This window comes from Lampetra planeri, chromosome 6 (genome assembly GCF_965212315.1).
Source record: "Lampetra planeri chromosome 6, kcLamPlan1.2.h2, whole genome shotgun sequence".
Taxonomy (NCBI): Eukaryota; Metazoa; Chordata; class Hyperoartia; order Petromyzontiformes; family Petromyzontidae; genus Lampetra; species Lampetra planeri.
In genome coordinates, this window is record NC_136112.1 from 12,335,103 (window position 1) to 12,455,077 (window position 119,975).

The 119,975-nt window shown below is 46.6% G+C and overlaps 5 protein-coding genes across 9 annotated transcripts; all 5 read left to right on the forward strand.

Moving 5' to 3' along the window:
• The first annotated feature begins 3,916 nt into the window (after window positions 1–3,916).
• Window positions 3,917–29,625, forward strand: LOC144719528 (CD166 antigen-like). Of its 3 annotated transcripts, none has more exons than XM_078595532.1 (18): window positions 3,917–4,376; window positions 7,439–7,554; window positions 8,810–9,017; window positions 10,027–10,091; window positions 10,641–10,722; window positions 11,659–11,835; window positions 13,069–13,181; window positions 15,231–15,375; window positions 15,474–15,589; window positions 16,447–16,585; window positions 16,918–17,033; window positions 18,290–18,428; window positions 19,679–19,794; window positions 20,852–20,990; window positions 21,988–22,103; window positions 23,138–23,276; window positions 23,672–23,768; window positions 29,391–29,625. In XM_078595532.1, the coding sequence occupies exons 1-18, from the start codon at window positions 4,265–4,267 to the stop codon at window positions 29,608–29,610; spliced, it is 2,355 nt and encodes a 784-aa protein (XP_078451658.1). In that variant the 5' UTR covers window positions 3,917–4,264; the 3' UTR covers window positions 29,611–29,625. The 3 variants fall into 3 exon arrangements, with proteins under 3 accessions (XP_078451658.1, XP_078451660.1, XP_078451659.1); XM_078595533.1 differs by lacking the exon at window positions 29,391–29,625 and adding an exon at window positions 24,562–25,574 and having other exon boundaries at window positions 3,921–4,376; XM_078595534.1 differs by lacking the exons at window positions 21,988–22,103; window positions 29,391–29,625 and having other exon boundaries at window positions 3,919–4,376; window positions 23,672–23,761.
• An 8,745-nt stretch (window positions 29,626–38,370) lies between these two features.
• LOC144719530 (B-cadherin-like) lies at window positions 38,371–67,924 on the forward strand. 2 transcript variants are annotated; one of them, XM_078595536.1, is made up of 12 exons: window positions 38,371–38,638; window positions 41,609–41,681; window positions 43,293–43,375; window positions 43,890–44,036; window positions 46,908–47,049; window positions 48,286–48,455; window positions 49,447–49,602; window positions 50,655–50,848; window positions 52,524–52,660; window positions 62,051–62,281; window positions 64,127–64,315; window positions 65,459–67,924. In XM_078595536.1, the coding sequence occupies exons 1-12, from the start codon at window positions 38,570–38,572 to the stop codon at window positions 65,521–65,523; spliced, it is 1,656 nt and encodes a 551-aa protein (XP_078451662.1). In that variant the 5' UTR covers window positions 38,371–38,569; the 3' UTR covers window positions 65,524–67,924. The 2 variants fall into 2 exon arrangements, with proteins under 2 accessions (XP_078451662.1, XP_078451664.1); XM_078595538.1 differs by having other exon boundaries at window positions 50,697–50,848.
• Window positions 67,925–69,946: 2,022 nt separating this feature from the next.
• SCYL3 (SCY1 like pseudokinase 3) lies at window positions 69,947–92,258 on the forward strand. The gene is made up of 13 exons (XM_078595535.1): window positions 69,947–70,659; window positions 73,430–73,505; window positions 76,307–76,452; window positions 76,866–76,979; window positions 79,788–79,841; window positions 80,631–80,733; window positions 82,591–82,696; window positions 83,282–83,359; window positions 83,806–83,957; window positions 84,963–85,153; window positions 86,881–87,040; window positions 88,353–89,362; window positions 90,064–92,258. Exons 1-13 carry the CDS (start codon window positions 70,477–70,479, stop codon window positions 90,169–90,171), a joined length of 2,481 nt encoding a protein of 826 aa, XP_078451661.1. The 5' UTR covers window positions 69,947–70,476; the 3' UTR covers window positions 90,172–92,258.
• Window positions 92,259–93,624: 1,366 nt separating this feature from the next.
• Window positions 93,625–101,114, forward strand: LOC144719532 (lysozyme g-like). 2 transcript variants are annotated; one of them, XM_078595541.1, is made up of 5 exons: window positions 93,625–94,374; window positions 98,683–98,778; window positions 99,405–99,511; window positions 100,433–100,493; window positions 100,852–101,111. In XM_078595541.1, the coding sequence occupies exons 1-5, from the start codon at window positions 94,371–94,373 to the stop codon at window positions 101,013–101,015; spliced, it is 432 nt and encodes a 143-aa protein (XP_078451667.1). In that variant the 5' UTR covers window positions 93,625–94,370; the 3' UTR covers window positions 101,016–101,111. The 2 variants fall into 2 exon arrangements, with proteins under 2 accessions (XP_078451667.1, XP_078451666.1); XM_078595540.1 differs by lacking the exon at window positions 93,625–94,374 and adding an exon at window positions 96,793–98,286 and having other exon boundaries at window positions 100,852–101,114.
• Window positions 101,115–104,727: 3,613 nt separating this feature from the next.
• LOC144719531 (lysozyme g-like) lies at window positions 104,728–114,000 on the forward strand. The gene is made up of 5 exons (XM_078595539.1): window positions 104,728–104,962; window positions 106,072–106,170; window positions 109,134–109,330; window positions 111,135–111,276; window positions 111,993–114,000. The coding sequence occupies exons 1-5, from the start codon at window positions 104,959–104,961 to the stop codon at window positions 112,127–112,129; spliced, it is 579 nt and encodes a 192-aa protein (XP_078451665.1). The 5' UTR covers window positions 104,728–104,958; the 3' UTR covers window positions 112,130–114,000.
• The last annotated feature ends 5,975 nt before the right edge of the window (window positions 114,001–119,975 follow it).

Below are 119,975 nucleotides of genomic sequence, written 5' to 3' on the forward strand. Positions count from 1 at the left end.
ATTCAAATTAATTTGTTTCGCGCTGCACGCACCCGATAGTTGGTATACAAACACTTGAACAACAGTTTTAACGCTAATTGCAGAAGTGTCAGTTCCCTAGAATTCACGGGGTGAGTTACCATCTGTGTCCACTTGTTTTGATTAGAGTTATTATCAGCAGTCTTTAAAAAAAAAAATCCATGGCATCATTTGCAAGTGTAGGTCATTGTGTGATGATGCCATGACCCAAAATTTGAAAGAGACGCATGATACAGGAATCCAAAAACAATAATTTTAAATAAAACATTCGAAGCTAATGTGGGTAAGAGTGGTGTAGGGGTTGTGGTAAAGCGCTATCTAAACTGATTGTGACTCCTGAACATAACCAACATCAATGGAGTGTGATGTCTGCCCTGATTTTGTGCCTCCCCCCGTTTCACCAACCCACACTAACCAGAGTGGTGAATTACGGAAAATCCCCCATTCAGTCGTGGACTCGTTGTTAGTAAATATAATTTTAGTATTTAAGTCACCCTTGCTTTCTGTGCTCACCAAGTTTAATAACCAACAACACATTTCCATCTACAGATCGAGCGTGCCGCGGTAATAAGGCTGGGAACATGCAGGAAAAGGAATGAAAACCCTGGTTGCCACAATGTGCCGATACTTCAATCTTCTCCATCTCCATATATATAAAAGGCAAAGTTGTTATTATGTGTGTCTGTTCAAAATGTTTAGCGTACTTCCCGACATGCAACAAACTTGAAATTTGCCATGTCGGTACTTTCCAGACTGTACACGATGCAAACATTATTAAAATACACTTTAGTTTTGGGGGGGGGGAGCTCAATAATGAATTTTTTTTGCACGGCAAGTGAGCTGTGACGTCACATCGGTCACGTGACCCGCGCACGTGGAAGCGTAACGCATTATAGTGTAGTGGTTAACACGCCTCGCTACGAACCCGGCGACCCGAGTTCGATTCCCGATCACGGCCACCACCGGTGACGATTATTTTAACCGGTCCTGGGCCTCCCCTAGGTCGACTCAGCTTCAAACGAGTAACTGCTGTGGTGTGTGAACATCGCCACTGGGGAGACAAAGGCGGCTGGGCGTGGTGGATCCAAGTCCTGGGCGAAGCCGGGGCAGTACAGCTAGTGATTTATATATAACGAAATACCCGCAATACTCTTATCGTGTCTTTTTAAAATATTGTTATATCATGGTTATTGTTGCTTTTTTTTTCTTTCATGTATTATTTCCTGGCATTATTTCTGAAATAATAAAGTCAATGATCGAATTTGTAAATAAATCTACATTCCCCATAAACGAGGTTCTTTGCTAAATGTGTTTCACAGTAATTAATGGCATGAAAATTACGTTTTCCTCATTTTAGTAGATTATTTAATAAGTCAATTATTTTGTGTAACAGACAGCATTTGTGCTATAAGCATTATATAGTATACAGTTGCTACTATAAAAGTATTGTGGCAGACTTTGAGTGAAGTGCGTTGAATAAATGTTACGTAATTTTTCTTCATACTCAAAGTACAGAAAATCAAAGAAAACAAACAATTAAACGAAACTATTTGGATTTTATCAGGTAAGGCCCACTGAGCTATGTAGCTCCACATTTGTCTGCTATAAATTCCCATATGATAAGCCACTTTAATAAAAAAAATATATAAAAAAATCACGACGTTTCGGAGGCAACACAAGTCTCCGTCATCAGGTGGGACCGTCACAGCCAGATTTGCTGTGACGGTCCCACCTGATGACAGAGACTTGTGTTGCCTCCGAAACGTCGTGATTTTATTATTTTATTTTTATTAATTTCATTTTTTACCTACGTGACTTTACCGAAAAAACTAAGAGTATGAATCCTTGCAGTCACGAAAGCTTCAAATCTAGAATAAGCCACTTTGTTGAGCTATCATTTGTGGCCAGATCGTTTCTAAAAAAATAGTTATATAACTCAGTGGGCCTTACGTGATGAAATAATATAGCTGTTAGTTATAGTATAGTAAGTACTTCACGCTGACCAGTGCGAGTTGAAGAGAGGGGGGCAAAATATTGCGTCGCAGATCGGTGTTGAATGTCTTACGGGCTTTAATCCCCATGTGATCCTTCATTTCCACTTCCCAGATGTAAAATGTTAGGTGAGATTCATCTTCAAAAGCCATCTGCTATCTGAATTCGTGGAAAAAAAACATTGCACAATGGAAGTCCTTTCTTTCCCCTTCCAGTTTCTCTATGACCGGTCACTTAACCTGTAGTGGCATGCCCATGATGGTTACTCGCACGTGTCTCTCACTAAATGGATTATCGTCCCTGCGACATGTTTGTTTTTGAAAGAAATAAACAATCCCACGTGTACCTCATCGCAAGAAGGGCCCGGCTTTTATTCCTAGCTCAGGCATCTCTCTGTGTAGAATGTGTAGGCTCTTCACCTGTTCTGCATACGATTCTTCTGGATTTCCCCATAACATTTACAACATAATAAAAATAAAACATAATAAAATAAAATTCTCACGACGTATCGGCCACAACGCAAGCAGTCGTCATCAGGTGAAGAACAGGGCTGTCGGAAAGACAGCGTCCGAATGAACACCACCAAGCTTGGCAGCGTATATTTAAGCTTAGAGTCGCGGCATTAAATATACGCTGCCAAGCTTGGTGGTGTTCATTCGGACGCTGTCTTTCCGACAGCCCTGTTCTTCACCTGAGGACGGCTGCTTGCGTTGTGGCCGAAACATCGTGAGAATTGTATTTTATTATGTTTTATTTTTATTATTTCCCTTCCACGTGACTTTACCGAAAGATCCAAGAAGATGAATCCCTGCAGTCACGAAAGCTTTAAATCGAAATTTACAACATAAGTGGTGTGAGCCATTCATCCCAATGCTGACAAATGATTGGGATTACACACAGCAACATCACCCCCGACTGCGAAATCTTTGCAGGACCCTGCTGAAAAAAGAGTTGAGACACCAGTAAGGCTTTTCTGGATAAAGAATAATAATTATAATAATAAAAGAGCTATTGTTGGTAGTGTTCTACATCCGCTCCCCTCTAGAGCCAGTAGTGTAAATACCACAATTTTTTTTCACCTACGTGACTTTACCGAAAGAACCAAAGGGTATAGATCCTTGCAGTCACGACAACTTCAAATTTAGAATGGAGAAAGGCTGACAAAGAGCGACACAGGCCATCACAAAAAGAGACGGACATGGGGAGAGAGGCGATACGGACACAGATCAACAGTGACGCAAATGATGTATCTAATATTTGGATCTTGGAAGCCAAAATAAGCAGATTTGAGCCTGCCTAGAGTAGAGACCGGTGAAAAAGATGACCATGCGTAAAGCAAGTGTTTGTAGGCTGCGTAACGGTAGATTACGGAGTGCATTAAGTTCCCTAGCTTTCTGGACCTGCAAACCATGAGCAACCATACAAAACATGTGACCGTCACGCGTTACAAAAGGTAGGGGGGTAAACGTCATACAGCATCTCCAACCACGGGTTGGGAACCACTAAGTCGTGGCCATGTGTGAATCTCACAATCCCCACTTGATCTGTGAAGTGGCCAGGAGATGGGAATACAGCTGGTGGATTGGATCCATCGGTGCGGAGCTATGAGCGTTAACTTCACGCGTGCGTACAGAGAAGCATGGCATGTTGTGACTTGCAGTAGTGCGGGGGGGGGTGAACTTAATATGGATGAGAGAAAAGTGCGTGTCATATTAAAGTGACCGCGTTATCTATTTGTTTATGTACCAGCCGTTTCACCACATCGTGTAATTTTCAAAGCCAGAATGGCTGCGTTACTGGCTGTGTGACCTCGTCGTTGAAGGGGATTTCCAGAAAACAAAACATTAAAGGACAGAGGGAGGGCTCTGAGATGGAGGAAGCGCATTTTTTGTTCACGCGGTACGATTCACACACCCGTACGCACACACGCGCACACCTTTAAAATATTTCACATCTTTCCGGCTTGCCGGGCGGTCACTTGAGTTAGTCCCAACACGACGTTTCTGACACCGGGAAGTTGTTCACAAAGACTGAATTCTCATCATCAGCAAAGCAGCACTTATTGCCCCTATTTGTTTAGGGGCACCTTTAACTGGAGTCAATGTTCACTCTGCGCACGTGAAAGGGCCATGTTGAATGTAGATACGCTGTACGCGTAAAAAAGTTAAGTGATTGTCGCTGCCTTCACGAAGCCGTTGTTGTTGAGGGTGTGAAAAAAAGGTAACAACTCAAGTGACACTTTGGACAACTGAAGATGTTTTACCGATTAAAGACCTGGGAGCCCTGGGTTCGTAAGATAGTTGTTCGAACATGCGGCCCTCTGCTCCTGCTGCTGCTGATAACACCGCCACAGTGCTTCGTTGAAGGTGAGATAATAAGCACACACATGAGCTGTGACACAGTACCGCATTCTGTCTAAATGACCTCGAATGCTCAGCGGGGTTTGAGCCTGGATAGTGTTGGGATGGGCGGCCAACATGAGCCAACAAGGTTGGTATAGACCAGGGGTCGGCACCCTGCGGTTTCAGAGCAGCATGCGGCTCTTTAAGGACTTCTTCGTGACGGTGTTTATTATTAAGAACCACCGTATAGGATTTACATGCACTGAAATATTGAGGAGTTTGTTTTTTGTTTGTTACCGAATTAAAAAAAAGTCTCCTTGTTATTTTGGTTGCCGACCCCTGACCATGAAAGTCTAGTTGACCATGGAAGTCCAGTTTACCATGGAAGTCCAGTTGACCATGGAAGTCCAGTTTACCATGGGAGTCCAGTTTACCATGGAAGTCCAGTTTACCATGGAAGTCAAATTTACCTTGGGAGTCCAGTTTACCATGGAAGTCCAGTTTACCATGGAAGTAAAGTTTACCTTGGGAGTCCAGTTTACCATGGAAGTCCAGTTTACCATGGGAGTCCAATTTACCATGGGAGTCCAGTTTACTATGGAAGTCCAGTTTACCATGGAAGTCAAATTTACCTTGGGAGTCCAGTTTACCATGGAAGTCCAGTTTACCTTGGGAGTCCAGTTTACCATGGAAGTCCAGTTTACCTTGGGAGTCCAGTTTACCATGGAAGTCCAGTTTACCATGGAAGTCCAGTTTACCACGGGCAGGGGGTCGGTCGCAACCTGTGGTTCTGGAGCGCTTGCGGCTCTTAAGGGCTGCTTCGTGACGTATTGTATTCAGGACGAACAGTCTTGTGTTCACATGAAATGCTGAGTTTTTTTTTACCGAATTGTGGACATCAGAGGGCAGAGCAGCAACATCCACTGTTGTACTGCACTTCTATGCTCCCCGCCTTCACCAACCCGCACTGCCCAGCGTTATGAAGTATGGCCAATTAATCATCAAAGCCCACATGTCGGGGGGGGGGTCATATTTTGACAGATTTTTGCGTACGTACTAAATGGATAGCCCCTTAGCAAAGGAACAATTGATCCTATCCGTAGCCATCACTAACCAGCGGCATTAAATTTCTTCTCCAGTGCTGGATGTGCATTCCAACCCGCCGACGGTCATTTCATCTTGCGGTATTATTCTGTTCGGTGGGTTTTTATGAAGCTAATTTTATCCTGGCATTTCCAACTGCATTCTTCACAGCCGACTTTCTGCATTCAGCAATGTGTTCCATTCAAATACAAATGGGGTCATTAAACGTGACCGTAACTAAAATATGTAAATCATAAGGCAACTGGATAAACTTGACCATCTGTGAAACAAATAAAATAAATTGAAACTCAAACCAACAAATTATCGCAGCCCAAAAATCGAAAAAGTTTTCACAACGCACAAAAAGTTCACTTTGGGTACAAAAAGCTCTCGGCCTTATGTCTTATTTAAAAAAACCCACCAGTACCTGAAAAACTGCATTCTGGTTATTTTGTCTTCAGTCACCATCGATACATTGAGCAATGTGATTCACCAACTGGCAGCAGTGAGACAAGAGACAGCTGTAGACCAGTTTTGTACTCATCAGGACTCGTCAGTACAGTCACCGATGCTCACTGCTGCTGAGGCTGCCGCTGGAAGCCTCATATATGTTAACAAGATGACCACAATGCAGTTCTCAGGAACTGGTGGATTTGTGTATTGCATAAAGTACACGCAGTGCAAGTTTGTGTGTGTGTTGTTAGAACATTACCATTCATGCATGTATTTGTTGGTAAAAATTTATAACAGCATTATTATGGGGAGTGAGGATTGGAATTTGGGAAATCCTCGACCAGGGTTCAATCGGTGGCTCGCGGCCCATACATGGCCCAGAAACACTTGTGGAGTGCCAGGCCAAAAAGTGATACAAGTTAGTGAAGAAAGAAATAAACAAGCGATAGAGAAAAGTGAGTTGTCGACAAGAGATAACGATTAGTGTGATGAAAGTGTCCAACAGGAGGGAGATGATAGCCATGGACGCAAAAGGTTCACAGAAGTGATCATACAGTTACTGAAGGCGACCGGAATAAAAAAATATTCTAGACAAATAAAGACCTTAATCTGTATCTATGTCTCAAAAAGGTGTAGAGTACTTCCAGACAAGGTAAAAAGCTGAAATTTTGTACATAAGTAGCTTTTAGGACAAAAATAACAGGACAAAATCTGAACTTCCGAGATTTTTCATTTCAAGGCCGTCAAATCACGATTTTAAGTGCCCCATGAACATGTTTGTGCGTGTCATTCAGGAACCGTTCAAAATATATGATCGTGTTTTTTTTCGTTTGACAGAGCGTTAAACAGCAAATAAGATGTGAGCGAGAACCATTCTATCTTTTATTGTTTTTGAGATATTCAGGATTCAAGCGGTTTTTAACAAAAAAATATAGATTTCATGATGTTCAAATCTGAATTATTCGAAAACGGTAAAAGATAGGGCTTCCCCTCAGAGTATTAGTTTCATTCGTTTGTGTTCTTTCTAATAAAAAAAAAGAATAGAATCTTTGAATTGAGTTGTTTTTGCGGAAAAATACACATTTTTTGAGTATTTGTTAGTGTCTGATCGTAGATAAAAATTGTAAAAATTGAGACTAATTATTATATTTATTGAAAACTCTTGCTTGGTGAAGACAGGCTTTATGAACTAGTGATTAAATAACTGGTGGACGACCGCGGGTTGGAGTGCTTCTGGAAAGTGGAAATTGATCAAGAAAGAATCGGTCATTCATAAATTATAATAAAATGCTGTGTGGCTTTTATAAGCAAATTGTGCAATGGTGACATTATTAACATGTTGCCATCTGACCGTTGGTATATGATTTGGTCACATGTACCCTGTCCATGTTGGAGTGGCTGGGGTTATTCTTTTTTTGCCCGGGGATACATCACGTTTTAAAACCTTGTGAACAGTATCGCTTCGAAGAAAGGTAGTGATGGATGGATAGTGCTGGAGGAGAGTGTGTATTCATAATTAATTCGATGACCCCTTTGTGTTTTTTTTCCAGGTGGCTCATTTCAAGTTTTTGTGGAAGATACCGTTGTTGCACCATCGGGTACAGATTTGAAAATAATATGTAGGGCGAATGTTGATGTAGAAAAAGCAGCTCTTCAGTGGTACATTGTAAGTACGCTCCAACTTTTCCCACATTCTTCTTGGTTCTTTCGGTACAGTCACGTAGAAGGGGGAGACAGCGTCTTTCAGACAGCGTCTTTCAGACGCTGTCTCCCCGACAGACCTGGTCTTCACCTGAGGACGGCTGCTTGCGTTGTGGCCGAAACGTCGTGAGAATTATTTTATTATGTTTTATTTTTATTATTTTATTACTTCCCTTCTACGTGACTTTACCAAAAGAACCAAGAAGATGAATCCCTGCAGTCACGAAAGCTTTAAATCGAAATTTTCCCAAATTATAATAATTCTTCTGAGTTGTAAATGTGACTGTGGCGTATACATTTGCAGACGAGTGAATGGATATGAGGATAACTCGTCAACATATATCAGGACACTCAGGTTTTCCCCAGTAAATACAAACATTTTTTATTACAGTGCAATTACTGTATTAAAGATGACCTTACTGATATGAGTGCACCAGATTCCAACTATACTTCAGGCACAGGTGGACATCCAGCTGCTTCATACTCCAGAATTTATATCTGGATGAATAGTAAAACCTAAAAATGAATAGAAGTTGGATATTGTAAACCCACCCATGTACTTATTTGTAAATTAATGTAGTTATTATACGTGACCACGTGAAGTGATTAAATTATCCCAGCATGTGGGTTTTGTATACCTGTGAGATGCCATGAGGTTGGAGGTCAAATGTGAGAGGGTTGTGCACTGTAAATATTAAACACAGCACCGACGCTGTAGGGCAAGGCTCCATGCGCTGTTCTCTCCCAAAGTGTGATTTATTTTTTATACACTTTTGTCCGAATAAATCTCTGCCCTTTTAGCTCTGCTGATTACTTCTTATAATCCCACATTGTTTCCTCTTATCTCATAACATCTCTAGCTTTTTTATCTCCCTGTTCTATATCACACCTCACTGTCACAAGCTCTTATCCACATCGCTCATCTCACAACATCTCTGTTGTTCAGATTTTTTATTCTTTCACACTTACATATAGTTCGTTTACATCTATATTATCACATTTATATCTCTCGTCCATCTCACTAGATGCGTCTTGTTTAATTTATTCTTCTCTGATTCTTACCACACCGATTCACAAACTCTACTGCATTAAATATTTTAAAAAATACTATTTACCATCGACTCCAGCTCTTGCCAGATGCCTGAATTAAGGTATTTAATATTTTCCTGCATGGAAAAAAGTGCTCTTTGATGAATCCCTATTTTGTGGCACTCTGCTAGATGACAGCTGAAGGAAGAAAGAGGGTGTACTACAAGAAAGGACACGTGACCTACCCATCTGATAACCAAGACTACCGCAATCGGCTCTCAATTGTCGATGACTTCTCACTTTTAGTGAGGAATGTAATTCCGCTGGATGAGCGGGAGTTCATCTGCAGCATCACCTTGGGCACAACGGAAGCCAATTCAACCCATGTTAAAATCTTCGGTGCGTGTCGCTGTGCAGTTAATGCGCTGGTTATAACTGAGCCGTGCCGGGCCATGCCAAGCCAGACCAGTGTGGTTCGGGAGGCGCCAGTGTTGTTTTTCTATTGCAGAAGCTGAGCTGTGCCGCCAACGTCACACGCAATGAACAAGTCGAGATGTAGTGTGAATGACGTGCAGAGTGTACTGGCTCACGCGACGTGCAATGTACGTGGAATTAGCCTTTCCCCTGGCGATGTTTGGCCCTGAGTCAGATTCGCATGTTTTTGTGAGGCCAGCGTTATCACGGTTTGGCATGGCAAATAGCCAGTGGAAATCCACCGGTGCCGTGCGGGCCCCGTGCTGCCTCAGTTCGGATGTGACAGTGGAAAGGGGGAATAGACTGTTCTAACATCCAGCCGAATTTGAACAAAATAAAATACATTTTAAATTAATACTGCCTTAAAATAAAAATTAAATAGCTGATATTTTGGGCAGTGGCACTTCTTTATGGCACATAAAGTGGCATTTATCACTGGCAGAGGCCAGTCTCTACAAATGATTCAAACTCACAACCATCTTCACGCATGTTCACACAACACATTTTCGCTATAAACATGATTCTTCCATTAAGAAATACTTTTCTCACAACATGAAATACGTCCGTTATAACGCGGTTTCTGAGCAGTTAATGATGAACTACTTTCTTGAGCTACGCGGCTGAGCGCTATGACACAGTATGCAGAATGATGCGCAGTAACGTGGCGATGTACCCTCAGTTATTTGTCCCGCCATCTCACTGCCTGTGCGTACATCATACCTCGCCAAACTTTATTGTCATCTTATTTATGGGGCAATTGATTTCACTAAATGTGTTTTTCGCTTAATGCGGCACTTTTCAGGAAAGCATCTACCGCATTAAACGAGGACTTACGCTATGAGTTATATGCTTAAACTACAGCACTACCTGGTCAGATAATTACAATGCCTGTTGTATGTTTTATGCATGTTATTTATTTGTTTAAATTTTCTAGCATTTCCCGATCTGAAATTGTCTGAAAGTACACATCCACTATTCATTGACAACACATTTCAAAAAGTAAGTGATCCAGTGTCATGGCCTATGCCTTCCACCCGCTTTTTGTTTGTTTCTTGGTAAGTTAAGGCAGCATATTCCTAATATAACAGTGACAAAGAAGTTGCCTGTTGTTGTTGGCCCACTAAACATTCTTTGAAAATGTAAAGTCATAGTTTTAAAGTCTCAAAAAGGTGCGAGTTTGAGCCATCGGTCACACTTGCACTTGGAAACTGAATGGTTGGTTATTCATTATGTGGATGAATTTAATTAGCAAGAGCCTCTGCAAACAATACATATCATCAGCACGGAAAACACACATTGTTGTCAATTTAAATAATTAACGTTAACGTAATTTTGTGGAAAATGTGTTCTTGGAACACGTCATTATCTTTAACTGACTTTGTAATTTCACCCTCATATAGTGAAAAAGATATGACAGTAACGCTTATGAACACTGTACACGGGTGTGTTGTGGTGCTGCACTATGAACCCAGCGACCTGGGTTTTAGTCCCAGTTATAAACCAACACCAGTGACAAGTGACCTCTGAAGTGGTCCTAACCCCCAACAGGTTGCAGACTGCGTTGCTGAAGGATATCCTCAGCCCGAACTTGCTTGGTTTAAAACGTGGAAACGAATCTACGAAAGCAGAGGTAATAAACGGGCACTGTACATATGTAATAAATATTATATAAAATGTCTGTGTGTCTTGAAGACAACAATTCAATTGTGTAATATACAAGATGTGTTTGCACTTTTGTCGCGACAAATGTCGATGCTTTCCCACTAAGCTTGAGAGTTTGTATTAGCCTGTAATGGGAGTCACAATAACTGGTAAAGATGATCCAATATTAAGTAAATTTTACATTCAATTTGTGTTGCTATTAAAGGCTAACCCGTTAGGAATCCATCCAGAATTATAAAAGCATTGCCCAAAACTTGCCGATGAAACCAGTGCTAAGGGATTCACTTTGCTGGTCGAGGCAATAACATTTGGCACGTGACATCATCCTGTAGTGCAGCTTGGAATGGTATGGATAATGAAACACTTCCTAGAACAGATGCATGTTGGAAATCCTTACACAATCATTAGATGTGTTGTCTTCCTTATTATCAATGTTACAAAGCGTGTAGGATTCGCAATCGCTATGGAAACATGAATAAAATGGATTCTAGGAATGCGGAACACCTACCATCTTCCACAAGAAATAGTTTATTTCATTTATTTGTCACTGGTAGAATTTTGCAATGTTGGTATTATAACTCATCTTAGTTAAGGACTGTACGATATATATATATTTTTTTAACTGAAGCACATATCACGTACTTGACATCCCTATCAATTTAGGCAGTATGCTGACAAATTTGGTACCTTTTTACAGCACTGTTTTTCAAAACTTATCACCGCTTTACACATTTTTTTTTGCTTGGAGTAAATTTTTATTTGAAAATGTATATGCGGTAAAATGTTTAGGCGAGCTCTTTAATCCTCATGGTTGAATAACGTGCAAATGTTGAAATCGTGTCAGACACATCGCAGTCAACGTGATTAAGAGTTTTGGTGGATGACTGTACTTGTCTCTGCTCAGATGTGGAGATCAAGACGAATGTGACAAGGAACGATATTGGCATGTTCACAGTGAGCTCCATGCTGAAGATCCGACCCCAGGAGACAGGCACAACGAGCCCGTTCCACTGCTCGATCATGACCCCTGACGGAGCCGTAGAATGCATGTCCTCGATAGACATACGATTAACTGTGAACAGTACGTTTACTGCTATAATATGAACTATAAGTGATATCTTGGCCCGAGGTCGTGGATAAGGATGTCAAAAAAATTGTTGTTTGGCCAGGGTCAGTCCTGGGTTCAGAAAGGGTGTCCTGGTATCCCAAAGCTTGTGTGAAATTAAGATGTTTTTTTGCTGGTTTAAAATGATTTGTATTTAGACCTCACCAGACATGAAGGTGGCGGTGAACTGGACGTTCGCTGCTTTTTTAGGAACCAGGGTGCAGGAAATGGAATGAAGTATGGGTGAAATATGCATCAATTAGTACTTGTCAAGCCCTTTTGCCAATCCGCCAGGCGGTGGTGGTGCATGTTTGTAGGTCAGCACCGTGGAGGTAGCGAGGGTTGGCGGATCACACAAATGTTGTGAAACTCCGTCCCCCGTGGGCTTCGAGATACCATACCCTGGCTTACTATGTAGAAGGTGGTACAGCAAATGTGGACCTCACCTGTTCCGTCTGTATGGGATAGTGTGTGCTCCATAGCACACGTGGGTTTTCTCCGGGTGCTCCGGTTTCCTCCCACGAGAAAACACTCATTAATTGGCTGAAAACACCTAAATATATAGGGAACTGCAGAACTTGGGAACTTGTTGGTACAAACTCACCACCTGACTCCCTTCCTGCTTGTCTCTGGTTCCTGGTGCATCTGAGTTGTTCCCTCTCTTTGAGAGTGAGCCAACACCGTGCACATTACAAGTTGAAATGATTAAGCAACTGCTGGATGAGGGCCTCCCCATACCGTATAAGTTGTGGGGGCTATTTGATCATATTTCATTACGCAGATCAGTGTGGACTGGTTTAGGTGGGAAACATTAACAGTGGATTTTGCTGCACTACCCTCTCCTGTCCATCACGTAGCATTACGAACTGTCATATTTGTATGGCTGTCACCCATCTGACAAGATCAGGTGCATTGCCGGTGATTTGCTGAAAGGCCAGTATTAATATATGGGGCATTTTGTCTTCAAGCCAACTGCTATAAACATCCCAGAAAATGAACACATCGGCTTTTCAGACTGATATTATGCATGCTAAAGTTTTGTGGGTTACGGTCGTGCAAATGTAAAAGTGTTGTTCGTTGGGGCTTTCATTTGTGACCAGGCCGCTTCTTAAAAAAGAGCTATATAGTTCAGTGGACCTCATCTGGTAAAATAAAAATGGTTAACTTTCGGTATATTTTGTAACCCGTTTCTCTCTGGCCTACTTGCAGAGCCTACCATCCTCGAGGTGTCTCCTTCGAACTTCATCCAGGAGGGAGACACCGTCACACTGACCTGCGTCACTTATGGTCTCTTACCTCATATTATATACACCTTCTTCCAGGTGCGTGTGCTTGGCAAGTTTGGTTGCCCATTCTCTTGCTGATGAAACCGCTTATCGATTTCCACCACATATCATGGTTAAAAAAGCATCCTCATGTATATAAAATATAACGTATCCATCGTTTTTTCAATCAAGCTCAGCACACTTGTGTTATGTTTTTTTTATTGTAAGAGTTAAGCACTTAATTTTGACTGAAAGCAGCAGGGCACTGTGTTGTTGCTGTTGAGCTACGTATGACATGACTTTACCCAAGTGAAAAAAAAAACGGAATTGAAAGTAGTTTATGCGTTCATACTACCATGAGAGAGAAGTTTTTACTGCTTGTATATCTCGTGCAAGCCCATACCAGCCCATCCCATGGACAGCGTGAATAATTTAAAACTGCAGTCCTGAACATATAAGAACCTTTATTTGTTCATCAATCTTTCAATCAGTAACGGCATTTTCGTCGTACAGAGGACCAAAGTGATCCGGGTGGTGAAGAACAAAGGCATGCTTCGGCTCACTCATGCAGTTTAGTTTTACTCAGGATTGTAGTGTAACAAATTAATCACCCCAGGCTGGTGCCAGTCTGTCCATCAAATAGGCTCTCTTGGATGACAAGCCAGTTCATTAATGGAGCCTCCATTTAGTTAGGTTCATGGGAAATTAAAATCTACAAACGCACATAATACATATGGACAGATATGGACGCAAGTAAAAACAACTTTAGCAGCCTGCTCGAAGTCAGCGACAGTTTCAAGTTTCATTTATTATGTAGAGCCCTGTGAGCCATGCGGCTCTTAAGTCGGGTGCAACGGCAACAAACAAAATATGAACACAGAACATCCCAAAGCGATGACGCGTAACAGAAACATCCTGGAATAAACCAGCAAGTACCCCCCCCCCCCCAAAAAAAAGTATTAAAACGCTGTGTAAAAAATCACAATGTGGTGCAAGCCAACAACAACAACCATAAGACACTTTAGATTAACCATATGTTTTCAAATCACTAAAATAAAGCTATAAAAACAATGTAACAACAGTAATCATAGGAACTGTGATTTAAATTGAACAATAAACGATATACATAACACGTATGACCAAACTTGTAGCGAGTTTAGGTGCTGCACTCCAAGCGGATGTTGCCTCATGGTGGGTCTGTCAAGCTTACACTCACAAGCGTGCAATATATCGAACGTGTGCTGATGTTAACATAGACAAAATAGGATTGTACCTTAGTAAACACTGTTTTTGATAGTCGGTGTTGCCATCCACTGGACTTATTTAGTATTAACATTTAGCAAATGTACCAAAAGTGGTAATCCGGAGGGACAGGTCTCGTTTTAAAAAAATGCTGAGAGAATAGCTCTCCCAAATGAGGTGACCTGTTAAGCCAGGTGTTCCAAATACTCTCTCTACTTATATTCCATGGTACAAAGAAAATTGCTTAACAGTTAAGAATAAAGATGTCCAATAGATGGTGCTACCAATGTTCAAAGTAACAAGCTTTTTTGAAAGTACAGTATTTTATTGTCAATCTTACAACCTCTGTATATGGGAGTTCGTATTTTTAAGATATTGGATAGATTTCGATTTGAAGCTTTCGTGACTGCAAGAATCCATACTCTTTGGTTCTTTCGGTAAAGTAACGTAGGTAGAAAAGATAATAGATCACGACGTTTCGATCGCAACGCAAGCCATCGTCATCAAGCGATTGCTTGCGTTGCGATCGAAACGTCGTGATCTATAATTTTTTCTACCTATGTGACCTTACCGAAAGAACCAAAGAGTATCTGATAGATTGTATAGTAATTGGTTGAGGTTTTATAATAAAAAATTAAGCGCCCTTAAATGGATTAACACAATATATATGTAAAGTGCAGCAATATGTAATGTATCCTGCAAGCTCTATTCTATTATTGTTTGGTGATAACAAAAAAAAATCACCCCCTAAAAATTGCAGATGCAAGGAAAATGATTCAAATCAAATGGCTTTGGCAAACTCATCTTGTTCAACAAAATTACATATTTTTTGTATAACCTGAAAATATTTCATTGCTTCTTTAGGAGTCAACTCAGCTTGGTGATGAACGCACTGAGAACGTGTGGACGATCCCAGATATTAAGCGGAATCAAAATGGTGTTTATAGTTGTCAAGCTCGTGATACTGTGGAGACCACAGTTCGGGCAGAACATGACATAAACGTGCATTGTAAGTACTCGTGTTTAACACAAACACCCTTTGCCCATTATAAATGCATCGGTGTTCATAGAAAGAGTCCTGTGTGGCCTGTCTGCATTTTACCCCAGATATTGAGAGGCTACAAATACTGGGAATTCCCGATGGGGAAGTCAACGAAGGGGATAACATCATGATGACGTGCAGCGCAAGCTCATCTGGGAATATCACCTACCATTGGAATAAGGTACAACCAGGGATTAAATCTTGACTTAAAGCTTTCGCGACTGCAGAAATTCATATTCTTGGGTCTTTCAATGAAGTCACCTAGATAGGTTCATAGAAAGTACCAAAAATAACAAAAAACTACGACGTTTAGATCCGCAACACAAGCAATCATCAGGATAAAAGTTGCTGAGGCAGGATGTTTAAAAGGTTACATTGACATGCTAATCTCTCACAATACAATGGCCACCATCGCGGCTACGTCGTCGTGGAGGTAGCTCTCCGATCTTACATTGACATGCAAATTTCTCACATTAACATCACTAGCCCCGCCCACTTCGCTTGTGACCCTTGGGCTACACCCATTTCAAACCTTTAAAACATCCAGCCTCAGCAGCTTTCCCACAATTTTTTCTTCCTGATCACGATTGCTTGTGTTGGATCGAAACGTCGTAGTTTTTTGTTATTTTTTGTTATTTTCTTTGAACCTATCTACGTGACTTTTCCGAAAGACCCAAGAATATGAACCAAGGATTAATTTCACCCGGATCTGTTCAGAATGGTAACCTTGAAGTGTTGGTGAGGAGAGTGTCTGCTATACTTGTATGCTGGTAGCCCATCCAAGCACTATCCAGGCTCAACTCTGTTTAGCTTCCATGGTGTTATGAGATTTGGGCACATTCTGGATGATTTGGTCAAAAGCCAACAAATATTACTGTCACTAATCACCTCTATTGTCTGTGATTTTCACAAATATTGCTATTTCTTTAGCTAATTATTTGGGGTGTGAATGTGTATCTAATTGGTTTCATTTTCAGAATACATTTTACTGATAAAGGATGTACTGAGACTCATTTGTGATGCTTTTCACTTGTGAAGGATGGCAAATGGAATGAAGATGGCCACATTCTCACTCGCCTCCACGTGTCCTTATCTGATTCTGGGTCATACACGTGTGTTGCTGGATTGGTTGAAGGCTCAATATTTGTAGACAAAACAGAGAACATCATCGTGAAGGGTATGTACAGATCACAACTCAACCTGCCTTGTACATGTGTGCCCTCTCACCCCAAGACAACCATTCTGGTGTGTAAAATGCCATAAATTTTGAAACTAGGTTTTAATGAAACACATACCAGTAAAACATACATAGCGAACATTCTTAGGAAGTGCTTTTATGTGGGAAAACAGCAGCTAGTACTGTTCGTGTGGGAAGGGATCATATTGATTATTGGTATTGTAGTAAAATTCAAAAAGGGGAATTGAGGGAGAAGGGGAGGGCATCATTCTATCATTGTCAATTTTCAGAAAAATATATCTCTGCATCTTGATGTATCTGTATTTACCCAGGTATTGATGGAGTACAAATATTGGGAGTTCCGGAAGGAGAGGTCAACGAAGGAGAAAACATTTCGATGACGTGCAATGCAAGAGCATTTACAAATATCACCTACCACTGGAATAAGGTACAACATTACCGTCATCACTGTCAACATCGTCAGGATATTGTACATATACATTTACAATCCATTGTCAATCCACTACTGAATGAGAGCCTCCCCATGCAGCGCAGGTCATAGCAGTTATTTTTACTATAATTCACCACTCTGGTCAGTGTTGATTGGTGAAGGTGGGCAGCATAGACATGGGAGCATTGAAGTACATTAGAATAATGCATTTTGCTGTGCTACCCTCTGCTGCACACAATATAGCTGCACAGCTGATACCTGCATTGTGGTCGCCCATATAAGCACTCTCCAGCTCAACCCTACTTATCTTCCAATATCTGATGAAATCGGAGCATTCTGAGTGATTTGGTCGAAGGCCATCAAAACATAATTGAAGTCAATATTTGTCAATATAGACCATGAACTGTATTTTTGTCTGTGATTTTCACAAATACTTATATTACAGTAAGAGTGATTATTCATCATAATAATGAACACCTTCCATGAATGGAAAATCAAAGAATGGACATGCTGCGACTGTGGTCCAAACCATCAAACACATCACCGACGAATGCACCATCCATTGGCATCATTGCAGTGTCATTGTGATCCATACAGCATCTACTGCCTCCTTGGATTGGTTGAAAAACAACGTGGCATTCAACTATAACACGATTCAACACTGTTGCTTTTTTTAATCCTGCTCTATAAAATAATATCGTTATGTTCATTCAACTTAAGTGATTGATTCATCATCATCATAATAACTTGTAACAAGTTCATCATTTTCCTTTGGCTCTTTCGGTAAAGTCACGTAAATATGGTCAAAGAAAATAACAAAAAATAACAAAACTACGACGTTTCGATCGCAACACAAGCGGTCGTCATCATCGTGATGTTATTTTTTGTTATTTTCTTTGAAAATACCAAAAGACCGAAAGAATATGAATTCCTGCAGTCACGAAAGCTTTAAGTCAGGATTTAAGTTCATCATTGTTCGTGAAAAAAGGTGATTGCATGAGGAAGGACTTAACTCTGTCATCAAGATGTACTGAACTAGCTACCATGACTAATGCCTTGATGTGTTTTCACTTGATCATGTCTGAATGCCATGTTTTAATTAGGGTTTTTCTGTTTAGAAATTTGTATAGTTTTCACACGAGCTAGTTATTTGTGATGTGAATGTGTATCCAATTATTTTCATTGTCAGCACAAATTTGACTCATAAAATATGTTCTAATGAGGCTCATTTATGATTATTTTCACTTGTGAAGGATGGCAAACGGAAAGAAGATGGCCACATTCTCACTCGCCTAAACGTGACCTCATACGATTCAGGGTTATACATGTGTGTTGTTCAATTGGAGGACGGCTCGATGTGCGTGAATGAAACAGTGAACATCACCGTGAAGGGTATGCACAGCTCACAACTCAACCTGCCTTGTACATGTGTAATGAGCGACTTCTGTTACACGTCGTGTAGAGGGTACTTCTTCTTTATTGCTCACACTGGGCACAACACACGCCAACACTTATTCTTCCTTACACTGGGTACCACTCTAGATATTAACGTCTCTACTGGCTACACACAGCCGATCACTCGGCGTGGTCTCATCGCCCTCACTCGGCTGCGCCCCTGGCTGGTGGCGTGAAGATGACGGCGATGGAAACTACGCAGGAGATCTTCCACGTGGCCAGACGATGGAGGGAGATGACAGCGAGCAGCAACGCAGCCAGGACCCAGACCCCACACACGAACCCCGAGCCCCAGGTCCGCCCCCCCCAGGCGTGGCTAGGCTCCGCCTCCGGCCATTCCCTCCCGTGGAAACTTCGAGCAGGTTCCTGGAGTTTCTCGGCTAGCCCCACTTTTTACATTTGCCCCAGATACACCTCTTTCTCTGATTAGTTGTTACTTAACCATGCCCATACCTGTGATTCCCCTTCCAGGCCAGCAGGTGTTACCATATCATTACACATGTGTAATGACTCTCAGACAACACAAACTGTAGAGGGTTGCTTTATTTCTTATTTAGGGCGCTTCACACAGATAACTTGGGCCAGGGATGGCACACAAGTGGCGACGACGCGAAGACAGCGACAGCGTGAAGATGGCGACAGTCCGCAGACAGTCGACCCCGATCCCACGGCAGCCCCGAACCTTGCCTCTCGCCTCCTTTTATCCTCGGCGTGGCCCTCACTCCGCCCCCAGGCACGCCTCCTTTCTCGGACTCTGGCCCGTTCCCGAACTTTCCAGATGGTTTCCCCCTTGTCACAACTCGCCCTCTATTAATATTAACCCCCTGTAATTACTCCTCATGACCGTTAGGCCAGGTACTGTCTCCACACACGCAATGTCTCTACACATGTGTGCCCTCTAACCACAAGATAACCATTCTGGTGTGGAAAATGTGAGAATTTTCAACGAGGTTTTAATGAAGTCCCCAGCAGTAAAGCATAAATGCTAACATGTTCTCATGAATGGTGCTTTTATGTGGGAAAACATCAGCCAGTACTGTTAGTGTAGGAAGCAATCACATGGATTATTGGTATTGTGGGAAGATTAAAAGTGGGAATTGGAAGGGAGCTGGGGAGGGAATCATTGTAAATGTGTCAGTGTTCAGTAAAATATACCTGTGCGTTTTGATGTATCTGTATTCACCCAGGTATTAACGAGGTACAGATACTGGGAGTTCCTGATGGAGAGGTCAACGAAGGAGAAAACATTACGATGACATGCAATGCAAGAGCGTTTAGAAAAATCACCTACCATTGGAATCAGGTACAGCATCACCATCACTGTCAACATCATTTACAATCCTTTGTCAATCCACTGCTGAATGAGAGCCTCCCCATGCTGTGCAGGTCGTGGGGGTTATTTTGAGCATACTTCACCACGCTGGTCAGTGTTGGTTGGTGAAGGCGGGCAGCATAGACATGGGAGCATTGAAATATATTCCAATAATTGATGTTGCTGCTCTAACATTTGCTGCACACAATATAGCCCCACAACGTATAATACCTGCATGGTGGTCGACCATCTAATCACTATCCAGCTCAACCTTGTTGAGTTTCCAAGATCTGATGAGATCGGAGCATTCTTGGAGCTTTGGTCAAAGGCCATTAGAACATCACTGATGTCAAGATTTGTCAATATTGATCATCAGCTTCTTGTCATTTATCACCTCTGTTTTTGCCTGCGATTTTCACAAATACTGATATTACAGTAAGAGTGATTGTTCATCATAATGATAAACACTTTCCACGAATGGAAACTCTAAGAATCGCCATGCTGCGACTGTGGTCCAAACCATCAAACACATCACCGATGAATGTGCCATCCTTACAAATCATGGTAGTGTCACTGATATCCATACAGCTTCGACTGCCTCCTTGGATGGTTGGAAAAAACGTAGCATTCAACTATAACACGTTTCAACACTGTTGATTTTTCTCATCCGGCTATATGAAATAAGAACGTTATGGTTATTCATCTTAAGTCATTAATTTATCATCATAATAATCATCGTAATAATTTGTTACAAATTCATTCATACTTGTGAAAAGGAGGTAATTGGATGAGTATGGGCTTAGCTTTGTCGTCAAGATGGACTGAACTAGATACCATGACTAATGCCTTGCTGTGTTTTCACTTGATCATGTCCCAATGCCATGTCTGAATCAGGGTATTCCTTGTTGTTCATGTAGTTTTGCAGTTTTCACATTAGCTAGTTATTTGTAATGTGAATATGTATCCAATTATTTTCATTATCAGCACAAATTTTACTCATAACGTATGTACTAATGAGGCTCATTTGTGATTATTTTCACTTGTGAAGAATGGCAAATGGAAAGAAGATGGCCACATTCTCACTTGCCTAAACGTGACCTCATACGATTCAGGGTCATACACGTGTGTTGCTCAATTGGAGGACGGCTCGATGTCTGTGGATGAAACAGTGAACATCACCGTGAAGGGTATGCACAGCTCACAACTCAACCTTTCTTGTACATGTGTACTGAGTTTTTCCGAGACACTCTTTTAGGAGGCAACGTTTATTCTACACTATATATCTTACACACTATTCACACACGGGACAACTATTTACGGGTCAGAGCAGCCAACATGCTGTCTGCCCACGACGCTGGAGACAGACGAAGACAAAGACGTAGCACCTCAGGTTCCATTCCACCTGTAGACATCCCCGATTCAGCCTAGGGGTGTCCCTTTTATGCCCCTTCGCGTGGCCTGGCTCCGCCCTCGGCCACGCCCCCTTCTGGAACCTTGCAGGAGGTTCTGGGCCGCCTTACACGTGACACCTGCCCTGCTCCGCCCCCACGTGACACCATCCCTGCTCCGCCCCCACGTGACACCTGCCCGGCTCCGCACTTAACCACGCCCCCTTCTGGAACCCTCCAGAAGGTCCTGGGCCATGCTCCCCGTGTCCCCTCGGTCACCTTTGTTCTACATCCCTCACTCCGGCCCATCAAGTGCTTCGCCAGCCGGCCGGGGTGCCGTGTCTCCACATGCCCCTCTCCGCCAGTAGCCAGCATCATGCCCCCTAGTGAGCCACTACCTGGCATTACATGCTGTGCTGGCTGCTACATCCACATTCCCTCATTCTACTGTACCTAGCGCTATACGCCGTAGTGATATATTCTATGTCACTACACATGTGTGCCCTCTAACCACAAAACAACCATCCTGGTGTGGAAAATGTGAGAATTTAAAACGAGGCTTGAATGAAGCCCCCAGCAGTAAAGCATACAATGCTAACATGTTCTCAAGAATGGTGTTTTTATGTGGGAAAACATCAGCCAGTACTGTTAGTGTAGGAAGCGATCACAGGGATTATTGGTATTGTGGGTACATTAAAAAAGGGAATTGGAAGGGTGGTGGGGAGGGAATCATTGTAAATGTGTCGGTGTTCAGAAATAAATACCTGTGCGTTTTGATTTATCTGGATTCACCCAGGTATTAACGAGGTACAGATATTGGGAGTTCCTGATGGAGAGGTCAACGAAGGAGAAAACATTACGATGACGTGCAATGCAAGAGCGTTTAGAAAAACCACCTACCATTGGAATAAGGTACAGCATCCCCATCATCACTGCCAACATCATCAGGATATTTATACATATACATTTACAATCCTTTGTCAATCCACTGCTGAATGAGAGCCTCCCCATGCTGTGCAGGTCGTGGGGGTCATTTTAACCATACTTCACCACGCTGGTCAGTGTTGGTTGGTGAAGGCGGGCAGCATAGACATGGGAGCATTGAAATATATTCCAATAATTGATTTTGCTGCTCTAACATTTGCTGCACACAATATAGCCCCACAACGTATAATACCTGCATGGTGGTCGACCATCTAATCACTATCCAGCTCAACCTTGTTGAGCTTCCAAGATCTGATGAGATCGGAGCATTCTTGGTGCTTTGGTAAAAGTCCATCAGAACATCACTGATGTCAATATTTGTCAATAGTCATCATCAGCTTCTTGTCATTTATCACCTGTTTTGGTCTGTGATTTTCACAAATACTGATATTACAGTAAGAATGATTGTTCATCATAATGATAAACTCAAAGAATCGCCATGCTATGAATGTGGTCAAAACCATCAAACACATCACCGATGAATATGCCATCCATACGCATCATGGTAGTGTCATGGAGATCCATATATCATCTACTGCCTCCTTGGATTGGTTGAAAAAACGTAGCATTCAACTAAACCACATTTCAACATTGTTGCTTTTTCTCATCCGGCTATATGAAATAAGAGCGTTATGGTTATGCATCTTAAGTGATTGATTTATCAATCACTTAAGTTCATCAATGTTCGTGAAAGGAGATCATTGGATGAGGAGGGCTTAGCTCTGTCATCAAGATGGACTGAATTAGCTACCATGACTAAAGCCTTGCTGTGTTTTCACTTGATCATGTCTCAATGCCATGTCTGAATTAGGGCATTCCTTGTTGTTCATGTAGTTTTGTAGTTTTCACATTGGCTAGTTATATTGATGGGGACGTGTATCCAATTATTTTCATTGTCAGCACACATTCTCGTGATATAATATGTATCTGAGGCTCATTTGTTATTATTTTCACTTGTGAAGGATGGCAAACGGAAAGAAGATGGCCACATTCTCACTCGCCTACACGTGTCCTCGTTAGATTCAGGGGCATATACGTGTGTTGCTCAATTGGAGGACGGTTCGATGTCTGTGGCTAAAACAGTGACCATCACCGTGAAGGGTATGCACAGCTCACAACCCAACCTTGCATGTAAAAATAACTTGTTTCACACAAAACGTAGCCAACCTTGCCTTGCACATGTGTGCCTTCTCTTCAATGCCTTCAGTTTCTTGCTAATTAATGCAAAAGGTATATTTGGTGTTTGAACATCTTAACACATTTTATTGCTAGAAAGGGTAACACCTATTCTTATTTTTCATAACTTAAGTACAGTTTAAATATTGTATATATATTTCTTTAAGGTGTAACATTTTTTATTCCATTACAATTAGAATGTATCAAGATTCAAAGATGGTTAATGCTCATCAGGTATGCTGAGGTCATATTTAATTTTTCCCCCTCCTATTGTATGCCAAAAAATATCTGTGAATATGTTGTGTCTGTGGCACGTTCAGGTCCATGGCTGTTTTGGATCTTTATAGCTTCAGGAGTTGTTGGTGCTGTAGCAATAATCTTAATATTTGTGGCAATCTACTGCATCCACAAAAGAGGGTGAGTATCACAATCCTGTATCCATGCACACTTTTTATTCACGGAGTTTCATCATTGGTTTGGTGACTGAGTGGTTCACACATTAGAAAGCTGAACTGACTCCGCTGAGACTTGGGTTCAAATCCAGGCAGCGGCCTGTGATTAATCCTGGTTCTCAAGTGTAGTGAGTTGATGACCTCATGGACTGGATGTCCACAGAGAGATCTGAAAATGGTCTTCGATGCAAAACATTGATAAAAGTTCCACTCCGCTTGCTGGAAATGCAACTACAACCCAGACCTGACCATCATTTACCAAGATCGAAGTGGAAGCACACTTCAACGCATGCCGGAATATGTGTTCGCGATCTTCCTCAACATAGACCCATCATCACCCACGTCAACATTGAAATCCCTGTGATGTTGAAACGAATCCCACTGTGGAACCTGCCCAAAGCTGGCAGGGACTGCTAAAGGAAACCCATCAACGAAGTTATTTGAATCCAGAATGTTATCACCGGTTTGTTGGCCTCCTTACCATGGCTGTCAAAAAAGTATACCTCGGGGCTTTCAGAAATAATGCATTGCTTGCTGGACAAAAGAGATGCAGGATCTACTCGGGAAGTACAACCAGTCAGGTAGTCCACAAATTTTTAAAGCCTTGATGAAGTCACTAGACCAGACATGGGCAAAGTATGTCCCACGGGCCATATACGGCCCGTTGGGCTTTTTAATCCGGCCCGCCGAACTTGTCCAAATATTATTAATAAATTAAAATTTACCTTCCTCCTGTAATGCCCCCATTTCCCCATTAGATGGCGCACTTTGACCGGGAGCGTGGTGTACAGTAGAACCTCTGATCACGACCATGTGATGCTGCCGCCGCGAAGCCGCTCGGCGGGCGCCCCATCTACGACCTCGCCACCACCAAGCGACGGGGCCGACCCCGCTTCCCCCTCACCGCTCCCCACATAAACACACCCTCACACAATTCAACCCCATAGAGCTCCGAGGGGAGGTCACCTGGCCAACAGGTTTTCACCCGAAAGCCCTCATAGGGATAATCTTCACGGTTTCCTGCGACCAGGGAATTGGGCGACCTCCCCCGATGCTAATTCGCACCACGGCGCTGTGACCTGGGTTGAGATTGCATGGTCCCGGCGGGGGCTGCCCAGCCACCACGGTTGAAACGCACCCCCCCCCCCCCCCACACATGGATGGGCAAGGCAGGCAGGGGGGGCCGCAGCCACGAACGAGGGGAGAAGCCAGGGTGGATGGCTGATTGGCATAGCGGGTGTGCTCGGAGGCCGCCGCCGCGCAGCAGCCCGTGGCGAGCCCTTTGTTACGGAAACCGCGGCTGATTAGCATAGCAAAAGCGCACGTGGACTGGCGCCGCAGCCAGCGGGGGCCCATTGTTCGGGAAACTGGGAATGCGGCTGAACCGGTACGGCGACCTGATTGGCCGAGAAGGCCCTCGGGGTGGCTTTCTTTGATGTAGGTTAACGATAAAAGGGGGGCGCAGACAGGTAGAGCCCTCTCTTGCTCCAAAAGTTAGCCCTCGGGACGGTCTCCAGCTCGGCCACTCGAACATCCGTGTGACGCGTCGAGGTGAGCCGCGAGGACGAGACCACCGGAACGCCATGCGCATCTAACCGTAAGAGGAAAGAGAGTATTGGGATTGAGGCTAGAGAAACCAGAACCGCTTAGAGCCTATCAAATTAGATACATCGGGTACATACCCTTGGGCGATAGTGTAGACCTGCCTTGCCGATCCATACTGACCCAACTGTGAACCACAGTCGGCCGATAATAAATCATTAATAACCCATCGCAGCCTCGTGTGGTTTGGACAAGTGGGTGAAAGCGCGTGGTGCTGTGTGTGCGCTCGTAACGTGGGTGGTCGGTGTTTCCACGGGTGCACGCTCCGTATGTCGCCGTGGAGACTTGTGCTGCGTGAGGGCTCACACCCACCGTAAACACCTGTTCCATGGCCCCTTTAAACGAGCGTTATCACCCGCTCGCGGCGGCCGCGCGTGTGCGAGCAACGTCATTCGCCCTCCGACCCCTGACCCCCCGTTCAGAGCGTGTGATTGCTGCACGGGGCTGTGTGAGGGGAGGCATCGCATTTGATTGGCGGAGAGGCAACGCAGTGTTTACAGGCGTCCAGGAGCCGGCGACGAGCCATGCCTCTCTCGCGAACTCGCGGGGGTGCGACCCAGGGAGGGGAGCCGTCGGGCGACAGCCCTTACTCCGCGAGTGATGAGCCCAGCGGCGGCAGCAGCTGTTCGCACACCAGCGAGGGGTCGGGAAACGGCGGGACCCCTGCAGTCGGCGCCCAGAAGGGAGAGACCTCGGGGGCCAGCGGCCCCAACAACTATAATTCGTTCCATAACTTTGGTCGCAACCCGATTTGATCGTGACTCGAACCTAATTTCCCCATTGGATTGTATGTAAATACAATTAATCCGTTCCAGACTCCCACGATCTGTATATAAATATTGTTTTTTTTTACATTATTAAGCACAAAAATAGTTAATTACGCCATAGAATTCAGTGTAATAGTAATCTAAATGTAAAAACACTGAATAACATTGAGAAAACCTTGAACAACAGAGAAAACTAACATTTCCGCATCAAGGTTTAGAATCGCTCAACAAGATGATTGTTTCGTCTGCTACATCAGTCGGTCGATTCTGAGAGAGAGAGAATATTCGTATGAGCAATTCATGTTTCTATTGAAAGTAAGTTAACAGTAATATTTGGGTACAGTATTGTTTTTGGAAGTATTCACCGTAATATCGTATGAACGTTTACTTCACCGCATCATCGTATGAATGATGCGAGAAGAGATTAACGGGTTCTTATGTTAGCGATTTACGTACTCGGCACTTTCGCTCTCTAAATTACGGCTTGAATGAGGGGGAGGGGTATGACTACACTCCCAAAATTAATATCTTACTAGGAATTTTATATAACAAAAGTTACATACATAACTGTTACGCTTTGTGTAATTCAACAAAACAAACAAAACTTAACTCCAATTTCTCTCCGAATTTCACGAGTCCGTTCTAGACCCCACAGTGTTTTAAAGAGTTTTAAGCACAGAAAACATAATTAAAGTTTGAAAAATCATTAATTATACAAACTATTTAATAATTTCCTTCTTCACTTCGATTTAAATTTTCTTTAAAACCTTCTTCTCACCAACATTACCACTCATTACCACTTTCTCCGAAGGCAAGTTTGTAAAAGAATGCATGGTACAGACAGCAGACATCTTGTGTCCGGAGATCAAAAGCAAATTTGAAAAAGTCAATTTATCACGCAGGACTGTGACTCGCCGTGTGGAACTGATTGATAAAAATATAGCCAGTCAATTAAACAAAAAGTCTGATTCCTTTGAATTATATTCACTAGCACTGGATGAAAGTATCTGTTGTCATCAAAAGAATGACGCTACCTTGGAATAAACTTGTCAATGTCACAACGGATGGATCGCCAAATTTAACTGGAAAAAATGTTGGGCTGCTGAAAAGAATCCAGGATAAAGTGAAAGAGGAAAACCCTGTCCAGGATCTTATTTTCCTTCACTGCATCATTCATCAGGAATCCCTGTGTAAGTCTGTATTGCAGCTTAATCATGTCGTGAATCCAGTCGTGAAACTTGTGAACTTTATACGAGCAAGGGGACTTCAGCACCGTCAGTTTATTACCTTCCTGGAGGAAACTGATGCGGATCATCAGGACTTGCTGTACCACTCTCGTGTCCGCTGGTTAAGTTTGGGGGAAGTGTTACAACGAGTGTGGGAGCTGAAAGAGGACATCTTTGCATTTTTGGAGTTGATGGGGAAATCTGACGAATTCCCTGAGCTAAGCGACAAGAACTGGCTTAGTGACTTTGCGTTTGCTGTGGACATATTTTCACACATGAATGAGCTGAATGTGAAACTGCAGGGGAAAGATCAGTTTGTTCACGACATGTAAAAAAATGTGAAAGCCTTCAATTCCAAGCTCACTTTGTTCTCCGGACAAATTGCGAACAAATCTTTTGCTCATTTCCCCACACTTGCCATGCAGGAAGAGGCACCACAAAACGCAAAAAATACAGCAAATCACTTGAGGACCCGCACGGAGAATTCTGCCGTAGGTTCTCTGATTTCGAAAATATTGAACAGTCACTTCAGCTGGTGTCCTGTCCCCTGTCACAAGACCCTGAAACAGCACCACAGGAGCTGCAGTTGGAACTGATAGATCTTCAGTCTGACTCCGTCCTAAAGGAGAAGTTCAACTCTGTTAAACGGAATGACTTTTATGCTTCACTTAACAGAGCCACGTTTCCAACCCTCCAGAAGACTGCACAGAAGATACTAACTTTGTTTGGCTCGACTTATGTGTGTGAGCAGACATTCAGCGTCATGAACGCCAACAAAGCCGGTCACAGATCAAAGTTAACGGATCAGCACCTCAAATCTATCCTGAGAATTGCCACAACCAAAATAACTCCAGACTTGGATGCACTGACAAAAATGGGAGATCAACAACACTGTTCCAACTGAAACTGAAAGTGATGATGTGTTGCTGCAGCGAGGTTGGAGCCAAATCTCCGACACACAGCCTGCGTGGCTGCTCTAACCTGTTAATGTAGATAATAAAGAAGTTAAAGTGAGGTAATTGGTTTGGCGCAGGCCTCAGATGTTTCATGATGTTTGATCAGTCACGTTACGACATGTTTTTGTATTGTTCATGTTCGTGCAATGCGTTAAATTGCCTTGCAAATAAATGCTTTGCTACCTGTTAAAGGCGAAATCCTTTCATGTAATGATTGTTACATGTCATTTATATTAGTTCACACAAACACTCCACCCACCTGTTCCTGGCCCGGCCCCTCTATCAAATTTTAGAACCCATTGTGGCCCGCGAGTTAAAAAGTTTGCCCACCCCTGCACTAGACTCAGCCAGACGCCAGAGGTAGATTATGTTGAAGGACTGGACTTCACACACTCTAGCTGCCATGTCTGGGCCCTTTCATGACATATTGGAGCCACTCATTTTATGGACTATCAGACCTGAAAAGTGCAACCCAACTCTATCACCTCTAAACTAGCAAAACGTTTTTTTTTTACTAGGAACACAGTGAAAACGGACGAAAAATATACTGGAGGTGCATAGCACGTACAATATATTTATTTCACTCCAGCCTGTACTTTCACACCCCTGTCCATTCAGCTAATTACATTTTACTTCATTTGAATGAGAAATATTTTTGTTATAAACTATAAACTGAACATATGTATTCAATGTGCATTAACTTTACACTTTCACATTTTATATGTTCTCGTGGCAAAGAGCTCAATTTAGCCCAATACTTTTAAACATATATTTTAGTTACATCATGAGACCTCCTTTGACAGTACCTATTCTCATATTTTAGTATGTGTTCAAAACCATGAGAAAATTTGCATTTTGCTAAGACGAGTCATGCCCCCAGTCTTGCTCACTTCATAGTTGCTAACAAGTTGATGAGTCCTCATTAATCGGTGCTCCTTTGTATTTAGTTATTTTCACCTATTTCTTCTTGGCCTGTCATCAGCGTTGTAGCCTCATGTTCCTCTGGCGAAGCCCTTGCTGTGGTGTCTGTGCGTAGCAAACGTGGTGTGCAGAAAGAAAACAAACACGAACAAGACTGTGAGACAAATGAGGGGGTTCCATTCAAAACGACTGGAAAAAATAACCGCAAAGATGCGAAGGAGAAGCGTTCGCTGCTTACTTGTTGTTCGGTGAACAACAATGGAAACAGAGCAGACATGCCTGGAACGTTACTCCCAATTGCACACATGTACACCATTATTACTCTAAGATGTTGAGCCCTATGGGCCTGCGGAGGGCTTCAATTGTAACGTATGAAGGCTACGCTAAGGTACTATATGCAATAGTAAAACCCAAACTACTGGAAGTAAGAACTTAACAATAACATTCTGAAATTGTTTTTTTCTCCTTTAAAAAAACCAAGCAATAACGTTACAAAACATTGGTTGTTAAAGACCACATCACCCGTGTATTTTGCATCTTTGGCCAGACACAAAGCCTTCCGAGCCGGAATCTCGGTGGCTTCCCTGGATTCCCCAAAGTGCCAATTTGCCACTGTAATTGATTTTCTGGCGTGATTAAGCACGCCAGAAGGGAGGAAAGATTTCATTCTTCTGGCAGTGTTTCATATTCTTGGTTCTTTCGGTAAAGTCACGTAGAACCGAGAATATGAATCCCTGCAGTCACGAAAGCTTTATTCATAATATAGGTTTTTGGGTCAGATCGCGTTATTTATAATTGTGTCGTAACCCTCCACCACCCGACACGGCCAAACAGTAAAAAATGTGTCACGTTTTTCAAAGGACAAAATAATTCACTTTTTTAGCCCACCGGTGTGTTGAAGAGAGAATCAACAGCATTTTAAAATGTTACTGTTTGGCCGTGACAGGTGGTGGAGGGTTACGACACATTTATAAATAACGCGATCTGACCCAAAAACCTATATTAGGAATAATATTGGTCGCGAAAGCCTACGTGTTAAACTGACGAAAGCTTTAAATCGAAATTCTGCCACTGGTTTGTCCTCAGCTCTGGCAGTGCTGCCCCCGTTAAGCCCCGCCCCCACGAATCCCCTCCCCCACGAAGCCCCGCCCCCCGTTAAGCCCCGCCTCCATTAAGGCCCACCCTCACTCCTGGTTCACTATTCATATTCTTAGGTTTTTTCGGTAAAGTCACTGAGGTAAAAATTTAAAATTAATAAAAGTAAAATAAAAATAAAATAAAAATCACGACGTTTCGGAGGCAACACAAGCTTCCGTCTTCAGGTGGAACCGTCACAGCACGATAGCTGTATTAAGTGAGAGAAATTCCAAGAACACAGTATTTGTATATATACTGGTTGAGGGTGGGAGGAGCCAAGGTAGATCCTGAATATTCCACTCCCAGCTCGACCACGCCTCCTTTTTTTCCGCCCGAACGAACAATGGAATCGATAAGGGGGAGGAGTCGTCAGCGCACCATTCTCCGCTCATCGATTCCGTTCCAAAACACGCCGCACCCCAAACGGACAAAGGAATCGACAGGTGAATCGTCAATGGAGCCACACGGCTCCTAAACCAATGAAGGAATCGACGGGGGTAAATCGACTACGCACCGTTTTGGCGCGAATCGATTCCACGCCGCCCCCCCCCACCCGAAACCAAGACTGAGTCATGTCGTAAGTGAAGTTGTGCGTCGTAAATCGTTCCATGGTTGCCTGTTATACACGTCGTAAATGTCGCAAATCGGAATGTCGTAAAACGGATGTAATGTTTCCGAAAATGTTCAATACATTTTTATTGACATTTTAAATACGTAAAAGCGATGTTTAATTGAATAGTAACGTTTTAGAAATGTTATGCGCTCAAAAAACAGCAACAAACTCACACCATGATAGCATGACAATACTGCATGTTATCTAGTACATACGCATTAAAATAATGAAACGTTGACATTTACTTCCACATTAGTGCACGTGAATCTATTGCCTACAAACGCACATCATGTACGCTGTAATAATGTATGGGGTGAAGCCGTCGCATTGCGCTTTGAACGAACATATCAAGCTTTCAAGAGCCGAATGGCTCACAGGGCTTTACCAAATAAATGAAATGAAAGCTGAATTGCATTCCTGGTCACGGCTCGCGCCAGTGATAAAGTTGATACCTGAACTGGTCCTGATGCACCCCCTTCACCAACCCACACTGACCAGCCTGGTGAAGTATGGTCAGACACACGAATATCCATACCTGTCAACCCATACGGTTGAGCCCGTATTGTTTTGCAGGGAAATTGAGTTTTCAGGTCCATACGGCGTGCAGCCGTTTCAATACGGGCATTAAAAAAAAAACATTGTGTTTCTCCCTTGTGATGGAATTTTGTAGGATGAACGTTGAGATGTATAAGGTGCACGGGGTGACCAATAAAGTCTGAATTGGTCTGTAATAAGGTAGGGGCACTGATAAGGGATTGACAGGTATGCAACCCACACCAGCCTGGTGAAGAATAGTCAAACACGAATTTGACCGAAAAGTGGGGAGGCTTTTTAATCCAGTTCTGAACACAACATTCACTGTAAAGTGCATAGTTAAATGTGTGCGTAATATGCATCAAATAGCCGCTTTAATAACTATACTGCAAGTCTGTGTAGAACATACATTTGTACGCTAATTAATTACAGAGGTCGTCGCCAATAAATTACCTCTGGTCTTCATTCCAAAGCCACAATGACGGTATCAAAAGGGTTTTCTCTAAAACAAATATACCTGGAGTTAGGATCTCATCTGACAGCTTAGCCAATGTGTGTGTGTGTCTGACTTTTGAATACACTGATCATCTGTTGCCTGGCCTCATGGCACTAACAATAATGAGGGAACGTTTCACCAAATGTATATTGAACTTTTTTCGCACAGTACGTGGCCGACCGAGCTAATCGGAGGTGTGACTTACCATAAAGTAAATTTAACACGTAGGAATTACCATAAAGTGTTGCTCATTTAACGACCCCCATAAATATGATAGGCCCAAGCGGCCCACAACCAGGATTTGAACTTATGACGTTCTTACTGATATCATATAGCCGAATAATCGATAAGTGCACCTACAAACCCAGTAACCTGCACTTGATTCAAGTGGTAATTGATCCTTTCCTGGGCCTCCTCTAGGTCAATTCAGACTTAAATGAATGACACACTTCTGCGGAATGGAGAACATTTGTATATAACACTACCTTTTGATTGTGTTTAAGCCTATGCTGCAGTTGACTTATATTGGAAATAATTGCGTTGAATTGTACAGGCAATATATAAAAATGTCCTTCTGGAGTCAAGGAGTGAGGGGAGGAAATGCCCTTCTGCAACTCCCAACGGTCGGCGGAGAATCGTGTGCCACGTCAGAGAATGGCACGGGGGATGACGCCACGCAACTACTTCAAGTTTGTCTAATCAGAAGACCTTTCATCACTATCATCAGCCAAGATCAATCCACTACTGGATGAAGGCTTCCAAAGCTGTCACCATTCCTCAGAGTATTGCGTAACCCAACGCTAAAAGGAATAACTGTATGTCAATAATTTGTTTCTACCATGACGTGACGCTTGGCGGCATGGCTTATCTATTTACATGGCAATGTTGAATACATCTGAGCTGGGATAATAACATGTTAAATCTTGGGGAACCATTTACTGCCACGATAAACACGTTAATGGCCCTCTTTTGGCAGTCGCAGTGCAATGGTTGAGGTTTGTCTTTGGAGCCTCTAGATCTCAGCTCAGCTACTCCCCAATTCTTCATCGCAGAGGAAGCATTCAAAGCTGCAGCTTTAATCTCATTACCACTACACAAATCATCGTAATGTATTTAAGTAGTAGGCAGGTGAACTACTGGTATCACTTACATAAAGCTTTGCTCCTTGACCTGAGCCTCACACTGACGGTGAAGTGAAACGCTCAAACAGAAAACAGTTACATATATTTTCAGATCATGTTTGCATGTTTTGCCACAAGTATGCGTGGTTAATGCAGACTTGATGATTTGCAATCGGTATCTATTTGGTGTTTGAACATCTTAACACTATCTGTTTTATTGCCAGGAAGGGTGAAGGGTAAAATACTTTTTTTCTATCAGCTCCAGGATCTCTGCATTTGCCCTCCAAGTGCTGCCCTCTAGCTGCCCAGACACGAGCGCGTTTTGCTCGTAAATTTAAGTGCTGCTATTTTTTTGATGTTGGGGTTTACGCGAATGTGCACAATGGGATGAGACGATTGATTTTTCGATTTTTTTTTTATTTCAGCAGGCAGGGCCCAATTAGGGGTCGTCCATAAATGACGTCACGCTATTTTTGACGATTTTTGACCCCCCCCCCCCCAAATTAAAACATGCTTCAAATCGCTTTAAACTAGTGTCATTGTAGTGCGTATTTAATGTGGCGCTGCACTCTGATGTTGTAGGAGAAACGTTTATTAAAAAGTGTATTGTGTTGTCTATATTTAAAGTTTCGCATTTTTATGTGACGTCACATTTCTCAAACCCCCCCCTCCTCGTCACACATCGTCACAAATGTCTGACCCCCTCCCCCCCCCCCTAGGTGCGTGACGTTTTTTATGGACGGCCCCTCATACGATTTTCAATTACAGTGTTTACAATGGAATGCCTCTGGAATTCTCCCTAAACACAGCCACAAAAAACGTTATTTACTCGTGTATAGTTACCCCTGTCATTAAGCGTCTGTGCTCTGGTTGAGAATACAATTCAGTGATTCTAACCAGATCCGTGGATTCGTGTGTCACACAATACGATGCTCCATCATGGCCCATCAAACGTGATGTTGGGGGAAATAAAAAAAGCTAAAAAATACATCCGGCAGTTCACGTTTTTCTTGAATGACTAAAATCACCCTGGGTAGCAACATCGCCTGCGGGTGTAATAGCCAGGTGTTAATTTCACCCACAAAGACGAAGATCCCCCCCCTCCTATACAGTCTTTAGGGGCCGTCCATAAATGACGTCACGCGATTTTGGACGATTTATTATCCCCCCCCCCTTCGTCACACGGCGTCACAAAAAGTCAGACCCCCCCTCAAATATGACGTCAGAAAGCTCTGCCCCCACCCCCCAACAAATAAAACATGTTTCAAATTGCTTTAAACTATTGTCATTGTAGTGCTATTTAATGTGGCGCTGCACTCTGATGTTGTAGGAGAAAACATTAAAAAGTCGATTTAGTTAAGTAGAACGTGTTGTTTATATTTATTTAAAGTTGCGCATTTTGATGTCACGTCACATTTCTCAACCCCCCCCCACATCGTCACACATGGTCACAAATGTCTGACACCCCCCCCCCCCAGGTGCGTGACGTCATTTATGGACGGCCCCTTAGAGATTATTGGGGCAAGTGTTGTTTACCGAGCGTCTGTTATTGTAAGGCACGACGCATGAATGGTTGGGGAGGTCAAACTTACGCCCGGCCGCCTTTGTATTCCCAGTACTGCTTCTGTGACACATCGCACCAAGTACTGTATGTACTCATTTAAGCCTCAACCAATGGGAGGTTCAATACGGGATCACATATCACTCGCTACTGATGTTAGCCGTGGCTGGAGATCGAACTCAGGTCGCCAGGTTTGTGGCGTGAACTGGAGAAACGAATGCGCCCAGACGTGGTTTAGGACGCATCTTGTGCACCGTACATGACAAATTAAAGTAAATTATTAAACCATTTGTTTTGTTTACCAGGTAAGGCCCATCTTACCTATATAGCTCTTTTTTAGAAGCGACCTGGCTGCCACAAATGACAGCTCGACCAAATGTCTTATCACGCGGAAATCTAGAGCAGCCGAATACTCGAAAAAGCGTGATGCTGATTCCAAATGTGGAGGGGAAAACCGGAAAGAAATCCACGCGACTACGGGGAGAGACACGCAAACTTCAAATACACAGCAGCAGGCGTCAGGGTTGGGATCGAACCCACGACCTCCTGTATACCAGGCGAGGTAGTTAACATTTCCTAGCCACCGCGGCTCTCTCGAACAGCGCTTTGACAAATTGTCAACTGAGGCTGTAAGATATTTGTCTGGTTCCACGCACAATTGCCCACACAAGCATGGACACGCTCACCTGCACCGCTCCACCCAAGTACATTACCGCATACAGATGCTGTGACCGCATGCGCAAACGAATCTATTAATAGGTCTAATACATAATGCAGCCATTAACCCATCCCGATGGCGATGCAATGCATTGTCATCAATAGATTCAATAATCGATTTCAGCACTATTTTAATGATGCAAAAAGAAGCTTTAGCCTTTCTGGCAATCATACAGGAGGTGTTCAGATTGATTTGAAGCTTTCGTGACTGCAGGAATCCATACTCTTTGGTTCTTTCGGTAAAGTCACGTAGTTAGAAATACAATAAAATGAAAACAAATCACGACGTTTCGATTGCAACAAAAGCAATCATCATCAGGTGGGAAAACCACAGCAAGAAAAAAAAACACTTCAGCAAAAACAAATATTGCTGTGGTTTTCCCACCTGATGATGATTGCTTGTGTTGCAATCGAAACGTCGTGATGTGTTTTTATTTTATTTCTAACTACGTGACTTTACCGAAAGAACCAAAGAGTGTTCAGATGTTCAAACACCATATCGACACATTGCAATGCATCAACTCTGATGCCTTGCCACATGCAAAACAAACAAGATCCAACAATATATTCATTGTCGATTACATTGATTGGCCTACACCAGAGACAGCCTCCTATGTGGCCTTGTCTCACCACCAGTGTTTGAGCAGAGAACGCCAACAGGCGAACAGCACAAAGGCAATTGCGTGTGGTGCATGCAGACCTGACGCCCTACAATCGGTGTTTGAACACCTTAACACCTTCTGCGCTCTTACCGCAAAGGCTAAAGCCTCTTCTTGTACTCGTCGTTTTTACACGAGCAACAATGGTCCCACAGACGCGACTACAGGTAGTCCCCGACTTACGATGGAGATGCGTTACGACGACCCCATCGTAAGTCGAAAATATCGTAAGTCGAAAATGGCCTCGTCTACCCAGGAGTCTTAAAGAATGGTGATAATTTAGCAAAACAGAGCAATTTACTGCATAAACTATATACTGTATGTATTTATTAATTACAATACTGTATTACACAGTAAAATGTAAAGTAAAAAAACAAGGTAAATTCTTAGCCTACCTATATAAACTGCGATTTAATAGAAAGTTTTTTCAGGAAACAATCCTATCTGCATCACACAAGGCGGGAGATGCGTACATCCCGGCAGCGTCCCAGCGTACAGCATCGTACCTCGTACGCTGCTGCGTTTGCCTGCCGCGCGAAATGTAAAATATTGTACAATTTTGTCGTATCGCTATCGCCATCGTAAGATCGAAATATCGTAAGTCGCACCATCGTAAGTCGGGGACTATCTGTATTATACACTGCGGTAGAGGCCCCCATAGCGACTACATGGGGTGTCACGTGAACCCCATGACATACAAATACGTATCGAAAACAAACGTCGATACTCACGCACGCAAATTAAGGAGCATACCCGTTTAGATGAATGCACATTGTTCGATGATCAATCGTTGCGGTATCACAGTATATATATATCCATGATCTATACCAACACCCCCGAATGGACGCAGTCAACCGTACTAACTAATCGGAGACACTTGGTGCAGTATGCATGTTGAACGTTCACATCGACAATGGGGAATGTGCTTTGGTCGTGCGTGATAGTCGCTAAGCCATCCTCGCGACATCAAGAGGCGCTCGCTCGCACGAAATACGATTTATGCGCACAGAATGTGGCATATTTCCAGGGTCGTTGTGTGCGAGTATAGCTTCGTGCGTGTTATAGCCAGGCTGAAGTAAGCAATGTTTTGTTACCCGTGTGTAGGTAGCTACGTGGGGGCATGAGATGGCGCATTGGGGGCCGTCCATAAATGACGTCACGCGATTTTGGACGATTTTTGACCCCCCCCCCCCATTCGTCACACGGCGTCACAAAAAGTCAAACCGCCCCTCAAATATGACGTCACAAAGCTCTGCCCCCCACCCCCCCCCCAAAATAAAACATTCTTCAAATCGCTTTAAACTATTGTCATTGTAGTGCGTATTTAATGTGGCGCTGCACACTGATTTTGTAGGAAAAAACATGTATTTAAAAGTATATTTAATTAAGTAGAACGTGTTGTCTATGTTTATTTAAAGTTGCGCATTTTTATGTGACGTCACATTTCTCAAACCCCCCCCCGCTCGTCACACATTGTCACAAATGTCTGACCCCCCCCCCTCTAGGTGCGTGACGTCATTTATGGACGGCCCCAAAGCTAAAATTGGGTTCACATATCAATTGCCACAGGCAAGAATTTAACTCGGAGAAACGAAATTCTAATGCAGTGCATAAACGCCTGGAGTAGTGTAATCTTAGGCTGAGTCGACCAATCTGGCTCCCATTTCTCTGTGGGTCTCTATGGTTCAATATGAGTATCTGGATCTCTGTGGGTCTCTATGGTTCAATATGAGTCTCTGGATCTCTGTGGGTCTCTATGGTTCAATATGAGTCTCTGGATCTCTGTGGTGCTCTATGGTTCAATATTAGTCTCTGGATCTCTGTGGGTCTTGATGGTTCAATATGAGTCTCTGGATCTCTGTGGGTCTCTATGGGTCTCTATGGTTCAATATGAGTCTCTGGATCTCTGTGGGTCTCTATGCACTTGAAAATCATCTATATTGAAAACAAATTTCTTTAGAATTGTGTTTTTTTGCGTTTAGTTTGCTATCCTCTCCCCGCACCTCCGATAAGCACGGTCGGCTACGTACGATGCGATAGAACTTAAACATATATACATTGCAATTGGCCACCAGTGTTGATTTGCGCGTACCACAGCCAGGAATCAAACTCTGGAAACTGGAAGTATTGTGCACGGCGCACCAGAACGTCTTGACTGCGGCGCCACTCCCTTGCACACAAAAACAAAGAGACACGACCTCACACTGACATACACACATACACACACGCCAAACCTGTACATCATTAGCGTCTGACTCTGCCAAGCCGGTTTGAGTGGTATGGGAATGTGTGACATGCACGCGCGAAAACAGCTTGGCTTGGACCGGTAGAGCGCGTTACTCTTCAGAAGACGACAGAGAAAGAGACACGGACCAGCTTCGTGTTGGAACACGCAGTCTTTCGTCAGCTGAGCAGTGTGTATACACACACACACGTGTGCTGCAGCTGATGCTAGCATGCATGTGCAGGGAGCTGACACATCAAGGAGGGCTCTTGTGATGCTGCTACTGCTGGCCTCTGTCGCGGTAAGCCTTTCGTCAGATTGTCTCTTATCCCACGTGTCTCCCCGATGTCCTAGTCGGGTTGACCTATAGTGCTGTGGTAAGATTATTTGCATATAGTGATACACTTTGCTTTATCATAGTCAGCCGTGGCGAATCCACTACTGGACGAATGCCTCCCCAAGCCGTCGCTGCTGCTGCCACCTCTCGCATGCCTGCTCTGTAAACCATCCACCTCGTTCCTGTATCACTCCATCCCCTCGGTGGAAGGCCTCTTTGACGCGTTCCACTCCTCGGCTACCGCTCCGTTGTCATTCTTGATCCTTAGCCGTCATCCATTCCCGTGACATCCCCTTGCCGAAGCCCACTTACGTTTCTTAACACTTTGAATTGCTGTCATGAAGCTGCATATATTTTCTAAGCCGTGCGTTCCTCTGCCCATGCCTCAATGTAATAACAATTATGCATCTCTCCTTTGCTTTTTTCGCGCACAATGTAGTTTTTTGTAAAAACAAAAACCCCTACAACAATGTTGTTTCCCATTTTTCTGAACCATATATTATATCAGGTGGTGTGCACTGATTAACAATGATCCTCTTTGGACACATTTGTGTGTTCAGTGCTTAATTACACGCAGAAGAAGAATCCCAAACGCAGTTCTGGAAATTTTTTAGTATGCGACATCGATCTCACCTTTATGTTGCCCTCGTGACGCTCTGGTGGTCTGTCAGAATATAGGGTACGATAAATACACCATTGCTATGGATAGCTTGTGCTCTCGTGGTAGTAGTGCCTTACGCTGGAAATCCCGACTCCAAGCCAGCCAAGCAGCGTGAGGGGACATCCTCGAATTAGAAATTAGACCACGGGTATGATGCTCTTAGCACGGTTGGCTACGCACCGTGCGAAAGAAGTTCAACATACATCCATCCATACATTTTGAACGTTAAGTTTAGCTTTCCAAAAACATTCCAACCTGCTGTCATCCACCTTTTTTACTTCATCATCTTGACCAAGGTACTCTAAACATTCCGTGTTTTCCTGGTGGGTCCCTCGTACAGAGATCCCCTCCCGTTGCTGAGCGAACGTTTAACACGTAGGCTTTCGCGACCAATGTTATTCATAATCAACGTTTTTGGGTTTAGATCGCGTTATTTATAAATGTGTCGTAACCCTCCACCACCCGACACGGCCAATCAGTAAAAATGTGTCACGTTGACAAAAGACAAATAGTTCACTGCTTTAGCCCACCGGTGTGTTGAAGCCACAACATTTACAATTTGAGTACGACGTTTCGCTGGTAATTGCATCCAGCATCATCGGACAATTGCCCAATGATGCTGGATGCAATTACCAGCTGGATGCAATTACCAGCGAAACGTCGTACTCAAATTGTAAATGTTGTGGCTTCAACACACCGGTGGGCTAAAGCAGTGAACTATTTGTCTTTTGTCAACGTGACACATTTTTACTGATTGGCCGTGTCGGGTGGTGGAGGGTTACGACACATTTATAAATAACGCGATCTAAACCCAAAAACGTTGATTATGAGCGAACGTTGTTGAACACGACCCGGTTGTTTTTGCTCGTTTTTATCATTTTATTATTACACACTTTTATTTAACTCACTCTGTCTGTTGTCGTATCCTCTAATCTTGCAACTCAATTTTTACCCACTTCCCAATGTAGTATCGACTGCAAACTTGGTATACTTATGTCACACTGATGACAATACTATATTCTATCATAAAAAAAACATCTTAAAACATTATTTTACACGCTTTTTGTTAACTCACTCTGTCTGTTGTTGTCGTATCCTCAAATCTTGTAACTCAATTTTAACTCACTTCCCGATGTCGTATCAACTGCAAACTTGGTATACGTATGTCATACTGATGACTACGCTATTCTATAATAAAAAATACATTTTTAAACAATATTTTTTACATGTTATGTTTCGGCTTCGGCTTGGGTCTAATTGGCCACGCTCAACTAACGTTGGCTGTAAATGACCAGGGCCCCTTACGTTATGGCAAGCTTCGGGGCCACTTCCTGGAGTCTTGGAGTTCTGCCATTACTAGTACGGTACATTTCATTAAAGCGTGTTTTAAAAAAAAAGTATTTTTAAATATTACTTATTATCCTCAGCCCCACTTTGCAGCCTGCTTTGTTGACTTCTAGTTAACATTTCCCCACAGTTTGTTACGATGAGACATTGTGTACTGACTGGCATAATCAATGACACGTGAGATGGTTGACGTATACGCCATTCACTTTCATGCCTCTGTTACTCAAAAGGGACAATGATGGCAAACAAAAGGTAGAGTGGACAAAGCTCTGTAAAATTGTTCGGAAAAAACGAGAAACGCAATCGAAGAACACAAAAAATTATGAAGAAATCATAGAAAATACAGACAAAAGGCGACGAAAAGGCCATTTGTGATTGGCAGTTCACGTATGTATGTGTACGTACGTACGCATGTTGAACTTATTTCGCACCGTACGTAACCAACCGCGCTCGTAGGAGGTGCGGGGGAAGGACGACAAACTCGGCATAAAAAGTAGTTCTACAGGAATTATTTTTTAATCTATTTTAAAAAATGCATAGCTCAAGTGGCTTCACACGGTATAAGCAGGGTTTTACATTTATGAGAGGAATTTTGTGAATTATTCATGTCGTTTGTAATGTGCTCACAATGTTCCAAATAATTCGACTAAAATCATGACCCCAAATCATTGCGGGGGGGGGGGGGGTCGGATGGGGAAGTTTAATGGTTACACCTAAACTGTTGTTGACGACTTGCAAATTGCTACATATTTTATCAACCCGAAAGGTATAATGAGCCGAGTCGAAGGCTTCTAGCAGTGCTTTTTAACCACAATGCCACCTGCCTGCATATTTCGCTTTCAAAGAATACAATTGCAGTAGGGATTAGAGGCCTAAGTAAGATGGTGTGTGTGTGCATGTGTCGGTGCGTGTATGTGTGTGACCAGGGTTTAAAGAATGAGCCTCCAGCTTCCCTGCCCCAGGAGAATGCCCCGTTGTCCAGCTATAGTAACCCTGCAGGTACCCAATCCACACCGTGTCATCCTCGCGCAGTAATGTGTGCACTCCTCTGCCTAGCTTCAGTTTCCTGCGTTATTTTTCACGGACAAATCATGAGCATCGTTGTGCAGAAAATTTAGTAAACAAAATAAAGAATAAAAGAATACGCCTCCTGCACGTATCTATCCCATCGTACAAAACGTAAATGTTCAGCAGCGCTGGTTAAAGCAAGTGTGGTTCTGCTGATGAGACGCTGCATGTCCGTACAGGTCCAGAATTTTCCTGCGTTGAACCAATGTTGCTGAAATTGTGCACTCCCAGAAGGCCGTGTGTGGCTGCCTGGATGTGTAAATGTACTTTGATTTTCTTTTTTTATGTAGAGGGACAAATACGTGAAGGAAGAGAATTGTTTGATTATTTCGTGTTATTTTTTTGCTCAGTTTAGTTTCAGTGCCTCAAATTACTTTAAGGCAGTTGCAGTTTACCACGTTTTTCAGGTCCATGTACACGTGTAAACACCGTGTGCATGCGCACGTGATACAGTGCACGTGTAAATTGTAACGTGTGATATATGATGTAACAAATGGTTTGGGTGCGAAATGAAAACGTGCTTTTTTCACACATTTAAAGCACAGTGCATTAACTCATCGATTTGCTGGGGACTGATGTATGGGCGGATATGTTGAAAATATTGAATATGTGAACATCTAAGAAAATAGCAGTTCATCCACGTACAAAAATTGCTTCTGGGTGTAGTGGTTAATCGGTCAGGATGGATATGTGGCGGTCCGTTATGCGACGTTGTACCGTACTGCTGCACCTGTTGGATTTTTAGAAGGGTCAAATAACCCCCACGACCCACACGGCATGGGGAGGCCCTCATCCAGCACTGGATTGACAAATGGGCTCTACGTGTACAATTTAAGATTTACACATACATGTTTGAGTGTGTGTGTAGATACATATTTATATGCGTGGGGAGCAGAAGTGCAGCGGTTAGCACGCTATGCTACGAACCCGGCGACCCGAGTTCGATTCCCACTCACGACCAACACCAGTTACGATTATCTGAACTGGTTCTGAGCCTCCCAGAGGCCAAATCAGCCTCAAAATAGTACCTGTGCTGTGGAAACATCGCCACTAGGGAGACAAAGGCGGCTGGTTGTGGTGCTGGCCACCCACCCCTCGTGTGCTGTTCTGGGCTTTATAGGTGCTCGCTAAAAACACTTACTCTGAAAGTCTGTTAAGGCTATATGGGTGATTATTTGGCTTTGTTCTTGATTTTAAGCTTTCGTGACTGCAGGAATCCATACTCTTTGGTTCTTTCGGTAAAGTCACGTATGTAGAAATAAAATAATATATCACGACGTTTCGATTGCAACAACAAGCGACAGTCTGATTCTCTCACCTGAAGATGGTCGCTTGTTGTTGCGATTGAAACGTTGTGATCTATTATTTTTTTCTACCTACGTGACTTTACAGAAAGAACCAAAGAGTATTTGGCTTTGTTTTACATATATATGTATATGTAAAGTGTTCCTAATACGCTTGTTTTTGCATTGTGTTGCAGGACTGTAGCAACACTGAGTCGGAGTGTGTGCATTTAGTTCACATTACCCTTATTGTGTGCAGGATCTGATCAGTCGACGGGCGACACCATGTACATCACCATCGAGGAGAATGACCCAGGGCCATTTCCCAAAGTTCTCGAGACGGTACGAGGGCAAAGCGTCTGAATGTTCCCAACGTCAAGGCCAGGAGTCAAACCTGGCTGTCTGACGTTTGTCGTTCGGTGTGCTTTATCATCGTAGAGATTCTCAATCCCGTCTTGGCGATTGAGTTTTTTTGTCGATTTTCTTTTCCCAAAAAGTGTGGGCAACCCCTCCACATTGAGAAATATGACATTATTTCGATTATTTTGCTGATATAAATGTCCACATGATAAGCCACTTTGCTGAGCTGCAACTTTTGGCCAGGTTGCTTCTGCAAAATTAGCTCGGTGGGCTTTACCTGGTAAGATAAGAAAAAAAATAGTTTCGTTTTATTTGTATATATATTTTTAAGTGATTTGTTAACTTTCCTATACTTTGCACTCCTATCGTGTTTTTGTATTGTTTGTTGTTGTGATGTTCTGACCCACTCCTTACTCAACATCTGTGAAAAAGAGCTTCATAGCTCATCGGATTCCTCCAGGACAAAATAAATATTCTGAGACTCATTCTGTCGTAGATCGGAGTGGAGGAGAGCGACCTCCTGCTGTGGCTGGAGGGGGCCGGGGCAGACCAACCCCCCAAAGACCTCTTCGTGCTGGACGGGCCGAGTGGTCACTTGAGTGTGACGGCACCTCTTGACCGCGAGCAGCACGCAGGATTCCAGGTGTGTCCGCATGTGGTGGTGGTGGTGGAGGCGGGGAGCAATGAAGCAGCGGTCAGCGTGCCGCACTACAAACCCTGCCACCCGAGTTCGATCCCGGTCACTGCCAACACCATTGACGATTATCTGAACTGGTCCTAGGCCTCCCCTAGGTCGACTCAGCCTCCAGTGAGTACCTGGTGTGGTGTACAAACATCACTACTTGAGAGACATAGGCAGCCAGGTGTGGTTCTGGCCACCCACCCCCTCGTGTGCCGTGCCAGCCTTCATCGGTGCTCGCTAACAGCACTTGCTCTAATTGCTTATTAAGACCATATGGGGGATCTTTTTCTTTTGTATTCGGTGGTTGTGCTGTTACTCAAAGTCAGGCTAAATAGAGATGGCCCGAAATGTTTTAAGAGTAGATGTAGTTTGAATGCTGCAAGTGTGCGGTGATATGGCGTTCCAGATGTAGGTATGTATGTTGAACTTCATTCGCACCATACGTAGCCAACCAACCGTGCTGATCGGTGGTGCAGATGGTGGGGACTGCCACGGAGAAACGATGCCTGGCAGTGACGGTCCCGGTCCTTGGTGTAGAGAGGAGGAAGTTGTGAGACGTGCTGCTGTGGAGAGTTCTCCCATGATCTGCAGTGCAGGGTGACAGGAGAGTGAAGAGAGGTAGATGGCTGAGGGTAGAGGCGCCGTGATGGCACAGGCAGCAGGCGACCTTGCAGCTGACCCCGCTTGCGACGGTGGGAGCCAGCGGAGGGAGCGGAAGGAGTCGAAATAATCTAGCCGAGGGTGACAGACACTGAGGACGACATGGGCGAGACTGTGGCTTGATAAAGATTGACAATGATGGAGATGCAATGGTTGGGACGAGACCCGACTGTGCTGCAGGTGAAGGTGTTTGCAACTTCGGTGATGGCGAGTGGTTATAGATGACGTGGGCCAGGAGGTGGTAGTTGCAAGATTTGACGATGTGGTTGGTGTAGTTGTCAAATGGATAGGGTGGAATCGAGAGTGATGCCGAGGAACTTTACACGGTTGGGGAAATGGATGGTGGAGGCAGCGTTTAATATTCTTGAAGACAGTGTGGATGCAGTGAGTGGCTGTCTGGTGCCCATGAGGATAGCTTCGGATTTGTAAACATTCAAGGAGAGGTCATGGACCCAGAACCACTGCTGCAAGGTGGCGGTGCCCTCTAAGAGCCTCTTGAGTACAGGGGTGGTGGTGGAGATGGTGGTGGAGGTCATGGTGGCAGTGGAAGGGATTGGTGGTAGTGGTAGCGATGGTGGTGATGGAGGTGATGTAGGTCGTGATTGTCGTTGTGGTAGGGATGGTGGTGGTAGAAGAGATAGTGGTCGTGGTGGTAGTCATCACTGTGTGTGTCTTCATAGGGATACACAAAATATAAATCTCTTTCACAAAAAGAGAAAATCAGACCCAGGCATTTTTCCAAGGCTGAACAAGATATCCAAAACTCAAAAAGGTACAAACAAGCAAAACATGGTGCTGATTTCTAGGCATCGATTCATAACTAAGATGGATTAGGTCTTCTTGATCCTACAGATACATAGGAAATCGAATCAAAATCCTGAATTGTGGCGATTCATTGGATGACATGTGGGACATCTCATTCCATCTCTGCGTATTCTGATTGGTAATCATGAGCCAGAAGGGCAAATTACACATGGCAACATTCTGGGGGGGGGGGCAGTTATTTTTCGACGACCACAGCTGACTTTTCACAATGTAGTACCACATTTTATCCAATCCAGAGGAATGATTGTGATGAGCCGAGTTGACCCCTGACTCAGATTTCAAATTACAACTCCTGACCGAGTTGATTGCTCGTGCTGTCAGAATGCCACCCAGCTGGGTGTGTGTGTGTCGTCGTGTAGAGGAGCCTCACGATCGATGCTACTGGGCAGCTGGTGATAGCTGCCCTCCAGCAACAACATTCCACAGCCTGAGCAGCAAAAGGACAAAGTTCAAGCGTTGGCCTTTCAGCAAAAATGTCACGGGTTTGTTTTTCCACATGAGCCATCAATGCTGCCAGCATTTTTGGACACGCGTGTCAATTTTACTCATCAGTTGAAGATATCTTGCCAGACGGACACAACTGGAAAACGCCGTAGAATTTACAACCTAGGGCAGTTATTGAAGGTGGACTTGGATCAAAAATTATAAAATAATAAGGGAGACAAGAGCAGGTTGGAGTGCTTTTGGATAAACTGAAACAAAAAAAAAGAAGAAACATACCAATGTTCCTCAAGAAGAACTTTATTTTTATTCACTGCGTACTACGTGGTATGACATGGGATCGAACAAACAAGATGGACAATGATTAGGGAAATGAAACAATCGTGGAAATGTGTACAAAGGAGCACAGCGAATTACACTGCGAGAGACCAACAGTGAAACACGTGGATGAGACAACATGCACAAGAGATGCATCCTATTGACCATTAAGAAAAGCAATTGGGCTTGGGAAGAATATATTCGCTAGAAGGCCGGTTGTAGAGACTAACGACGCTGTCACAGCAAAAGGAGGAAACACACCCCCTGAAGTCACGTCCACTGTGGGAATGGAGTATGTATGTTAAACGTCTTTCACACCATGTGTAGCCAACCGTGCTAATCGGAGGCGCAGGGGAAAGAACACAAACTAAACACAAAGACCAGTTTGTCTCGTTTGCAGGAACGAGATGCAATGGTTGCATTGTAAGACTGCGAGATATGTCAATGGCTTAGGGAGGTCTTAGTCCATCAGTGGCTAGATGTTGGCTGATGATGATCATGTTTCAAGTTATATTTATTACCATGCTAATATTTTGTTTGATAGAAATGCCATCCGTAATGCCGCACGTCTGATCTCTGTGATGGCAGCTACACTTGAGGGCTGCATCAAGCGATGGGCAAATTTCTCATTCCCTCTGGATCGCTGTCACCGTCACGGATCAGAACGACAATGCCCCTCGCTTCCTCTGGCAGGACATCACGGCACACGTGTTGCTCAGCGCCGCCCCTGGTGAGCCTCCCAGACCAAGGTCAGAGGCCCTGCCACAACACTGCCCAGCCGAGATTATTTTAAACCAACTGGTACCAGTGGTGTCAGTGTGTGGAGGAGGAGGCTCGCAGATTATGCTTCTGGGCAGATGAGATGGAACACACGAGAGTGTGCAAACAAAAAAGGTGTCACTCTTTAATTGAGTAGTGACCTCAAATTGGGACAATTTACAATGGTCATTTTGGTTTAAAATTGGCGTTTGTATGCGATCACATCTCCAGACGCTATCCTGAAACAGTGGGCAAATTTATGTAGACAGAGGCATTCAGTTGTGGACTTTAACAGGGGCAGGGAGTCGACAGCACAGTTGACTTGGGGAAAGGAATTACAGACAAAGGGGACAGTAGTGGAGAATGAACGACCGCTTTTTAAGTGAAGGCTGACTGATGGCGTTGATGTATGATCATGGTTGCTGAAGCCAAAAGTGCGTGGAGGAGAGCAGAGTGAGATGCGAAGGGGCAGTTAGGCCATGGAGGATCTTGAAGTTGGTGAGCATGACCTTGATAGTGATTCAAAATCGCATTGGGAACTTGTGAAAAGATTGGAGCATTGGGGTGATGTGATCACATTTGTATGTGCGTTGAACTTCTTTCGCACCGTACGTAGCCAGCCGTGCTAATCAGAGGTGTGAATGTGGGTAAGAAGTCTGGCAGTGGCATTTTGAATTAACTAGAGTTTGGAGGCGAGGGATTTGAGGAGGACATAGAGGAGATAGTTGCAATAGTTGAGTAGGGATGTGATGAAGACATGGATGAGGGCAGCACCTAGGCTGAGAAAATGGTGGATGTGAGGAATATTTAGAGTTGGGGGGGTGGTTGGTGGGGGGGGGGGTAAAGCAATACATGCTCTGATTGGCAGCAAAATGTTGTTATTGTAAACTAAATGATTTTTTATTTTAGTAGGTAAGGCCCACTGAGCTATATTGCTCATTTTCAGATGCGACCTGACCGCAAATGATAACTCAACGAAGTGGCTTATCATGTGGAAATTGATAACAGCTAATTACTCTAAACGCACGTTGATTCTAAATGGAGGGAAAACCGGAGGACCCGGAGAAAAATCCACATGAACCATGAGGAGAGAGAACAAATATACAGCAGCAGGCGTCAAGGGGGTCAGGACCGAACCCACGACCTCCTGTATACTAGGCGAGGCAGTTAACATCTCGCCACCGCGTTGTTGTTGTGTGTGCGGCAGGGACGCTGGTGGCAGTGGTGCAGGCGGAGGACGCGGATGACCAGGAGACGCTGTACGGGCAGGTGTCCCACACGCTCACGGCGCAGAGGCCCGGCTCCCCCGCCGCGCGCATCTTCACCGTCAACAACACCACGGGCGCCATCCACACGCACCGAGTGCTGCCCAAAACGGTGTGCACGCGCGAGCAGTGTCACCCCGTCACACCTCGTCCACCGTCGTCATCACCATTGTCCAATAACGGTGGCGAGATGTTAACCACCTTGCCTGGTATACAGGAGGTCGTGGGTTCAATCCCGACCCTGACGCCTGTATATTTGGATTTTGCGTGTTCTCCCCGTGGTCATGTAGATCTTTATTCAGGTCCTCCGGTTATTCCATCCACATTTATAAACATGCTATGCACTTTTAAATCTAGATTGAAAACTAATTTCTTTAGAACTGCTTTTGTGTTTAATTAATTGTCCTTCCCCCGCACCTCCGATTAGTATGCTTGGCTATGTACGGTGTGAAAAAAGTTCGAAATGCGTACATATGTAGTGCTCTTCACGGAGGCACACACTTGAACTTGAAGGCAACACGTTTATTACACAGCTCCAACAGGGCCACTACTTCAACGTACACAAGTTAACTAAAACCCAACGGGGTAACTACATAACCGGGTCAGTCAGTAACACTCTGACTGAACCACGATGCCGAGCGAAGACCGTAGATCGAGGAGGCGTAGCACGGCGGGTTTCTGCATCTCACCAGAAGGTTCTCGAACGAACATCACGTGTCCCTTAAGCATGTATTCACTGTTACGCTCTTCTCATATCAGTGAAATACTCGAATAATAAATTACAGCCCATTATCAATCTAGAGCTGAATGAAGGCCTCCACATTCCGTGATGGTCATGGTGTTTGTTTTGCCATACTTCACCACACTGGTCAGTGCGGATTGGGGAAGGGGGAGACCTAGAACAGGGTTTTGATATCACTCACCCCAATTTCTAGCCAAGGCCAGGATTCTAAATCCGGTCGCCGAATTCATAGGTCAAGGCACTAACGTCTGTATCGCGACTCTACCCCGAGATGCTCTTACAGGTGAGTTATTTCACTGCTGGTTGTAATGAACTGGGAAGAGCTTCACGACATGGCTGTCCCGCCCATGTTTTCTCGTAGGATGACGGCGTGTTCGTGCTGGAAGTGACGGCTCGAGATTGCGGAGGAGCGGAGTTTGGGCGGTCGGACAAAGCCATCGTGACAGTCATCATTGCTGACAGCATCAGCACCGCCTCCGCCACCCTTAGCACAACGGCGTCTCAGCCGCGCGTGCCTGTAAGTGTCACCCGTGTGATGGGCAGTAACTCCACCAGCTTCAGAAGACACCTTCAGACACCTTGGGGTGCCACGGTGGTGAGATGTTAACTACCTCGCCTGGTATACAGGAGGCTCAATCCCAACCCTGTCGCATATATATTTGGGAATTGCATGTTCTCCCTGTGGTCGCGTGGATTTCTATCCGGGGTCCTCTGGTCTTTCCCTCCACATTTCGAAAACGCGTTTAGAGTATTTGGGAGCTATACATTTCCAATCAGTTATCATTTGTGGCCAGGTAGCTTTGAAAACGAGCTATATAGCTAATTGGGCCTTAGCTATATAGCTCTTGTTATTTTTACATCTCATGTACCACCATCGGCAGTACCAGAAATACAGAACCTCCAACGCTGCAGCAGGCCCTGCAACTGGCACTGGCGCACACGAGCCGGAGGGCCTCAGCTGCCAAGCTACTGACGGAGACAGGAGGGACATTGGATAGGGGCCCCATTTAATGTGTTGCACCAGGGCCCATGCTACCCCATTGATCCATCACCACCTCCAGGGACGACCAAAGATCCCCCGTTTTGCTTTAACCAGACTGTTGGGGAAAGCGCTGTTAGCCAGCACCTATGAAGGCCAGCTTGGCACACGAGGGGGTAGTCGGCCAGCACCACGCCCGGCTGCCTATGTTTCTCGAGTGGAGATGTTTACACATTGCACCAGGTACTCATCTGAGGCGTTTGTATGTTCTCCCCCTGTTCTGCATGGGTTTCCTCTGGGTCCTCCAGCTTCCTCTCATAGCTGAAAAGAATGCAACGCAACTGGTATTGACCAAAACATTCCAATTCGGAAAAATGCCCTGCAAATTGATCAGTTGAGATTACGCGTAGCAGCATCGTCCCCTGCTGCGCAAACTTTTGACAGGAACCTCCTCCAAAAGAGTGTGGATAGATTCAGCGACGCTTTCCTGACTAAACAAGCGTAATGGTCGATAATAATAATAATAATAATAATTAAATGGCCACTGGCATTGCATGAGGCAGACGTGCTGATGAGCTGAGCATCTGCAGGAACCGGAAGAGGATGAGTCCATGGTGCTACTCGGCGTACAGGAGCCAAGTGACCTGGAGGCACCGGGCGGAGGGATCGGATGTCCAGTCTTCTCTCTGGACGCCATCAACGTGGAGATGCCCGAGGAGCTACCTCCAGGACAAAAACTACTCACCGTCCGCACGGCCGAGAATATTCAGATCATTGAGCTCAGGTTGGCTGTAAGGGGGGTTATCTGTGGGTGCTGTGTGTTGTGTACCGTGTGTGTGTGTGTACGTGTGAGTGTTTATGACCTGGGAGTGGTTGTGTTGTGGTTAGTGCGCTGCACTACGAACCCAGCGGTCCGAGATAGATTCTCGCTGATGACCAACACCGGTGACAATTATCTGAGTCTCTCCTAGGCCGACTTAGCCTCAATTAAGTACCTAGTGTGATGTGTAAAAACATTTCCATGAGGGAGACAAAGGCGGCCAGGCGTGGTGATGGCCACCCACCCCCTCGTGTGCCGTTCTGGCTTTCATAGGTGCTTGCTAACAGTACTTGTTCCAACATTCTATTGAGGCGATATGAGGGATCTTTGTCTTTGCTTTGTGTGTGTATATGACCTGGGAGCGGTAGTGTAGCGGATAGCGCGCTACACTGCGAACACGGCGGCTCGAGATCGATTCCCGCTCACGGCCAACACCAGTAACGGTTAATCTGAACGGGTCCTGGACCTCCCCTAAGTCCATTCAACCTTAAATGAGTATCTGGCGCAAAGTGTAAAGCTCAGTAATGGGAAAACAAAGGCAACCGGATGTGGTCCTTGCCCCTCCACCCCCTCGTGATAGACGCTCACGAACAGCACTTGCCCCGGCAATCTGTGTAGGCTATATGGAGGATTGTTGCACGACTTGGGGTTTGATTTCCGACCATACGTATCATTTGCAGTTGTTACAAAATAACCAGAAATGCACCTGATCTCGTCAGATCTCAGAAGCGAAGCGAATTAGAGACTGGATAGTGTTTGAGTTCTATCTCCAACCACGGAAAACATCAGTGGGGGCCGGGAGGGGGGTGATATCTAAACTGGACCCACACTTCACCCAGCGGGTCGGTGCGGTACATAACAGGACCCATTTCAACACTGTCTCATAAGCCTTTGCTGTTCTTACATTTCCATTCGGGGTGCCACGTTGGCGAGATGTTAACTACCTCACCTGGTTTGCAGATGGTGGGTTCGATCACAACCCTTACGCCTGCTGTATATTTGGAGTTTGCGTGTCTCCCTCCCAATGGTCGCGTGGATCTTTCTGCGGGTTCTCTGGTTTTTCCCTCCACGTTTATAATCAACATCACGCATTTTGCGAATTTGGCTGCTATACATTTCCACAGGATAAGCCACTTCGCTGATCTATAATTCATGGGCAAGTCACTTCTAAAAAAGAGCCATGTTGCTCAGTGGGCCTTACCTGGAAAAAATTAACTCGTAAAAACAAAGTTTTTCACTATAAATCCTTTGTATGTGTGGCATCGGTTTTATTTTATTATTAATTTCTATTTTTCTTGAGTAAGAGTTTCATTTTTATCACATTGGTATTTTAAATTAAATATGAAATTAATTTTTTCCTAAAAAGTGGAAAATTTTGGAAATGTTTTTTCACGAAAATAAATTGTCACGCACAACGAGTCTGTATGCAAAATGTCAGCTCGATTGGATCACGGGAAGTGGGTTAAAAAACGACCGAAAGATTTGCACGGTCGTAAGCGCGCAAGCAAGCAAGTGAACTTAATATAAAGGATTTAAAAATAAAAAAAAACATTCACGTGGATTTACCCTTGTAATGATGATGACGATGATAATGATGATGACGACGATAATGATGAAGATGATGACGTTCTCTCGACAGGCTGGAGGGAGACCGCGCCGGCTGGCTAAGCGTGGATGCTGCGACGGGCGAGGTGGCGACGCGCGCATCGCTGGACCGCGAGTCTCCCCACGTCGTCAACGACACCTACCTCGTCGCCATCGTCGCCGTCACGCACGGTCAGAACGGCGCCGCGAGGGAACCAACCGCTCGCGCGATGCATTTACAACCGATGACACACGGCAGTACTCTACAACGCAATGCACTACAATGCAATGTAATACAATGCAATGTGATGTGTGGATTTTGTGGAGGCTGCTCGCCTCTGTCTCCATCGTCCCCTCCGTATCATTACCCCCTGGCTGTCTGGTGGGGTCCGGACTTTCGTCCCCCATCTGCTCCCTATTCTGTACCCCCGTGAGTGCTGCGGATCGTGTGTGCATGCTCCCCCTGCGCTGAGGTTGGCCGCGGAGCGCAAGTTGCCGCCGCCGTGCGCGCGAGATAAACAGTACAGCAATGCGCAGCCGATTACGCGCTCGAGCCGCGGGGTTGGGGGTCAGGGGCTCACCACCGAGCCGCACTTACGCAAGTAACGAGCACACGCAAGCGGGGCACACGCCGACACAACGACTCAAGTTGCCGCCGCCATGCGCGCGAGATATACCGTACAACAATGCGCAGCCGATTACGCGCTCGAGCCGCGGGGTTGGGGGTCAGGGGCCCACCACCGCGCCGCACTTTACGCAGGTAACGAGCACGCGCACGATCGCACAAAGCTAACAGCTTCAATGCGCACAGCGGTTTCGCACACGCGAGCGGGGCACACGCCGACACAACGACTCGTCCCCTCCCGCACTCGCGCGTGTACGTCAACACAAGTATCGTACAAGGACGATTCTCCTCTCACACGGCTGCGTAGGCACGCAAACACACAAAAGTACTCTCCCTCCTCCTCTTCTCGCTCCCCCCGGCCGTGCGATCACAGCGCGCTCCGGCGCCGCGGCTCGCGGGTTCACCGTGTGTGGCTTGCGGGTTTTACTGAGCGCGGCGTGCACACACGCGAGCGACGCCCACGCTCGAGCGAGAGCACGTAAAACCCCCCTCTTGCGCGGCCGCGCGTTTATACAAATACACTGTGCGCTCCCCGGGCGTTAACACACACACCTCCGTACCCGCACCATCGTACAGAGACCACGGCCTTTACGCATACAACGACCACACACCCGCGAATGCAGTGCACGCTAATACCACGTGCAAAAATACCCAACAACACGGTTTTATTACTACGCTCGAGATTTTATTAGCCCTTGTTAACCAACCGAGCCACCCGTGTGTGTGTGCGGGCCAGCAAGGCGCTTCTAACCCACACTCTGGTGGCGTGCAGCCCTATTCTATGCTGCGCTCTCTGTTCAACCGCTTTCCTCTCGTCCTTACCCCGAACTAACCCTCTCCCACGGATCCTACTCTCCGCTCTGAGGTGTTGTAAGGCGCGTAATACGATACCGTCTGTAGACCCTGGTGACCTTGCGGCGCTCAGATCGTCCTGCAGACAATCTAGCGGCTCGCCCGATGACTCCTTCGTCGCTGACTCCGTGTCAAAACTCCAGAAGAAGAGAGTTCCCTACTGCCCCTGCGTTTTCTTTTAAACTATTCACATCAAAGGCTAGGCGCCCCCGTCCAGACCGCCTTGGTCTCTCGACCAATCCTGAGCCTAGGATTTCCCGCTCTTTTGCGATCCCGCCGGCCTTTGACCTTTCGACCAATCAGTCGCCCCGGGTCCTGATCCCAGCTATCTGCCCTGCTGACCCGTGTTTGTGTTTGTATGCGTTTCTAACTGCGGGGCTCTCTGAGCTCGCCGTGGTCGTGCGATCTCAAATCCGCCCACGGCGCCGCAGTGTTACTTGGCCTGGGAAGGGTCCTGTCCAATTCCCTGGCCCTGAGAAACCGTGGGGTAACCCCCCGAGGGGGCCCTCGGGTGAAAACTCAGGGTAGGTGACCCGACCACGAGGCCCTACGTGGGTGCGGGTGCGTGCTTATGTGGAGGGGGTGATGGGGGGCAGCGCGGTGGTGGAAGCCGGGCGGCTCCCTGGCTCGGCAGAGCGGCCCCGTCGCTGTGGCACCACATAGCCCCCCGGGGTGCCAGTCCCCGTCCCGGGTTGACTGGAGCACCTCGCCTGGGTTGCCCCCACGAGGTATCGCCGCGGGGTCCGCGGGATTCGCCCGGCCCTTGTGGCTGGCCTCGGGGGTGGCGGCTCCGTCTCCTGGGGCTCCGGCGGTGGTCTCCTCCTCCATTCCAACGGCTCCCCTCGGCCTCTGGCACCTGCGGGCTGGGGAACAAACTCAGAGGCGGTGGGGTTTATGGGTCGCCGTCCTCGTCGCCCCCGGCTCCGCCCGGGGCCCCTCGGAGCCCGGGGCTCCGTGGGGCCCATATACTGCGCGAGGCCCCCGGGCACGGGGGGTGGGGGGACCCCGGGGTTTCGGGGTACTTGGACGGCGGGGCTCCCCCCTTCGGGGGCTGCTCGCCACGGCTTCAGTCGGCGGATGTTGACCACCATCTCCCGGCCCCTCTCTCCTCCCTGAATCAGCACCGTCCATGGTGAGATCTGCCGTCTCACAATCCAGGGTCCTCGCCAGTAGGTGGTCAGCTTCCCCACCTGTCCGGCACCGACGCGGGGAGTGTACAGCCACACCTCGGAGCCCACAGTGTAGAAGGGGGGCTCCATACGGGGTCGGGCGCCCTGCTCTTGCCGCTGGTGCGCGGCCTCTCCGTGCGGGTAGGCTCGGCCCCTGGCCCCTCGCAGGGTCTCCAGCAAGTGCTCCACTGGGTGGCTCCCTTCCTCCCGTTGCGGCGGAGGGACACCGAACAGCAGATCTGCGGGCAGGCGAGACTCGCGACCAAACATCATTAGGAACGGGGTCTGTCCTGTAGATGTGTGAACGGCGGTGGTGTAGGCGAGCAGGGCATAGGGGAGGTGTTCGTCCCAGTCCTGTTGATTCGCGGCCGCCATGCGTTTAAGTTTCCCGGCCAGAGTCTGGTTCATCCTCTCTACCATCCCGTTCGCCTGGGGGTGATACGCCGTGGTTCGGTCCTTCTGGATCCCGAACTCTCGGCACAGCGCCTGGAATAGTTCGGCCTCGAATTCACTACCCTGGTCGGTAATGACTCGTTCGGGGATCCCGCACTTAAGTACGTAGTTTTCCACGAAGGCCCGGGCCACTACGAGGGCTGTTTTATCCGGGATAGCCACCGCCATGGGGTAGCGGGTGAAGTACTCCACCGCTACGAGAATATATTGGTTGCCCCGGTGGGATCGTGGAAAGGGCCCCTGCAGGTCGATTCCGACCAACTGATTCGTCCGACTGACTCGGAACGGCCTCAGGGGTACCTGGTACCTCGCCGGCTTTTGCCCACACTGCTGACAGGCTCGGCAGCCCTGCACCCAGGCGGCCACATCTTGCGCCAATTTAGGCCAGAGATACTGGCGACGCAGAGTCTCCCAGGTGCGCCGTTCCCCGTCATGGCCCCCGAGCGGGTGGTCGTGTACCAGTCATAGTAGTTGGGGTCGCACATGGGCGGGAACGCAGATGCACCCCGGCTGCCCAGCGTCGGCCAGTTCCCTCACCACCCCGTTTTCTACACACAACCGGGCATACAAACCGCTCCAGGGCCCTGGTAGTGCATCCTTCTTCTCTCGCAGTGCCGCCTCCACCGCCGCCAGATCCGGATCCCGCTGCTGGGTTTGTCGCAGCTGCTCGTCGTCCAAGCCCGGGAAGGCGCAGCCGACATCCTCTTGGATCCGCCCGGTTGGGGTGGGATGATCCGTCTGTCCCCGGGCTCCTTCTGCAGGGGTTCCTGCGGCGCATACCGCACTCTCTCTCGGGGGGGGGAGTTTAGTTTCCGCGCGCTCCTTGGGTTCTGCTGCCTGGCGGCAGCGTCCCCCCGTGAAACACGGGCAGGCGTCTCCCTCCCTCGTCTCAGCGCGCACCGCGGGCCGTCTTGACAAGGCGTCCGCGTTCGCGTGTGTCCGCCCCGCTCGGAACTCGATCTGCAGGTTGTACTCCTGCAGCTGCGCCAGCCATCGAGCCATCTGCCCCCGCGGTTCCTTGAATGTAAGGAGGAACTGCAGTGCATAATGATCGGTGCACACACGACATCTCCTGCCGTACAAGTACGGTCGGAACTGTTTACACGCGAAAATCACGGCATACAGTTCCTGACGGGTTACGCAATAGTTCAGCTCGGCCCCGCTCAGGGTCCGACTGGCGTACGCGATGACCCGCTCCGTCCCACCCTGCACTTGCGACAGCACCGCGCCCAACCCACTGCTGCAGGCGTCAGTGTCCAAAATAAAATCGGTGGTGAAATCTGGGAAAGCCAAGGTGGGGGTGTGGGTGAGGTGGTCTTTGAGTGTGGTGAAAGCCGTCTGACAGGCCTCCGACCACTGATAGGGGTTCTTAGGGGAGGTGAGTTGGGTGAGGGGGCGTGCAATCTCACTGAATCCCTTTACAAATTGACGGTAATAAGTGGCGAGTCCCAAGAATGACCTGATCTCCGTCAGGTTCCTCGGCCGCGGCCAATCCACTACGGCACGCACCTTCTCGGGATCGGTGCTCACCCCTGCCTCGCTGACTCGGTGTCCGAGGTACCCCACCTCGCGCTGCGCAATGTAACACTTACGCGGCTTGAGCTTGAGATGGGCTGCTCGCAGTCGCTGGAATACTTCCTGCAGCCTGGACCAGTGTTCGGACAGCGACCTACTGAACACTATTACGTCGTCCAGGTAAATCAGGCACTGTTCCCACTGTAAGCCCCGCATCACCAACTCCATCAACCGCTGGAACGTCGCGGGCGCGTTAGTGAGTCCGAACGGCAACACTCGAAACTCAAACAGGCCCATCGGGGTGGTGAATGCTGTTTTTGGCCGATCCTCCTCCGTCATCTCCACCTGCCAGTAACCGGACGCCAGATCGAGGGTGGAAAAATACCGCGCTCCTGCGAGACTGTCGAAGGTGTCGTCGATGCGGGGTATGGGGAAGGCATCGCCGAGCGTGACTGCATTTAGTTTACGGTAATCGACGCAGAACCGGGTTGACCCATCCTTTTTCGTTACTAGTACCACTGGGGCTGACCAGGGGCTCGCCGAGGGCTGAATTATGTTATCGCGTAGCATATCCGTGACTGCCTCTTTGATCTGGGTCCGTTCAGGCGCGCCCACTCGGTATGCGGGGAGTTTGATGGGTCGGGCTGCACCTGTGTCAATTTGGTGCTTGACCAGGTCGGTCCGGCCCACGTCCGAATCGTGCTCACTGAACACGTTGGCGTACTCCCGCAATAACCCGCGCAGCTGATCGGCCTCCCCCTTAGGTAAGGCTGCCCAAGGCACATGTAACGCATCCTGTAGTGGAACAATCTCGGCTCGGGGGGTCGGGCCGACCCGCCAGGCCAGATCCTGGCTGTCCTCGGGGCGGCCAGGGTCCTCCGCCCAGAGTGCGAACACCGAGTCGTTCGAGTGGCGAGCGTGCAGGGGGTGTACGGTGGCTACCGGGGTGCATCGTCGTATCATTGCCGGGGTACTGTGTGGGTTAAACACACGTATAAACAGCCGGCCCCCATCTGCGTTTACCAGTGTGGCTGACCCTACCACCCCGTATCGCGATGCCAACTCCGGGTGAGGAGTCAGCATTACCTCGCCCGATGGTCGGTGGGTTGGGTCGGTGGAGAGGGTTGCCACTGGCACCAGCATCTCGGCGAGAGGCCCGATGGTGACGGCCGACACCAGCGTAGCGGCCACGGGTGTGAAGCGTGGGCGATTCGGCTCCTGTCCTAGGAACGGAATCCGCTCCCCGCTGCCCTCCACCGTAGCGCATCGTTGCCGGGGCTGTACGTTAAGTCCCAACTTTTCCAGGAGGTCCATTCCTGCAATGCACTCGTGGCACAACACACTCGAAACGTAGAATTCCTGTGTGCACACCTGGTTTCCTAGACGGACCTCGAGGGAGACCTTCCCCAGCAACCCCATCCCGGCTCCGCTTGCCGTGTGCAGCGCGCGATCCGGGGCCTGCAGACAGCCCACGTCCACCCCGAGCATGCTGCAGTGCGCGGCGCTCATGAGAGAGGCCACGGCGCCCGTGTCCAGTAGGATCCGGGTGCGCTGCCCGTTCACCTGGCCTTCCACCAGCGACGTGGCTCCCGTTATCCCTGCCACCAGCTCCCGCAGCCAATCGCCCGAGGTCCCCGCGCCCTTGGGTGTTGTCGTTGTAACCTGTTTATGGATCACTCGCTCGCCATTATTCTCATTATCGTCTATTTGTATCGGGACCGCGTCGATTGCACCCCTAGTTGGTCCGCTCACTAGGAGGCGTTGGAGTTTAACCCCCTGCGCCTGTCTAGCTCGGGTAATTTCAGGACAGTCTCTCACTAGATGCCCTCGGCGATCGCACATATAACATGCCCGGGGAGGGGGGGCGGCTCCGTAGTGGGCCCCCTGCCCACTCCCTCTCCCTCCCCCAGTACGCAGTTGCCCCACATCGGACTCTAATTGGGACACCCTCCCGGCTAGCCCCCCTACTGTCGAGCGTAGTTCCCCCATCTCAGACTGGAGTGCCTTCATATTTTTATTTGCTTCCTCGCGTGCTTGGGTTACCTTACCGTCCATTTGGTCTACCCGGCCAGCAATATCTCCCATGCCGGTCTGTAACCCGGCTACCCACCCCGGGGTGGTCTCGCTGGGTCTCTGGGGCTCCCTTGCCCGTCCCCTTACTGCGAATGCGGGCTCTTCCTCCTCGTCGGAGAGTAGGCTCGCTACGGCGCACTCTCGTCCCAGCCCCCGGAGCTGCGCGCGTTCGCTGTGAATTCTTTCACACTTACGTGCGCGCTCGACAAGGGTGTTAAAGGGAAGACGTGGGCAGCTCATGTCTGGCTGCCACCACGCCGTGCGAGACAGGTACCGCTGGATTTTCTCGGCGGCCAGTTCCTCAATAACATCAGTTGCGTACCCCGGGCGTGCGATCTTTGTTAACTCGCGCACATCCTCGGCGTAATCACGTAGATCTTCGCCAGGTTGGCGACGGCGCGCCTCTAAGGCCGATTTTGCTTCCTCCTCGTCACGCGTGCCAAAACGCTGATCGAGTCAGCGCATCAGCTCCTCTAGCTGTGTCTGTGCGCTCGCGGGTAACGCTTCTACAAAATCGGCTGCCCGCCCATCAAGATTCATATTAAGTTGATGTACTGCCTGCGCGTCCGTCCATCCATTAATTTCCTTGGCCCCTAAGAGATTGCGGGCGAATGCCTTCCACGAAGGGGCCCCCCGGCCGGTAAATATTAGTCTTATTTTAGCGTGAGGTAACGCGGGGGTCCGTACCCCACTTCTGACACCATTTTGTGGAGGCTGCTCGCCTCTGTCTCCATCGTCCCCTCCGTATCATTACCCACTGGCTGTCTGGTGGGGTCCGGACTTTCGTCCCCCATCTGCTCCCTATCCTGTACCCCCGTGAGTGCTGCGGATCGTGTGTGCATGCTCCCCCTGCGCTGAGGTTGGCCGCGGAGCGCAAGTTGCCGCCGCCGTGCGCGCGAGATAAACAGTACAGCAATGCGCAGCCGATTACGCGCTCGAGCCGCGGGGTTGGGGGTCAGGGGCTCACCACCGCGCCGCACTTACGCAAGTAACGAGCACACGCAAGCGGGGCACACGCCGACACAACGACTGAAGTTGCCGCCGCCGTGCGCGCGAGATATACCGTACAACAATGCGCAGCCGATTACGCGCTCGAGCCGCGGGGTTGGGGGTCAGGGGCCCACCACCGCGCCGCACTTTACGCAGGTAACGAGCACGCGCACGATCGCACAAAGCTAACAGCTTCAATGCGCACAGCGGTTTCGCACACGCGAGCGGGGCACACGCCGACACAACGACTCGTCCCCTCCCGCACTCGCGCGTGTATGTCAACACAAGTATCGTACAAGGACGATTCTCCTCTCACACGGCTGCGTAGGCACGCAAACACACAAAAGTACTCTCCCTCCTCCTCTTCTCACTCCCCCCGGCCGTGCGATCACAGCGCGCTCCGGCGCCGCGGCTCGCGGGTTCACCGTGTGCGGCTTGCGGGTTTTACCGAGCGCGGCGTGCGCACACGCGAGCGACGCCCACGCTCGAGCGAGAGCACGTAAAACCCCCCTCTTGCGCGGCCGCGCGTTTATACAAATACACTGTGTGCTCCCCGGGCGTTAACACACACACCTCCGTACCCGCACCATCGTACAGAGACCACGGCCTTTACACATACAACGACCACACACCCGCGAATGCAGTGCACGCTAATACCACGTGCAAAAATACCCAACAACACGGTTTTATTACTACGCTCGAGATTTTATTAGCCCTTGTTAACCAACCGAGCCACCCGTGTGTGTGTGCGGGCCAGCAAGGCGCTTCTAACCCACACTCTGGTGGCGTGCAGCCCTATTCTATGCTGCGCTCTCTGTTCAACCGCTTTCCTCTCGTCCTTACCCCGAACTAACCCTCTCCTACGGATCCTACTCTCCGCTCTGAGGTGTTGTAAGGCGCGTAATACGATACCGTCTGTAGACCTTGGTGACCTTGCGGCGCTCAGATCGTCCTGCAGACAATCTAGCGGCTCGCCCGATGACTCCTTCATCGCTGACTCCGTGTCAAAACTCCAGAAGAAGAGAGTTCCCTACTGCCCCTGCGTTTTCTTTTAAACTATTCACATCAAAGGCTAGGCCCCCCGTCCCGACCGCCTTGGTCTCTCGACCAATCCTGAGCCTAGGATTTCCCGCTCTTTTGCGATCCCGCCGGCCTTTGACCTTTCGACCAATCAGTCGCCCCGGGTCCTGATCCCAGCTATCTGCCCTGCTGACCCGTGTTTGTGTTTGTATGCGTTTCTAACTGCGGGGCTCTCTGAGCTCGCCGTGGTCGTGCGATCTCAAATCCGCCCACGGCGCCGCAGTGTTACTTGGCCTGGGAAGGGTCCTGTCCAATTCCCTGGCCCTGAGAAACCGTGGGGTAACCTCCCGAGGGGGCCCTCGGGTGAAAACTCAGGGTAGGTGACCCGACCACGAGGCCCTACGTGGGTGCGGGTGCGTGCTTATGTGGAGGGGGTGATGGGGGGCAGTGCGGTGGTGGAAGCCGGGCGGCTCCCTGGCTCGGCAGAGCGGCCCCGTCGCTGTGGCACCACAGATGCAGTGCGCCGCAATGAAAAATACAATAGAGAAAAGGCAATCGCAAACTAATTAAGCAGACGCAGTGTTCCTCAACCTGAACTGAATATGTGTAATTTATTACACGCGGATAACCGCATGCCAACTCTAGATCTCTGCTCTGTCCACGTATGGCAACTCGCAGCTCTCTCTCCCATTTTACAAGCCCTCGTGTGAGCGGGCACTGCCTCTCCCCATACCGTAGCGATCACCGCCTCTTCCAGCGCTCCCATCAGTCGCTACACGTGCAACACAGTGCGACGCGACGCAACACGGCGAGATCTAAGGCCTTCATTCGTCGGTGGATCGGTCGTGGCTCACGATGAGTGATGCATGTGGTGGGGTGCTGCAGGTGCTTGCACGGCTTCGGTGGCGCTGCTGCTGCGGCTGGAGGATGTGAATGACCATGCCCCCCAGCCGTCTCCTCCGCTGCTGCTGCTCTGCCAGGTGCTCGCCTATGGCGATGCCACGCTGTCGGCCACGGACGCGGACGGCCCCAGCAACGGGGCGCCCTTCACCTTCCATGTCCTCCCCACTAACGCCCACAGTGGTGGCGATGGCTGGATGGTCGCTCAGCCAAATGGTAACGTTTGCACTGCCTCGCATAGTTGGCAGTGATCGTCATTTTTGTTGTCTCTTTGACACTTGTTTTTTGTTTCGGTTTTTTTTCCATGATTCTACCTGACACGGCCAGCGGGTCGTACTTTTGGAGTGCCGGGTGGCGAGATGTCAACTCCCTCGCTTAGAACTCAGGAAGCTGTGGTTTAGATCCCGACCCCAAGACCTGCTGTATATTTGGAGTTTGCATGTCTCTCTCCTTGTGATTGTGTGGATTTTTCTCTAGGTCCTCCGGGTTTCCCCTCCCACATTTGTAAACATCCGTTTAAAGTTTTTGGGTGCCATACATTTCAACATGATAAGCCACTTCGTTGAGCTATCATTTGTGGCCAGGTCGCTTCTAAAAAGTAAGCTAATAATAGCAGAGGAGCAAAACCGGAGGACCCACAGAAAAATCCACGCGACCACGGGGAGAGAGAGAACACGCAAACTCCAAATATACAGCAGGCGTCGAGGATCGCGGATTGAACCCACACGACCTCCTGCATTCCAGGCGAGGCAGTCAACATCTCACAACCCGGTGGTGCCCCACAATAAATAATCACTATGTCACACGATTTTCGTTCCTGGGTAGTAAGTGTTATTTTCTAATTGCTTATGCCTCAAAAGTATAGAAAATGGCAATTATTCCCCACAAACTTAGCTTTTGTGACCAGGACTTTACGTGAAGGAATGGCACAAATGCACACCTTTTGCCATTGAAAATAGGTAAATTTCAAAATATCACTGTCCTGGTCACAAAAGCAAAGTTTGTGGGGAATAATAGCCATACGAATAGGTTTTTCCCCATTTGTCTGGCAACAAAACTGAAACTTTTTACAAGGAATCATGTCTGCATTAACCACAATACTTGTGGTCATAATGCAAACAAAAAACATACTCTGATAATATATGCATTGTCCTCGAAACTGATTGGTCCACACTAGAGACAGCTTTCTTTTGAGCCCCGTCTCAAACGGTGTTAGACCAGAGGCATAAGCAATTAGGAAAATAACACTTACTACCCAGGAACACATTTTTTGTTTGTTACTCAGTGTTATAATAAACCCTCGTAACGGAGAGAGGCCTCTAATATTGGTTTTCCCCTTTTTTTCTGGCAACAAAACTGACACCTTTTGCAAGGAATCATGTTTACATTAACCACAATACTTGCAGTCAAATGCAAACAAAAAACAATACTCTGATAATGTATGCATTGTCCTTGAAACTGATTGGTCCACACCAGAGACAGCTTCTGGTCTAACACCGTTTGAGACAGCTTTCTGTCTCTGGTGTGGACCAATCAGTTTCAAGGACAATGCATAAAGTATCAGAGTATTGTTTTTTGTTTGTATTTGACTGCAAGTATTGTGTCATCATGGGACCTCCTTTGCCAGTACCAAAATATACTAATAGGGATTTCCCCTTTTTTCTGGCAACAAAACTGATACCTTTTGCAAGGAATCATGCTTACATTAACCACAATACTTGCAGTCAAATGCAAACAAAAAACAATACTCTGATAATTTATGCATTGTCTTTGAAACTGATTGGTCCACACCAGAGACAGCTTTCTTTAGAGCCTCGTCTCATATGGTGTTCGACCAGATGACGCCAAAAGGCGCACATTATCAGAGTATTGTTTTTTGTTTGCATTTGACTGCAAGTATTGTGGTTAATGTAAGCATGATTCCTTGCAAAAAGATGTCAGTTTTGTTGCCAGAAAAAAAGGGGAAAAACCCTATCAGTATATTTTGGTACTGGCAAAGGAGCTCCCATGATGGAGAGAGTCCTCGCTCACGTCCGCCGCCGTGTCTCGCTCGACCTGCAGGCTCCACGGCCGTGCTGGTTCCCCGCGTGCCGCGCCTCAGCCTGGGCGAGCGCTCGCTGCCCGTGTCCGTGTGCGACCGCCGCGGTCTCTGCCGCCAGACGATCGTGGGCGTCGTCGTGCGCGCGTGCAACCCCCCCGCCGCCTCCGCAATCGTCCTGCCCCTCGTGCTGGGCCTCTCAGCCGTCGTAGGCAAGTTCACCCCCCGGCTCACGCAGCAAAGCATGGGTTGCCACCTTGTCCCCGTTTTCCCAGGATCGTCATCGTTTTATTTAGGTAGCTGTCCAGGGGGAAACTGTAGGAGTAAAGTCTTTTTTTTTTACATTTTGACAGATTATAAGACTCACTCAGTTACCCCCCCCCCCATCACCAATCTGCTTTTTAAATAAAAACGTTCTAGGTGCATCTTGTAATTCAGTAGATGTGTGTGTGAAATTGGGAGAGGCCAGAATCTTTAACTTCATTTGACACCGGGCCCACGTTTTTGAGCGCGTCTTACTTTCTATAATCTTAAGAATCCTGTGTAAGCCTTGCCGGGATGATAAAGGTTCAGTTTGTTGTCAGTTAAATAATAACACACCACTCAAGACAATACATGTACAAATAGGTCTCCCTTTGGCTGGTATCCTGAGATATTCTTCCTCCCGTGGTACATCCCGGTTGTTGTGCACCTTCCAGATGCAACCCCAGCAGCACCGCATGCTTCACAACCAGCAGAATACTGTCATGTCTCACCGGGTACCCGAGTTTGATATGCTCGGATTGCACTCACACAAATAAAGAAAGTAGTGGTGATGGCGCAGCCTGGCAATTGCGTGCTCACACCACTGCTAGTCGAAGGCCCTCCCATAGAGGGAGCCTTAGAGAGCAACTTCTAAAACGCATTTGGCCTACTCTTCCACACTGGTCAGATGTCTCAGAAGAGGTGGGTTCATCCGAACTATATCCAGTCACACCTGACCTGCCATTCAACTGGTGTACCCATTTATACTGCTGGGTGGGGGGATTTAAGAAACGTGATTTTGTTTGTTTTTGTTACCGTGGCAGCTAGGGTTGCCAACTCTGACCGAAGCTATTCCAAGAGATTTTTGTTTGATTAATTTTTTTTTTCAAATATACAATAAAAAAAATCTCCCAGATTGCTTTCAAGGTCACTGGGAGATCGATGTCAGTTCCTGCAGAGACTCTCGGAATATTCGGGGAGGGTTGGAAACGCTAGACCGGCAGCCCTAATCGATACACACACACACTGGCATGTGAAGAATTGAAGAGCTCGTCACACTGAGAGCACCTGCCACCGGTGACTAAATTCGCTCTGCGGTTCTGTCCCTGCAGCCCTGGCGATCGCCCTCGTGTGCTGTGCTCGCGTCAGAGCTCGATCCAAGTCGACAACAATCTGACTTCTGCTGCAAGGACGCTCACAAATCGGCTTGGCTCGTCGCTACTGCTCGCACTGTTACTCACAATTACATCAACCAACAATGGCCACAATGCTCGGCAAATTATTGCCCCTTACTGTGAAAAGTTGGCAGGACCCTCCTGAAAAAGAGCCATGACACTGACAAGTAAGTCTGTAAGGCTTTCCTGGGGAAAAAAACTAATTTTATGTCACCAGGTAAGGCCCACCGAGCTATCTCGCTCTTTTCAGAAGCGACCTGGCCACAAATGATAGTTCAACAAAGTAGCTTACATTTACTGCAACCAAATACTCTACACAAGTGTGGTAACACTCGCCGATACGCCAGGGCTGCCGCGGTGACGGTATGTTAACTCCCTCGCCTGGTATGCAGGAGGTCGTGGGTTCGATCCTGACCCTGACACCTGTATATTTGGAGATTGCAATTTGGTCGTGTGGATTTTCCTCCGGGCCCTCCGGTTATTCCCTCCAAATTTGCCAACATGCTTTTGAAGCATTTGGCTGCGATAAGTTTCCACGTGATAAGCCACTTCGTTGAGCTATCATTTGTGGCCAGGTCGCTTCTGAAAAATATCTATATAGCTCAGTGGGCCTTACCTGGTAAAATGAAACATTGTTAAAAAAATCAATGCTCACACAGCACTCACATTAACCAATACTACCACGAACAAAACACACAAACATTAACCAATGCCAACTCATGTGATAAACATGACAGTAACAGTAACCCAAGGTTACTTCCATACACACCACTAACCACATTCATCAATAACAATGCCTGAGAATGACATATATATATAAGAGATGACGTTTTGGGTAATGGCCTTTCTTCATAGCCCATTGTGTACCACTACCAATGCAGTATCACCACGTGATTTGTACAATGAACACAACACAGTAACCAATACTAACGACCATGAACACAACTAACCCTTACCATAACGTTAACACTCGCATGACATCGTAAATTCTCGATTTACCTGTGCAATTACATTCCCCTTAACCCTAACCCTAATGCAATAACCTCAGCCAAACGAAACTGAGTTTCACACATTAACCGCTCACCATCCTTAGCCCATAAACCCAACACTATTATTGACCCTCTCACACGGTAACGTATCAGGATGCATTTTTGCACATTGTTTATAGTTTTCGGATTGTTCATCATAATTAATCATTAGCACAACAGTACAACCCATGCTCTGGTGGACATGGAAGCGATGCCTTCTGTAAGTGTTTTAGAAATAACTACATGATTGGTAAAAAGAAAAACTATTTCTCTGAGACCCGTCAATTTATCGAAATCATTTTGGGACGGGACAATGTGTTGATGGGAGTTGATCAGTTAGGGCTGGGGTTCGTGCACTGCACTATAAACCAGGCCCATCCGAGTTCAATTCCTGGTCACTGCTATCAGTGGGGGTGGTGTCTGAATCAGCCCAGGGTGGACCCCCATGATCATTCTGCATTAACCAGCGTGATGAAGTATGGTCAAACCCTGCACGAGTGACACGGCGTGTGGAAGCCTTTGTCCAGCAGTGGACTGACAAAGGACAGTACATTATATTTGTGTTAATGTGTTGATAATTTTAAATAATCCCTTATCTTAAGTAACACACTGTATTCAATGTTTGCTAATATTTTAGACTTTTAAAAAAATCTGTTAGCACGGTTGGCTAAGTACGGTGAAAAAGAAGTTCAACATACATGCATACGTTGTAACAATTGATAAGACTGACCATAGCTCGTACCATAAATCATTACAGTAGTACAATTCTGACGCAAGGAGTCGATCAGGCAATACTGTCTGAAAATCAATATAACTGTGAGGAACACACTTATGAACCATGCATGTGAAGGATTGAGTGCTCGTTATTTTTGCTAAACTGAATGAAACCAATCACTGTATAGCATTTAAGAATTTTGATTACAACGTAACAAAACCTAAAGGAATTGCATAAACCGCATTTCACGAAAAAAAAATGCATCGTCACCAATGACCATAAATGGAAGCAATATATTAGGATCATACAATACTTAAATTGTACAAGACAGTATTACCATAATAGTGTAACAGGTGCACAATTACCAAGGCAGGTAGTATGGCTAACAACTTTGCTGATGGTCCATAATAAAGACGATACATCTATCCAATTGCCATATGTGATAGATGGGGCACTTTGCACGAATGATACCATTTGAAATTAAACTCGTGTTCAGGTGCCTTATAGACTAGCATGATGACATTGAACTGGTGAACTTAATAATGGACACCACCAACTACAGTGATCTTCTCTTATCCGTGTTGATGTGGGGTTGATATTGTTGGGTCCTTATATCTGCAAAAATAAATCGTGATATTTATCCAGCTACCTACACACTGACACTGTAATGGGATTAGTTTGCTTTTTTGTTCTCAATACCATAGCATACAGACATATTTAACAACCATTATTTTCAGCCAGGTGAAAACTCATTGAAACTAAGAGTCTTCTTTTCGTAGGGGGTCTGTGCTTCACAGTACGAGAAAAGGGACAGCTCCTGGACCTGATATAAGAACTAGACGTCATTGTCAAAGAAGCGGGATAGGCACTGGAACAAATTTGTGGACTTTTAATGAAATATTTACCATTACATTAATTTGATATTTTATTTTAATTCAGATCATCCGACATGTCCACAATCAATACCAATTTTGAAATTTTAAAAAGCAGGACATCATCTCTAATACACACCTGATTATCACGGTTGGCTATGTACTGTGCAAAAGAAGTTGAACAATACGCACGACTCAATGCACGGCTTCGCGAGCTTTAAAATAGATGTTTACTGAGATCGATTGATGCAATGGTTCTCAAGGTTCCCGGATTTGCGTGCCACTGTCACCCCTCGACAAAAATGTCACGGACCACCATGCACCAGGCAGGTATTAATAAGAAATGAAAACTACTCTAATTCTGCAACAATTCTGCGGGGCCACTTCCCACTGCCTTGTAGACGACCAAGTAGTTTGTGGACCACATGTTGGTAACCGAATGATTCGTTGATTAATATTCGCTACACAAATAGTAAACATGTCCATGAATGAAAAATATATATAACAAACTCGTTAACCCGGCGAACACAGAAATACATGCTTGGAATTACATTTCGAGATAGCAGGAGGAACGCATAGGTGACGGTTTAATGACATCATCCGAGCTATAAGGACACGTGAGCTTATAGCTCGGATGATGTCATTAAACCGTCACCTATGCGTTCCTCCTATCTCGAAATAAGGAAACGTGAGCTTGGGCTGGAAACGGCAAAAGTTAGAAGGGATGATGGCCGATGTTCACGGACAATAAAAGTGGGAGCCAAGGAATGGGACGCGTCTGAGAGGACATCCACCTAGCTGGCCGAGTGAGTAAATCAGTTCTTGTTAACTATTAACTATGTTTATTTTACCAGGTCGGGCCCACTGAGTGACACAGCTCTTTTTCAGAAGCGATCTGGCCATAAATGATAGCTCAACGAAGTGGCTCATCACGTGGACATTTATTGCAGCCAAATACTTTTAAACGCACGTTTCTAAACGTGAAGGGGAAAACCGGCTGCCTTGAACTTCTTTCGCACCGTACGTGGCCGACCGTTCTGGCTCTGTGAGAATGAGCGAATATGTATTGTGCGGAGCGTTGCAAGTAAAAAAAAATCTTATGGTGATTGTAACTCAACCAGTAATGGATACCCATTGTAATTTATATGAATTAATTACCCCCCCACTACCTCTGGCATGAGGGGCTCAAAAGTTACATCAAGTCTATCCCTCGATTTAAGAAGGAAACAGGAGGATTTCTCCACAAATGTGGCTGTTGCCTGATGATGCTGGTTGTAATTACTGACAAAACGTCGTACTCGGATTTTAAATGTCTTGGATTTGCTCTCCAACACACCGGTGTGCTGAATCCGTAACGAATCGGCATGTTCTGCTCACGTGGTGATGGGTTCAACGACACATTTATATTTACTCGATCTAACCCCCCCCCGCCCCGCCTCCAAATAACCTCTTATGCTTAATATCGCTATCATTTGTCCCGTCCATTCTGACATTTACAACAAACACCACATGCCATATAGAACAACAAGACCGAGCGGGAGGTCATATGCGTTCATTCAGTCCGGAAAGCAGCCCCAGAGGCTGTACATGATGACACTTTGCTAAAACATTACTCAACCCAACAAAAAAACCCCACCCTCTATGATGGATAATTGATGATTATCATCCAAATTATTCGGTATTGTCTAACCCCCCCCAAACCACCCCGGGGGGGAGGGCCGCGAGCGCTCTCCGATTGCTTGGCACCCGATGACGACACCGGGCCGTAACGTCACCCGATGACGACAACGGCGCCGTGACGTCCCCCGATGACGACACCGGGGCCGTGACGTCGCCCGATGACGACATCGGGACCGTGACGTCACCGGCAGCGGTTCCACAGCGGCAGCAGCAGCGTCGGCGGCGGCGACCTCCTCCTCAAACTTTCCCCCATTGGGGACTTTCGGCGCTCGCTCTCCACTCGCCCTCCTCACCGCACGCCGGCGCACGGATTTGCCCTGGCAGCGGCAGGGCGCCACACGCCGAGGCGTTTCACTCAGAGGCTGCGAGCCCCCCGAGTGCAGGAGGGTAGGGGCCTAGGCGAGGTGCAGGCGGCATGCCGCGCTAGGCCTCCATGCGCGCCTATGGCGACAGCGGCAACAGCAGCAGCTGTAGCAGCAGGTGGAGGTGGAGCAGCAGCTGTAGTGGCCTCCTGCCGTCCCCTCGCCGTAGCCCGCGTTTGTCATCAATAGCTGCAGAAGCGGCGGCAGGAGGAGGAGCAGGAACAGTAGCAGCGGGACGGGGGTCGGGGTCCTCACGCTGCGTCCTCACGTAGCCGACGTTAGCAGTCGCCGAGAGGCGATGGGCGCCGAGAGCAGCGCGCTGAGCGGCTTGCGACGTGACGAGGAGGAAGAGGAGCGGGGAGATGCGATATCCGGGCCTGGTGGAGTCCGCGTCTGGGCTGCCCGGCTCGGCAAGAGCAGCAGGGCATCCCTGCTGCTCTACCCCGAGGGCGCCGAGGTACGCGCACGGACAGCGGCCAAGGTGAGAGATGGAGAGGGAGGCGGGCGGCGGGGGGGGGGTCGCGAGGTGTCGTCCTGAGCGCCACTCAATACAAGATCTCGATGTGATGTCAGGAAGTCACGATGGGACTTGTTAGCAGAGATTCAAGGCGCCGTGTCCTGTTACTTGAGTCTCGAGGAGAGGCCTCTGATGGTCATATGTTGATTGGATGACGCCGGCAGGGACCCACGGGCTGGGTCTCGAATTTGGCACAACGCGGATGTCACTAACGGAGTGCGAGGGTGGAGTGAGTGCATGTTGGTTGCCCACTCCGTTCCTGATGGGAAGCCAGGGCGAGACTCTGTTGAGCTTAAAGCGCTATCCTACTGGTCTACAGGAGAGACTCCTTACATGATGGTCAGAACGGGCAAAGAGGTCCGTCCTCTTGCTCGCCGTCCAATGTGCGTCATTTCTTAACTGCGCATGCATAATGTACGTGAATATACCTTGACTCAAGAGTAGGCCTCGGTAAGGTAATTTACCCTTTTTACCGGGTAAAAGGGTAAAGCTAAAGGTGTCGACATGCCAAGGAATAAGGTAAAGGGTAGGGTAAAGGTAGCGTGAAGTATTACCCGGTAAATACGGTGCCTTGTTTACCGCTAAAAGCTCCGTGGTGCAGTCCGTGGCCTCCATTTAATAAGTAATATAAAAAAAATTACAAACACGCTTTTATTAAATGTACTGTACTAGTAATGGCAGAACTCCACGACTCCAGGAAGTGGCCCCGAAGCTTGCCATAACGCAAGGGGCCGTGGCCAATTACAGCCAACGTCAGTTGACCGTGGACAATTAGACCCAAGCCGAAACATAACATATAAAAAAGAGTGTTTAAAAACATGTTTTTTATGATAGAATATAGTGTTGTAAACAAAATGACATAAGTATACCAAGTTTGCAGTCGATACCACATTGGGAAGTGGGTTAAAATTGAGTTACAAGATTTGAGGATATAACGACAACAACAACAACAGACAGAGTGAGTTCAAAGAAAGCGTGTAAAATTGGAATCGAGAGTATTCTATATGTATAAGTGCTTTACCTAGCATTTACCGTTATAAACCTTTTTCATGGGTAGTACCCCAGTAATTACCCTGTAATCGGGTAATTTTTATGGGGTAAGGGTAAAAGGTAGGTAAAGATAGGCTCGTTGCTTTTTACATTACCTGCTAAAGGGTAAAAGGTAGGGTAGAGTGATTGTATTGTGGTAAGGTAAAAGGTAAGGTAAAGGTAGGCTTGTTTTTTTACATTTTAACTTTTACCTTACCTGGCTGAGGCCTACTCAAGAGCGTGGAAGCGTGGTCACCACATCTACGCCTCTATATAAGGAACGAAACAGGTGGACTTCTCCACAAATCTGGCTGTCGCCTGATGAAGCTAGTTATAATTACTGGCGAAACGTCGTACTCAGATTGTAAATGTTGTGGCTTGGCTCTCGAACACTCCAGTGTGCTGTACTAGTAAAGCATTGACATGTTCTGTTTACGTGACAACCCTTACTAGTTGGCTGTGTGATGGTGGCGGGTTTACCGACACATTTATTCATATATTTACACGATCTAACCCCAAAAAACCCTCTTATGGATGATATTGGTCGTGAAAGCCTACGTGTTAAGCTGCAGTCAGTGCGTTATTATCCCTTACCTGAGCCCAGTTGTGGTAGAGTGTGTGTCCCCTTTTCCATAAGTACATGGGTGGCCAGGGTGACGACTCTAATATGAGCCTCAAGGAGGTAATCATCGCTTGCCAAAGTGCATGTTCTCATGTTTATGTCAACTAATAAGAGAAGATCGTTCTTACCTGAGCTTTAAAGTGTCTTCACTTCCCTTAGCCTCGTTGTGGTAAGGTCATCCCATAGCTGAGGTTCATAGTGACCAGAATGAGAAATCCTGACCAAGGCCACACCTCAAGACGGCTAAGGGTGAGATAAATCCTATATTCAGAGTGGCCAATGTCTGCCATCCCTTAGCCGAGCCTCATGATGGTCAAAGTGAGAGAGACTCTCATCTATGCTTGTAGGTAACCAATATAACCAATCCACTATAACGTGTGCTTGAACGTCAGAATCTGTAAATTGAGTTGAAAAGTATGTTATGGTTTAGATAAACATTGATAAAGTGCTGGCACAAGGCTGTCTCTTGTGTATAGTTGCAACCTGCCAGAGGACGAGTCTCAACTGCAGGCTGATTGCATAAAAAATGTACAGGCACTCGGGTAACCTATATAGCTGTATCCATAGTAACATTCACTGTGTTCTTATTCATAACCATAGCCTGTTGGTTAAGTTTTTTTCTTCTCTCCCGACACTGACCCAGCCAAATATTAGTACCCGATGTAACGTGCCAACACTAGCTCTGCAATTTAGGGTTTGGTTTACTCTACCCTCCTCCTGTGCCAGAAAACAGTTGCTGATCAACAGTACTTTCTTTGACTATCCAAACTAACAGATGGATTTATGCCTGTCGCATCAAACAGCACACAGAGGTAAGTAACCAGTGACCTGTGTTCATTGTCCTGCCATGGTTACCATCAGTGGCAAAGTGGTATGTTAACCTGACCTGGTTAATACAGTCATAATTGAGTACTGGTGCGATCTGTCAACACCAGCAATGGGGAGACAAATGTGACCAGGGGTGATGCTGACCACACCACATCTTCGTGTGCCAGCTTTGATAGCTAGTTGCTCGTTAGCAGGACCTGCTGCAACAGTCTATAGGTCTCAACAGAGGATCTTTGTGTATTTTTTGTCACGCAGCACATGCGAACCCTCCGTCATCCAAGCATCCTCCGAGTTCTGGGAGCGTCTGCTCACAATGCTCCTTTGGAATCAGGTGCCACTTGCATGCACATACACACACACAAGAATGTAAACCCGCAACATGCATGAATAGTAAATGCTGTGTCAGCAACAGAAGAGGGGTTATTTTGTCACGTATGTTGATATTCAATTTATTACTGTTGATTGAGTGAAATACGTTATGTACACTTTTTAAAGACTGTTTATATCCATTTATGTTTAGTGTGAGTTATCTTATGACTTTAAAACAGTAATTTTTGTATAATTAATACAAGTTTAAGGATTCATGCTGTAGGTACAGGTTCACCTCAAATATTGCTGTTGTGGCTTGTGATTTTTAAACCGTTTCCCAGCCCGTTCATTTAAAAATGCTTGTTGCATTTACAGTTAAGATTGCATAATTCTTTGGCAACGTTTCTTGAACATTTTCGTTATCAGGCATACGTAAAATTCCTTTTCAAAGCATAGCAAGCGGCAATTCTGGCTGGCAGAGCCATGAGGCACAGTGACTGGCACCATTAATTAATTAACAACAGTTTAATGGTTGTTTCATAGGGCAGCATGATTTAATGAAGCTGTTGTGTATAAATAGTAGAGATGCGGTGATTCATCACCATTAGCTTATCCACTTTTGGATAAAAGCCTTGCCAAACCATCCCCTATCTCATGGTTTGATATTGCATAAATCTAGTACCTGCACAGGAGCCGATTTGTTTGGCATCAGAGGGCAGTGCAGGAAAATCCATTCGTGTACACTCGGGTACTCCTAAGCTATCTTGTTTTTATTTCCTGCCTTAACCAACCTGCTCTGACCATCATAGTGAAGTATGGTCGACAAACTCTGCTAACCCACACAGCATGGGGAGGCCCTCATCCAGCAATGGAACTCTAAAAGTTGTACAAGTACACGTGTGCAATGTACGCCGTGTACACATGTACTGGACTTCTGTGAAAAGAGCTTAATAGCTCATCGGATTCCTCCAATGTAAATAAAGATTCTGATTCTAAATTAAGAATGATTAATATATTCATCCCATGACGTGTTGCCAATAGCACAATTGAGATATAAACTGCAAATCAAATTATGATATTGGTTATACCCAGATAATGTAGTTGCCTGGCAATACAAATGGTTATTAAATATGTTTTTGTGATGCTTATTTCAGAACAGTATCACTCTTGACTGCACTGTGCAAAGTTATGACTGTACACATCACTCTACGAAATCAAATCATATCAAGAAGCCTAAAATGAATCAAGTACTTATTAAATGTGTTAAAGTCAGTGAAAGGCAGACAGGAGCAGGGTGACCTAAATTTCGGACGATAAACAAATAGTGCTTGCGCTTTGTAATTCCAATGTGCGTCTGCACAGCACGCACACGTGTCATTCAGTAACTAGAGTTTGGGCATTACATGAAATTACCACTATAGTCAACCTCTCTGGCTCCATATTCACTGCCTCGTGTGCGGTGGTTACTGTAACCATCAGCCACGATCTATCTACCGCTGGATGAAGACCTCCCCAAGGCATAACCAACGGTCTTGGATTGCAATGTAATAATCCATCTAAATCTCGCACAATTGCTGATTTCATCACTCCAAAACTGCCACAGGATGCCCTCTCTGGAGTGTTCCTTCCTTTGGCCGCAATTCTGTCGTTTGTCTTGACTACTAACCATCGTCCCTTATTGAAACATACCCTGCCCAAGCCAATTTGTATTAACAATAGTATAAAGTATACTGTACGGGCGTATACAGTATATATAAAGTTGTACAGCAGTAGCATACTTTATTGGTTTACCCAATACTCTTAAGAGTCATTTTCAGGAGAACCCTGCATTGGGATGTTTGGCCATTTCTACTTGCACTTCCTCTGTATGTATGTTGAACTTCTTTCACACCATACTTAGTCAAACATGCTAATCGGAGGTGCGGAGGAAGGACAACAAACTATGAGGCAACAACATCATTGGCCTGCTAGCTCACACAGGAACCACCTCTGAACGATCCACCAATATCCACCTTCAAGATTGTTGTGTTAAAGGCATATCTATATATATAAAAGGGAAATTTGTGAATGTGTGTCTGTTGGAAATGTTTAGCATACTTCTCGACATGCAACAAACTTGAAATTTGGCATGTGGGTAGCTTCCAGACTGTACACAATGCAAAAAGTATAAAAATAGACTTTTGTATTTTGGGGAGGGGGGGGTGCAATAATGGATTTATTTTGCACGGCAAGTGAGCTGTGACGTCACATCTGTCATGTCACCCACGCATGCGCAGTGCTTAGCGCGCTGCACTACGAACCCGGCGACCCGAGTTCGATTCCCACTCACGGCCACCACCGGTGACGATTATTTGAACCGGTCCTGGCCCTCCCCTGGGTCGACTCAGCCTCAAACACGTAACTGGTGTGGTGTGTGAACATCGCCACTGGGGAGACAAAGGCGGCCGGGCGTTGTGAATCTAAGTCCCGGGCGAAGCCGGGTAGTAAAGCTCGTAATAAATATACAGAAGACAAGACGGTGTCTCTGAGAGCTACATTACACGGTGTTGGAGAAATTGTAAATATTGTGGATTTGCTCTCCAACGACACATTTTTATTTACATAATCTAACCCAAAAAAGCTGTATTATGGATGATATTGGTCACGAAAGCATTACGTGTTAAACTCATTAACTATATCTGCACTTGAGAACAGGATTTATTCACAGGCAGTTGCCTGAATTCAATTCCAGGATCTCAGTGGTGTCACCTCGGCACTGACCTGTTGAGCCACCTGTTCCCCCTCGTTGGCGAGAGGAATATTCTTGTAATTTGTTCGTTCAAGGGCTCGTGCCAGCGGGAGTGCCGTGGGTGCTGACGGAGGTGGCGACGCCGCTTTGGAGCATGCGGGATGCGGAGCGAGGCTCGGCGAGCGAGGTGGCGGGTGGACTCTACTCCGTCATGCAAGGCCTGCTGTTCCTACACAGCACGGTGTGTGTGTGCACGAGTGTCTTTGTGTAACCCATCGCGGAATGGCAGTGTATTTGTTGCGCACTTTTTCTACGAACACAGTCGCTCGAGTCCGATTTCCAGCCAAGGGCTAACATCAGTGCTGCTTATCTGAACTGGTCCTGGGCTTTAATTTAGTACCTTGTGCAGAGTGCGTAAACATGAGCAATGGGGAGGCAGCCAGAGGTTGTGACACCATCCCATCGTGTGATTGATGCCAGCCATCATAGGTGCTTGCTAATATCACTTTGCCCCAACCAGTATATTAAAATCCTATATATTGGGGATCTTAATCCTATTAATGACCATGGCTGTGTGTCCTTGAGTTTGCATGTGCATTATTGGGCACGTTTGTGTGTGTGTTTTTAATTCGGCATGGGCGTCTGTGTGTGCAGTGTGGCCTGACCCACAATTCAGTGGGAGAAGGCAGTGTATTGGTAACTCCGGGGGGGGAATGGCGGCTCGGAGGAATGGAGAGCTCCTGCACTTTCAGCCAGGCAACTCCACAGGTTAGTGTGCATTAGAGTGTGTGTGCATTTGTGTGTGTGTGCATTAAGAGTGTGTGTGCATTAGTGTGTGTGTGCATTAGTGTGTATATGGGGAGCAGTTGTGTTGCGGCTAGCACGCTGCACTACGAACCTGACGACCCGAGTTCGATTCCCGCTCATGGCCAAAATCAATAATGATTGTTTGGATTGGTCCTGGACCTCACCAAGGTCGTCTCGGCCTCAAATGAATGCCTGGTTTGGTGTGTAAACATCGCCACTAAGGAGACAGTTGGTCGAGTGGTGCTGGCCACCCAACCCCTCGTGTATCATGCCAACCTTCATAGGTGCTTTGCCAACAGCACTTGCCCCAACAGTCTGTTGAGGCTATTCCAGGGATCTTTGTATATGATTGTGCGTGTGATGTGTGTGCATTAGATTGTATGATTGTCAGAGTTGTGCATTAGAATGAGTGCATAATTATGTGCGATGTATGTGTTTATTGGTGTGCATTGCACCTGTGCAATGATGTTAACTGAAGTCCAGTGACATGATTCTAATTCCTGACCAAGCACTGCAGATCAGTGGCAGATGGTGTCTAACTGCAGGCAAAACTTTACTTGATACGGCATTATAAAATACACAACAGTGTAGAGGCCGACTGAAACTGAATATCTGGTTTCGGCCGAAACCGAAAGTAAAAAAATTACTTTCGGCCAAAACCGAAAGTAAACCGAAAGTAAAAAATTGACTTTCGGCTGAAACCGAAACTATGCCGAAAGAGGCCATTTGCCAACTTTCGGCGCCGAAACCGAATTTCGGTCGGCCTCTACAACGTTGATATGTTCACACCAACACTGGGAAGAAGAGGGTTGCCAGGAATGATGACCCACTTCCCTCTTGTGTCCAATATGTGCTGTTGCACATTGCAACAACAGCCTAACATGACTGAATGGGTGACTGATCTTGTGTCTTGCCTTAAGTCACAAAATGTTGCATTGTTAAGCAACTTTTGTTTGTGTAATGAAACATGTGCAGTTACAGGATGAGTTGCATAGTGTTGTGAATTTGCCTGTGCATAAATAAATATGTATGTTGACCTTCTTTCACACCATACGTAGCCAACCGTGCTCATCGGAGGTGCAGGGGTCCTCATATGGTTGCGCTTTGTGGATAAACAGTGCAGAATGTGACATCTGTTTTAAAAGAGTGATTCTCTCAATCCCTAGCCTGGAATCGCGTTTCCATGTTTAGGATGACATTTGATTCATAACAGTATTGTGGGATCGGTACAATTGTAGAATTATGGCGGTGCTAAGCTTAGCAGAGTCCAGTTTGGCATTAAAGTAAGACGGCAGTGCACTTGGGGCCTGGCCAGCCTCATAGAATCTCCATTGAAATGTGGTCGGTGGCGATCAGGCACGGTTCGTCCACTAGGGGCGTTGTTGGGGCGCCGCTTCACCAAGCAGCTGGAGATGAGAAATGATTTTTACAGGGAGGAAAAATGTTCCTCACTGCCCACCAGGGATTATGTAGCTGTCTGTCTGTCTGACTGTCTGTCGTGCATAAATAAATATATAATACACACAGCTCTTTGATTGGTGGAGACCTTACAAACAGCTCTTTGATTGGTGAAGACCTACTGCCGGGTACGGAGAGGGGAGGTGCCTAAGGGAGGAGGGTCAGGGGAGGGGCCTAAGGAAGGGGGGAGTCAGGAGAGGGGCCTGAGGAGAGGGGGGTTCAGGGGAGGGGCCTGAGAGGGGGGTCAGCGGAGGGGCCTGAGGGAGGGGGGGTCAGGGGAGGGGCCTAAGGATATGGGGGGTGGGTGCTCAGGGAAGGGGCCTAACAGAAGGGGGGTCAGGGGAGGGGCCTAAGGCAAGGGGGTCAGGGGAGGGGCCTGAGGATATGGGGGGGGGGGTGGTCAGGGGAGGGGCCTAAGGGAAAGGGGGTCAGGGGAGGGGCCTAAGGGGGGAGGTGCCTAAGGGAGGGGGGGGGGCGATAGTTAAGGGGGCTGTCTGCCTGGCTACCTAGAGTCAAGTTATATTTTATACATACAGGTAGGAACAACAGGTTCCACACTGCCCACCAGGGATTATTTGTCTGTCTGTCGTGCACGAATGCGCTGTCAAACCAAGTTCTTACCTGCCTACTCCGAAGGAACGTGTTCCAATAAAAATACTTTTCTATAAATTGTTGTGTTTACATTTTTAAAATATAATTATTTCAACATGAATTTCCAATGAAGATAAAAAATTTAAGTTGTTCATATTAGAAACCGCTGCAACATTGTCTGATTTGTGCCTCGTGGAGGTCTCGGGGCTGCTGTGAAGGCGTCCGAGTGAGAGATATCCCTTCATTCATTGCGATTAGCTTAGCATTTTAGCCATGCCGTTTGAGACCCATTCAGGTGGTGAAAAAGGCGCCCATGGCTGTAATGACAATGTCACAACGCTAGGTTGCACTTTGAAAATATAGCAGGTTACAGGGTTGTGTAGTGTGGACTTGAGGGTCCTGGGGACAGCATTTGAGTGCCTTGTTGTTTATTTCCATATTGTTTATAAATGCCTACCTTTAGTAGCTCAGACATTTATATCATTTTAACGGGAAGGCCAATAACGAGTTTTTCTTAATTCGAACACCATACAAAATAAGGTCAAAGCTGGAATGAAAGGAATCAAATAAGATTTATACAAATACATTTGGTCCAGCTCTATTGTGTACACGAATCCTACGTATGAGTACGAGAGCCCGTGTATGTGCGTGGCACATGTGTAATTCTGATCGAGTCGTGTCTGTGCATCCATATGGGTCTGTGTGTGTGTGCGCGTGCAGTTCCTGGAATCAATCCGTGCTCTCCGCGATCCTGACAGCATTCCTCCAGAGGAGGTCAGCCCTAAGGCAGCTTACCACCCTTCCGAATCATTCTCATGTCTGAGCTGTTTAAAAATTAATCTACCCGAGTCCCATATGATCCCTTGTGATGCGGAACACTTTTGTAAGCAGGTAACTGCCGAGCTGTGTGTATGGAAAAATTTGAGGATAGGAGTGTTGAGTGCATTTATTGTTGCAATCATAAGTGTAGAATCAAGCACTTTAATATAGTTTTTTCAGCCATGGTCACTTTTCTTCTGGATGAAGGCCACCCGGCCACCCATTCATTCCCCGTCCTTCATGTTCTTGCAATCCCACGCTCCTATTTAATGCCTGCATATGAGTTGATCTCATCACTCCCCCTCGATGGTGGTTATCCTCAGGCGTGTTCTGTCCTTTGGCTGATATTCCATCACCAGACTCGTCAATCTACCATCATCCATTGAGTGATCCCTCATTTTTATTTTGTTCTCTAATTCACGTGTGTTTTTCTGTCTCTAAATATCCGTCCATGCTTCTTTACACATGCATATAGTGTGTAAAGCCAGATTGTCATATTACAGTATCTATACATTGATTTAAAATGCAGCATTAAACATTTTCTATTTTTAAATTAGTCCTGTATTTACGATTTCAGCACATGCATTTTTTTCCTAATTAAGCTGTACATTTCAAAATTATTTAAAAACTGTGCAAAATACTAGTGTGTGAAGCTCATGTGTATCATGTTAACATCTGCAAAGTTTCTGGTGTGTACTCATGTATGCGTGTGTGCATGGATGTGCGTGCCTTGTATGTATGCAGACACCCAGGTTCCAGGGTTTGCAAGTCGCCGTGGGTCATGCAAGGGACGTTTACGCATTTGGGATTTTGGCCCAGAAGCTATATTCGCTGCTCTCGGACCTCGGTAAATAAAGTGTATGCACTTGCAAAGTTTATCTCCCTGGTTAAGTGTGGAGGGGGGTACTTTTTTATTCATGATCGTGGTTTATGTAACAATTTCATTTCTAATGTATGTGGCTGAGTGCTTGGGGTCGTATGTAGTGTCGGGCAGCGGCAGTGCAGAAGTTCGCGTGTTGCTCTACGAACCCCGGAGTCCGAGTTCGATTCCTGCTCACGGCCAACACGTGACGATCATCTTAACCAGTCCTGGGCCTCTCCTAGGTCGACACAGCCTCAAATGGGTTCCTCGTACAGTGTGCAAACATAGCCACTGGGGAGACAAGGGCACCCGGGCATGGTGCGAGCCACCCACCCCCTCATTCGTGTGCAGTGCCGGTCTTAATAGGTGCCCCAACAGTCTGTTAAAGGCTATACAGGGGGGGGGGGGGGGGTCTTTGGGATTGTATGTGATTAAGTAAGAGTGGTCGTGCGTGTGTGTAATACATACACTTGTGTGCCTATGCGGTCATGTAGTAGTTTGTGCAATGTGCCTGCAGTGCCACCCATTTGGGTTCAATTCCTGGTCATATATGTCACATGTATGTCCTGGGCTTGTAGGTTGAGTCCACATTATAATAGGTACCTTGAGCATTGCGTAAACGTCTCTGGGAAGATAAAGGCGGCTGTCTGTGGTGCTGACTACATCACTGCACAGAGTTCGTAAAGTTTACACTTCTCACATTTCTGTTGAACTGGTTTCAGATTCTGTGTCCCTGGCCTGTGCACTCTCATTGTCGCTTTCGCTCATAACATCTTTGATGCGGCGGCATTTTCTGCAGCTTAATGGCGATTAAACTGACATTCTTCTCATTGGCTCCCCCCATCAGCTGCCCAAGGTTTGCCCTCTCAATCTGGTGATCAATGGTCAGAATGTCTGCTGAACACACGAAGTTAGAAATCCCGGTGTTGTCTTGGGTCAGTCTTTATGTTGCCTGGTTTTGCCAGAGACTGGCCCATTCGCTCATCTTTTCACATCTTGCCTATTGCAATGCCTTGCGTTTCGGAGGTCCAAATAACCTCCTTTGAACTCTGCAGTGTGTCCAAAATGCGGCCACCAGGGTGCTCATTCGCACTACTCGTTGGGACCATATTTCACTTGTGCTCATGTCTCTGCATTGGCGTCCAGTTCAAAGTCGCATTGAGTTTAATCATCTCCTACACCATACTTCCATCAGTTGATTCAGCTTCACACTCCACTGAGATCTCCAAAATCCACCGATTGTGCCCTACTCCGCATGCAGTATTCTAGGCTTCGAAATTGTGGTGATCACCGGCCTTTTGTCTGCACGGTGCCCAAATGCTGAAATTCCGTGCGCTTGGATGTCAGGAACTCAGTTGATGGAGACTTAAGTCCCGGCCAAAGTCCCCACCTGTTTAAAACGGCCTCTAATTCTCCATTGTCTGTATGAATGTTGAAATTATTTCGCACCGTACGTAGCCGACCATGCTATTTGGAGGTGGTGACTTATCACTTCACGTATTTTCCTCCATATGCATGGTGCTCTGAGATTGATTGTGTAAGTGCGCCTTATAAATCTACATTATTATTTCCACACCAGCCTTAATAGGTGCTTGCCAACAGTACTTAACTCTGCAATACATAAGGCTAAATGGGGGGAGAGACTTGCATGCAATTGGCTGTGTGTGTGTGCTAACATGGGAGATTGTGGGAGTGCAATATGCTTGTATGTTCAACTTCTTTCACAATGTACGACAACAATGTACGACAACAAACTAAACACAAAAAGCAGTTATAAATGAAATCGTTTTCAATCTAGATTTAAATGCTTCGTGTTACTCTTGTTTTAATATTGGGACACAGGAGATGTGGCAGATGGCTTCATGTCACTGGTGGAGACGAGCCTTCTCAACGCTGACCCCACACTAAGGCCACCTCTTACCACCTTGACCACACATGGGCTGTTTCGGTAAATACACGTTACATCCTCATAGGCACACGCGCACATCATCACGTGTATGTTCACATGCAGATAAATATCCAGTTTAGGCTCTAGATTTTTGTGGAAAGGTATGTTAGAAGTGAGCACCAAACACTTTTGCTTCTGTCTACCAAGTTTTAATTTTGAGTTGTGGACCACACTGAACAAAGATTCCAGGTTAAAAGGAGATCTGTGTGTGTTGACCCATGATATTTGGGTCTGTCCTATAACCTCGCAGCTTGATGATGCACATACCTTGTGGTAATATTGCTAATTAGTGGAAAATGGCAGCTGTCACTGATGTGAGCGCTACGAACCTAGCGACCAGAGTTCACTTTCTGGTCATGTAGGCAATTCAGCCTTTAAAGGAGTACCTGGTGTGGCGTGTAAACATTGGAATTGAGCAGACAAAGGCAGCGTCCGTGCTGCTTGACCACACCACCAACTGCCTCTTGCGTCACGTTGAACTTGGCAGTTTATTGCAAACGAAGCTTATCCCAACGGCTTGTATGCACATGCTGGGGATCTTAATGTGGTTTGTATAGTGTTGTGTGTTTGTGTATGTATTTTCAGAAATGATTTTCAAGAAGTGCTGGGATTCTTGGATGACCTCACCCTCAAAAGTGAGGAGCAAAAGCATGAATTCTTCAAGTAAGCTCCTCTCAGGAATTGCTGGGTGGTCCAGAAGACTTAAAACTACGTCAGAGCCAGATTTGCTTAGATGCTGAGTAAAAATCTGGCTCTTGGCCACTTGTGATTAAACCGGGTTCTTGGCTAGAGGGAGTCTCGGCCCAGTCACCAATAATCGCACAAAAACACCATCATGTTTATATTTGGAGTTTGCGTGTGTCTCTCTCCCTTTGGTCATGTGTATTTTTCTCAGTTTCCTCTGGTTTTTCCCTCCACATTTAGAAACATGCGTTTAAGAGTAGCTGGCTGCTATAAATTGCCAGGTGATAAGCTATCATTTGTGGCCAGGTTGCTTCTGAAGAAGAGCTATATAGCTCAGTGGGCCTTAACCGGTAAAATTATAATCGTTTAGTAGTTTAGCGTTTCAAGAGGAAATGGTGCTGACAGCATTGCCATACCATCTGCAGGTTCCTGCTGGAGCGAGTTCAGGCGCTGCCTGAGAACTTGGTGGCCAACAGATTGGTCCCCAGGCTTATGTCTCCACTGGTACTGGCCGAGCCTGTGGCCGTAAAGAGCTTCCTGCCACACCTGCTGACGCCCAAATCAGGGCACACTGGGGGTAAGTGTGTGTGTGTGTAGCAAACAACTTTGGACAGGTTGTGATGGTGATGATAATGGTCATAGAAAAGCAAGGTGTCTCTGTGCTCGCATGCAGTTTTGGGGAAGGCACTGTATAATACTTCCTATGACCAAGTCAATTGGAATTTGTGCCCGATCTCAGCTCAGCAGAATTGAGCCTGAATAGTACAGGTGTTATAGGTGGATTCGGGTCTACCTTGTAAGCAGCAGCGGGCACTGTATTGTACTATGACCCCCTTACTGCTCCCTGCCTTCGCCTAACCACGGCCTGCACGGCGTGGAGAGGCCCTCATCCAGCAGTGGATTGATGAAGGGCTGTCTTAGTAGTGCTCACTGGTGGACCTAAGCCATATGTGAAAATTCCATAGTCCTATGGTGGGAAGTAGTTACTCCAAAGGATGGCCACTGTTGACCTCTCACAAAGTGCTTGTTATTTTATTCACTCTGGAGAGACAATTGGCTAGGTCAACCCCCCACCAACCAGAATCTGAACTCTTGACCTTTACATTATAAGTCAGGCACGCTAACCATAGTGCCATGCAGCCAGATCAATCGTAAAGGTAGCGGTGGAGAATACATCTCTTGAAAAGCCTCTATTATTCATTAATATTTTATTTTCGTTGACATGGCCGAGAGGCAGCGTGTTTGCCGTTAGTTGCAAACTTTTGTGGCTGGAGCCCATTGGCCGCCCTGGCTTAACACTGCGGGCATATTAACCGAAATTACCCCAAGCCTCTTTCACAGTGGTGGACGTAAAAAATCCCTCGATGTTATTCAAAAACAGTGCCCCGTTTGTGCCGGCGTTACAGCCCCAAATTTGCTAAATCTAACATCTAATCCTTTAATTACATCGCCCACCTCTGGTGGACCATACTCGTATGTGAAACATGACCATTTTCGTGATAGCCTTGTGTGTAAGATTGGAATGAATACTGAACGTGTTGATTGTCATCAATCATAGATTTTTCCCTCCATGGTCACACAGACCAGGTGACGGCAGCTGGCCAGTGGGAAGGCTTGCTGAGCGCGCCGGCGTTCCGTGAGCACGTGTGCCCACGCGTGTGCGAGCTCTTCTCGTCGCGCCACGCGCACGTGCGGGCAGCACTGCTGGGCACGCTGCCCGCGTACGCCCCCAGCCTGACACGCCACGAGCTGGAGCACACCGTGCTTCCGCAGGTACCCGCTCGCGTCTGTGTGCGTGCATGTATAGTAAGTCCAACTGAGTCGTCGACGTTGCTCCTTTTAGAGGCAACACTTTTATGTGTATCACCGTAACACAAAAGGGTAACTGCATCTTTACCAGATACAATCTAGGGTGGTGACCACCCAGCTAACTACACTATACAGGGGAGTTACTGCTACGTAGGGTCAGACCCTCGCTCGGGTCTCCGACCACGTGGTCCCCCGTAGGACGAGGCGCTTCCAGCTTGAGACGCGTAACTTCCAGCTTGTAGAACGAAGAGAGACCCCGGTCCCTCTTAGGGACCCGCCTTATATCCCTCTCCGGTCGGGGCCGCTCCACCCTCGGCCCCGCCCAACTTCCCAAACATTCTCGTTCCCTCTCGATCCTTCTCAAGAGCTCTCTCCGGACACGTGATCACCCACTAGCCCCCCCACCTGGGGCCCCCTGTGTGGACATTCCCGATCACGTGTCTACGGGGTCAACCAGAGTGCCATGGCCCGGGGCAACCCTGCCCCTGGGCTGACGCTCACCCCCTCCCCCTCGGGGGGGAGCCCCCACCACACGCTGTGCGTGGTGCCCACACTATCCCAGTGCTCGCCAAGCCCCGCTAGAGCTGCTGTTACACACAGCCACCCACACGGTGCTGTCCACGATGTCCGAACATCGAACAGCACGACCCTTCCGGGCCGGCACCATACAGTGACATCCCCGATGTCACTACACATGTGTTGTGTGTGTGTGTGGGGAGCGGTAGTGTAGTTGTCTGCGTGTTCCGCTATGAACCCCGTGTTCCGAGTTTGAATCCCCACTAACAGCCAACACCAGTGACGAATATCTGAACTGGTTCTGGGCCTCCCCTAGGTCGACTCAACCTCAAATGAGTACCTGGTTTGGTGTGTAAGCATCGCCACTAGAGAGACAAAGGCGGCTGGGCGTGGTGCTGCCACCCACCCCCTCGTGTGCCGTGCCGGCCGTCATAGGTGCTCGCTAACAGGATTTGGCTCAAAAGTCTCTTCAGAGGGGATCTTTTTCTTTTTGTGTGTGGAGTATGACAGTGGTGCGTCTGCCAGTCATCTCAGTCAATAATATTAATTAGGAATTTGATAGGCAGCTTTCTTAATTGCCTCATCAACTCAAAGAGCTTGACACCATATTTCACCTCAACCATACAGATACGCCATGCATTATGCATGAGGGGGTGGTGAACCCGGCCTCAGTCTACCTTAGGTTGACACCTGCCCCAATCTTATAATGGTAACCCAAGTTATTTTTGCACATGTCGCTGCTGTGCCGGCTTTATTATGCTGCCCCACTAATTTGTTCATTCTAAGAGCAGAGTTTATTTTTCATGTGTGTTTGCTTACATTCGTGCATGCGTACGTGTGTGAAGGGGGGGGAACAGTGGCCTTGCGGTTAGCCGACTGCGTTGTGAACCAATTATCTGAACCAGCTCTCTGCCTCCTCTTGGTTAAATCAGTCTAAAATGATTACCCGGTATAATATGTAAACATTAGCACGAAGTTGACATGGACCCACGAGTGCTGCTGGCCAGACCACCCAGGTCCCCCTTGCAAATGAGCCCATCCTGGTCTCCTGAATTCTCACCTGTTTACAAACAAAATAAACTTGATTTGACCTAATTTGCATTGATGCTCGCCAAAAAAACAATCCACACAGCTTTAGAGGGATCTCTTTGTGTTGTGTGTGAATATGCACGCAGCTGCTTCTGGGCTTGCGGGACAGTAGCGACGAGCTGGTAAGCAGCACGCTGCACGCGCTGGCGGAGATGGTGCCTCTGCTCGGGGCACAGACGGTGATCGGTGGAGGGAGGGAGCGCGTCTTCAAGCCGTGCGCACCCAGATTCCACCGCGACACGCTCGGTACAAACAAAGACAAAGACACACAACAACAACCGCCATTCGCCACTAAGTGGCCGTGACGTCACCACGACGCTTGTGCCAGGCCATGTGCACCTTGAGGCCACGTGAAGTGTCGAACGCCCGCTGGCAGGAGGTCACGGGGCAGACCCAGCAGGTGCCACGGGTCGACTGACACACACGCACGTGCACACACACACACACACTACTGACTGGGTATTCACTCGTTGCACATCGTTGGCGCATGCATACTGCTGTAAGCAGACTGCTGCGTCACGATGTACTGCTGGGATGAGGACATCTCCATGCATTCACCATACTTCACCACGCTGATCAGTGCTGGTGAATGAAGGCAGGAAGCATATAAGTTTAGTTCATAAATTTAGCTGCACTGCCCTCTTCTGCCAGCTACAAATCCCCGCAGCCTGTAACGACCTGGCGTGCGTGGTCATCATCCATCCAACCACTATCCGGGTTTAACCCTGCGCTTAGCGCCCGAGATCTGATGAGAATGGGCGTCTTCCGTTTGATTTGATTTGAGATTTGCACAAACAGTACATACAGTCAAACACAGTACATTTTCATATAAGGATAGCACCTTTTTTACATACACGCAAAGACAATAATCCCCATTTTAACCTGGAGGCAAGTGGTGTTAGCAGTCAGGAGTGTTAAACCTGTGACATAAACTCCCAAGTAACGTTTTATATCCCCTGTGCTGATGCTGTGTCCTCCATGGTATCAGATTCTCATTTTAGGCTGATTTGACTTAGGGGGGGGAAGCCAAGGCGAGCGTAACTCACTAATGGTGTGAGTGGAAAGGAATCGGATTATGTACAGTGTATTTGATTACTTCCCTAACACAACACACAGATACAAGTAAATTCCCTACCATACTCAAAACAGCCACTCGAGCTTTGCTTATTTTTTGTATCTCACGAGCGTAGTACAGCTGTGCTTTATTTAAGTTTGAATACACTTACTAAGCAGTACAATATTGCATTTCTACCTGGATCGATACTCAGTGTTAGGCAGATAAGTGAAATGGTCTGGTATGCAACGTTCTACTGTAAATGTAGTTATTCGATCAGAATAACCGTTGAAGCTTTCCGTTGGTTACATTCTGTCGCCCCCGGCCGAGTTTGCATGCGTCCGCCCGTGCGTGGATCCGTGCATGCACTCGTGTGGATCCGTGCATGCACTCGCGTGGATCCGTGCATGCACTCGCGTGGATCCGTGCATGCACTCGCGTGGATCCGTGCATGCACTCGCGTGGATCCGTGCATGCACTTACGTGCACTCGTGTACTCTGCAGGCTCCCCGGCGCATTCTCCCAAGCACGTGGCAACAGCAGCGGCAACGACAGTGGCGGCGGCGACCCCATCATCCTCGACGTCCTCGCTGACGTCCTCGCTGATGTCCTCTCCGCCACGTAGGCGACTGTCCGCTGACTCGACGGGCAGAGTGGCAGAAGGGGCCGACTGGCCCGACTGGGAGAGCGAGGGGGTCGAGGGCAACGGGACAAACCCCTGTGACGCCGGCCGCGTCCGCTCGCGGGAAGACGGCCACTCGCAGAAATGCGAAAACGGGAGCATTCTGCTCACTGACTTGGCCCAGTTGGCGCCGACATCCAAGCAAACGATGGCGGTGATGAACGGAGCGGTTGTTGATGCCCGGGGGGTGATTGCGGTGGGAGGCACAGCATCCCGTACGCAGGTGGCAGACAATGAGGTCCGCAAAACAAAGCCCCGTGGACTTCAGCTGAGGCTAGATGGGCCCAGCCGGCAGCCCTCCGCGATATTTTCATCATCATCGTCGTCGCTTTCGTCATCTCCTTCATCGCTTTCATCACAGCAGCAGGATGCTCGGACGGATGCTCATACTGCTGTGCGGGATGGACCGGCTGTAGGCAAGCTTTCGGCAACAGTAGCGTCTTCATCATCATCGTCGCCAACTCAGCCTTCCTTAAGCCTACACACATCGAAGGCATCGCCGTCGCAACCATTGGTGGTAAAATTGGCGCTGGCGCCAAAAGCTCCGCCGTCGACACGGCCACTGCAGCTGGGCGAGGAATTCAAGATCACTGCCAAGGGGCGGCGCTGGGCAGCAAGGGACACAGAACTAGACCTCTTCGCCGACATGGAGCCCACGATCACGTTTGACCGCAGTGAGTCTTGTGATGCAGCTGCCACCGTGGCCACCACGGGCGACTCGCACACAAACCCTGCCATGGACTCCAGGGGGACACGCGATGCCGAAGCGCCAAGTGGCACTGGAGATGGGAAGACGCAGCCGGACAAATTCGCTGCAGTCGCTGCAACTGAGGTGAGACGCACAGCTGTACGTGCGCGAGTCGGCGTGTATGCACGACGACGATAAGAAATATCCCCTCCACCATATTTAAACTTGTTAACTTTTTAGACCAGTTCTGTTAATGAGCCCCTGTTAACGGCTACCACAGGACACGAGCCAGCATTGTGTGCTCGAGGCTACTTTTGTCTCCGCAATGCCAGTGTTGACTACACCATAAGAAGTACTACATTAAGGCTGGGTCACCCTGCAGAATTCCCTGTGCGAGTTAAGGCACTATGTATGGGTAAATTTCGATTTAAAGCTTTTGTGACTGCAGGGATTCATCTTCTTGGTTCTTTCGGTAAAGTCACATAGAAGGGAAGTAATAAAAGCCGTCCGACAGACGCTGTCTCCCGACAGACCTGGTCTTCACCTGAGGACGGATGCTTGCGTTGTGGCCGAAACGTCGTGAGAATTATTTTATTATGTTTTATTTTTATTATTGTATTACTTCCCTTCTACGTGACTTTACCGAAAGAACCAAGAATATGTATGGGTAGTTGCACATGAAGTCTCGTTAATTTAGCCTGTATTTGGTTGCGATAATTAAAGAACGGTGCGCTTACAATGATAAGTCTTTGTGTGAGAACACTTGCATACGCACAGGCACAAATTATCTCTCGGAACGCAGACCTGCCACTTGTTTTTTTCCATACCTTTTGTCCAACTCCCAGGATGCATCATGGGGCTGGGATGAAGACACCGAACTGGACTGGAGCGAGTCAGGCTGGCTGGATGAGGAACATGAAGAAAAGCAAAGCAGAGCTGACACAAACTCTTAGCACAGACCGTCACAGAGTGGTCATCCATATACCTGCTCCCTTTGTCTCCTCTTCCTATCACGCCCACTCTCCTACCTCTTTTAATGTGAATTCATCACTCAAACTGTCCTTTTTTAAATGTTCTGCTTTTCTACTATCTGCCCTCCCAAATTCATTACTTTTTCAATCATTCTTTTCCTCCGTTCACTATCCGGCATTTGATATTTGTGCTTGGCGTGCTGATCACCAATCTCTGCTCAGCGAAATTTGAGCACCTTACGTGGTGGCGATATGATTTACACCAGCACTTGGGGAGACTAAGGTGGTGGGGTATGCAAAGTGCTGGCTCCACCAACACCTTATTGTAATTTGCTGAGTCGGCTTTAAAAGTTTCTCGCAAATGGCACTTGTCCCGGCAAGCTTAAAAGGAAAACATTCTTGGTTCCTCTTTTTATATTTGTCTCATACTTTCAATTCCCTGTCTCTTTTCCGACTCATGGTCATGGCATTGTGCAGTGATGATGCAGAATTCTATCTTAGGCAGTTGCCTTCTGACTCTGTAATGGAGCTAATCATCTCAAGGGGCCCACAGGCCATGCTTCTCAACACTATTTTATTAACTCCCTGCCTCCACGAGGCCAAAAGGAGAGGTCACTCGTCGACCCCCCCTGGTTTCTGGAATGGCTTTCCCTGAAAGCGGCGGCACTGGTCCATTCGGCACTGGGCACGCGTTTCGCTCATCATTGCCAAGCATTCCCATGGCCAGCATTTGCATACAATACCCAGATGGTGACGCTGGAGCCAGTGAGAGGAGCTCGCTGAAATTCCAGAACGAGTGCATTGCCAGAGACGCCATCGTTCACTCAAGTGGTCTGTGAAAGATGCTTTAAGAAGAAAACGATCCTGATGTCGCTGGACGGTTGTTGTTGTTGTTTGGCTGAAGGCAGCCAGCACTTTCCGCTTGTTTAAAGCTGCGGAGTGAAGCGGATTGGAACGGGACTGCCACCGCACTTCACATGCACATCTAACTCGTTCTGCGCTTTAATGCACACACCGCATGCATACTTTTGTGTTTAAACTTCAGTCTCTGCTGGAAAGGTTATGCATTACAATTCACCTTCCACAAACTCTGCTCAGTGTAATAGGTAACTTAAGTGTATTGTTAGGGCATTGTGAGATCAGGTCTTGGCTCAATGATGCTTGTGCAGCCCAGTTTATTGATGCCAGCCTGTGATATTCAGTGACTGTTGGGACAGGGTTGGATTGTTTGGTGGTGTCAGTCCCTGTGTTGAGTGAACACGCAATTGACACGTGTTCATTCTGTGCACAGCAAGGAGGAGACCCAGGCATGAGACTGACTTGAGCACACTGTAAATAGTGATAACCAAGCCTTCATAACAGTGGGGGCCGGTGTCACTCCTGTACTGAATGGAACACGGCACCAAAGAATGTATGATCCATTGTGGGGTAGCTCCTTGAGAAAAACTCTCCAACGATAAGCTTCACAGCAAGCACGTGCCTGGGGTGGCCTCAAACGCCCTACGTACATGTGATTATCTGTGATGAATACATTGCGCCCGGCACTGGATGAGCAGCTTCAAAACCTGTGGCCAATGTCGTTTGTTTTTATTTGTCAATATAGCTTCATCTTGTTGGGTAGCTTGAAAAGGCAGGCTGTGTCTGGCTTGTGCATGCCTCCATATGCTGCTCTACATCAAACCATCATTCTGCTGGTCCACATCAAGGTTTGGCAGCATTGCGTCAGAGATGTATGGGCCATTTTAGACTGTGCCTACGTCACCGCACATATTTATGGACGAATCAATTGGGAGAGGGTCTTTCTTAATTGTGGTAATAAAAATTAATGTGAAGTTGCCTTGCCGCTTGCAGAATTCTCATTTTGTACAAAATGCACTTATGTTAAGTTGTCTCTTTTTAGACGGGGCTTCTCCGTGCCTAGTGAAAAGGAGTGAGCAAATGCATTTTCAACGGAATGGTGGGATCTAGATGTTGGGACATGAAACACTGCAGGATTTTTTTTCACTCCACGTTTTCGTTTTTTGATGCAAAATTCAACTGGAAAAAATAAATCTCAACTGGTGAAAATATGTTGAGGTGCACGGTTACGTAGTTGAGTGTGTGTGTGCACACGAGCACATGATATCGCTGAACACTGGGTTCTACATATTGGGCATGTAAAACTGCTGAAATGTGAATTCATAATTTATGGTTATTTAGGTAAAGTCACGTAGATGGAAAAGAATAAAATAAAGTGAATAAAAATATCACGACGTTTCGATCGCAACACAAGCGGTCATCAAGTCATGACCCAAAGTGGTTGATGACTTGTGTTTTCTTGTCCACCTCCACCGTCAGCAGTGTGGGTGTTTGGAGCAAGGTGCAATGCTTTGATTGGTGTAGACCTACTGCCGGTGTCGGGGCCCTCTCCATCATTAACATTAGCTGCCCTGCCCATCTCTAAACCTTTATAAACAGCTTGCCCTCAGAGGCTAACCTCCCTGTTCCTGATGACGACCGCTTGTGTTGCGATCGAAACGTCGTGATATTTTTATTATTTTTTATTCACTCTATTTTTATTATTTTATATTTTTTTCTATCAACGTAACTTTACCGAAGGAACCATAGAATATTAATTGCTGCAGTCACGAAAGTTTTTAAAGTCAAAATGTGAATTCGGCTGAAATGTTAACATAAAAAAAAACTAAAACTTAAGTTTCGATGACAATTGGGATAATTGCTTCGGGATCAGAGAGAGATAAGCAGTATACACTGAATTCATCTTAAGCCCTGATTAAAACTAGCAAGGGTCACAGCAATTAGAGCACTCGCCTTGTATGAACGTTTAGAATTTGAATTCTGGTCATCCTGTGATGCGTCGTCCTCGAGGACTTTAATAGGCACGTAACAATCAGCCCCCGCAGCAATGTGATTGTCCTAATTTAAGAGGGGTGCAATTCGATTTGAGGATTCGTTTTAGTCTCATTTGCATTTTCTCATTTCTGTTTTATTTATAGTGTTACCATTACCCTGAATCTAATATGAGTACCATTTGTTCAGCCTCAATTCGGACGTGATTTTATGCATGTGGTGTGAGTAAGGGGCCGTCCACAAATGACATCACGCGATTTTGGCGGATTTTTAACCCCCCCCCCCTCGTCACACGGCGTCACAAAAGGTCAGACCCCTCCTCAAATATGACGTCACAAAGCTCCGCCCCCCCCAAAATAAAACATGCTTCAAATCGCTTTAAACTATTGTCATTGTAGTGCGTATTTAATGTCGCGCTGCACTCTGATGTTGTAGGAGTAAACATTTATTAAAAAGTATATTTAATTAAGTAGAACGTGTTGTCTATATTTATTTAAAGTTGCGCATTTTGATGTAACGTCACATTTCTCAACCCCCCCCCCCCACTCGTCACACATCGTTACAAATGTCTTACCCCCCCCCCCCCCCAGGTGCATAACGTCATTTATGGACGGCCCCTAATACGTTTTAAGTATTAATGATTCTGCACCCGGAGGTAACAATGGTTGACATGGTGAGCCTGGACCCTGCCATAGGAATGTGAAATTGCCACCATTTACTACAAACTGACCACCAATGGAAATAAAATGAATGTGTATTACATCACTTGAACTTTCGAACTCAAAGTGACTGAAGCCTATGTTAATTGACAAGTTTTTCCTAAATAAGGCTTCAAATTGTCTGGCATTTGATATTTTAGCCCATCTGAAGAGTAAACTTGGCTGTGTCAAATTGGTGGCATGACGACAGTCCTGACAAGTCTTCTTGGTTCTTTCGGTAAAGTCAGACCTGGTTTTCACCTGAAGACGGCTGCTTGCGTTGTGGCCGAAACGTCGTGAGAATTATTTTATTATGTTTTATTTTTATTATTTTATTACTTCCCTTCTACGTGACTTTACCGAAAGAACCAAGAAGATGAATCCCTGCAGTCACGAAAGCTTTAAATCGAAATTTAGTCCTGACAAGCTCGGAACAACAACTTACATTTCACAAGCACAGGTGTGTGTGTGTGACGCTTCTCGAATAAACACGAAACTTCCTCATTCACTCTCTTGTTGTATTGTCGCCTAGCAACATCCACAGCTCTGTGTATCGAGACTTCTTTGCTTGGAAGCGGACAATAAAGCGGTCAGTTCGCCTCGACGCCAAATTAAAGCGAATCTCAAGACAACATGGGTGAGTGTTTTGAACAGACTTCGAGTAAAGTAAGCACTTCAAGAGATTAAAATTGGGAATAACGTTTAACACGTAGGCTTTCGCGACCAATATTATTCATTCTGGCGAATTGCCCGATGATGCTGGATGCAATTACCAGCGAAACGTACTAAAACATTTTAAATGTTGTGGTTTCACGCTTCAACACACCGGTGGGATAAAGTAGTGAACTATTTGTCTTTTTGTCAACGTGAAACTTTTTTGCTGATTGGCCGTGTCAGGTGGTGGAGGGTTACGACACATTTATAAATAACGCGATCTAACCCAAAAACGTTGATAATGAATTGGAATAACCTCACAACACTAGAAGCCACGTTGCGTGTGTTCTGTCGGGCGTTTGTTTTCAATGTTCAACGAGCATGTTGTAAGCGAGCCTGCGGACTGACACTTTTGCAAATGCGTCCGCATTCTAGGTATCCATTCAGTACTTAACGGATAAAGCCAACTGAAGGATCTTAGAAGTCCTGTGAAATCCATTTCTTCTGAGAATTTACTCGTGAAATTACACCAATAGAATAACTAGAATAAATTATGCTTATGTTCAAAATGCGCAAACTGTGTGCGTTATAATTGTACGTATGTTGAACTTCTTTCGCACTGTATGTAGCTAACAGTACTAATCGGAGGTGCGAGGGAAGGATAACATACTAAACATAAAAAGCAGTTCTAAAGAAATGAGTTTTCAATTGGACTTATTAGGAGTTTTATATTCTTGTTAAAGGGGAAGACATCCAGTCATGGAGTGCATTTTGACTAACAAGTTGGACGTCGTTTTTGGGAATTATCCAATTAGTCGGTAATTGAATCCATAATCGGTTGAATCAATTACTTAATTGGAACGCGCAGTTCTACATGAATCCATAACTAATGAAATGTGTACATAACGAAAAACATAGATTAATTTAGGCAGTTCGATGCATGTATTGTGAGCTTAATGAATCAATGCATTGTTACTTCTTGACTACCCAGGAAAGCCTCACTGAGTCCCATGACTCTTTTCAGGAGGATCCTGCCAAGCTTTCACAGTAGGGGCTAATGATTGCTATGTTACTGGTAGGAACCCACTGGTTCCACCAGCCCACAGGGGATTATTGTGTCCGTCCGTCCGTCGTGCAGGGAGGGGCTGGGTGGGGAGGGAGGGGCTGGGTGGGGAGGGAGGGGCCGGGTGGGGAGGGAGGGGCTGAGTGGGGAGGGAGGGGCTGGGTGGGGAGGGGCTGGGTGGGGAGGTTGGGGTGAGGAGGGGCTGGGTGGGGAGGGTGGGGCTGGGTGGGGGGTGGGAGGGGTGGGGCTGGGTGGGGAGGGGCTTGTACACCGTGGTGCCCTTATAAAACTCAACGTTTAACCTACTCACGCCGGCTTGTGCCCGCCCTCACAGTCGGGCATATTTGCGTGTTAATTCCATATTTTATGGGTCTTTCAGTAAAGCCACGTATATAGAAAAATAAGAAAAATATCAGGACGTTTTGATCGCAACACAAGCAATCGTCTTCAGGTGAGAGAGAAAGCTGCTGAGACAAGGTCTTATATAGGCCTGAGATGGGTGCATCAAGGTAGGTGGGTGGAGCAGGAGATTGTCCAACCACAGATGCTGTGAGAGATTAGCATGTCAATGGCTGGGGCAGTGGCCTTTGTATTGTGAGAGATTAGCCTGGAGAGCGCCACCAAAGCTGTGGAGGTGGCCATTGTATTGTGTGTAGCCCAAGGGTAAGTGGGCGGGGCTAGAGATGGTATTTGCATGTAAATGTAAGATCGGAGGCCGCCCTGAGGCTGTGGAGGTGGCCATTGTATTGAGAGAGATTAGCATGTCAATGTAATTACTCAATTGGAAATTCAAATTGAGTCATTTTGCGGGTAATTTGTCGAATTTTGCCACATTTCAACTTTGACGGTAGCAAACAATGACACGGGATCTTCAAAGTCCTCTGTTGAAGCAGACGGCGCGTGTTTTCATGGTTAATACACCGACTGTATCAATCAGGGCAGCCGCTGGATTCTAACCTGTAAGCTCTGTAACAAGCGGAGAGCTACTACTATGCCATGTTACAGCCCGAGGCAATGTCACTGGCCCGAATATGCAGGTAATTGTGATACCTGCATTTATGGTATTTGGCTCCTGTACATTTCCACATGATGAGCCACTTCGTTGAGATAGCATGTGGCCAGGTTCTGAAAAAAAACTTAACCCGTAAAAACAAAGTTTTTCACTATAAATCCTTTATATGCGTGGCATCGGTTTTATTTTATTATTCATTTCTGTTTTTTTCTTCTTGGTTCTTTCGGTAAAGTCACGTAAAGTCACTTTACCGAAAGAACCAAGAAGATGAATCCCTGCAGTCACGAAAGCTTTAAATCATCATTTCTGTTTTTCTTGAGTAAGAGTTTCATTTTTATCACATTGATATTTTAAATTAAATATGACATTTTTTTTTCCAAAAAAGTGAAAAATTTAGGAAATTTTTTTTCACGAAATAAAGTGTCACGCACAACGAGTCTGTGTGCAAAATGTCAACTCGATTGGATCACGGGAAGTGGGTTAAAAAACGACCGAAAGATTTGCACGGTCGTAAGCGCGCAAGCAAGCAAGTGAACTTAATATAAAGGATTTAAAAAGAGCTATATAGCTCAGTGGACCTTACCTGGTAAAATCAAAAGAATTAGTGATCCAGAGAAGCACTCATTCAAAGATCACACAGTTGATACCATCAGGTATTGTCAATTTAAACAAATGCAGTTTGATGCCAATAGATATCTTATGGCTAAATTACAATAAATATCAAGATCCCGTATCTGCATCACATGTATCACCCAGTGGTAGTGTCAGTTCAGTGTATGTATTGTCAATGTGTGTACATTATTATCCACAAGTATTGCCTTAAATCTTGACTTAAAGCTTTAGTGACTGCAGGAATTCATATTCTTGGCTCTTTCGGTAAAGTCACGTAGATAGGTTCATAGAAAATAACAAAAAAATACAAAAAAACTACGACGTTTCGATCGCAACACAAGCGGTCATCTTCAGGAAAAGGGGGGTTAGCTTCCAAGGCGAACTGTTTATAAGCAGCCAATGATAATGTAAGTGGTGGACAGCCAACCCGACGGTGGTTGGTTTTCCACCAATCAAAGGGCTGCTAGGTGAAAATTAGCATGTTAAAGAGAGATTATTTTCTTTGAACCTGTCTACGTGACTTTACCGAAAAACCCAAGAATAAGTATTGCCTTGTGAAAGTTTGGCTTGGATGAATCAGTGTAGCCTAGCAACGTTCAAGACATCACACCTAGACTCAATGTCTGTGGGAAGGGGAATTCTTGTTGTTTCAGCAAGCGCTTAGTTTTTTTATTCTGTTATGGATTCAAAAGTGTCGGTCACGTGTGCCGGCATCATGGTTTACATTGGCTAAATAAAATGTAACAAAAAATTACTTGCAAAATACTTAATTTGGGAAAACCTAATAGCAATATCACCCCCTACTGGCAGACTAATTCCCACTTGCAGGCACAGTTCTGTGTTCACCTTGAAGTGCGGAGAGGGGTCATCTAGGACAGGGGTCATCTAGGACAGGGGTCCCCAACCCCCGGGCCGCGGACCGGTATCGGTCACCGCACAGCAGCAGGAGGTGAGAGTGGTGAGTCCGCGCGTGGGCCGCCCCCATTATTTAATTATTTACCACTTCCGTCCGCGCCTCTTTCCCGCAACGCGCACTTGTCTCAGTCACAGTGTTGGTAAGCCCACAAACTGCTAACTCCTAGCCAAAATGAGTAAAAAACAAACGTTGCTGGAGAACGTCTTTGAAAAGGGGGAAATGATGACCCCCCCCCCACCCCCGGTCCGTGAAAAAATTGTCTTCCACGAAACCAGTCCGTGGTGCCAAAAAGGTTGGGGAGCGCTGGTCTCGGATACTGCTACAGTTGAACATTGGAATCATTGAGATGTGATGTGTGTGTACTCTGCTCTGTCTTGTGGTTGTTGTTGTTATTGTTTGACTTGCATCCCACTGGGATTTTTGCACACAGCGTTGGTGTACGGTGATTTTTTTGCAATATTTTGCTGTCTTTTCTTGGATTTTCTGTTTGCACATAGTCACTTTAAGATGTATTCTTGTTCATGTTTTTGTTTTTTGTTTGTTGCGGTTGCCCCCGATTCAAGAGCCGAATGGCTCACAGGGCTATACATAATAAATGAACTTGAACTTGCTTTAAGATGCTAAAATTGCCGGTTTGCAATCGGTTGGTTTGGGAGGTTTCAAAAGCCGGACTCTTTGCTCACTCCAGGAGGGAATGCATCAGGCAGCGCTCCCAACGCGATGGACATCGATACGACTGGAGCCTCTGCATCCACAGCGAGACAAGACAGACTGGAAATCACTGGTGAAAGGGCACATGGGGAATACACGCACACACACACACAAGCTGTTTACCCACGTGCATTGGAGCATCGAACTTGATATGTTTACTCAGGATAGCTACGCTGTGTCTTTGTTGATGCAATTTGAAGCAGAACTGTCGATTCAGTATGGAAACTTCACTTGCAATTGTATTTGGCAAATATCCTTGTCTGTTTACATATTTGTAGAGTAACTATCTGTTTAATGGTTCTGTACGTTACATTTTTGATAAGCACAGGTGGCTACGTACGGTGCAAAATAAGTTCAACGTACATACATTATGAATGGTCTGAAAAGTTATTTGTCTGAGCCAACTCTCATTTCAGGACTTTAACATGTTTTTATTATGTGTGTGCTTTATTGTTTTTATTTCTCCTGTATATTTATATTTGGTGTGTCCCCCCCCCCCTCTAACTTTCTATATGCTTCATTGCTTTACTTCACAGTATTTGAATGGTATTATAATTTTGATGACGAAGGTCACTCTTGCAAATTCGACTTTCCTGGACTCTTTGAGTTTTAACCTGGATAGATACACAAATAAACTGAACTTGGTGCTTAAGATAACCGTCATTGTCATACTCATGTTTGTGACGAAATTCGTCTCAGGAGTGGAGGCCTCTGATAATATGGTCCAAACTGACGATGCTCGTCTGGAGAGCGAGTCCCATGGTGGGGCCGTCCTTCAAGACGGCTATGGCGACAAGGGAAACGCGGTAGGGTTCGTGCACGTGCTCAGCACCAACAAACAGCACACGTGAACACAAAGACGGTCACCGCATCGCGAGGCGCTTTCAGATGCGCTTCTGCGGCCGTCTGGAACGCTCTTCCTTCCGATATTAGGAAGCCACTGGAGCTGTGCACTTTTAAATCTCGATTTGAAAACCCATTTCTTTAGAACTTATGTTTGTGTTTAGTTTGTTCTTCCACCGCACCTCCAATTAGCACCGTTACCTGCACATGTTGCGAACGAAGTTCAACATACAACACGATTTAGAGGACTACCAGGTCGAGGAAAGGTTGTACTAAATTCTCCAGCTGATAAGACGCACTTTTCCCCTGTATTTTAAAGCAGAAGTTGGGGGAGGGGTATATCTTATAGTCTGCTAAGGGTGTGTGTGTGTGAGACCAGATTTGTATAATTTTAATGACACAGGGAACACTTTTGGTTCGTCATTCCGGAATATGGCACGATATGGTAGCTCAATCGACCAGCGATACTCCGCCTGAGTAGCTTTCGTCTTGAATAAGCGGGCAGGGCATCCGTTTTTTGAGAAATTGTTGAACTCATCAATTAATTTAACACGAAGATTCATGTCACCGAATAACATTCGAAAATGATGCTGCTCGGCAGGAGGAAAAATATTCGTAATAACCAGACACTGACAAATTTGAACAATTAAAGAGTCTATTCAGGCGAATGTGTGACAAACAATAACTGGCTTTGTCCGATGACTTCCTCTTGGAAAAGTTTCATCATTCCACCCACAGCACCTCGGTCTGCTGCACACCATATTATGAACCTTTTCCACTCCATATTGCCGCACTCTTCACCAAATTCTGGCATGGGCGCTTTGGAGACATCACATCCAACTTAATTTTTGTGACCGCCATAGTTATTGCGTCCGCGTTCACAGGTTGACAAGCGTCTCCACGAGCCGCAAGGTGCATCGAACAGCGCGGAAGACATCACGCAAGGTGCAGAAATTCTAAACAACAACATCACACAGATGCAGACGAAATTCCCAGACTGGACTCCAGAACAGCATTCATAACCATCACAATGCTCAGCCAGAGAGACACCATCCTTTAGTCATGAATGTCTTAATCCAGCCGTGGATTAACAAAGCGCTGTACTTTTTCTTTTTAAAATAATTGACACCCTTCATTTTTTTAAATTGTAATTCACTACATGGGTGTGTGGACAAATTTGGAGTTGTCTGTATCGTGTGTCTACTGGACATCTGTGAAAATTGCTTTATAGCTCATCTGATTCCTTCAATATATATTCTGATTCTGATATTCTGATTCTGTGTGTTTGCCTGTGTCTGCACAGGAGGCATCTCTGCTTCCAATGCTGGCACAGGGAATGTGCGGACCTATGCCAGCATGGACAAGGGCACTACCGGAAATGACGATGCCAATGACGTGGCAGCTGGTGCCCAGTGCCTGAGCACCGATAGCTGTGTCCCAGGAACGCCAGCACTCTGTCCCAAGTGATAGTGGCTCTGCACTTGTCAGAAAGCCTCGAGATACATATTCTTAGGTTTTTTCGGTAAAGTCACGTAGGTAAAACATCAAAATTAATGAAAATAAAATAAAAATCACGACGTTTCGGAGGCAACACAAGTCTCCGTCATCAGGTGGGACCGTCACAGCCAGATTAGCTGCATCAAGTGAGGCAATGATTCAAGATGTAATCCCTTAAAAGCAAGTTGAGGGGGGAGGAGAGGGGGGGGGGAGCTCATCAGAATGTGGTAGCCAATGAATGGAACGTATCATTGGCTACCACATTCTGATGAGCTCCCCCCCCCTCTCCTCCCCCCTCAACTTGCTTTTAAGGGATTACATCTTGAATCATTGCCTCACTTGATGCAGCTAATCCGGCTGTGACGGTCCCACCTGATGACGGAGACTTGTGTTGCCTCCGAAACGTCGTGATTTTTATTTTATTTTATTTTCATTAATTTTGATGTTTTACCTACGTGACTTTACCGAAAAAACCTAAGAATATGAATCCTTGCAGTCACGAAAGCTTCAAATCTAGAACCTCGAGATACAGGTTTGGGGTTCAATGCAAGGGCACTGCGAGATGCACCCACACAGATCATGATCCATCTCCATCCTCAAGCCACCTCAGCGCATCTGTAATTTTAATGGGCTTTATTCATTGATTCAGTAAATAAAATCCTAAATCAGTTTAACTAGAAGTCAGCACAATTCAGAGCTATACATAATATATTCAAATTTCAGGGTTACGTATTATCGAGACGGGATGCCAGGTGTGGTGCCTGAAGGAAAATAAATTGTATTAATAAATTTAATTGAGCCCAGAATTAGTCACAAATTGGACCAAAGGTCTCACTTCAATAATATAGTTTTGATTGCCATAGGCTGACAGAGAAATATTCCCAGACTTGGGTCTGCGGAAGTGGTGGTAGCCCTGCCACCCATGTCCCACTCCATTCATTAATATGCCAAGTCACTCAAGTAACTCACCCACCCATTCACTCAACTACTCACCCACCAACTTACGTTTATTCGATTGGTCATACGGGGTGGTCACGTTTGTCCAGCTGTCTGGCTATTCTACAAGGGAGATCCGTGGTGCGTGAGCAACAAAACAAAGCCAAAATTAAACGTCAATATTGCAGAGAACGAGTACAACTTTGGTGGCCACCTGTCCGAGATTTACTCAATAATGGGAACTGGTGTTTTAGTGGCAGCAATTGGTTTGTACAGAGATCTTGTGGTTCTGTACATTACTGTGTTATGGTGAAAGTTATTACAATATACGGCACAGTTTTGATAGACCTAGTGCTGAGACACATGTTCTTATTTGGTCTGTGAAAAGTGTGTAGAGTAAACCCTACGTGTAATACGATGAGATGCAGGCAGTCACAGTACGGATAATCGAGGGCATTTGCCATACATTATAGTGCCATGCATTGATTAACTACCATCATACAACACGATGGAATACCCTGTATCAAGAGCGACCACAACTCGACACAATGCAGTGAATCGAGTGAGTCCATGAATCCTTCGAGTCAGGTGACTTCACAGTACAACGTGGACGAGTTGGTGGACTGTTACGGTGAGAAAGAAATGTAATGCATCGGGAAACGTAATTGTGCTGCTTGAATATTAAAGCAATCCATCCATCACGCGTGTGCAGTCGTACACAATGATCATGACATACCTGGGGCAAGGGGACGGATGAACGTATGGCGGCCAGATGCTTCATCGCACACAACACCTGCAACCTATCAGGTTCCAGACAAAATCAAGCAGGATTTTATTACTAGCAGTGGATAGATGCATCAATTCATGAATGTTAATTTCCGAAGCCTCGCAATACATGCGGACATTATGAAAGAGATGTGTAAATGTTACGTTTCGAAGAACAGAAGTGAAAAAAAATTGCTACCACCAATCAGAATCAGATTGAGAATTGTATTTATCGTGGAGGAATCCGATTAGCTATGAAGCTCTTTTCACTCATGTCCAGTAGTTTCACAGATGTTCAATAGAGAGAAAAAAAAACATTAAACACGAGAGAGACCATCAAATCAAAGCAAATGATTCTTGAATCGAATCACGACCCAGAATCGTGATCATCAAATTGCTGGGTGTGAAATGTTCAAAGTGATTTGTTGGTCAAATTAGCTTTGAGATGGTGATAATCTCCCGTTTACAGCCCAGGGCCAGTGGTGGAAATTACACTCCTATGGTAGGGGAGAATCTATTCATAGATTAACCACCGCTAACATACCCACAGCGCGGTACCTGTTTTATCGACTCCGGAGGTGTGATGGGCTAAGTCAACTCCAACTTGGATTTTAACTCGCATCATTCCGAATACAAGCCGCTCGCTGTACCGCTGAGCCGAGTTAAACAAATCGTTACGTTTTTGTAGTTACTTTAAAATTGGGGAGACGAAGGCGATCGGGCGTGGTGCTTGCCACCAACCCCCTCGAGTGCCGTTCAGGCCTTTATAGGTGCTCGCGAACAGCACTTGCCCCAAAAGTCTGTAAAGGCTATACGGAAGATCTTGGTCTTTGTACACTACACAGGATCCACCAGCTCTATAAGTGTGTCTATATACCGTACACAGAGGCATAGCATCCTCCATCCCTTGTGTTTTGTGTACTCAGAATTGAAGAAATTAACACTTTCCCTTCTCATCGGATCAGATAAGAGCATTGACATTGAAGGTCAACCGAATTGAACTTGGAAACAGATACGTTGACCGTTCCAGAACGTTGGTCAGACATTCATATGCCTGTTCCGGGAAAGTCCCAAACTACCCGGGCGGCTATTTTTCAGCGCAAGGAAAGTCCCAGGGTGGCATTTGGGAAATTCCCAGACATACCCAGGACAAACAACCAATCAGAAAAAAAAACAGAAAACATTACACTCTACATATACGTCAATAAAAAAAACACGAGGCAAATATAATTCGGATGAAAGACAGTGACATTCCTCTTTCACTTCAACAAGTAGTGTGTGGCAAAAAATCGAGAGCGCCACGGTGACGAGATATTAACTGCCTCGCCTGGTATGCAGGATGCACGTGGGTTTGATCCCGACCCTGACGCCTGCTGCTGTATATTTGGAGTGTGCGTGTTCTCCCCGTTGGTCGCGTGCATTTTTCTCCGAGTTCTCCGGGTTTCCCCTCCACATTTAGAATCAACATCACGCGTTTAGAGTATTTGGCTGCAATACATGTCCACGTGATAAGCCACTTCGATGAGCTATCATTTGTGGCAAGGTCGCTTCTGAAAATGAGCTATTAGCTCATTGGACCTTACCTGGTAAAATAAAAAATTTAGTTTAAATAATTTCGTTTAAACCCAAATTGACACAATCATATTTTAATTGACGAGGCTTTTTCCAAGCAAGAGCTTCAATATCGTCTGACGTTTCATATTGGCCCACCTAAACAGTAAAATCTTGGCCGTGTGAATAATAATATTTTATTTTATAAAGCGCACTACATGTCGAAATACGCGTCTCAAAGAGCTGTACTGTATTTCCAAAGTGTTGGCGTGACGACAATCTTGCAATAGGCCCGTGGAATAACTTACACATTCCAAAGGTACATCACCCCCTTCAGAAATCGCCACTTATACTGTTATCCTGGGCATTCTACTAAACGCACATTGGGCAATAAATGCGCATTTATTGCCCAATGTGCGTTTGTCTGCGCCAAAAAAACTAAAACAACATTCTGTCGTGTGACGCAACTGAGAAACCGATACTTCCTCTTTTGGCCCGCTACTGTATTAGTGCATGCATTACTTCCTCTTTTTCTCTCGATATATATAGCCGGGACCCAAACGCATTTGCAGAGTCACTGTGCGTTTAGGGCTGAGATTTAAAGAGTTTGGATCGGTTGCTCCGTCTGATCTGCGCCAGACTCACGCCCAGCATCTCAAAGATGGGTGAGTGCTTTTGAACGAGCTTCGAATAGAATAAGCGCATTTACAAGGGGGGAAAACGTCAGAGCACCGCGATTGAAAAGCAACAACATCGTTGTCCGGACGTGGCCCATTGATTGGCCACCACGTTGCGTTCGTTTTTGTTTCGCATGGGGTGGTTGTCACCGGCCGTGTCACAAGCGAGCGAGCCTGCTGTAAATAAATCCAACACTCCTGCCACCGTGCCGGCATTGCATCGGCATTGTGAAGCGTGGATTTCTGAGACGATGCGTATCTCGCTGTAAGAGGTTGCAAACGTTCGATAAAGGCTATAACGTGTAAACGGTGTATGCGGGCAGTTGTGTGAAATACATGGACACGTATGTACGGTCTTGTATAATAGGCGTTTTGCCAGCGAGCTGATGGTCTCTCTGTGTATGTATGTAATAAATAATATTTTTTTAAACTTTTTTTAAAACACGCTTTCATGAAATGTACCGTACTAGTAATGGCATAACTCTACGACTCCAGGCAGTGGCCCCGAAGCTTGCCATAACGTAAGGGACAGTGGGCAATTACAGCCAACGTCAGTTGAGCGTGGACATTTCGACCCAATCCGAAACATAACATATAAAAAATAATGTTATAAAATATGTTTTATTTTATTTTTTTGATATAATATAGTATTGTCATCAGTATGACACAAGTATGCAAAGTTTGCAGTCGATACCAGATTGGGAAGTTGGTTAAAATTGAGTTACAAGATTTGAGTGTAATAAAATAAAAAGTGGGTTTCGCGGTAGTGCGGTTTTTTTTTGCGAGCTGCGCTGCACTGCAAACGCGGCCACCCGAGTTCGACTCCAGCTCACGGCGAACACCTGTGACGATCATCTGAATCGGTCCTGGTCCTCTCCAAGATCGATGTGTAATCAACGCCACTGGGGAGACAAAGGCGGCCGGGCGTGGTGCTGGCCACCCACCCCATCGTGTGCCGTGCCGGTCTTCGTCTGTGCTCGCTAACAGCACTTGCCCCGACAGTCTGTAAGCCTATATGGGGGGGGGAGGGGATCGTTGTCTTTGCCTTGGTGGTGATGCCCCCGTTCCGTTTCAACTCTTCCCGTTTGCATCGTAAGCCGCCGGCAGACGGAGACCCTACGGAGGAGACATCATGAACATCGACACGACAGGAGCGTCGGCTGCTACAGCGAACCAAGACCGACTCGGCTTCGATGGTGAGCAGGCAAATCGGGGGAATCTCCGTCGCCAGTGCGTTGTGTGTGTCGTATCAAGCCTCTCACGTGGGAATAGTTTTACCCAGCAAAGCCTCACTGGGATTTTTGAGAATGTTTTGTAAAGGGGAGGGGGGTCCTTGCTTAGGATGATTAGGTAAATTATGAGTCGAGTCCATACTACAGGTTTTTTTTTTGGGTTCGATTGCGTAAATATATAAATGTGTCGTTAAACCCGCCACCACCCGACACAGCCAACTAGTAAGGGTTGTCACGTCAACAGAACGTGCCCATTCGTCACTAGTACAGCACACCGGCGTGTTGGAGAGCAAAGCCACAGCATTTACAATCTGAGTACGACGTTTCGCCAGTAATTACAACTAGCTTCATCAGTATGGGTGATATTGGTTGCGAATGCCAATGAGTCGAGTGTTTTTCGCATGATAAAGAAAAACAGAAGTTCGATTTTAAAAATATATATCTATGCATATTACAGTGCTGGAGAACACTCAAATTCCCCACGGATAGGTCAGCAACCTATTTGATGCACTGCCCTCCAGAGGCTCGTCATTGCCTCCACAAAGCTGCGTGTTGTACTGTGCATGCTTTCAGTTTCATTTATCTGGTATAGCCCTGTGAGCCATTCGGCTCTTGAATCGGGTGCAACCGCAACAAACAACAAACATGAACAAGTAAACATCTTCAAGTGACTATGCGATGCTGTGGTTCCAACTCGACGTGACCCACCAACCCCGCCGATTACCGGATCACAAGCAATGCAATCCGCCGCCATGCACACAAGCTGGGATGTGATTGATCGTCCTCACGGCTGTTTCAGTCTCACGGGTCAGCGACCTGCAGCATGCGGGCGGCTCTTTAAAGATGCTAAGTGAGCGTCATTGATGATTGCACTGCGGCTCTTGAAATCCTTGAGTTGTTTTTAGCGAATTCGAACAAAAAATTGCTGTTATTCTGGTTTGAGGCCGTTCATAAATGACGTCACGCATCTAGGGGGGGGTCAGACATTTGTGACGGGGAGGGGGGGGGGTGAGAAATGTGACGTCATGTAAAAATGCGCAACTTTAAATAAATATAGACAACGCGTTCTACTTAATTAAATAGACTTTTGAATACATGTTTTATCCTACAACATCAGAGTGCAGCGCTGCATTAAATACGCACTACAATGACAATAGTTTAAAGCGATTTGAAGCATATTTTATTTTGGGGGGTGGCAGAGCTTTGTGACGTCATATTTGAGGGGGGGGTCTGACTTTTTGTGACGCCGTGTGACGAAGGGGGGAGGGGTCAAAAATCGTCCAAAAATCGCGTGACGTCATTTATGGACGGCCCCTTTTGCCTGCCCCTACTAGCGTCCCTCAATGTCGTTGCACAACGGCTGCTGTTGCGTGGTTAATGGTGGGCACATTGGACTTGGAATTCCTCCAATTCTGTCCATCCAGCAGTGGACACGTGTTCACCAGAATCGATCGGCAGGGCGCGCCCGTGTGCGGTGGGGTAAAGTGTCGGTGCTCGCACCAACTTTCTTCCCAGACGGTCCGTCCGACGTGGCAGAGTAGGCCAAAACATCTTCCACTCTCTCTCTCGATCTCGTTAGAGCTCCCGAGTGGAGGCCCTTCGACCGGCAGTTGCGTTAGCAATACATTGCAGGGCTGCACCTTGACCTACTAAGTGCAACTGCATCCTCAGGCGCTCTACAAAACGCACGTAAATCATCATAATATAGACAGGGCAATGATTGGGGGGGGTGGGAGGCGATACCATTATTAAGCAACACGATAATACTGATTGGAAGCTCCTGGTTACACCAGCCCACAGGGGATTATTGTCGTGCGTTCAAAAATGGGAGGGGTGGGGCTGGGTGGAGAGGGGAGGGTGAGGAGGGGCTGGGTGGGGAGGGGAGGGTGGGGAGGGGCTGGGTGGGGAGGGGCTGGGTGGAGGGTGGGAGGGGTGGGGCTGGGTGGGGTGGGGCTAGTCACCCCGTGGTGCCCTTATAAAACTCAACGTTTAACCTACTCACGCCGGCTTGTGCCCGCCCTCACAGTCGGGCATATTTGCGGAATACACCACGCCGCCGTTGACCCTGGCCATTGACCGAGCAACCCAACGTTCCTACCAGCTCCCTCCGCAGGAATGTGTTATATTGTCGCAACTAAGGTGGGAAAAGACCACCGCGTGGCAACACCGCGGCGCAGCCAATAGGGGGCAGTGAGAGCCGCCGATTGTTTTTTTGCTTCGTTTACTCAGGGAGAGCCCCAAGTCTCAACATTCTTTTTTTCCTGCCAAGTTCTTGCAGTAGGGGGCGATGTTGCTGTCAATTGACTCATTTGCAAGTAACGTTTCAACATTAGGATGTTTTGGCCAATACCGGTTACATTTTATGGTTTTTTTTTAAGCTATGAGAGGAAACCGGAGAACCTGAATGAAACCCATGCTAAACATGGGAAAGAGCATACAAACTACACGCACATGTATTCTCCTGATCTGGCAATCGAACCCAGGCCCCGTTTTTCTGTGCAAGGCAAGTGTTTCCACTGCGCTACCCTGTTTCCCCGAGACTAAAATCACGTGTGGGTTCCCAGGACATCACGGCTGGTACACACGTCCGTCAAATCTGCAAACGACAACAAAACCCCATCACAACAGAGAAAAAACAGTGTATGACGGGAAACCCCCAGATTTCAAACAAGACACACACAGTGTTTTAAAGAGCTCACAGCCATTTGTGTATAATATTTTTTTAAAAATCCACCAGAATTATCCGAAGAAGTCCATTGTGGCCCTCTTGTCAGATCGCCATCAACATAAGTTTGAGAAAATAAGAGCAAGTGAGGAGAACAGCAGCAAGTGTTACGACGATAGTCCAATGAGTCCTCATCTTGACGGAAAACCGGTCCGCAGTTAATTTGCAATGACGCTAAAGGGGACGATGGCTTTTCCCCCAGGACCGGCAGCCTCTCATCAGCTGGTCAAGACTGACGATTGCCGCCTGAAGAAATACAAGGACCGCATCGTGGACGCTGCCACCACCACGGGCGTGGACCCGGCCATCGTGGCCGCGATCATCTCCCGCGAGACCCGCGCTGGCAACGTTCTCGACAACGGCTGGGGCGACAATGGGAATGCCTTTGGGCTCATGCAGGTGCCGTGGTGGCGAGATATTAACTACCTCGCCTGGGGTGCAGGAGATCGTGGGTTCAATGCCAACGCTGACGCCTGCTGTATATTTGGAGTTTGCATGCTCTCCCCGTGGTCGCGTGGATTTTTCTCTGGGTCCTCCGGTTTTCCCTACACGTTTATAAACATGGGCTTAGAGTAGTTTTTGGCTGCTATACATTTCCACGTGATAAGCCACTTAGTTGAGCTATCATTTGTGGCCAGATCGCTTATGAAAACATAGCTATGTAGCTCAGTGGGCCTCACCTAGTAAAATAAAAAATAGTTTAAAGCAAATAGCACAAAGTCTGATGACTACTTGGTGGATTTTGAGTGTCTCTCAATAACATACTGCAATGGGTGTATACTGTGTATATATATACATACAGCTTTATAAAGGCTTAAATGCTAATATTGTAGCACTATGATAAATCATGTCGTGTAATTTCGTAACCTAAACCCCTAGCATGACTACGTACGTTACTGCCAGTTCCGTGCCAACGTTTCAACATGGCATTTACTTTGATGTAGCTTCACAGTCTATCACATTTAAAGGTGAATAATATTGGAGTGTTTGGCATCGGCATGGATGTAAGACGTAGTTTCAGGTTTGTGGAAAAACCAGCAATGCTTGTCCTCTTTGAATGGACTGGTCCCCACCATAGAAATGTGGACAACTGGAAATGAGCACCAGCCAATGCTGGTTAGAGTATGGAGGACACTAATGATTACACGTCACATTTCAGAATCTTCATGTATTCTTTATTAACATCTACTGGAAAGAGTAGTGTTCTTCATTGCGAGGCCCGCGGGCCGCTGGTAACTCCTGGTGGCCTTTAGTACGACCCGTGACGTGTGGCCCCTGACAATACACACGTGTTAAAAACACCCCGTCATGCTGTCAATCCCCAATGGTCTCGAAAGTGGCCCCCATCTGAAAATTAGTGAAGAACACTGGTATTGAGTGTAGTCTAAATGTGCTCTCACCTGGTTGTTAAAGTTGAACTCTGGAGCTGACTTTGGTGGAGGCCCTTTGCCATCAGTGGCATGATCAAGAAATGTCATTGCTGCCCCTTTACCTTTGCAAGAGAAACCCGTTAGGTGACATAATTTCCCTGAGGCCATGCCCGGACATGAAGAGAGACAGACGAAGTGGGGATTAAGAAAATAAGATGGGCATTTAGATGACATTGTACAAGTTTACCTGGCTCGTACCAGCTAGCTCGTACCATCTGGCTAGTACCAGCTGTGTCAAGACTGGCTTTTGTGGAGGGGGCCGATTCATGCGGTTGCTAAGAAAATTAAGTGGGCTTTGGCAGGACACGTTACTATATGCAATAATGGTTGAGGGTCAAAAACGATGATGGAACGGCAGCCAACGAACAACGCATCCGAGAGGGGATCCACAGGGGGAGACGCATCGAAGAAATCGGCTCGTGTGCAAGTGTGAGTTGGATTATTGTATCACGCCGGATTGTGACAGGTGGCAGTGATTCGTAGCTGATGATATTCTTAGGTTTTTTCGGTAAAGTCACGTAGGTAAAACATCAAAATTAATAAAAAATAAAATATTAACTACCTCGTTATTTTATTTTTTATTAATTTTGATGTTTTACCTACGTGACTTTACCGAAAAAACATAAGAATATGATTCCTTGCAGTCACGAAAGCTTCAAATCTAGAATTAGTAGCTGATGATGTTGATGAAGAATCCAAATCGTGTTCTGTTTTGCAATTGCGAGAGGTAGCTGTTGCCGTAACTGCGCGCCTGTTCACGTGCTCTCTGCCAGATTGACAAGCGCTACCACACGCCCCTAGAAGGTGCATACGACAGCGTGGAGCACCTGGTGCAAGCCTCGCATATCCTCATTGACATGGTCAACACGATCCAAGGCATGTTCCCCACCTGGACAGCAGAACAGCAGCTCAAAGGTACAAAACGATCTTCGGCGAGTAACAGAGAGCCGGGCTATTCGATGCAATTTCGTGGCTTTTCGTGATCGTGCTGCGTAGCTCCGCGCTGTGTTTTTCGGGTTGTTGTACCATGCGTTGTTTCGCACAGTGTCCAGCATTTCGCTCAGCATGCTTCAGTTCCTGCTGAAGCTCAGCAAGACGTTGAGTGAACGTCAGGCGTCGTGCCGAACAACACGCGGTATAACCCGAGAACACATCGGAGGGCATTGGATTATTTAATCATGTATATTGCTCGACCGATTATCGATTACTCGACTGACCGGCTTGCATGAAAATAGCGCAGCGGTTAGCTGGAGCACACCGTGCCTCCGCGGGTACCCGCTCGCATCTGCGTGCGTGCATGTGTTGTGTGTGGTGCGGTAGTGTAGTGGTCTGCGTGCTCCGCTATGAACTCAGTGTTCCGAGTTCGAATCCCCACTAACGGCCAACACCAGTGACAATTATCTGAACCGGTCGTGGGTCTCCCCTAGGTCGACTCAGCCTCAAATGAGTACCGGGTGCGGTGTGTAAACATCGCTGCTAGGGAGACAAAGGCGGCCGAACGTGGTCCTGGCCACGCACCGCCTCGTGTGCCATGCCGGCCTTCATAGGCGCTCCCTAACAGCACTTGCCCCATCAGTCTGTTAAGGCTACACCAGGGATTTGTTGTTGTTGTTGTGTGCCTGCATGCACAGGAGGCATCTCCGCTTACAACGCGGGTCCAAGGAACGTGCGCAGCTACGACGGGATGGACGTTGGCACCACTGGCAATGACTACGCCAACGACGTGGTGGCTCGGGCCCAGTGGCTCCGTAGGAATCAGCGATTCTAAAGCACGCCCCCCCCCCCCCCTGGGTACCCCACCACCTACAACCTCCCTCGGCTCCCCCCCCACCCACGTACCCCCCTCAATCCCCCCCCAGGGTACTCCCCCTGCTCCCTCACCCGCCGCGTCCCCCCACCCTGCTCCCCCACTCCCCCTTAAGTAAACCACCTATCGCTCCCCCGACTCTGCCAACTACCACTCTCCTCCCCGCTCCCCCCCAGAGGTACCCCCCCCACGCCCCACGCTACACCCCGCCGCTCCTTCTCTTTCGCCCTCCGAGCAACAGCTGATGGAGAATCCCCGAGTAACTCGGACGGTCTCCACTCATCGGGTGAGACACCAGGCCTGATGGAGCTGGTGCAGGGGGTCGGATTAGCAAACACTGTAACGGCTTTAGGGGTTGTAGCCCAGGGCATCGGATGTTCAGTGTCCCCCCAACATTTATGTGGCTTTATAAATGTAAAAATACAGCAGCACTATTTATAGATCCTGTGGGTCCTAATTTGACAATTAAATGCACTGCACCAGTATGGAGATTACTGATAGTTATATTCCACATTTTCAATATAGTTTTTACTTAGATTTAGCTTAACAGTGTGTCTATAACAGTGTTTGTCATCGGGCATGGCAAGTCAGACATTTTCAGGTTTGTGAAAGAAATGGAAGTGCTTATTGCCCCCTATCGAGAGACTGGTCCCCACCATAGCAACGCGGAATTTTAACCCCTTGGAGTTGAGCATCAGCCAAACACTCGTTCGAGTGTGCAAACACCTTGATGTTTACACGTGAAATATATATACGAACCGCAGTCTTCAAAAAAACACACAGTCTGCAGCAATGTGCCATTACCTGGTTTTAGAGCCGGACATGAATAAATAATATACAATTCAAGTTGGATTGATGTCGCATTTATGTAGAATGCAAACGCATTACAATACGCTGTACAAGAACAGGGACATTGTGCATCGTATACACCAGTGGTTAACAATCTTTCTTCATCCGCAAAGCAATGTCAACCCGAAAAATATTTTCACGGACCACCAGGCAGTAAACAAACGAGGCGTCTTGTATCTGCAACGGTTCCTCTGGCCATTCGCCACGGCTTTGCAAAACGCCACTGGTCCGCGCACCACATAGGTCTGGAATCACTGCTGTAGATTCTAATAGACTTATTTACCTATTCTCTGGATTATAATATGTTACGGAAAATTATACTCACCTCCAACTTGTACCGGGTGTCAATAACGGCATACGCATCTTGTCACGCACACGCATGCACACACCTACCAGATTATAATACGCATCCTTAACTTTTCTTTACAATCCATGAGGGGACGGTGCTAGTACCTGCACAATCCGGAGAATACGGTCAATCATTTGCTGAGCGAGCCTGCCAGATAAATCCTCATTAATGTGACTCTCAGGCTCGAGTGCAGCTTGCAGAAAGTCGACTGTGCTCAACATGCCCCATCATTGCGGCCAAACGCACTCGGAGTGGCAGCAGCCGCCACCGACAAATCGCTTGCTCAGTGAGATTTAAAGTGTAGTGGCGCTAATCTCCACCGTAAGCCAATTAAGCACCGCGAAGCATTTTGACATGGCGAGATTTTCCCCTGGAATGTGACGCCAGTTCTCTCACGATGGTGGCTCTCTGCTGTGCGCGCACGGATTTGCGTGCCGTCGTTTATTTCTTCAATTACACCCCTAAATATCAGACTTTAACGTCGTTGGTGAGATAAAAAAAAGTAAGCTGCTGTTTTATGTTGTATCAGGCACTGTCTGTTAGATTCCCCTTTAATAGGCCCTCTCGCCCAATTAATATGCATTATTGCTTGTGTTTGTTTTTGCTTGCGTGTTATAAAGTATATTATGATGCTTATCGTTGTATGTGTGTGTTACATACCTCGCCACCGACTAGATCCGCTGTCTGGGATCGTGATCTCACCATTCTAGAATCTCCCCCAGATCCGGAAAAACTCTGGCGAACAGAGTGGAACAACGCGGGCGTTCAGAATGAACACCTCATTCGAGACCCAAACATCGCACTTCCTGGCTTTGACATAACCATCAAATGCCTCAGGACATCAATAGGCCAATGCTCACATCTCATTCAAAAATGTGAAAATTTAAAGCGAGGCACAGTAGTGCAATTGTGGCTATGTAACCAAAACTATGGACCAAATGGTAAACCACTGTGGTCTCCGCTCCTTCAACTGAGGAGGAGGAAAAGCAGAACTGTACGAACTCTCTCCTGAAGCCCTCTCATGGTTAGCAGACTCCAACATTGGCATTTAGCTCCTGAACATAGTGACATATGCAATAATAGATGAGAATGGGTTCAGTGTAGAGCAATTGGTGCAGTGGTTCGCACACTCCGCTACGAACCCGCCAACCTGAGTTCAATTCCCCGGGCATGGCTAACATCAGTGGCAAGCGACATCTGAATCTTCTGTGGGCGAGCTTTTCACTAACTCTCACTGACCAGCATGGTGAAGTATGTACAGTCCAGTCTAACAACCCCTATCGCCGTCAGTGCGATGGTGGCCTTGAACCAGCAGTCGATTGACCGACGACTAAAAATATAATTATATTATTTAAGCGATTAAATTGTTGCCTACATCATCCACATTAGTTAATATACACACGTGAAATATGGTAGACAGCGTTGCAATGTTTAGAATGCGCTGTCCAAAACACTGGCCCTGCATAAGATTTAATGTATGTGTAGTGACATAGCACTGACTGTTGGACAGCAGCAGGAACTGCAGGTGGGCACTTAGCGCACACGCCGCTGAGCATATACGCAGGTGTGCCGGCAGGGCGGAGAAACTGGGGCAAGGGTCATGGTAAGCCTCGTGTGGAAGCCTCTGGAACCCTCTGGAGGGTTCGAGAAGGGAGGCGCGGCTATGGCGGAGCCAAGCCGCCCCGAGGGGAATATCAGCAGTGAGCGAGAGCGCCGGACTGCCAGTTCTGAGATTGGACTCGTCTCGACGTCGCTGTCGTCATCACCGCCCTTGTCGCTGCCGCCTTCGCCCGATCATTGCGCGGCCGGACAGTAGTTGGCTGTCCCGGTCGACGCCATCGGTGCAATGCGGACAGGGTCGTGCCTGGGATGGGTCGGCGGCAGCGGGGTCGTGTGTGGGAGAGAGAGGAGGCCCGAGTGATGGCGTGAGCTCGGCAACAACAATAAAAAGGGCAGATCAGTGCCTCCTGCGACCACCTCGTCTCCGGCTGACTGTGTGTGCGACGCACGCCACCCGCACGCACAGACGACACTACGAATGTATGTCTGTTGAACTTCTTTTGCACCCGTACGTAGCCAACCATGCAAATCGGAGGTGCCGGGGGAAGGCAACGAAGCAAACACAAAAAGCAGTTTGAAGAAATGAGTTTTCAATCTAGATTTAAAAGTGCACCAACAAAAAACCGACCTCGTTTTGGCAATTAATTATTCACGGACGTTTATAGCAAAGTTTGTTTTAGCTCATGTGATGTGAAGTGGCTTACCTGCGACTCACACCACCACTGGAGTCTGATATCCACACGAGATAGTTTGATTCTCCTATCTGTCTGAAGTCCTTGCCATTCCCAGTCAGAATCTTACACACTTACTGTGGTTTGCTTTTTCAATTAGTTTGGGGTGTGCCGCGGTGGCGAGATGTTAACTACCTCGCTTGGTATACAGGAGGTCGTAGGTTCGATCCCGACCCAGACGCCTATATATTTGGAGTTTCCGTGTCTTTCTTCCCGTGGTCGCGTGGATTTTTCTCTGGGTCTTCCGGTTTTTCTCTCCACATTTATAAACATGCGTTTCGAGTATTTGGCTGCTATAAATTTCCATATGATAGACCACTTCATTGGGTGATCATTTGTGGCCAGGTGGCTTCTGAAAAAAATAGTTCAGTGGGCCTTACCTGCTAAAATAAAAACTAATAATTTAGTTTACAACAATGTACGTTTGTTGTTGGCCATCCCTTTACAATCAACAGGTGTGTTATTGCATATACGGCAAGTCAATAAATTATAGGACTGTGTGGCGCACATTTAAAATAATATAGTAATGGATACACCAACTGCTAATCAAAGTGTTTACAAGGCACCACGGTATAAAGGGGTATCTCCAACTGTAAGTCCACAGTAACCTCTTCGCCCTCTGTCTGCTCGGAAGAACGTCCATTGCTTAACGAGTTTAAATTAAGTCAAAGTGATGTCCTGCTCAGGTTAGCGTTGAAGAGGTGGCTCATTTCCCTGTTTGTAGCTCTGAGCCAGTGGTGGAAATTCCACATCGTTCCTATGGCGGGCGGCGAGTCTATCCATCGGACAACCACTGTTGACTTCCACACTTAAGTGGTACGCGTTTTATCGATACCGGAGTGATGATGGGCTAAGTCAACCTCCATGCAGGATTTGAACTCGCAACCTTCGGCCCGTCACAGCCCAGTGGGTTTAAGATGTCACGAATCTGCGTGCTTCATCAGCCCTCGTGCAGCAGAGCACTGGACGACTTGGGGCGCGCCGGGCACTCCACCTGACCTACATTGGGGGACTTGAGCGTCTTCGGGGCTCGGTGTTGGTGCTCATGACAGAAGGTGAGGAACCCCGGTCAGACAAGGGGCAAACGCAGCTCCAACTTCCCTGCGGGTGTGAATAATATATAGCGTACTCTATGTGCCACAAAGAGGCAAGTCAGCAGTGCACGCACTCGTAGTGTTAAACAGTTACACGTTGCCGTTGCCACAGCAAAGTGATTATTTACCACGGTTGGTTCCGGACTGCACACGTGTATTATCACACGACCCAACGCTCACCAAAACTCATTGTCACTAATTTAATGTATATTCTTGGGTCTTTCGATGAAGTCACGTAGATAAGTTCAAAGAAAATAACCAAAAATTCTAAATAAATAAATAAACCACGACGTTTCGATCGCAACACAAGCGGTCGTCTTCAGGAAAAGGGGGGGTTAGCTTCCAAGGCAAATTGTTTATAAGGGTGTGAAATGGACGTCGCCCAAATGTCAGCAGCCAATGATAATGTAAGTGAGAATCGCCTTATTTTTTATCTAATTTTTTTTTCTTATAAGCATGTTGATAGGATGATATGACTATAGGGTACAATAATATGGAATTATTATGGATAGATGTACATTGTACTCTAGTGGTAATGCCTTATGCTGATAACCCCTACTGCATGCCAGCCTAGCAGCATTCCGGAAAATGCCGTGCAAAAACGGAAACCCTGCTGCTGGATAGTATTGGTCTGGAAAGCCAATAGGCGGATGGACTATTTTGTTGTCGTTACATGTGGAGACAGAACAGATTTCTGATTATAAATGTCTTTACCGTATCGATAATTCACGAGCTGCTGTGGCTGTTGAATTGCATGGGAAGTGGCAGTTGCAATATGGGCCTGATTCATCTTCAAATAAGTCGTGCAAGCAGGGCACAGCACGACTTTGTGTGTGGGTAGAATACACAAGGTTGTCCTTGATGGGAAATGCAATACAATTAAACTATTATTTGGATATCAATCATATATATGCAACCGTATCCCAAGGCGTTGCACATAAACAATGGGGATATGTATTTGTCTACAGAGAGAGATACAGTCAGTCATGAGCAGAGGAAAACAGGAAACACTTGGGTCTGGGCTTGAATAGAGGCACAGAGTGGCAGCAGCAAAGGAGAATAAGCGACCTACTGAACAGAGTTTGACTGGGGGCTTCTACGGAAAGCCTTGGTTACTGGAGTGGAAAGTGTGTGTCGGAGAGTAGGTTGGAGAGCGCAATGAGGCTGTGAGCACATGACAGTGAGATAAGAGGGGAGAGTGCGTGAAGGATATTAAAGAAGGTGAGTGTGATCTTGAAATTGATCTGACATTGTATTGGGAGCCAGTGGAGGGACTGGAGTACTTTGGCGATGTGGTGCCACTTAAAGGGTATGGGTGGGAAGTCTGGCAGCAGCATTTTGGATCATCTGGAGTTTGGAAACGAGGCATATGTGGTGGCTGCTGAGAAGAGCAGTTGCAATAGTAAAGTTTAGATGTAATGTATGAATGTTGAACTTATTTTGCACCGTACATAGCCAAACGTGCTAATCAAAGGTGTGAGGGAAGGACAACAAACTAAACACAAATAAACAGGTATAAAAAAAATTATGTTCAATCTAGAATTAAAGTGCATAGTGGCTTCGTAATATTTGCTTTCTGTGGTTAGAAAACGAGAGGTCAGTATCAATGACAATTTCCCTGGATTTGCAAGCTCTCTGTCAGTGTGATGTCAGAGTTTTGGAGGCACACACTCAATTTGGAACGTAAACAGAGTGGAGTGAGTAGGAAGTCACCATATCTCTACCTATAAGGGCATCAACCTGCAGCTCAATGTACAAGAGCATCAGGTTACGAATCTGCGGTTGGATGGGAGCCTCCCAACATCATGTGGGTCGTGAGGGTTGTCTGACCATACTTCACCAAGTTGCTCAATGGAGGTCGAAGGCAGGGAGCATGGGCGCAGGATTATATAGAGCAGTGTTCTTACATCATTAGACCTCCTTTGCCAGTACCAAAATATAATAATCGGGTTTTTCCCCTTTTTTTCTGGCAACAAAAGTGAAACCTTTTTTTACAAGGATTCATGTCTGCATTAACCACAATACTTATATTATCATAGTATGTTTTTTGTTTGCATTTTGACTGCAATTATTGTGGTTAATGCAGACATGAATCCTTGTAAAAAGGTTTCAGTTTTGTTACCAGAAAAAAGGTAAAAAACCCTATTATTATAGTGTTCTTACATTTTCAGAGCGGGGCCACTTTCACCGATAAGGCATCAGTGTGAGGGCCGCCACACCGCCCGCAAGGGGTGTTTTCATATTTGTGTATTGTCAGGGGCCGCGGGCCTTGCAAAGAAGAACCCTGATGTCGAGGTACAGCGCAGAAACAGTGTTTTGCTGCAGCTGCCTTCTGCTGTCCACAACATAGCCAACAAGTTATCCAGGCTCCAGCCTGCTTAGCTTAGCCTCCTAGCTCTGATGGTGTTTGGGCGCATTCCGTACGATTAGGGCCAGAGGTTGCTCAAAATAGCACTGCTACGGCATTCACAAGCACGCAGTTGGACAGTTCGTAATTACAACGTGAGTCACTGGAGGATGATGCCTCCTCCATCCCCTGACGTCAGGTGTACACACCGTGACGTCAGCGTTGCGCCACACAGTTGCGTTGCATCACGGCGATCAGCAGGTGCCTGTGCGCATGGACCACGGCCCGCGTGCGCCTAAAGCGACTCTGAGCAGTGCCGAATGCTCCTTCCCTCCACGGCAAACGAACGCGTCATTCGTCAGTTTGTGTGCGGCGTTGCTTTTTTTGTTGCATTGAACGGGGAACTATCGCCAATAGCATCATGTAAATCAAGCAGCATTTGTTGAAACAGACTTGACCCTGCTGATGAGATCCAAAACGTCGAACATGGTCTGGAATTTGCTTGCTTAAACAAATATTGGTCTGGGAAGCCACAATCGGCTGATGGAATTATACACATTTTATTATTATTTTTTCACCCCAAACTAAACCGAGGAGTCCCCACTGAATAGGAGGCACGTGTCGTCTATTAGGGAGGTTGGGCATACCCCCCCCCAAAAAAACTAAACAGCACCATAGATGAATCACTGCTGCTAACAGTGCTGTGCTCAAAACATGAACCCAGCCCTACCCACCCCACCCAATAGCTCTCAACACAGTGTGTGATGATTCTGCGTTGACGGTGGTGCACAAGCGCAACAAAAAAAACCGTAACACCTTCGTCAGTAACACTGTGGCCTCAAAAGTGAAACATATAGATAATGGGCGACGTTTCCAG

What these genes read in the sequence shown, in the direction of transcription:
- SCYL3 (XM_078595535.1), top strand. Translation starts at nt 70,477, where the DNA reads ATGGGCGCCGAGAGCAGCGCGCTGAGCGGCTTGCGACGTGACGAGGAG. An exon ending in ATTCCACCGCGACACGCTCG is followed by an intron (nt 87,041 to 88,352) that starts GTACAAACAAAG and finishes TGTACTCTGCAG; the next exon opens with GCTCCCCGGCGCATTCTCCC. An exon ending in CTGCAGTCGCTGCAACTGAG is followed by an intron (nt 89,363 to 90,063) that starts GTGAGACGCACA and finishes TCCAACTCCCAG; the next exon opens with GATGCATCATGGGGCTGGGA.
- LOC144719528 (XM_078595532.1), top strand. Translation starts at nt 4,265, where the DNA reads ATGTTTTACCGATTAAAGACCTGGGAGCCCTGGGTTCGTAAGATAGTT. An exon ending in TCACCTACCATTGGAATAAG is followed by an intron (nt 15,590 to 16,446) that starts GTACAACCAGGG and finishes TCACTTGTGAAG; the next exon opens with GATGGCAAATGGAATGAAGA. An exon ending in TCACCTACCATTGGAATCAG is followed by an intron (nt 19,795 to 20,851) that starts GTACAGCATCAC and finishes TCACTTGTGAAG; the next exon opens with AATGGCAAATGGAAAGAAGA.
- LOC144719531 (XM_078595539.1), top strand. An exon ending in AGACCGACTCGGCTTCGATG is followed by an intron (nt 106,171 to 109,133) that starts GTGAGCAGGCAA and finishes CTTTTCCCCCAG; the next exon opens with GACCGGCAGCCTCTCATCAG. An exon ending in ATGCCTTTGGGCTCATGCAG is followed by an intron (nt 109,331 to 111,134) that starts GTGCCGTGGTGG and finishes GCTCTCTGCCAG; the next exon opens with ATTGACAAGCGCTACCACAC.
- LOC144719532 (XM_078595540.1), top strand. Translation starts at nt 98,166, where the DNA reads ATGAGTAAAAAACAAACGTTGCTGGAGAACGTCTTTGAAAAGGGGGAA. An exon ending in CAGTCCGTGGTGCCAAAAAG is followed by an intron (nt 98,287 to 98,682) that starts GTTGGGGAGCGC and finishes TGCTCACTCCAG; the next exon opens with GAGGGAATGCATCAGGCAGC. An exon ending in AGACAGACTGGAAATCACTG is followed by an intron (nt 98,779 to 99,404) that starts GTGAAAGGGCAC and finishes AATTCGTCTCAG; the next exon opens with GAGTGGAGGCCTCTGATAAT.
- LOC144719530 (XM_078595536.1), top strand. Translation starts at nt 38,570, where the DNA reads ATGCATGTGCAGGGAGCTGACACATCAAGGAGGGCTCTTGTGATGCTG. An exon ending in TACTGCTGGCCTCTGTCGCG is followed by an intron (nt 38,639 to 41,608) that starts GTAAGCCTTTCG and finishes GTGTGTGACCAG; the next exon opens with GGTTTAAAGAATGAGCCTCC. An exon ending in GATGGTCGCTCAGCCAAATG is followed by an intron (nt 62,282 to 64,126) that starts GTAACGTTTGCA and finishes CTCGACCTGCAG; the next exon opens with GCTCCACGGCCGTGCTGGTT.